Genomic DNA, 144179 nt, shown 5'->3' with positions numbered 1-144179 from the left:
GATGAACGGGTCTCCAGGATCCTCAAATCTGCAGCCAAATTCATCCTTTTAAATATGTATTCATACTCACAGTTTGGGTTTTGCAGGTCATAGATCTGGGCTTGGAGATGCTCGATTTTCTCCTGAAGCTTGAAGATGGCCTCCCCTATGTTCTTAGCGTCCAACTTGTGATCATTGGTAAATTCCGCGATCATCAAGTGATTGGCGTTGTGTCCTCGTTCCACCATCCCTTGGCACTTGAAGACTTGCTGCTCCATTGCTTCGAGCCTTGTCTCCACGCTTCCCATCCTGTTTGGCCCTTGAACATCGCATATGTGCAGCACCCCCTCACGCATCTCAATGGTTTGAGGGTGTTGCAGCACCTTCGCGAGGTACGGGTTGATGACCTTCTCAAAGAACTTGTCCTTCGGAGCGCTTGGGGACGTCATGGTGGTCTAGATTTGTCCAAAAAAACAGCTCGAAACAATAATAGAGGATATTGTCGTGGTACGGTGGTCAAAACCTTCAGGAGATTAAATAATGAATTTTTACCGACCAAAAGAAGTATCGTGCAAGAAAACGAAGTCTGGAGGGCACACGAGGTGGCCACAAGCTAGGGAGGCGCGCCGAGGGGTAGGGCGTGCCCCCAAGGCTTGTCACCTCCTTGTGCACTTTTCGGACTACCTTTTATTTTTCTAATTTTTTAACTTTTCCAAAATGGAGTAAAATTGCCATTGGAAATTTTTTGGAGTCGGTTTACCTACCGTATCACATACCTATTCCTTTTCGGAGTTCTGATGTGTTCTGGTAGGTTTCCCTTATGTACTCCTCTGGGGTTATGGTATTAAAAATATTGGTTTCAACATTTATGGGAGTACGTGAGATATAATATTTGATTCTTTGCTCGTTTACCACCTTCGAGTGATTGCCTTCGGCGTTGTTGATCTTGATGGCACCGAAAGGATAAACTTCCTTGATAATATAAGGCCCTTCCCATTTAGAGAGAAGTTTTCCTGAAAAAAATCTTAAACGAAAATTCTATAGCAGGACATGGTCACCTACATTGAATTCACGCTTTTGTATACTTTTATCATGCCATCTTTTAACTTTTTTAATCAACTTAGCATTTTCATAGGCTTGGGTTCTCCATTCATCAAGTGAGCTAATGTCAAACAACCTCTTCTCACCGGCAAGTTTCAAATCATAGTTGAGCTCTTTAATTGCCCAATAAGCTTTATGTTCTACTTTAAGAGGTAAGTGACAAGCTTTTCGATATACCAGTTTATATGGAGACATACCCATAGGATTTTTATAAGCAGTTCTATAAGCCCATAGTGCATCATCAAGTATCTTAGACCAATTCTTTCTAGATCTATTAATAGTCTTTTGCAAGATCAATTTTATTTCTTTATTACTCAATTCTACTTGCCCACTAGACTGAGGGTGATATGGAGATGCAATTCTATGGTTACCATCATATTTAGCAAGCAATTTACGGAAAGCACCATAAATAAAGTGTGAACCCCCGTCAATCATTAAATATCTAGGGGCTCCAAACCTCGGGAAAATAACTTCTTTAGGCATTTTAATGGAGGTGTTATGATCAACACTACTAGTTGGAATAGCTTCTACCAACTTACATAATCAACATCAACCAAAATATGTGTATACCCATTAGAGGAAGGAAAAGGTCCCATATAATCAAATCCCCAAACATCAAATGGTCCAATAACAAGTGAATAGTTCATAGGCATTTTCTGACATCTACTAATGTTGCCAATTCTTTGATATTCATCACAAGACAAGACAAACTTACGAGCATCCTTAAAGAGAGTAGGCCAATAAAAACCAGATTGTAATACCTTGTGTGCAGTTCTATCTCCAACATGGTGTCCTCCATAACCCTCGGAGTGACACTTGCGTAGATTTGTTCCCTTTCATGCTCAGGTACACAATGTCTAATAGCACAATCTACTCCTTCTTTATAAAGATGTGGGTCATCCCAGAAGTAATGTCTTAAATCATAGAAAAACGTTTTCTTTTGCTGGTATGTGAAACTAGGTGGTATAAATTTAGCAGCAATATAATTAGCATAATCAGCATACCATGGAGTACTACAGGAAGCATTTATGACAACTAATTGTTCATCGGGAAAGCTATCATCAATAGGTAGAGGGTCATCAAGAACATTTTCTAACCAAGACAAGTTGTCTGCTACGGGATTCTCGGCTCCCTTTCTATCAATAATATGTAAATAAAATTCTTGTAGCAAGAGCACCCATCTAGTAAGTCTAGGTTTAGCATCTTTCTTTTCCATAAGGTATTTAATAGCAGCATGATCGGTGTGAACAGTTACTTTGGAATCAACAATATAAGATCTGAACTTATCACGAGCAAACACAGCTGCTAAAAATTCTTTTTCAATAGTAGCTTAATTTCTTTGAGCATTTTCTAGAGTTTTACTAGCATAATGGATAACATTTAATTTCTTATCAACTCTTTGTCCTAGAACAGCACCAACAACATAATCACTAGCATCACACATAATTTCAAAGGGTAGGTTCCAATCAGGTGGTTGAACAATAGGTGCAGAAATTAAGGCTTTCTTAAGTATTTCAAATGCTTCTACACAATCATCATCAAAAACAAATGGAACAAATTTTTGCAAGAGATTAGTGAGAGGCCTAGAACTTTTAGAGAAGTCGTTAATAAATCTCCTATAGAAACCAACATGACCAAGGAAACTTCTTATACCTTTGATATCTTTAGGACACGATATTTTTTCAATAGCATCAACTTTAGCTTTATCAACTTCAATGCCTCTTTCGGAGATTTTATGCCCCAAGACAATGCCTTAATTAACCATAAAGTGGCACTTCTCCCAATTCAAGACAAGATTAGTTCCTTCACATCTCTACAAAACTCAATCAAGGTTGCTCAAGCAATCATCAAAAGAAGTTCTGTAAACGGAGAAATCATCCATGAAAACCTCAACAATCTTTTCACAAAAGTCAAAGAATATAGTAGTCATACATCTTTAAAAGGTACCAGGTGCATTGCATAAACCAAAAGGCATACGTCTATAAGCAAAAGTACCAAAAGGGCAAATAAAAGTAGTTTTTTCTTGATCCTCTTGTGACACAGGTTTTTGAGAAAAACCAGAATAACCATCTAGAAAGCAAAAGTGTGAATGTTTTGATAGTCTTCTAGCATTTGATCGATAAAAGCTAGAAGATAATGATCTTTCCTAGTAGCTTTATTTAACTTCCTAAAATCAATAACCATTCTACAACCTGTAACAATTCTTTGTGGAATCAATTCATTTTTATCATTAGGCACAACAGTAATACCTCCCTTCTTAGGGACACAATGAACAGGAGTTGCCCATCTACTATCAGCAACAGGATAAATTATACCTGCTCCTAGAAGCTTTAATATTTCATTTCTTACCACTTCTTTCATCTTAGGATTCAATCGTCGTTGATGATCAACAACCGGTTTGGCATCAGGTTCCATATTAATTTTATGCTGACATAGAGTGGGACTAATGCCCTTAAGATCATCTAGAGTATATCCAATAGCAGCATGGTGCTTCTTCAGAGTTTTTAATAATTTCTTTTCTTCATGGTCTGAAAGGTTAGCACTAATAATAATAGGATATATCTTCTTTTCATCAAGATAAGCATATTTCAAAGTATCAGGTAATTGTTTAAGATCAAAAACAAGATCTCTTGGGTGGTAGAGGGTCTCCAAGAGTCTCAACAGGCAAATTGTGTTTCAAAACAGGCATTTGTTTAAAGAATATTTCATCCATTTCATTTCTTTCATTCATGTACATGTCCTTTTCATGGTCTAGCAAATATTGTTCTAAGGGATCAGTAGGAGGCATAGCAATAGAAGCAAGACCAATAATTTCATCTTTAATAGGCAATTTTTTATCACGAGGTTGTCTATGAAATTTAAAAAAGTTAAACACATGAGACACGTCCCCAAAATTTACACTAACAGTTTCTTTCTTACAATCTATCTTGGCATTGATAGTGTTCAAGAAAGGTCTACCAAATATAATGGGACAAAATTCATCTTGTGGGGAACCAAGAACAAGAAAATCAGTAGGATATTTTATTTTCCCACACAAGACTTCAACATCTCTAACAATCTCAATTGGTGATATAGTATCTCTATTAGCAAGCTTAATAGTGACATCAATATCTTCTATTTCAGCAGGTGCAATATCATTCATAATTTCTTGACATAAAGTAAAAGGAATTGCACTCACACTAGCACTCAAATCACATAAGACACGGTAACAATGATCTCCTATTTTAACAGAAACAATAGGCATGCTAGCAACAGGTCCATGTTTATCTTTTTCACCGGGTTCGACAATTCTAGCAGCTTCATCACATAATTAAATAACATGCCCGTCAATATCATCGACCAAGAGATCTTTAACCATAGCAATACTAGGTTTAACTTTAAGTTGTTTAGGGGGTGTAGGTGTTCTAGTATAACTCTTACGAACCACAGCTGAAGCTTTAGCATGTTCCTTTACTCTAAGAGGGAAAGGTGGTTTCTCAATATAAGTAGTGGGAATAACTGGATCAACATTATAAGTAATAGTTTCCTCTTCAGCTTTAATAGGTTCTACTACTTTTACTTCAATGGGAGGATGATATTTAAACCACTTCTCCATAGGGAGATCAACATGAGTTGCAAATGATTCATAGAAAGAAGATACTATCTCAGAGTCAAGTCCATATTTAGTGCTAAATTCAGGAAAAGCATCGGTATCCATAAAAGATTAACACAATCAAACTTAAGGTTTATACCTGACTCCTTACCTTCATTGAGTTCCCAATCTTCAGAGTTACGTTTAATTCTTTCTAATAAATCCCATTTGAACTCAATAGTCTTCTTTACAAAAGAACCAGTACAAGAAGTATCGAGCATGGATTGATCATTACGATAAAGCCGAGCATAAAAATTCTGAATAATAATTTCTCTTGAGAGCTCATGGTTGGGGCATGAATATAACATTGACTTAAGCCTCCCCCAAGAATGAATATAACATTGACTCAACATGAATACTTTCTCCTTCACGAGGCCAAAAATTATATATATAATTCCGATCATAATGAACTAGATGCATAGGATAAAACTTTTGATGAAATTCCAATTTCAATCGGCTACAATTCCAAGTCCCAATATCATCGCATAGCCTATAACGTTTCAATGCCTTTCCCTTCAAAGATAAAGGGAAGACCTTCTTCTTGACTTCATCCTTGGGGAAACCTGCAAGCTTAAATAATCCACAAACTTCATCCACATTGATTAGATGCATATTAGCATGTAATGTTCCATCTGCTGCGTAAGGATTAGCTACCAGTTTCTCTATCATGCCCGAAGGAATTTCATAATAAATATTTTCAGTAGGTTGAGGGGCAACTCTTTGTTCTTCCGGCCGGGGTGAAGATACCCCGAACAAGCCCCTCAAAGGATTATTTTCCATGGTGACAAGTAACAGTAAATTTCAGCACACAATATAAAATTTTCCTTACCAAAGGCGCTTCACTCCTCGGCAACGGCACCAGAAAAGAGTCTTGACGACCCACAACTATAGGGGATCTATCGTAGTCCTTTCTATAAGTAAGAGTGTCTAACCCAACGAGGAGCAGAAGAAAATGGCAAGCGGTTTTCAGCAAGGTATTCTCTGCAAGCACTGAAATTATCGGTAACAAATAGTTTTGTGATAAGATAATTCATAACAGGTAACAAGTAACAAGTGTAACTAAGGTGCAGCAAGGTGGCCCAATACTTTTTGTAGAAAAGGACAAGCCTGGACTAACTCTTATATAAAGCAAAGCGCTCCCGAGGACACATGGGAATTACTGTCAAGTTAGTTTCATCAGGCTCATATGATTCACGTTCGTTACTTTGATAATTTGATATGTGGGTAGACCGGTGCTTGGGTGTTGTACTTACTTGGACAAGCCTCCCACTTATGATTAACCCCTCTCTCAATCATCCACAACTACGAAAGAAGAATTAAGATAAATCTAACCATACCATGAAACATGTGGATCCAAATCAGCCCCTTACGAAGCAATGTATAAACTAGGATTTAAGCTTCTGTCACTCTAGCAACCCATAATCTACTTATTACTTCCCAATGCCTTCCCCTGGGCCCAAATCATGGTGAAGTGTCATGTAGTCGACGTTCACATAACACCACTAGAGGAAAGACAACATACATCTCATCAAAATTTCAAACGAATACCAAATTCACATGATTACTTATAACAAACTTCTCCCATGTCCTCAGGAACAAATGTAACTACTCACTAAGAATATTCATGTTCATAATCAGAGGAGTAACAAATATCATTAAGGATCTGAACATATGATCTTCCACCAAATAAACCAACTAGCATCAACTATGGGGAATAATCAACACTACTAGCAACCTACAGGTACCAATCTGACGTTTTGAGACAAAGATCGGATACAAGAGATGAACTAGGGTTTGAGAGGAGATGGTGCTGGTGAAGATGTTGATAGAGATTGTCCCCCTCTCGATGAGAGGATCGTTGGTGATGATGATGGCTTCGATTTCACCCTCCGGGAGGGAAGTTTCCCCGGCAGAATCGCTCTGCCGGAGCTCTAGATTGCTCCTTCCTAGGTTCCGCCTCGAGACGCGGCGCTTTGTCCCGAAAGCTATCCTCTGATTATTTTTCTAGGTCAAAACCCTCCATATAGCCAAAGATGGGCACCGGGAACCTTCCAGGGGGCCCACAAGCCCTAGGGGCACGCCCAGGGGGTAGGGCGCGCCCCCAGGCTTGTGGCCACTTGGTGGGTCCCCCTCTGGTGTTTCTTCGCCCAATATTTTTTATATATTCCAAAAAAATTCTCCGTAAATTTTCAGGACTTTTGGAGTTGTGCATAATAGGTCTCCCAGATTTGCTCCTTTTTGGTCCAGAATTGCAGCTGCCGGCATTCTGCATCTTCATGTAAATTGACGGTGCAACAGACCCTGGTTATGTTGCCCTAACTATGCATAGGCACGGGAAGAAGATTATGGCATCAGGCCATGCCAGAGTACAAGAGATCAAGATCTTCAAAGGACCAACATGAAGAACAAGAGGACCAAGATCAAGACAGAAAAGCTAGACACCACCAGGAGAAAAGCCTCCCTTGCCAGGCAAAACAGGCCTGGCAAGGGCAGAGCCACCCCCGGAAGAAAGCAACCAAGACGTCTCGGCAGGTCCTGCCAGGACTCACGGAGGCAAGGAACACCTCATCAACCACTCCCCCATGACCCACGGCGTGGATCAGTGCGGTGTCAAGCCGCAAAGTGATTAAGTGGCAAGTACTTGCCACATGGCAGCCCCTTTCTACAGGAAAACCTACAAATGACACCCGTCCTACAGCGTGTCGAACAAGCAGGCGGGGAGCTGGCAGAATAAGCCTGGCAAGGCTTGCCAGGCGAGCAATGATGCGACATTGAGCGACGCATTTAATGCGCCCTGTGAGCCTGCAAAGTTAGGTATGATAGCACCATTTTCTATCTTATCGATGTATAATGACTGATTTGCCACTGTGGTGACCCCTTAACGTATAAAAGGAGGCCCATGGCAACCATAGAAGGGGTTCAGTTCGTTGAGCTCGCGAGGCTGGAGAGTTAGACGCCCATACACGCGTAGCCACTGCCGGCCCTGCCGGGCAAGTGTATTACGCACCACCACCATTCTTCCACCATCAATCCACCAAAAGCAGGAGTAGGGTTTTACGCCTCGTGGCGGCCCGAACCTGGGTGAAATTGCTCGTGTGATCCCTGCCACGCTGCCCCATGCTCCTATGCTCTTTGTGCAACATGACACCCCCCCTGCCGAACCAGCAAGGGGCCGCTTGGTCCCATAGGTGACCGTGGTTTCCTGTGACATCTTTGGCGCGCCAGGTAGGGGGATCGCTTGCGAGAACATGAAAGCGTCTTAGCACGTCACCTTCATCACCATCTTCGTCTTCGACGGTGCCATCGACCATGGCCCCCAAGAAGAAGTCCGGAGTTTTGGCTCCACCATCCACCTCAAATGCTCCGCCACCCGCAACTACCAACGCTACAGGGGATGCGGAGGCATGCGAGGTTGTGGACGCCACTGGGGATGTGGTTGGAGCACGCCATCACCATCTCCCCCGCGGCCAAAGCAGAATCAGGAGGCACCAGAGGAGAGCAACATCAACAACATCCCAACAGCCACGCTCCAGAAGGCACGGGCGGAGGGGCTACTCTGTCAACCCTCCTCCTCTCGCCGATGGTCACAACTGCAGTGATGGCGCTCGGTTTGGGGCAAGCCGCCGCCCTCCAGCCGCCCCCATCGCGGGAGCGACCGCTGTGCACGCTTTCCTCTGGGTAAGTCGACCAAAACGTTGTGCCCAATGGAGCCACTGGCCCTCAAGCGCCTTCACCGCGTCACCACGCCATCCAGGTGGCCGCTCTGCCACAGAGGGGGCATAGCATTGTCGCTGCTGGCACCGTTAGGAGCCGAGCGATGGTACGATCCGCGCCGTCATCAGCCATGCCGAGCACGGCTACGGAGGCCATGGCGGGGGCTCAACTGCTACTCAGGTTCCCATCGGCAACTGAGCAAATGGATGAGTGGTGTGCCACCATCCAGAGCCTACTTGGTTTCACCGAAGCTGGGGGCTCACAGCGAGCCGGCCCGCCACGGCCTCCCCAAGCGACGACAACAGCTCGTGCTGTGGGTCGTACGTAAGGAGCCACCCCACGGTGCAGTCCCCGCAATGACCACCAGCGCAAGCTCGACAACATCAAGAAGTTGATGACGTCTCGATGGCCTCTTCTGACCCTCGAGCGCGTACAAATCGACGGTAAGCCCCGAAGGACAGGCGGAGGGAAGACACACGCATTGTCATTGAGCGACGCCGTGGCGATCACCTCCGGACCGATGGGTGCAACAGTCATGACATTGACGAGCCTGTGCCTAATATTGGCGGGTGCCTACCTTTTGAGGTTGGATGCCCTGCCTTTACTCGTGAGCTGCGGTAAGTCCGTTAGCCGTCCGTCCGCATGTTCAAGCTAGAGATACCCAAGAAGTATGATGGGAGGCTCAACCCGGCAGAGTTCCTGAGCATCTACACCATTGCCATCCAAGCTGCCGGGGCAAGAGATGAGAATGTATTCACCAACCACTTTCCTTTGGCCCTCAAATCCAATGTGAGGTCTTGGTTGATGCATCTGCCGGAGAACTCCATTTCTTCTTGGGCTGACCTTTGCCATGAGTTCATTGGCTCCTTCACTGGCGGCCATAAAGAACCAGGCCGACCCAGCGATTTGAAGCTTCTCCAGTAGAAAGAAGGAGAGATACTCCGGAAGTATTTGCAGAGGTTCAGCAGAGTCCACAGGAACATCCCAAACATCCATCCGACAACTGTGATAGCCTCCTTCCAGTCCAATGTGCGCAACCGCATGATTCATTCCAAGATGAATGTGCGGTTGCCCAAGACTGTGAAGGAGCACTACACCCTAGTGGATAAGTGTGCCCGGATGGAAGAAGGAAGGAAGTTGCCCGGAGAGGAGGATTGCATCAATATTGATTCAGAAGATGATGATGAATCCACCAGTCGTAAGAAGAGCAAGAAGCACAATAAGAGGTGCAAAGATAAGACTGTGATGATTGTTGAATGATCGGGCACACCTAGTACCGGCAAGACTGCCAAGGCTGAAGTCCCCGGCAAGGAGGCTACCGTGTGTGCTGATTGCCGGGAAGCTGCGGCTGCCAAAAAGGCCGGGAAGGGTGATGGGCCATATTGCAAGATCCATGACCAAGGTCCATGACCTTCAAGAGTGTTATCAGGTTGAGAAGCTTGTCAAGAGGCAGAGAGCTGAGTACGAGAAGCGTGACAAGGAAAAAGGTTAGAATGCCGCTGGCGGCAGGGGCCGAGGCAGTGAAGCAAATCGCCCTGGCAAGCCTTTTCGGAACAAAGGAAAACCCTCCAAAGGTCAAGAGAAGGAAGCTTGTGATAATGAGAGTGATGGAGGGGATGAAGAGGAAACCAGTGAGCAAGAGTTTCAGAAGGCTACTGACGCCCTGTGCATTGATGGGGGTGCATCCTTGCACTCCTCTCACCACCAACTCAAACAGTTGGCATGTGAGGTCAATGCCGTGGAACCAGCACCAGATGCCCGGAAACCGCTCAAATGGTCACGCACGCCCATCATCTTCGACAAAGAGGATCATCCTGATCGTACCACTGTGGTATGATGCTTCCCATTGTTGATCTCCCCAACAATTCGCAACCTCAAGGTCATTAAGATATTGGTGGACGGCGGGGCCGGGTTGAATCTGATTTCCCCAAAGGTTATCAGCAGGTTTCAGATAGCAGAAGAGGAGTTAGAGGTCACCGGCACGTTTCAAGGAGTTAATCCCAGTAGGAGCCATCCGAAGGGAAAGATCACGTTGCCTGTGACGTTTGGAGGAGAGTTGAACTATCAAAAAGAAAAAATTGGTTTGATGTGGTCGACCTCCCCTTGCCGTACAATGGGATTCTTGGACGACCAGCCCTGACCAAGTTCATGGCGGCATCCCACTATGCCTACAATACCTTGAAGATGTCTGGGCCACTTGGAATCATCTCTATCCCATCGGATGAGAAGGACGCAATCATTTGCGTGGACAAGATGTACCAGGACGCAGTCGCGGCAGAGGCAACGACAGCAGCAATCCCCGTTAAGGAAAGCAGAGGAAAGAAGAAGGACAACAGGGACGCTGACAAAGAATCCGGGAAGCGTACATCTTCGGAGTGTGATGTGCATGTTGATGATTTTCTAGAGAGTTCCAACAGCAAAAGGAGCAAGGTTATTGCTCCACAAGCGAAGAAGGTCCCAACAAGGCTGGCTAGTGTCGATGGTACCTTTACCATCAGCGCCACCCTCGATGACAAATAGGAAAGCGCGCTCATTGCCATCCTACGGGCGAATATCGATGTGTTTGCATGGTAACTGAGGGAGTCCTGGACTAGGGGGTGTCCGGACAGCCGGACTATCATCGTCCGCCGGACTCCAAGACTACGAAGATACAAGATTGAAGACTCCGTCCCGTGTTCGGATGGGACTTTCCTTGGCGTGGAAGGCAAGCTTGGCGATACGGATATGTAGATCTCCTACCATTGTAACCGACTCTGTGTAACCCTAGCCTTCTCCGGTGTCTATATAAACCGGAGGGCTTTAGTCCGTAGGACACAACATACATTACAACAATCATACCATAGGCTAGCTTTAGGGTTTAGCCTCCTTGATCTCGTGGTAGATCCACTCTTGTACTACCCATATCATCAATATTAATCAAGCAGGACGTAGGGTTTTACCTCCATCAAGAGGGCCCGAACCTGGGTAAAACATCATGTCCCTTGTCTCCTGTTACCATCCGCCTAGACGCACAGTTCGGGACCCCTACCCGAGATCCGCCGGTTTTGACACCGACATTGGTGCTTTCATTGAGAGTTCCTCTGTGTCGTCACCGATAGGCTCGATGGCATCTTCAATCAACAACGCTGTCCAGGGTGAGACTTTTCTCCCCGGACAGATCTTCGTATTCGGCGGCTTCGCACTGCGGGCTAATTCACTTGGCCATCTGGAGCAGATCGAAAGCTACGCCCCTGGCCATCAGGTCAGATTCGGAAGCCTAAACTTCACGACCGACATCCTCGGGGACTTGATCTTCGACGGGCTCGAGTCACAGCCAAGCACGCTGCACTGTTACGATGGGCATGATCTAGCTCTGCCGCCGAATAGTGCCTTGGTGGCCGCACACGAATCCGCTCCGGCCTTTAGTCCGGAGCCGATCGCCCAGATCGAGGACCGGTGGATGGACACCACCTCGGGGGCTTCAACTTCCACGGCGATGGAGCCGAACACTAGCCTTGTCCCTCGCGAAGCTCGTGACTCCGAGGTGCCGGACTCCTTGCCGGACTCCGGACCTCCCACGCCCCTGCCAATCGGATCTAATTGGGCGCCGGTTATGGAATTCATCACCGCGGACATCTTCCAACACTCGCCCTTCGGCGACATCCTAAATTCGCTAAAACATCTCTCGCTATCCGGAGAGTCCTGGCCGGATTATGGGCAGGATGGTTGGGATACGGACGACGAAGAAATTCAGAGCCCACCCACCACCCACTTTGTAGCCACTGTCGACGATCTAACCGACATGCTAGACTACGACTCCGAAGACATCGACGCTATGGACGACGATGCCGGAGACAAACAGGAACCAGCGCCTACAGGGCACTGGAAGACCACCTCGTCATACGACATCTATATGGTGGACACCCCAAAAGATGGGGACGACGAAGAAGCAGCGGAGGCAGATTCCTTAAAGAAACAGCCCAAGCGCCGGTGTCAGCGGCGCCGCTCTAAATCCCGCCACAGTAAAAATGGAGATTCCGGCACAGGAGATAATAATACCCCAGAGAGTGCCAAAGATAATCCCCTCCAGCAAGACTCAGCGCAGGAGGACGCAGAAGCAAGCCCTCACGAGAGGGCGGCAGGTAGAGGATGATAACTATATACCTCCCTCCGAAGACGAGGCAAGCCTCAACGACGACGAATTCGTCGTACCCGAGGATCCCGTCGAACAAGAGCGTTTTAAACGCAGGCTTATCGCCACGGCAAATAGCCTAAAGAAAAAGCAGCAGCAGCTTCAAGCTGACCAGGACCTGCTGGCCGATCGATGGACCGAAGTCCTCGCGGCCGAGGAGTACAAACTCGAACGCCCCTCCAAAAGCTACCCAAGACGCAAGTTGCTCCCCCGATTAGAGGAGGAAGCATACATACCTTCATCACCAGCGCACGATACGGCCGACCGACCACCTCGTGGTCGCGGCAGAGAGGCATCCAGGCCCTCCACCAAGACCGTACCCCGGCATCGCTCCAAAAGTACGAAGCCAAGAGGGAATGCGCCAGACTTGCGAGACGTACTGGAGGACAAAGCAAGGCAATCCAGATCCATCTACGGATCACGTGGGTGCCCCATGACCCGCGACGAATACCGTCGCGCCGGATACAATAACCCCGGCCGGGCCGAACACAGCAGACAGCGCTCTCTTGAGCTACGTCGTGATATTGCTCAATATAGAGGCGCCGCACACCCGCTATGCTTCACTGACGAAGTAATGGATCATCAAATCCCTGAAGGGTTTAAACCCGTAAACATCGAATCCTATGATGGAACAACAGACCCCGCGGTTTGGATCGAAGACTATCTCCTTCACATCCATATGGCCCGCGGCGACGATCTGCATGCCATCAAATATCTCCCACTCAAGCTTAAAGGACCACCTCGGCATTGGCTTAACAGCTTGCTCGCAGAGTCAATTGGGTGTTGGGAAGACCTGGAAGCCGCATTCCTCGACAACTTCCAGGGCACGTATATGAGGCCACCAGACGCCGATGACCTAAGCCACATAATTCAGCAGCCAAACGAATCGGCCAGACAATTCTGGACACGGTTCTTGACAAAGAAAAACCAAATCGTCGACTGTCCGGATGCAGAGGCCCTCGCAGCCTTCAAACATAACATCCGCGACGAGTGGCTAGCCCGGCACCTGGGACAGGAAAAGCCGAAATCCATGGCAGCCCTCACATCATTAATGACCCGCTTTTGCGCGGGAGAGGATAGCTGGCTAGCTCGCAGCAACAACCTCAGTACAAATTCTGGCAGTCCCGATACTAAGGACCACAACGGCAGGTCACGTCGAAGCAAAAATAAACGCCGCATTAACGGCGATGACAAGGAGGATACGACAGTCAACGCCGGATTCCGAGGCTCTAAACCCGGTCAGCGGAAGAAGCCATTCAAAAGAACCACTCCAGGTCCGTCCAATTTGGACCGAATACTCGACCGCTTATGCCAGATACATGGCACCCCTAAAAAGCCAGCTAATCACACCAACAGAGATTGCTGGGTGTTCAAGCAGGCAGGCAAGCTAATTGCCGAAAACAACGATAAGGGGCTAAACAGCGACGATGACGAAGAGACCCGACCGCCGAACAATAGAGGACAAAAGGGTTTCCCCCTACAAGTGCGGACGGTGAACATGATCTACGCAACCCATATACCCAAGAGGGAGCGGAAGCGCGCACTAAGGGACGTATACGCGATGGAGCCAGTCGCCCCGAAGTTCAATCCATGGTCCTCTTGTCCGATCACTTTCGATCGAAGAGACCATCCGACCAGCATCCGCCATGGCGGATTCGCCGTATTGGTTTTAGACCCAATCGTCGATGGATTTCACCTCACGAGAGTCCTGATGGACGGCGACAATAGCCTGAACCTGCTTTATCAGGATACAGTGCACAAGATGGGCATAGACCCCTCAAGGATTAAACCCACAAAGACAACCTTTAAAGGCGTCATACCAGGTGTGGATGCCAATTGTACAGGCTCAGTCACACTGGAAGTGGTCTTCGGATCCCCGGATAATTTCCGGAGCGAGGAGTTAATCTTCGACATAGTCCCATTTCGCAGCGGCTATCACGCTCTGCTCGGACGAACCGCGTTTGCAAAGTTCAACGCGGTGCCGCATTACGCATACCTCAAGATCAAGATGCCAGGCCCTCGTGGAGTCATCACGGTCAACGGAAATATGGACCACTCCCTCCGAACGGAGGAACATATAGCGGCTCTCGCGGCAGAAGTACAGAGCAGCCTTTTAAGGCAATTTTCGAGTCCGGCCGTCAAACGGCCGAATACAGCCAAACGCGCCCGAAGCAACACCAACCAAGACCACCTGGCACGATCCGAGCACGCGTAGCAATGCGGCCCTAACCCTCGCCCTCGCATGATTGCAAGAACAACCCTCCGCGTACATCATTACGCTTTGGAGATACCATGGGCGTAGGGGAAGGGGCACGACCACAACAGACCCAGAGTGCAACTTGACCACACCGGGGGCTCGCAAGTGTGCCACACTTTCTTATTATTATTTTCCTTCTTTATGTACACAGGACTCCATTAGCCAGAGGCCCTGTCCGGCGGTGAACCTGCCGAACTCATGATGCAACAGCCGGGGAGTAAAGAATGCGGCGACGAACACTCAAGTGGTCTCAATTACGAGCATTAAATTTGATTATATACACCAAGTCCGCAGCCCATCCCTGGAGGGGGACATGTTTAATTAGTCCAACACTCTTGCTTACCGCACTATCTGTATCAGTCCGCACTCATAGCAGACTTCTTTTAATAAATGATGCAGCAACTTTTTTCGCCTGTTATTACATACATATGTTCATTACATGACATCTTGCACCCGTATATTTTGATACGACCTACTACACCAGGGGCTTATGTTCCCCACATTATGGTGTGATAAGTCCGAACACTTTCACAAGTGGGGCACCCCGAACTTATAGCATTATATGAATCGGCTCCGAATCATGTCTTGGGTCAATAGTTGGGTTTGCCCGGCTCCCACGTTTTGGTGCCTTACGTTCCGTTCCGTCGGCTAAGGTGGCACTGGGAGAACCACTGCGATTGCGCCCCGGTTGAGCCGGGCGAGCGCCTCAGTGGAGAAAGCTAAAACTGACCGGCATGATAAGGCGAGAGACTGGTCGCTGTTCGAGAGGTCTTTTCGGGTCCTTAAAGACTCACGCCGCCTCGAGCGAAGTTCCGGACAATGTCCGACGAAGGCGTGGATAGCGCCCCGAGTTCGGTCTTCCGAATACTAGGGGCTTCGCCGAAATTTAAAATTATAGAATTCTATGGCTAAGTGAGAGTGTTCAAGCATTATAAGTCCGGTTGCCTTGTTCGTTGTGTTGAGCGCCTCCCTAGATGGACCCAAAAGTGGGAACAAGAGTGCTCAAGTTATCCCAAACACCCCAGCACTTGCGGCTTGGGGGCTAAAGCCAACGACTTGCCATCTCTCAGATTTTATAAACGGCCGCACAGAAGGTAATGTTTTAAATTAAAAAAGAGTTGCTTAAAGCGCACATGAACAAAGTTTTCAGCGCACATGATAATACATAGCGAGTTTACTCAAAAATTACGTCTCCAGGGCATTCATCCGCAATATCGCGGGCCCCCTTCAGGATAGTTTTATAATACATTTCGGGCGTACGATACTCCTTGCCCGGTGGCGGCAGGTCAGTAAGAAGCTTCTCCGCATCCAGCCTGCCCCAGTGCACCTTTGTGCGGGCAAGGGCCCGACGAGCACCTTCAATACAGGCGGAGCGCTTGATGACCTCCACCCAGGGGCACGCATCCACCAGCCGCCGCACGAGGCCAAAGTAGCTCCCAGGCATGGCCTGTCCAGGCCACAGCCGGACTATAAGGCCCTTCATGGCCTCCTCAGCTACCTTGTGGAGTTCGACCAGCTGCTTCAGCTGGTCGCTTGGGGGCACCGGATGGCCGGCCTCAGCATACTGAGACCAGAAGACCTTCTCCATTGAGCTCCCCTCCTCTCCATGGTAGAATGCGGCGGCATCGGACACACTACGCGGTAGATCTGCAAACGCCCCTGGAGAGCTCCGAATGCGGGTAAGTGTCAGGTAGTTTACATTAACATGCTTGCTTTGCATGAAAAATGCCTTACCCGCCGCTATCTTCTTTACATCTTAAACCTCCCGAAGGGCCTTACGGGCCTCGACCTTGGCGGACTTGGCACTTTCGAGAGCCGAGGCGAGCTCGGACTCTCGAGTCTTGGAGTCGCGGTCCAAGCTCTCATGCTTCTCCATGAGAGCCTGGAGCTCTTGCCGCACTTCCACCACCTGTGCCTCCTGCTTTTCTCGCTCTGCCCGTTCCGCGGCCGCACTGTTCGGCCGCGGACACAGCCTCCTTCAGGGCTGCCACCTCGTTTGTGGCCCCTGCAATACCCATATTATCCTTGTTAATTTTATTGCGACCAAAATCCTTTTCTGTAAGGTAACAATTCAAAGTGGTGCTACTCACCTTCTTTGTCCTCGAGCTGCCTCTTGGCATGGCCGAGCTCTCGCTCGGACCGCTCGAGATCTTGCTTTAATGTACCAACCTCCGCAGTCAGTGCGGCAGAGGTCAGCAGCACAACCTGCAAAACCATATTGACATAATTTATCAGCAACCTGCGAATATCTTTTTAGATCCTCAGTCCGGCTTTTCTTTCCGAACACCGAACCGAGCATCAGGGGCTACTGTCTATGCGGTATTACATTACACAATTTTAACTTCTTACCTCAAAGCCTGTTAAAAGGCTACTGCAGGCTTCGGTCAGCCCGCTCTTGGCGAGCTGGACCTTCTGAATCACCACACTCATAACAATGCGGTGTTCTTCCTCGATAGAAGCACCTTTGAGCACCTCCAGCAAGTTGTCCGGCGCCTCTGGTTGGACGGTGGCCGCCGGCGTCACGGTCTTGCCCTTCTTTCGAAGGAGCCGCCTGCCAGACTCTGGAACCACTACAGGTTCCGACGTAGAGTCCGGCGCAAATTCCGGGAGGCTGCCTTGCGGCGCCTCCGGAGCCTCCTCCCGATGGGTCCCTTTCTGGGACCCCACCTCGGCGTCCTCATCGGCGCGGGGGGAAGAGGCAGTCGAAAGTGAATCCACATCCGACGGGGCCAACGACCCGCTCGATGAAGCGGGGAGATCATCATCGGCCGGACTACGGACAGTATGCGGCATTAGTAGGACACTACGTGACACGAAAGAAATTGCATATCAGGGATCCGGATACTTACGATCTCGCCGGAGGCTTGGCCCTTGAAGGCCACTCCTCCTCGCCAACGTCGGTGTTGGCGGAGCTGTCCGGGGGAATAGTTCTCCCCCTCTTGGACCCTTCGGCCTCCCGTGTTGGGGAAGCCTTCCTCTTCCTCTCTCCCTCCTCCGGGAGAGAGTCTTCTTCCTCCTCCTCATCTTCGGGGGAGGAGTCCGCCTCGTCGTCGGACGCCTGATTACGGGACCTCTTTCGAGTGCCCGTGGCCGCCTTCTTGGCCTTCTTCTCCGGCACCACGTGCGGTGCCAGAACCAGCAGCCCCGCTAGACGGGTGTCCACTGGGTCTTCTGGCATGGGAGCCGGGCAGATGAGCTGCTCGGCCTTCTGCATCCATTCCTGTCAAAGGAAAAGGGAGATTGAAACCCTCTTAGAATCAATCCATTTACAGCAAGTGTCCCGTAAAGGGGTTGAATCACTTACCTCGTCAGCTGGATGCTGCGAGCGAAATCCGCGATCTTCCATCGCGGATGCGGGGGCTTCGGCGCCCTTAAACAGCACCCTCCAGGTGCCTTCGTACGTCGTGTCGAAGAGCCCGCTTAGCGCCTGGTGCTGTTCTGGATCGAACTCCCACAGATTGAATGCCCGTTCTTGGCATGGGAGGATCCGGCGGACGAGCATGACTTGGACCACATCGACGAGCCTGAGCTTCTTGTTCACCAGCTTCTGGATACATGCTCGGAGTCCCGTCAGCTCCTTCGGATTACCCCACAGCTCTTTCCAGGAGGTGAGCTGCGTAGGGATACCAGATCTAAACTCGGGGGCCGCCGCCCACGTAGGGTCGCGCGGCTCGGTGATATAGAACCACCCCGATTGCCACCCCTTGATGGAGTCCACGAAGGCCCCTTCGAACCAGAGGACGTTGGGCATCTTGCCCAACATGGCACCTCTGCACTCCGCCTGCGTGCCCTTCACTACCTTCGGCTTGACGTTGAAGGTCTTGAGCCACAAGCCGAAGTGGGGCCGGATGCAGAGGAGGGCCTCACATACGACGACGAACACCGAGATGTTGAGGATGAAGTTCGGCGCCAGATCGTGGAAATCCAGGCCGTAGTAGAACATGAGCCCCCAGACAAAGGGGTGAAGTGGAAAGCCCAGTCCGCGGAGGAAGTGAGGAAGGAAAACGACCCTCTCATGGGGCCCGGGGGTAGGGATGAGCTGCCCCTCGTCGGGCAGCCGGTGCGCGATATCGCCGGAAAGGTATCCGGCATTGCGCAGCTTGGTGATGTGCTCCTCCTTGACGGTGGAAGCCAACCATTTGCCTCCCCCTCCAGACATGGTCGAGGAAGGTTATGACGAGATGCGCGAGCTTGGGCGTTGGAGCTTGAGTGCACGGAGGTGGATAAGCAAAGGAGGAAGAAGGCGTGGGTGAAAAGGTGAATCCTTATCCCTTATATATAGGCGGGCGAAGACTATGCGCCCCCCACCGGCCTGGTAAAACTCGCTTATCTCCCAAGCGCCACCATCAATGGCGCGGTTGGGTTACCCACGTCCGTATTGATGAGAATCCCGAAATAAGGGGAGCACGACCTCTGCTTCGACAAGACATGCCAAGGAAACCGCTTCGCTAAACGTGCTGAGGTGGTATAATAAAAAACGATTCAAGTAAAGGCTTGGTAGTGGTGTGATGTCATGCCGCAAAATACGTCAGCAGATTGGACTTATGTGCATTTTATTCTCTCTATGGTGGAATGTGGAATTTATTTTGCAGAGCCGGACACTATCCTGGTGTTCATGATCTTCTCTGGATTATTCAAAGAAAGAACCCGCCTTGCAAAGTTGAACATTATGCGCGCCGGACTTATCGTCATTGAAGCCTGGTTCAGGGGCTACTGAGGGAGTCCTGGACTAGGGGGTGTCTGGACAGCCGGACTATCATCGTCCGCCGGACTCCAAGACTACGAAGATAAAAGATTGAAGACTCCGTCCCGTGTCCGGATGGGACTTTCCTTGGCGTGGAAGGCAAGCTTGGCGATACGGATATGTAGATCTCCTACCATTGTAATCGACTCTGTGTAACCCTAGCCTTCTCCGGTGTCTATATAAACCGGAGGGCTTTAGTCCATAGGACACAACATACATTACAACAATCATACCATAGGCTAGCTTTAGGGTTTAGCCTCCTTGATCTCGTGGTAGATCCACTCTTGTACTACCCATATCATCAATATTAATCAAGCAGGACGTAGGGTTTTACCTCCATCAAGAGGGCCCGAACCTGGGTAAAACATCGTGTCCCTTGTCTCCTGTTACCATCCGCCTAGATGCACAGTTCGGGACCCCCTACCCGAGATCCGTCGGTTTTGACACCGACAGTAACCATCTGATATCCCTGGTGTTCCCAAGGAGGTAATCAAGCACCACCTTACTGTCTGCCCACATGCCAGACCTGTCAAGCAGAAAGTCCAGAACCAGGCCTTGGAGAGGCAACAGTTTGTTGCAGAGGAGATCAAGAAGCTTGAGGCAGCTGGTTTGGTCAGAGGCGTGCTACATCCCACTTGGCTAGAAAATCCAGTGGTGGTCTGGAAGGCTAACGGGAAATGGAGGCTTTGCATAGATTTCATAGATCTCAACAAGGCTTGCCCGAAGGACCATTTCCCTTGCTGCGCATCGATCAGATCATGGATTCCACTTCAGGTTGCAACTTGCTCTCCTTCCTGGATGCTTATTCGGGATATCACCAGATCTTCATGTCCAAGGAAGACGAAGAGAAGACCTTGTTCATCACCCCATGTGGTACGTACTGTTTTATATGCATGCCATTCGAATTAAAGAGTGTCGGGTCTACTTTTGTAAGGGCAGTCTAGATTGGTTTTGAGCCGCAACTACATAGAAACATTGATGCCTATATGGATGACATTGTGGTCTAAACCAAGGATAGAGCAACTCTTATCCAGGATTTGGAGGATACGTTCACAAACCTGCGCAAGATCAAGTTGAAGCTCAACCCAGAGAAGTGTGTGTTTGGTATTCCCTCCGGCAAGCTACTTGGGTTCTTTGTGTCCCACCGGGGAATCGAAGCTAATCCCGACAAGATCAAGGCCACTGAGCAGATCCAAGATCCAAGGATAGTTAAGGATGTGAGGCATCTGACGTTGCCGCGCTAAGCAGATTCATCTCCAAGTCTGCCGAGCGCGCCCTGCCGTTCTTCAAAATCTTGAAGAAGACAGGGCCCATGAAGTGGACCCCATAAGCAGATGTAGCCCTGCAAGAGTTGAAGGCCTACTTATCTTCTGTGCCTACCTTGGTCGCCCCAAACCACAGGATCCATTGCTGCTGTACTTAGCGGCAACCAACCAAGTGGTTAGTGCGGCCTTGGTGGCGCAGTGGGAAGTGGGCAAGGCAGAAAATGAGCAAGGCCCGACAGAGTCAAGTAAAGATCAGGACAAAAGTGAGTAGGATAGCGATGACGGCCCCAAGGACACGGCAATGAAGAAAGTGGTGCAGCGCCGAGTGTACTTTGTCAGTTCCCTGTTACAAGGGGCTCGATCGAGGTACTCCGACGTGCAAAAAATGATCTTTAGCCTCATCATGGCCTCAAGGAAACTGCGCCACTACTTCCAAGCCCATGAGATTACGGTTGTCACTCGCTTCTCGTTGCAAAGGATACTCCGAAACCCTGAGGCTACTGGCAGAATAGTGAGTGGGCTTTGGAGTTGTCCAGTTTTGGTCTGAAATTCGAGAGCACGTCAACAATTTAGAGCAGGGCGTTGGCAGAGTTTATTGCTGAATGGACGCCGACCCTGATGAGGAAGTGACAGAGACAGTTATCCCTGGCAAGGAGGCACCCCAAGAATGGATCATGTATTTTGATGGTGCCTTTTCCCTGCAAGGTGCAGGAGCTGGCGTGCTTTTCTTGTCGCGCCCTCAGGGGAGCACTTGAAGTACGTTGTCCAAATGCATTTTGCCTGGGAAGAGGCAACCAACAATACAACAGAGTATGACGGGCTCCTTGCCAGTCTCAGGATTGCCACCGAATTGGGAATTAAGAAGCTGATTGTTGGAGGAGATTCACAGCTTGTGGTGAGACAAGTCAACAAGGATTATCAAACTCCATTAATGGAGGCATATGTTGAGGAAGTGAGAAGATTGGAGGAGCGCTTTGACAGATTGCAAACAGAGCACGTACCCCGTGCGGAAAACAGCATAGCTGATCATCTGTCAAAGCTTGTTTCGCAAAAGCTTCCTGTGGAACCAGGAACTTTTGTTTTGTCTTACTCAGCCCTCCGTATCCCCAGCAACAATGGCCCGGAAGAGGATAAAGATGGACTCTGGTAAGTCTCTCCCGGTAGAGCCTCATGCTCCTGGTAGGGACCCTACCGGAAACTCACAACTTGCCAGCCCACACCCTCCTTCCAGGACCATGGTCCCCGCAGGCGAGGAGTGTGCCGCCGCAGTTGAGGAGGTGCTACTAGTCCTCGTTGCTGAGCCTCATGCTCCAACTTGGGCAAGGCACATAGTCCACTTTCTCCAAACCGGAGAACTCCCCAATGACCAAGATGAGGCTGAAAGAGTAGCCCGGAGGGCCAGTATGTACCAGTTTGTCTATGACACTCTGTATAGATGGAGGCTCAATGGTGTGAAATTGAAGTGCATCTACCAGGAAGAAGGAAAGGAACTGCTGGCTGAGATACACAGAGGCATGTGCGGCTCCCACATTGGATCAAGGACGTTAGTTGGGAAAGCATTCCTTCAAGGATTCTATTGGCCCATAGCCCTCCAAGATGCGGTCGAGCTAGTCACAAAATTTGAAGCCTACCATTTCCATTCCAAGAATATCGACATGCCTACCCAAGCTCTTCAGACAATCCCTTTATCATGGCCATTTTCAGTCTGGGGGCTCAATATCCTCGACCCTTTCCCCCGAGCAATCGGGGGCTTTGAATTCTTGTCCGTTGCCATCAAGAAGTTTACAAAGTGGCTAGAAGTGACTCCCGTGAGAAAGGTGACTGCTCAATCAGCTATCAAGTTCTTGAAAGATCTGGTGTGCCGTTTTGGAGTTCCGGCAAGGATCATCACCGACAATGGCACCCAGTTCATGAGTCGTGCCTTCATGCAATATGTTCGCACCCTCGGAAGCAAGGTCTCATTTGCCTCTGTCGCTCATCCCAGGAGCAATGCGCAAGATGAGAGGGCGAACGCTGAAGTGCTGCAGGGACTCAAACAAGAATATTTGATACGTTGCGGAAGCATGGCAGACGGTAGATTGATGAGCTGCTGGTAGTCCTCTGGCCCCTCAGAACAACACCAAATCAAGCTACTGGGCAGGCTCCCTTTTCCCTGGTCTATGAGGCAGAATCAGTTATCCCCACGGAACTCATTTACATGTCGCCTTGAGTGCTTGCCTACGACAAAGTAGTGCAAGATTAGCACTTGCGTGAAGACGCTGTGCTACTCGAGTAGAACCATCTCCGGGCTGCTACGTGTGCTGCACGCTATGAGCAAGCCCAACACCGCTATCATAGCCGCAGGGTTCATGCCCAGTGTTTTGAGGAAGGCGACCTTGTCCTTAGGCGCGTTCAGTCGGCCAAGGGTACAAACAAGTTGACGCCGAAGTGGGAAGGCCCTTACCGGGTAGTACGAGTCACCAGACCTGGCGCAGTCCGTATGGAGACTGGAGATGGCATACAATTGCAAAACTCATGGAATATTGAGCATCTCCACAAGTTCTACCTGTAAAGGCGCGGCTGTCGGGCCCTGCCCGGCAGCCACCCATTTGTACAGGCCTTGCCTCGGCTGCATGTAACCCCTTGTACAAAGCCAGGGTGATGAACCTATGCACCAGAGAAATAAACGAAGCGCTGGGGGCCCCCCAACCAAGTTGCATGCATGCATGAGCATTCCAAGAGCATTTGCATAAGCATTTCATGAGCATCTGCATATGCATATAGGGTTGCATCCTGCATCATTCTCATCTGTATAAAGTTACAGGTTCCTGCCGTGAACTTGATTTCTACAAGGAGATGAGAAGATGGACCAGCACTGCAATCCTCGGCAAGCCAAACAGATAAGTTCCACCTGTTGTCCATAAGTGTTCTGTAAGCTAAAACTTGTGCATAAGAAAGATTCGCCACTCTTCAAAGCTTAGGTGCTCCCACTTTTGGCTAGAACGTTGCTTCAGCCTAGGTGGTCGCAGTGGCCTTCGCTAAAAAATAGTTGGCGGGGGGCTGGCCCCTCTATTTTTTGCCCGGTAGACTTTGGTCCCCGGCAACAAAATAGAAAAAGGGTGCCGGCAGGATGGGCTGCCGGGGAAAACTTATTTATTTAACTAAAGAGGCATCCCACCTCTGCATGGACATACACATGCATGAGTTCCCAGCAAGGCTCATCTTTTTCATTAATATGCAGATCATACAAGTACAAGCCCTACAGATCACATACATGGACTCGAGAGATTACATTATTTGAATTAAAATTTGGCAAGTGCCTATTGATTTAATATTGAAAAAATATAAGTGCCCCGTAATCCCCTTTCTTGCTCCTCTCCTCCCAGGCACGTCAGGTGAAGGCAAAGAGGGCAAAAGGAGATGTCGGCAAACACATCGATGGAGAGCATGGCGGAGGTGACCCAACCACCACCACCACCAGGGCCAGCAGGGCACGACAGGGCTAATGGAGCAGCAGCCCGAGAGGAAGCCTGCCGGGGTCCAGCTAGAAGACCACCGGAGGAGGCCAGGAGACACCACTCCCGCCTCTACGTCCAACTCCCCAGCAAATCGCCCTGTCGGGGAGGAGATGCACATGCAGATGATGGTGCTGCCACTTGATGAAGATGGTGCGGGCGACGTTCAACCAGAGGCAGAGTTGTTGCCCTCCTGCTCGCTACCGTCGTCATTGCCGCCACTGTCCTCCCCATCCCTCTCGCTCGGGGAGGAGCTTTCTTCATTGGTAGAGCTCTCTGTGCAGCACCCTAAGAGAATTCCTGAGCGCCCGAAGATCTCGACGGAGAGCAGGCCGCTCTCCATTAATTTGAACTAGAGAACGTGCCCCTCCGACAAGCCATGGGCACGAGCAAAGGTCTTCCAACTATGGTGGAGGTACATAACCTGAGGATCATGGAAGTCGACGTCAACCCACATGCTGCCGTCCCCAGAGCCCCTCATGGGCAACCTCAAAGCGTGTGGCGGATCATGCTCCATTTCTCGTGCGAATGGAGTAGGAAGACGGAGGTGCCCGCACAAAGACTTGTACAACCTGACGACGAACTCTCGTGGCTGATCTCCAACATGGCCTTCCATCAAGGGAGGAGGCACCGGCGGGGGCGTGACCAGAGTGCTGCACTGTCCTCCTCTCCCTCGAGCACCACGACAACCATGGCCTCGCCCCCTCCGTCCGCCTCTCGCGACCAGTTCTGGCGCCACGGGATCAGGAGGATGGGGAATGCACTGTTGAGCAGAATCCCTCGTCGCCGTCGCTGGAATACCACCACACCCTCGCCCTCTCACCATGGCGAGTGAAGGAAGACTACGGGGAAAGAAGAAAAAGCAGGTGCATATGGAGATGCACCGTTCCTACCCCCTTTTATAGAAGGGCGAGGCCAGGGGCTGGCCTCTCATTCAGAGAGCGGCCGCCCCGCTCATCCAATACAGCCTCCCCGCCATCTAGAGTCGCAGGGGATCAGGACCGACCCGCTCCTCCAACCAGTGATGCCTGATTTCCCATCATAGCACTCACTCTCGTGCTCTCCGCATCCACCAGCTACCCTTCTTAATGCATGGAGTACACGTGGCGGATGAACCCGAAGCACAAAGGCAAGTGGGGTGGAAGTTTTCACCCCATGATCGTGTGATGTGAGCACCATGCGGGCCATGATATGAGTTTTTTCCGTAATGTTGTGCATGGCGCGCGGGGAAACTAGAAACTGGCCCGGACTCAAGATTAATGAAGAAGCAAAGAAGACATGAAGGGGCCAGCCTCTTTAGCGCCCTTGCCTGTGCACCTATTAGGGCCTACCCTAACGATGCCCGGCAGCGCAATCAGGGCAGGCCTGGGGGCTTCCGTCGATGCAATAGACCCTGGGTATGTTGCCCTGACTGTGCACAGGCATGGGAACAAGATTGTGGTATCAGGCCATGCCAAAGTACAAGAGGTCAAGATCTTCAAAGGAACAACATGAAGAATAAGAGGACCAAGATCAAGCCAGAGAAGCCAGACACCACCAGGAGAAAAGCCTCCCTTGCCGGGCAAAACAGGCCTGGCAAGGGCAGAGCCACCCCCGGAAGAAAGCAACCAAGACGTCCTAGTAGGACCTGCCAGGACTCACGGATGCAAGGAACACCTCATCAACCACTCCCCCACGACCCATGTCATGGATCAGTGTGGTGTCAAGCCGCAAAGTGATTAAGTGGCAACTACTTGCCACATGGCAGCCCCTTTCTACAGGAAGACCTACAAATGACACCCGTCCTATGACGTGTCAAACAAGCAGGCGTGGAGCTGGCAGAATAAGCCCGGCAAGGCTTGCCGGGCGAGCAACGATGCAACGTTGAGTGGCACATTTAATGTGCCCTGTCAGCCTGTAGAGTTAGGTATCATAGCATTGTTTGCTATCTTATCGGTGTATAATGACTAATTTGCCACTATAGTGACCCCTTAACCTATAAAAGGAGGCCCATGGCAACCGTAGAAGGGGTTCGGTTCATTGAGCTCGCGAGGCCGGAGAGTTAGACGCCCATACGCGTGTAGCCCCTGCCGCCCCTGCCGGGAAAGTGTACTATGCATCACCACCACTCTTCCACCATCAATCCACCAAAGCAAGAGTAGGGTTTTACGCCTCACGGTGGCCTGAACCTGGGTAAAATTGCTCGTGTGATCCCTGTCGTGCTGCCCCACGCTCCTCTGCTCTTTGTGCAACACGACATCCCCCCTGCCGAACCGGTAAGGGGCCGCTTGGTCCCATAGGTGGTCGTGGTTTCCCGCGACATAAACCTTGTAAAATAAGAGATAAAAGGCATAAGTATTGCACCAAAAAATGAAATAATAGTCCATAAAGCAATAAATATTGAGATAATAGCATGATGCAAAATGGACGTATCAGCCACCGCGCGCGTGACCATCGGCAGAACACCGGGCGCAACCGCTACCTGCACCTTGGCACCCACGCGTAGGTGCTGCACAAGATCTAGCAGCAACACCAACCCTACGCCCGCTCGAGATTGGATTCGATCGGATCCATCCCATCCTCCCAATGTCGAGCACAAACCGCTGCAGATCCGTGACCTACCGCCGGAGTCATATCTAGACAGAAGGACCTCCCCACCACCCCCGTCCTTGGCAAGCACGCAGCTTTGCCCGCGGTAGCCTCGGGAGGCGACGAGAGGAACGAGAGGATCTGAGGTGCGAGCTTGGAGATGGGCGATGAAGGATCTGGAGATGGGATCTGAGGGCAGCTTCGGGAGGTGATGAGGAGTCTCGCTCGGCCGTTTCGGTGACATGGTGTGTTGTTGTCACAACCCTAGCTTAGACCTTGTCTGTCTTTGCATAAGCATCCATGCATCATGTTTAAATTTTATGAAACTTGAAATGGGGATTGCCTAAACCCTAGCATCAAAGGAATTCACTAGGTTTAGCTAAAATATTTTCAGTGAATTCCAAATGGCTTTCAAAAATGTTCATCATTTCTGGAAAATGCTAGAACCATAACCAGGGGTGTTGCACATTTTTCCATGACATATTTGGTCACTGAATTAAATTATATAGTATTTGCAATTGGGCATTTAAATGCTATACATTATTTTAAGTGCTCACTTAATTCTGAACTTAAGTGTGGGATGCTAGGAATAATCCTAACAGAGCCCACAACTATTTTCAGGATTTTTGGAAATGTTTTTGTATTTTTAATAAAGCCACAAAGTTGCAGAAAAAAATAGAAAACAAAAACTAATAAAGAGAGAGAGAAAGTACATGGCAGCCCACCTGGCCCAACTCCAGTATCCCAGCCCACCGCAGCCACCACCGTCTTCAACCTCCTGCCAGTAGGCAGGAGGGCGTGTGCCCGACGCGCGCCAGCACGCGCGCGCCACCTCCTGCTTGCCGCTTCGCCCCGCTTCTTCGGGTGGCGCCATGCACACCCCCTGGAACCCCCTCGCGCTCTCCCTCGCTCATTCCCCCTCCTCTGTTTCTCTTACGCGCGGCCGCCGAGTCCGACGAGCACCACCGCGGCCATCTTCCACCCCTCACCTCGCCGATGCTTCCAGAAGAACCGCCGCGCCTTCTTCTTCGTCTCCACCAACCCACGTGACGCCGGAAGCCCCGTAGCACCGTCCTCGCCGTCGTCTTCTTCCTCCGGACGCCGGAGATCGGCTTCGTCGTTCCGCCCGCACCAGACCTTCCCCGAGCCGCTGACCTCTTCAACGTGATCTCTGTGAGTTTCTGCGCCGAATCCCTCTCTCCCCCCTCGCGTTCGCGAGCTCCAGGACGCATCTTCGCCATGGCCGAGAGCTTGGCTCCGCCGGCCATGTCGCTGCCGTGGCCACCCTCACCTAGGGCTGCAACCGAGTACACGGACGTGCTCAGCGCAACGCCAGAAGCCCAAAACCCCCTCTAGCTGCCCCTGTCGTGCACCGTAGTGCCGAGCCCGAGCTCGCCGAACTCCGGCCACCGCACTTCCCTTCGCCGCCGTCGTTCTGGTCCTCTCCGGCGCGAGCTGATGGCTCCGTTAGATGCGGACAAGGACCAGCATCTCGCCAAGCCAAAGCGCCGCTCATTTGGTCGCCGGAGGGCGAAACCCGACGCCCTCCGCCGTCTCTGGCTCCGCCGGCGACGAGCCGTGGACCAGGTCCGGCGGGTTTGACCCTGTTTGACTGGGGTTTGACTTCCCCTGACCCACTGATGTGTGGGCCAGGCCCCTGCTTATTTAAGTGATAGATTAATTAGCAGTAATTAACTTAGTTAGTTTGGTTAGTATTTGACATGTGGGCCCAGGCCTTAACTAAACTAGATTAGGTTTAGTTTAATTTTATTTAACCCTGTTGGTTAACTGTGTCACTGACATGTGGACCCCACACGTCAGGTTTGACCTGGACGGCTCCTGTTGACCTGCTGAGGTCAGCATGACCTAATGCTGACGCAGTAAACATTTTCTGGAATTAAAATAAATCAGAAATGATTTACAAATTTCAGAAAATGATCTAAACTTCTAAAATTCATAGAAATTCAACCGTAACCCAAATTAAATAATTTATATATGAAAAATGATCAGAAAAATCCAATCTATCCATCTGCACTGGTTTCATGCATGTTTAAACAACTTAACCTTGCTGTTTAGTGCAAAACACGTAAGACACTATTTGAATTCATAATTTGAATTTGGGGTTGAACCTTTGGCTCAATATGACCCAAATCCATCTGGTTGTAGTTGCATTAGGCCAACACACTCATATTGCCATGTCATGAGCATGCATCATATTGTGCATTGCATTGATTGTATTTCTTCTCTGTTGCCGGTATCTGTCCCCTCTCGGTAGACGATGTTTCGACGTTGTGATCGTTGACACTGATGAAGACTCAATGCTATCTTAAGAAGTGCCAGGCAAGCAAAACCCCCTTGTTCATTCCGATACAATCCCACTCTCTCGCTCCTGCTCTCTTTTACTGCATTAGGACACCAACGATTCATCTGTTACTTGATGCGGTAGCTGAACCCTTTATCCTTTGCATGACCTGTTATTCCACAGTAAATAGATGAAACCCACTAGCATTTAGTAGGAGTTGTTTGAGCCCTTATGTGCCTACTCATTCATGCTTGTTTGTCACGCCTGCTACTGCTTAGAGTTGAGTCAGGTCTGATTCATCGGGGATGAATCGGAGGGGTGTAAACATGTCCTACTATGTGTGAGCTAAGTATGTGAACACGATTTGGTAAAGGTAGTGGTGAGAGGCCATGTAGGAGTACATGGTGGGTTGTCTCATTGAGGCCGTCCTCAGGAACTGAGTTCTGTGTTTGTGATCCATGACTCGATACTACCACACATTGGGATCCTTAATTGACTCTCTCGACTTATTAACCGACTTGATCTCTGTCCAGGAGTCGCAACTAGTTTCTGGTGTTTGTAGGTAGTGTTAGTAGTCTACCAAGTGGCACCCGGCCAGGTGGGCTTGGGACAGACTAGGCACACGTGGCCTGGTGTACCGAGTGGCACCCGAATGGTGGGCTCGGGAACCCTGCACACATCGTTTGGGGCCGTGAGCGACACCCCGGTCGGATCTCCATGCGGATGGAAGCCGAATAGGCGATAAACCTGGACTAGAGTCTTGTGTGGTTAGTCAGGTCGTGGCCGACTCCCTTGCCAGGCTTCCGCTTGAAGGTTGCCGAGATACATGACGTGTACATGGCGGTAAGTGGCGAGAGCGTGTGTGAAGAAGTACACCCCTGCAGGGTTAATATGATCTATTCGAATAGCCGTGTCTGTGGTAAAGGACTTCTGGGTTGCCTATATCAGTTCATAGACAAGTGAAAGTGGATACTCTAAAATACGCAAGATAAGCGTGAGTGCTATGGATGGCGTTCTCGTAGGGAGACGGGAGCGGGTCCATAGTGGTGTATTGATATGGTGAATATGTGGACTCGTGTGTGCCACCTCAAAAGAGTTACTTGCAGTCGCAGTTTAGGATAGCCACTGAGTCAAAGCTGGCTTGCTGCAGTTAAACCCCACCATCCCTTTGTTGATAATGATGCATATGTAGTTAGTTCTGATGTAAGTCTTGCTGGGTACATTTGTACTCACATTTGCCTATTTTATGTTTTTTGCAGAGAGACTTCAGTCTCGCTAGTAGTTCCATGCGGACTTCGACGTTTAGCTTGATACCTCAGCTACGATCTTGTGCCCTCGGCAGGATCTAGATGATAGTCAGGCTTCTTAGCCTTTTTCATTTGTAGAATGTCTATACTCAGACATGTTAAGCTTCCGCATGTGCTTTGATTTGTATGCTCTGAATGTTGAGTCATGAGACCTATGTTTGTAATATCTCGCTCCTCGGAGCCTATTGAATAAATACTTGAGTCGTAGAGTCATGTTGTGATGCCATGTTGTATTTGCACATATCGAGCATATTGTGTGTATGTTATTGAAATGCTTGGTATGTGTGGGATCTGACTATCTAGTTGTTTATCTTTAGTAGCCTCTCTTACCGGGAAATGTCTCCTAGTGTCTCCACTGAGCCATGGTAGCTTGCTACTGCTCCGGAACACTTAGGCTGGCCGGCATGTGTCCTTCTTCGTTCCTGTGTCTGTCCCTTCGGGGAAATGTCACGCGTTGAGTACCGGAGTCCTGTTAGCCCGCTACAGCCCAGTTCACCGGAGTCCTGCTAGCCCAGTGCTACAACCTGGATTCACTCGCTGATGACCGACATGTTCGATGCTGGGTCATGGATGCCTGTCCCTGTAAGTTTGTGCCACTTTAGGTTTACGACTAGCCATGTCAGCCCGGGCTCCTTATCATATTGATGCTAGCGACACTATCATATACGTGTGCCAAAAGGCGCAAACGGTCCCGGGCAAAGGTAAGGCGACACCCGTGGAATACCGTGCGTGAGGCTGCAAAGTGATATGAGGTGTTACATGCTAGATCGATGTGGCATTGAGTCGGGGTCCTGACAGCTTTGGTATCAGAGCCTGAGTGCCTGTAGGATTACCAAGCCAAACTGGTCGAAGTTGAGTCTAGAAATGCTTTAGTTATATGTAGGGGAATTGATTGTGGGATAGAACATAAGGCTCTTTTTACTCCTTATACCTCATGGCCTTCTGATCTGAGTCATCCTCTTCTCTTCTACGGGGATTAAGAACTAGGCCTTCTCATCTGTCTATCAGGATGACGTGTTACTAATCCATAGACTTATAGAATTGTTAGTTTCAAATCTCAATTCAGTTTTACTACTTCCGTACGTTCATAACTGCTGATCTCGAAACCTTGATATTGTGCTTCGGAGTGGCTATGCCACCATTTTTGTAGCATGTCTCCAATCTTTTGAGCATTTACAGCCGTTATGTTGTCCGAGTTATCCCAGGTTTCTAAACAATCTGATGCACTTGCAAATCCTTTCCCTCTGGTTTTGATGTTCCTTTGGGCCAGGTTAATCACACTAATTGCTGAGTTGAGGTATTGTATTGCCTCGACATATATGTTGGAATTATTAATATGACCCTAGGTGTCTTAGGGGATCATCTAGTAATCTAGCCATGATTTGTGTTCCCCGTGTGATGATTCTGGCCATCATTCTCGAAAGCATCCCGTGATGTTATTAGTTAGTAGGTATTCCATTGCGGGGTTCTTGAACCCGAGATTCACCCTACCTACTTCATGTTGATAGTGTTTTCTAGTTCCTTTAGGTTATTAGTAACCTTGCGATAGTCCTCGAGGTTCGTGGTATTTCCTTCTTCCAAATACTATGAACCACTTATGGCAGAAGTTTGTTGGATCAAAAGATCACAACAAAAGTGCTCTCGATGAGTTCCCCTTCTTCTGCCAAACCTACCTCTCTGCATGGATTGTCCGGAAGAAATATGTTGAACTCGTTCGACATTCTAATCCATGCGTCCACAACTCAGAAAATCGTATGTTCTTTTGAGTTGTCCCCCCTAGTCGTCTTCTGACCCTCGTCTATCAATTGATAGTCAAGAGTATGCGTGCATTCGTTCATCGACGCCTATTATTCTTGTGGTCCATCGAGCCATTCTATTCCAGAATGACTAGGAGAAACGAACTCCAGTACCTTGTCCATTTCCGGGATTGGGTCAAAGCAGTCGTACTCCGCAGATCAAATAGTAACCCAGCTTTTGTTCTGTTCCACCTTGGAGTAATACCATCTTTATATCAAGAATGTCATGGGAATTGCACACCATCCTATGAATTCTTGATGTAGTGATACTTCTCGCCATCATTATTCATTCCTCGGTCCCCGTGTTGTTTAACTAGAATGCCGACAAGTGAATCGTGATGTGTGAAATCTATACTCCTAGCAACTCCGTTGCTTAGTAGTTAAAGGACAATAACCTCACTCTTAGCATGTTGATTTTTGAATCATCACCCTAAGTATGATTGTGCTACCTAGTTCTTATTTCCGGTGCACTCTCCGATCAATGAGTTAGGATCTTGTCAAACCCTCGCTCCTTTGATCATATCATCTTGCCCTGAAAAGCAAGATTGTTCTCGAGCTTAGTAACATATCGGTGGTTCGTGATTTTCTGAATATCTTCTCGGAAGTATTACCAGGTTGTCACCTGACCGCTATGTTGAGTTCATGATCAAGTTGGTTTCCAATAAACCACTCCTTCCCCAAGAATCTGTGTGGGATACCCCTGAGCTAGTTGGTCAAGCTAAACAACAACTTGGAGAGTTGGAAGATGAAAGCTTGTTCGACTTAATTCATTTTAGGGGATATCTTGTATGTATGTTGAAGAAAGATGATATCTTCGTTGATTGATCCTCGTGGTCAATTGTTGGATCTATTGTCTGACCCCAAACCTTTGATTTGAGTACGGGCTATCCTCAAATTAAATCAGAACCAACGATGTTCGTAATGTTGTCTTACTCGTGGATTTTCCTCGAGCATACACCATTATGTCTTTTGGGTCTGACCAATACTATCACCTTGTTCACATAGTTATGGAATTCCATCTCCATGGGAATCTGGATGAATTGTTTTTGATCCCATCGACAATATCCTTATCTTCTCCATGATTTGTGTTGAACATCCAGCTAGTATTGGAAACTTTTATAAGCATTATCTTCATGACCCGCCCATGAAGCATATGCTCGGATGTAAGAAGTGACTTCTTCTAATTCATGTGCATATGATGCAAGTTGCCGCCGTGAATTCGAGAAAGCAAGTTGTTGCTTCCTTGGAGTCATTCCAAATCAGTCATGCAAACGTGCGAAGTATTTTGTGGTCCATTAGACTGATCATCTTCGTTCCATATGAATTCCTAGCACACCAAGCCACTGATTGATTTGTTCAAGGATAATAGGTTCTACGTGCTAGTCCTGAAGGTACCAGACGGATTTGTATAAGATTCTATTATCCTCAATGATGGTTCCCAACCAGAACTCGGTAGTGTTTCATTGTAAGACTACTATGTGGTCATGCTTGTCTTGGACAACGTGTTCACATGTATGTAGCAGAACCAGCTCATGTTTTGGAGCTTGCTATCGTAGTTCATTTCCTGAGAATCACGCAATGTCTTCTCGTCGGTTTGTGTTGTAAACTTTCATTTTTCTTTCTAGACTCGATGAGTCTAGATTATTCTGACACCAACCAGATCTGAATCTCAGGCAGATATGATGGTTGGAACGTTTCCCAAGAATTATAACATTGGTCTCTTTGTAACCCGGTAAAGTGGATGCGTGGCCAACACACCCAGCCGGAAGACCTGTTATTGTAATATCTTGATTGAAGAAGTTGGCCACCTCTCCATAAGGACTTCCTAGGAATTATTCCCTATTTGTGTGCCTTGTGATTTTTGTGTTTCGAAGTCCGACCTTTACTTGATGTTCTAGATACCAGACCATTTCAATGAATGGGATACGCTAGTACATCAAGGAGAACATTAGAAGCGGAGTGCTAAATGTCTCTCGGTCGATCATCCAGATTTAGTCCCCTTGGCCCCGCTAAGGTGAAATCTGAGAAAGTGTTGTCTTCCTTTGTATTTGCATCGTCCATCGCTATTCATCATGGTAGTATGTTGTGTTGTCAGCGCCCTTGACACGGATGTTGGTAAAACCTTGATGATTATGCAAATGCTCAAGTTCTTGAGAGCACGCACAAGCACCAGGTGTTATCATCGGCACTAACTGGGATTGCTCTCAGTTCCCTCGGTTATGCTATAACTTTTCAAATAGTGGACTCACTCTCTACTATTGAGCTTCTCCCCAGTTACTAAGATCATCCCTTGTGTTGTTTTCAACAAGGTAATCCACATCATCCATTCTAATCCGGGTATGCCATTCTACCGAACCCCTGTAAACGATCGCTCGAGCATTGCCTTAGGCTAGTATAAAGAATTTCAATGATCTCTAAATCAAAGGTAATTCTTTTTGCCACTTAAGGGGATATTTCTACGAGTCACCTTCCCTAAGGTGCATCGTTATGGTATCATGGCAACTCAACTCCTCGCTACGTTGACAACCGTTCACCATCTTCTTGGGTGTGGAATTATTGCCTACATAGTGAACCTTTGTCATGTGTTTCACTCCATCCCTCTGGACGAATGTTTTGTGTCTCAGCTCGAGAGATATTTCAATGTCCCCCTCCCTGAGTTGATCATGAGTTGTTCGACCTTCAATAAGATCGATTCCTCTAGAGTTTTCCTTTCCCTCTCATTGTCATGTTAGTAGGAGTTCCTGGAGCAAGACATCGAGACAATGATGGTGATCGAATCAACGTTCATTTGAAGTGCACCCTGGATCGCGAAGATTGTGTTCGTTTGCGTTCCCCCTTCATCTTACCCTACGCTTGAATCTCGGGACGAGATTCTTGTTTAGTGGGGGTGAGTTGTCACAGCCCTAGCTTAGACCTTGTCTGTCTTTGCATAAGCATCCATGCATCATGTTTAAATTTTATGAAACTTGAAATGGGGATTGCCTAAACCCTAGCATCAAAGGAATTCACTAGGTTTAGCTAAAATATTTTCAGTGAATTCCAAATGGCTTTCAAAAATGTTCATCATTTCTGGAAAATGCTAGAACCATAACCAGAGGTGTTGCATATTTTTCCATGACATATTTGGTCACTGAATTGAATTATATAGTATTTGCAATTGGGCATTTAAATGCTATACATTATTTTAAGTGCTCAATTAATTCTGAACTTAAGTGTGGGATGCTAGGAATAATCCTAACAGAGCCCACAACTATTTTCAGGATTTTTGGAAACGTTTTTGTATTTTTAATAAAGCCACAAAGTTGCAGAAAAAAATAGAAAACAAAAACTAATAAAGAGAGAGAGAAAGTACCTGGCAGCCCAGCTGGCCCAACTCCAGCATCCCAGCCCACCGCAGCCGCCACCGTCTTCAACCTCCTGCCAGTAGGCAGGAGGGCGTGTGCCCGACGCGCGCCAGCACGCACGCGCCACCTCCTGCTTGCCGCTTCGCCCCGCTTCTTCGGGTGGCGCCACGCACACCCCCTGGAACCCCCTCGCGCTCTCCCTCGCTCATTCCCCCTCCTCTGTTTCTCTTACGCGCGGCCGCCGAGCGCAGCCGTCGCCGCCGACGAGCACCACCGCAGCCATCTTCCACCCCTCGCCTCGCCGATGCTTCCAGAAGAACCGCCGCGCCTTCTTCTTCGTCTCCACCAACCCACGTGACGCTGGAAGCCCCGTAGCACCGTCCTCGCCGTCGTCTTCTTCCTCCGGACGCCGGAGATCGGCTTCGTCGTTCCGCCCGCACCAGACCTCCCCCGAGCCGCTGACCTCTTCAACGTGATCTCTGTGAGTTTCTGCGCCGAATCCCTCTCTTCCCCCTCGCGTTCGCGAGCTCCAGGACGCATCTTCGCCATGGCCGAGAGCTTGGCTCCGCCGGCCATGTCGCTGCCGTGGCCACCCTCACCAAGGGCTGCAACCGAGTACACGGACGTGCTCAGCGCAACGCCAGAAGCCCAAAACCCCCTCTAGCTGCCCCTGTCATGCACCGTAGTGCCGAGCCCGAGCTCGCCGAACTCCGGCCACCACACTTCCCTTCACCGCCGTCATTCTGGTCCTCTCCGGTGCGAGATGATGGCTCCGTTGGATGCGGACAAGGACCAGCATCTCGCCAAGCCAAAGCGTCGCTCATTTGGTCGCCGGAGGGCGAAACCCGACGCCCTCCGCCGTCTCTGGCTCCGCCGGCGACGAGCCGTGGACTAGGTCCGGCGGGTTTAACCCCGTTTGACTGGGGTTTGACTTCCCCTGACCCACTGACGTGTGGGCCAGGCCCCTGCTTATTTAAGTGATAGTTTAATTAGCGGTAATTAACTTAGTTAGTTAGGTTAGTCTCTGACATTTTCTGGAATTAAAATAAATCAGAAAATGATTTACAAATTTCAGAAAATGATCTAAACTTCTAAAATTCACAGAAATTCAACCGTAACTCCAAATTAAATAATTTATATATGAAAAATGATCAGAAAAATCCAATCTATCCATCTGCACTGGTTTCATGCATGTTTAAACAACTTAACCTTGCTGTTTAGTGCAAAACACGTAAGGCACTATTTGAATTCATAATTTGAATTTGGGGTTGAACCTTTGGCTCAATATGACCCAAATCCATCTGGTTGTAGTTGCATTAGGCCAACACACTCATATTGCCATGTCATGAGCATGCATCATATTGTGCATTGCATTGATTGTATTTCTTCTCTGTTGCCGGTATCTGTCCCCTCTCGGTAGATGATGTTTCGACGTTGTGATCGTTGACACTGATGAAGACTCAATGCTATCTTCAGAAGTGCCAGGCAAGCAAAACCCCCTTGTTCATTCCGATACAATCCTACTCTCTCGCTCCTGCTCTCTTTTACTGCATTAGGACACCAACGATTCATCTGTTACTTGCTGCGGTAGCTGAACCCTTTATCCTTTGCATGACCTGTCATTCCACAGTAAATAGATGAAACCCACTAGCATGAGTAGGAGTTGTTTGAGCCCTTATGTGCCTACTCATTCATGCTTGTTTGTCACGCCTGCTACTGCTTAGAGTTGAGTCAGGTCTGATTCATCGGGGATGAATCGGAGGGGTGTAAACATGTCCTACTATGTGTGAGCTAAGTATGTGAACACGATTTGGTAAAGGTAGTGGTCAGAGGCCATGTAGGAGTACATGGAGGGTTGTCTCATTGAGGCCGTCCTCAGGAACTGAGTTCTGTGTTTGTGATCCATGACTCGGTACTACCACACATTGGGATCCTTAATTGACTCTCTCGACTTATTAACCGACTTGATCTCTGTCCAGGAGTCGCAACTAGTTTCTGGTGTTTGTAGGTAGTGTTAGTAGTCTACCAAGTGGCACCCGACCAGGTGGGCTTGGGACAGACTAGGCACACGTGGCCTGGTGTACCGAGTGGCACCCGGATGGTGGGCTTGGGAACCCTGCACACATCGTTTGGGGCCGTGAGCGACACCCCGGCCGGATCTCCTTGCGGATGGAACCCGAATAGGCGATAAACCTGGACTAGAGTCTTGTGTGGTTAGTCAGGTTGTGGCCGACTCCCTCGCCAGGCTTCCTCTTGAAGGTTGCCGAGATACATGACGTGTACATGGCGGTAAGTGGCGAGAGCGTGTGTGAAGAAGTACACCCCTGCAGGGTTAATATGATCTATTCGAATAGCCGTGTCCGCGGTAAAGGACTTCTGGGTTGCCTATATCAGTTCATAGACAAGTGAAAGTGGATACTCTAAAATACGCAAGATAAGCGTGAGTGCTATGGATGGCGTTCTCGTAGGGAGACGGGAGCGGGTCCATAGTGGTGTATTGATATGGTGAATATGTGGACTCGTGTGCGCCACCTCAAAAGAGTTACTTGCAGTCGTAGTTTAGGATAGCCACTGAGTCAAAGCTGGCTTGCTGCAGTTAAACCCCACCATCCCTTTGTTGATAATGATGCATATGTAGTTAGTTCTGATGTAAGTCTTGCTGGGTACATTTGTACTCACGTTTGCCTATTTTATGTTTTTTGCAGAGAGACTTCAGTCTCGCTAGTAGTTCCACGTGGACTTCGATGTTTAGCTTGATACCTCAGCTACGATCTTGTGCCCTCGGCAGGATCTAGATGATAGTCAGGCTTCTCAGCCTTTTTCATTTGTAGAATGTCTGTACTCAGACATGTTAAGCTTCCGCATGTGCTTTGATTTGTATGCTCTGAATGTTGGGTCATGAGACCTATGTTTGTAATATCTCGCTCCTCGGAGCCTATTGAATAAATACTTGAGTCGTAGAGTCATGTTGTGATGCCATGTTGTATTTTCACATATCGAGCATATTGTGTGTATGTTATTGAAATGCTTGGTATGTGTGGGATCTGACTATCTAGTTGTTTATCTTTAGTAGCCTCTCTTACCGGGAAATGTCTCCTAGTGTCTCCACTGAGCCATGGTAGCTTGCTACTGCTTCAGAACACTTAGGCTGGCCGGCATGTGTCCTTCTTCGTTCCTGTGTCTGTCCCTTCAGGGAAATGTTACGCATTGAGTACCGGAGTCCTGCTAGCCCGCTATAGCCCGGTTCACCGGAATCCTGCTAGCCCAGTGCTACAGCCTGGATTCACTCGCTGATGACCGACACGTTCGATGCTGGGTCATGGATGCCTGTCCCTGTAAGTTTGTGCCACTTTGGGTTTACGACTAGCCATGTCAGCCCGGGCTCCTTATCATATTGATGCTAGCGACACTATCATATATGTGTGCCAAAAGGCGCAAACGGTCCCGGGCAAAGGTAAGGCGACACCCGTGGAATACCGTGCGTGAGGCCGCAAAGTGATATGAGGTGTTACATGCTAGATCGATGTGGCATTGAGTCGGGGTCCTGACAGTTGTAGGCTAGCAACTTCTCACTCATGAAAATATCACCCCTAAAAAAATAATTTTCACCATATGAATATTGTTAATGGATTTGATCCAAGATGCTCCCTGACTTGTGCACCCGTGTAGTCCTATTGTTTCTGATGGGAGATAAGATGTGCTATGTCTTGCAGATCCTCTTCATTGACTCCAACATCATGGACGAATATGACGTCCTCTTCCATTGTCTATTTCTGGATGTCTCCATGGGAATCTGTGGGATGGAGGTCCATGGCGACTTTGACCTCGTTGTCTCCCAGGTGACGAGGAACTTCAAAGCCAAAAACCCACGAATGATAGCGTACTGCAAGACAATGCGCCAATATTGGACCAATTACATGATGGAAATCGTTGTTTGCTACATAACTACACATTTGGGGGTCCAACATCTTCCTAGATTAGAGGAAGCAAGCCTTTTTGTAGCACTGCTGTCAGGGAGTCTCTGGTTACCACCATAGGTTCTACACTCCTTTACTTGACTTCGTTGTTATCTATCTTGCTTAGTTACTTTTATTATTTGTTATCTTGATTTCCTGCTTTTTGAAAAATCAAAAAACAGACAAATAATTTTATTATAGCAAGAGGCACTTTTGTTTTAGGCTTAGAATCATGGCTTCATCTACTCAAAATAAACAAGCTGGTGGATACACAAGCTAGTGGCTACTCTAACATAGATCTCAATACTTATGTTAGCAAAGAACCTACACTACTGCAGGATGCTGCTAACGCGACACTATGATCAGAGATCCTTCGACGAAACTGTGTGCAATGCAATAATCGCAAACGATGGTGTGAAAAAACCGTCAAAAAAGGTGCAAAACGTTTGCGATGGCGGAGACATCAAACACGGTTCAAATTTTAATACGTGTGTGATGCTGGGTGATAACCCACAAGTATAGGGGATCGCAATAGTTTTTGATAAGTAAGAGTGTCAAACCCAATGTGGAGCTAAAGGTAGAATAAATATTCCCTCAAGTTCTATCGACCACCGACACAACTCTACGCACGCTTGACGTTCACTTTACCTAGAATAAGTATGAAACTAGAAGTACTTTGTAGGTGTTGTTGGATAGGTTTGCAAGATAATAAACATCACGTAAATAAAAAGTAGGGGTTGTTTAGATGAAGACACAACTAAATTAGTTTTAGTAAAGAACTTGTTGTCACAGAAAGTTATTTGTCCCTAGGCAATCGATAACTAGACCGGTAGTCACTATTGCAATTCTATTTGAGGGAGAGGCATAAGCTAACATAATTTCTCTTCTTGGATCATATGCACTTATGATTGGAACTCTAGCAAGCATCCGCAACTACTAAAGATCATTAAGGTAAAACCCAACCATAACATTAAAGTATCAAGTCTTGTTATCCCATACGCAAACAACCTACTTACTCGGATCTGTGCTTCTGTCACTCACGCCACCCACCATAAGCAAATCATGAACATATTGCAAACCCTACAGCGGGGATCCCTCACGCTTGCGCGACACGGAGAGAACCATAGGATAACACCAATAATAAAACATGCAACTCAAACCAATCACGATCATCAATTAACCCATAGGACAAAACAGATCTACTCAAACATCATAGGATAGCCATACATCATTGGGAAATAATATATATTGTTGAGCACCATGTTTAAGTAGAGATTACAGCAGATAAGAGAGGGGTTACACCGCTGCATAGAGGGGGGAAGAGTTGGTGATGAAGGCGGTGAAGTTGTTGGTGAAGATCATGGTGATGATGATGGCCCCCGGCAGCGCTCCGGCGCCACCGGAAGCAAGGGGGAGAGGGCCCCCCTTCTTCTTCTTCTTCCTTGACCTCCTCCCTAGATGGGAGAAGGGTTTCCCATCTGGTCCTTGGCTCCCATGGCGTGGGAGGGGCAAGAGCCCCTCCGAGGTTGGATCTATCTCTCTGTTTCTGCGTTCCCAGATTCTGCCCCTTCACCGTTTCTTTTATATCCGGAGATCCGTAACTCTGATTGGGGTGAATCTTTCGCCCACATTTTTCTCATAAAATTAGCTTTCTTGCGGCAAAAGAAGAGCTTCAACCTTCTTATGGGGTGCCCAGGAGAGTCCAGGGCGCGCCTTCCTCCCTGGGGCGCACCCCCTGTCTCGTGGCCCCCTCGGGCACCGTCTCACATTGATTCTTCCTCCCAAAAATCACAAATATTCCAAAATAATTCTCCGTCCGTTTTTATCCCGTTTGGACTCCGTTTGATATGGGTTTTCTGCGAAACATAAAACATGCAACAAACAGGAACTGGCACTGGGCACTGGATCAATATGTTAGTCCCAAAAATAATATAAAAAGTTGCCAAAAGTATATGAAAGTTGAAGAATATTGGCATGGAACAATCAAAAATTATAGATACGACGGAGACGTATCAGCTTCCCCAAGCTTAATTCCTGCTCGTCCTCGAGTAGGTAAATGATAAAAAAGATAATTTTTGATGTGGAATGCTACCTAGCATAATCTTGATCATATGTCTAATCATGGCATGAATATTAAGACACGAGTGATTCAAAGCAATAGTCTATCATTTTACATAAAAACAATAATACTTCGAGTGTACCAATAAAGCAATCATGTCTTTTCGAAACAACATGGCCAAAGAAAGTTATCCCTACAAAATCATATAGTCTGGCTGTTGCTCTATCTTCATCACACAAAGTATCTAATCATGCACAACCCCGATGACAAGCCAAGCAATTGTTTCATACTTTAGTAATCTCAAACTTTTTCAACTCTCGCGTAATACATGAGTGTGAGCCATGTACATAGCACTATATGTGGAATAGAATGGTGGTTGTGGAGAAGACAAAAAGGAGAAGATAGTCTCACATCAACTAGGCGTATCAATGGGCTATGGAGATGCCCATTGTCGGTGTCAAAACCGGCGGATCTCGGTTAGGGGGTCCCGATCTGTGCGTCTTAGGCTGATGGTAACAGGAAGCAAGGGACACAATGTTTACCCAGGTTCGGGCCCTCTCGATGGAGGTAAAACCCTACTTCCTGCTTGATTAATATTGACGATATGAATAGTAGAAGAGTAGATCTACCATGAGATCGTAGAGGCTAAACCCTAGAAGCTAGCCTATGATGATTATGATTGTAATTGTGATCGGCCTTCTAAGGACCAACCTCTCCAGTTTATATAGACACCGGAGAGGGAGAGGGTTTACATGGAGTCGGTTACAAGGAAGGACACACAATATCCGGATCGCCAAGCTTGTCTTCCACGCAAAGGAGAGTCCCATCCAGACACGGGACGGAGTCTTGAGTCTTGTATCTTCACGCTTCAATAGTCTGGACGATGTATATAGTTCGGCTGTCCGGATACCCCCTAATCCAGGACTCCCTTAGTAGCCCCTGAACCAGGCTTCAATGACGATGAGTCCGGCGCGTAGTCTTGTCTTCGGCATTGCAAGGCGGGTTCCACCTCCGAGTACTCCAAAGTAATTATCGAACACTTAGACCGTGTCCGGATCTGCGAGATGATCTTCACATACCATTGTAGGAACATAGCATAAATCTGATCTGCTGGCAATCTTCATACGTCGTGCCCTTGCATCGTGGCCTGGTCCAACACGAACCGGCGTTTCTCGCCCCACCTCGACTCGCGTTGCGAGGCGGTTTTATTGGCACGCCTTGCCAAAGCAGAGATCGTGTTCTTCTTATTACGTGATTTTTCATCAATATGGGCGTGCATGACCCCACGACGACCGTTGGTACGACTCCGTGTGTTTTTAGATAAGCCTCAAGCGGTCATGCTGAGGACTCTTGATATTCACCCCCTTTATAAAGGGGCCGAGGCCTATGCCTCTTTCCCACCTCCCTCACGCCTTCTCGCACCTCGAGTTCTAACACCCGATACCTAAGCTCAAACACCCCAGATCCTCCAATATGTCCGAATCCAACCTTCAAGGCCGGTGGGTGGCCTCCTTGATCCAAGAGGAGGACATTGCGAGGCTCAGGGAGGTCGGGTACCTGACCGCCGACATCCAGCACAGGCTTCCTGCTCCAGGGCAGGTCATCCCTACACCAGAGCCCAATGAGAGCGTCGTGTTTGTTCCTCACTTCCTCCGTGGCTTGGGCCTCACCCTCGATCCCTTTGTGAGGGGGCTCATGTTTTATTACGGGTTGGATTTTCATGATCTAGCTCCGGACGCTATCCTCCATATCTCGTCGTTCACCATTGTGTGTGAGGCTTTTCTCCACGTCACCCCACACTTCGGCTTATGGCTCAAGACCTTCAATGTGAAGCCAAAGATGATCGAGGGGCGACATGCGGAGTGCGGAGGTGCCGTAATAAGCAAGAACGCCGATGCCCCATGGCCAGAGGGTTCTTTCCCAGAAGTATCCGATGTATGGCAACAGAGGTGGTTTTATGTCACGGCTCCCAGAGGCACAAAGTGGGTGGCCGCCCTCGAGTTCCGCTCGGGCCCTCCGTCACAACTGGCGTCTTGGACTGACGTAGAACGGAATTGGGGGCCTGCTGGCGATGTACCAATACTGCAGAGCCGTATCTGGGAGCTTCTTGGGAGGGACATTAACCTTGTCAGCATAATTCAAGTGATGTTAATCCGACGAATGTTGCCGTGCCAACCCTGGCCTCTCCGGATGTGGGAGTTCAATCCAGAGGGTCTGCGGACTGTTAAGCACTTCTTCGGCCTGAAGCTCGAAGGGATGTGTAAATTATTCTTCGGACCACAAGTAGAGTGTCCGTACACCACCGAGGATGCGGGCCTAAGCTGCAATCGCCTAGATACCCAAGTAACCTTGATACCAGACACTTTGTTTTATATTTGTCATAGTTGTTATTCTGAAAATCTTCCGTGGCCAGTAATGGCTCAGCAAAGCAGAGAGAATCACGTGTCCGGCGCCACTTCCTGAAGGCTCGCCTAGTCCAACAATTGCCAAGATGCTTGACCGGGTGCTCAGCAGAATGCCCTCAGGGAAAGACAAGGGGAAGAATAGAGAAGCCGAACTTCACACACTGCGCATCCAAACGGGGGGAATTGTTACCTCCCCTGAGGAGGATAGTCGGGAAGGGGAGGCTAAAGCCTCCTCCCCATGCGGGAAGAAGAGGGCCGCCTCCGAAGACTTGGAGACGGAGATGCCCAAGCAAGGGAAAAAGGTATCACCAGGGGGCTCTCCCTCGATGGGCACTGAGGGAGTCCTGGACTAGGGGGTGTCCGGACAGCCGAATTATCATCGTCTGCCGGACTCCAAGACTACGAAGATACAAGATTGAAGACTCCGTCCCGTGTCCAGATGGGACTTTCCTTGGCGTGGAAGGCAAGCTTGGCGATATGGATATGTAGATCTCCTACCATTGTAACCGACTCTGTGTAACCCTAGCCCTCTCCGGTGTCTATATAAACCGGAGGGCTTTAGTCCGTAGGACATAACCTCCATTACAACAATCATACCATAGGCTAGCTTCTAGGGTTTAGCCTCCTTGATCTCGTGGTAGATCCACTCTTGTAATACACATCATCAATATTAATCAAGCAGGACGTAGGGTTTTACCTCCTTCAAGAGGGCCCAAACCTGGGTAAAACATCGTGTCCCTTGTCTCCTGTTACCATCCGCCTAGATGCACAGTTCGGGACCCCTACCCGAGATCCGCCGGTTTTGACACCGACATTGGTGCTTTCATTGAGAGCTCCTCTGTGCCATCACCGATAGGCTCGATGGCTTCTTCAATCAACAACAACGCCGTCCAGGGTGAGACTTTTCTCCCCGGACAGATTTTCATATTCGGCGGCTTCACACTGCGGGCCAATTCACTTGGCCATCTGGAGCAGATCGAAAGCTACGCCCCTGGCCATCAGGTCAGGTTCGGAAGCCTAAACTTCACGGCCGACATCCGCGGGGACTTGATCTTCGACGGACTCGAGCCACAGCCGAGCGTGCCGCGCTGTCACGATGGGCATGATTTAGCTCTGCCGCCGGACAGTGCCTTGGTGGCCGCACATGAATCCGCTCTGGCCCTTAGTCCGGAGCCGATCGTGCCGATCGAGGACCGGTGGCTGGACACCGCCTCGGGGACTGCAACTTCCACGGCGATGGAGCCGAACATTAACCTCGTCCCCTGCAAAGCTCGTAACTCCGAGGTGCCGGACTCCCTGCCGGACTCCGAACCTCCCGCGCCCCTGCCAATCGAATCTGATTGGGCGCCGGTCATGGAGTTCACCGCCGCGGACATCTTCCAACACTCGCCCTTTGGCGACATCCTAAATTCGCTAAAACATCTCTCGCTATCCGGAGAGACCTGGCCGGACTATGGCCAGGATGGTTGGGATGCGGACGACGAAGAAATTTAGAGCCCACCCACCACCCACTTTGTAGCCACTGTCGACGATCTAACCGACATGCTAGACTATGACTCCGAAGACATCGACGGTATGGACGACGATGCCGGAGACAATCAAGAACCAGCGCCTACAGGGCACTGGAAGACCACCTCGTCATATGACATATACATGGTGGACACCCCAAAAGACGGGGACGACGAGGAAGCAGCGGAGGCAGATTCCCTAAAGAAACAGCCCAAGCGCCAACGTCAGCGGCGCCGCTCTAAATCCCGCCACAGCAAGAATGGAGATTCCGGCACAGGGGATAACAACACCCCAGAAAGCGCCAAAGACAATCCCCTCCAGCAAGATTCAGCGCAGGAGGATGCAGAAGGAAGCCCTCACGAGAGAGCGGCAAACGAAGAGGTCGAGGATGATAATTACATACCTCCCTCCGGAGACGAGGCAAGCCTCAACAACGACGAATTCGTCGTGCCAGAGGATCCCGTCGAACAAGAGCGTTTCAAACGCAGGCTTATCGCCACGGCAAATAGCCTAAAGAAAAAGCAGCAGCAGCTTCAAGCTGATCAAGACCTGCTGGCCGACAGATGGACTGAGGTCCTCGCGGCTGAAGAGTATGAACTCGAACGTCCCTCCAAAAGTTGCCCAAAATGCAAGTTGCTCCCCCGATTAGAGGAAGAAGCATACATACCTTCATCACCAGCGCACAATACGGCCGACCGACCACCCCGTGGTCGCGACAGAGAGGCATCCAGGCCCTCCACCAAGACCGTACCCCGGCATCGCTCCAAAAGTACGAAGCCAAGTGGGAATGCGCCGGACTTGCGAGATATATTGGAGGAGAAAGCAAGGCAATCCAGATCCATCTACGAATCACGTGGGCGCCCCACGACCCACGACGAATACCGTCGCGCCGGATACAACAACCCCGGCCGGGCCGAACACAGCAGACAACGCTCACTCGAGCTACGTCGTGATATTGCTCAATATAGAGGCGCCGCACACCCGCTATGCTTCACTGATGAAGTAATGGATCATCAAATCCCTGAAGGGTTTAAACCCGTGAATATTGAATCCTACGATGGCACAACAGATCCCGCGGTTTGGATTGAAGATTATCTCCTTCACATCCATATGGCCCGCGGCGACGATCTCCACGCCATCAAATATCTCCCACTCAAACTTAAAGGTCCAGCTCGGCATTGGCTTAACAGCTTGCCCGCAGAGTCCATTGGGTGTTGGGAAGACCTGGAAGCCGCATTCCTCGACAACTTCCAGGGCACATATGTGCGACCACCAGACGCCGATGACCTAAGCCACATAATTCAGCAGCCAGACAAATCAGCCAGACAGTTCTGGACATGGTTCTTAACAAAGAAAAATCAAATCGTCGACTGTCTGGATGTAGAGGCCCTCGCAGCCTTCAAACATAACATCCGCGACGAGTGGCTAGCCCGGCACCTAGGACAGGAAAAGCCGAAATCCATGGCAGCCCTCACATCGTTAATGACCCGCTTCTGTGCGGGAGAGGATAGCTGGCTAGCTCGCAGCAATAACCTCCGTAAAAATTCTGGCAGTCCGGATACTAAGGACCACAATGGCAGGTCGCGTCGAAGTAAAAATAAACGCCGCATTAACGGCGACGACAAGGAGGATACGACAGTCAACACCGGATTCCGAGGCTCTAAACCCGGTCAGTGGAAGAAGCGATTCAAAAGAACCACTCCGGGTCCGTCCAATTTGGACCGAATACTCGACCGCTTATGCCAGATACATGGCACCCCCGAAAAGCCAGCTAATCACACCAACAGAGACTGTTGGGTATTCAACCAGGCAGGCAAGTTAATTGCCGAAAACAATGACAAGGGGCTGCATAGAGATGATGAGGAAGAGACCCGGCCGCCGAACAGTAGAGGATAGAAGGGTTTCCCCCCACAAGTGCAGACGGTGAACATGATATACGCAACCCATATACCCAAGAGGGAGTGGAAGCGTGCACTAAGGGACGTATATGCGATGGAGCCAGTCGCCCCTAAGTTCAATCCATGGTCCTCTTGCCCGATCACTTTCGATTGAAGAGACCATCCGACCAGTATCCGCCATGGCGGATTCGCCGCATTGGTTTTAGACCCAATCGTTGATGGATTTCACCTCACGAGAGTCCTGATGGACGGCGGCAGTAGCCTGAACCTGCTTTATCAGGATACGGTGCGCAAGATGGGCATAGACCCCTCAAGGATTAAACCTACAAAGATGACCTTCAAAGGCGTCATACCAGGTGTTGAGGCCAATTGTACAGGCTCAGTCACACTGGAAGTGGTCTTCGGATCCCCGGACAATTTCCGGAGCGAGGAGTTAATCTTCGACATAGTCCCGTTCCGTAGCGGCTATCACGCTCTGCTCGGACGAACCGCATTTGCAAAGTTCAACGCGGTGCCGCATTACGCATACCTCAAGCTCAAGATGCCAGGCCCTCGTGGAGTCATCATGGTCAATGAAAATACGGAACGCTCCCTCCGAACAGAGGAACATACAACGGCTCTCGCGGCAGAAGTATAGAGCAGCCTTCTAAGGCAACTTTCGAGTCCGGCCGTTAAACGGCCGGACACGGCCAAACACGCCCGGAGCAACATCAACCAAGACCACCTGGCACGTTCCGAGCACGCGTAGCAATGCGGCCCCAACCCCAGCCCTCACATGATTGCAAGACCAACCCTTCGCGTACATCACTATGCTCTGGAGATACCATGGGCCTAGGGGGAGGGGCACGACCACAACAGACCCAGAGTGCGGCTCGACCACACCAGGGGCTCACAAGTGTGTCGCCTTTTTCTCTATTTTCCTTTTTTTATATATACACAGGACTCCGTTCACTAGAGGCTCTGTCCGGCGGCGAACCCGCCGAACTCACGATGCAACAGCCGGGGAGGGAAGAAGGCTGCGACAAACACTAAGGTGGTCTCCATTACAAGCATTAAATTCGATTATATACACCAGTCCGCAGCCCACCCCTGGAGGGGGACATTATTATTTAGTCCAATCCCTTGCTTACCGCACTATTTGTATCCTTCCGCACTCATAGCAGAATTCCTTGAATAAATAATGCAACATTTTTTGCCTCTTATTGCATTACTTTACACATATGTTCATTAATGACATCTTGCACCCGTATATTTTGGTACGGCCGAATACACCAGGGGCTTATGTTCCCCGCATTATGGTGTGATAAGTCCGAACACTTTCACAAGTGCGGCACCCCGAACTTATAGCATTATATGAATCGGTTCCGAATCATGTCTTGGGTCAATAGTTGGGTTTGCCCAGCTCCCACATTTTGGTGCCTTACGTTCCGTTCTGTCGGCTAAGGTGGCACTGGGAGAACCACTGCGATTGCGCCCCGGTTGAGCTGGGCGAGCGCCTCAGTGGAGAAAGCTAAAACTGACTGGCATGATAAGGCGAGAGACTGGTCGCTGTTCGAGAGGTCTTTTCGGGTCCCTAAAGACTCATGCCGTTTCGAGCGAAGTACCGGATAATGTCTGACGAAGGTGTGGATAGCGCCCCAAATTCGGTCTTCCGAATAATAGGGGCTTCGCCGAAATTTAAAATTATAGAATTCTATGGCTAAGTGAGAGTGTTCAAGCATTATAAGTCCAGTTGCCTTGTTCGTTGTGTTGAGGGCCTCCCTAGATGGACCCAAAAATGGGAACAAGAGTGCTCAAGTTTATCCCGAACACCCCAGCACCAGTGGCATGGGGGCTGAAGCCGACGACTTGCCATCTCTCAGATTTTATAAACGGCCGCACAGAAGGTAATATTTTAAATTAAACAAGCGTTGCTTAAGCGCATATGAACAAAGTTTTCAGCGCACATGATAATACATAGCGAGTTTACTCAATAATTACATCTCTAGGGCACAAATCCGCAATATTGCGGGCACCCTTCAGGACAGTCTTATAGTACATTTCGGGCGTACGATACTCCTTGCCCGCTGGCGGCGGGTCAGTAAGAAGCTTCTCCGCATCCAGCCTGCCCCAGTGCACCTTTGCGCGGGCAAGGGCCCGACGAGCACCTTCAATACAGGCGGAGCGCTTGACGACCTCCACCCAGGGGCACGCATCCACCAGCCGCCGCACGAGGCCGAACTAGCTCCCAGGCATGGCCTGTCCAGGCCACAGCCGGACTATGAGACCCTTCATGGCCTCCTCAGCCGCCTTGTGGAGCTCGACCAACTGCTTCAGCTGGTCGCTAGGGGGCACCGGATGGCCGGCCTTAGCGTATTGAGACCAGAAGACCTTCTCCGTTGAGCTCCCCTCCTGGCCACGGTAGAATGCGGCGGCACCGAATACACTGCGCGGCAGATCTGCAAACGCCCCTGGAGAGCTCCGAATTCGGGTAAGTGTCAGGTAGTTTACATTAACATGCTTGCTTTGCATGAAAAATGCCTTACCCGCCGCTATCTTCTTCACATCTTCAACCTCCTGAAGGGCCTTACGGGCCTCGGCCTTGGCGGACTTGGCACTTTCGAGAGCTGAGGCGAGCTCGGACTCTCGAGTCTTTGAGTCGCGCTCCAAACTCTCATGCTTCTCCATGAGAGCCTGGAGCTCTTGCCGCACTTCCGCCACCCACGCCTCCTGCTTCTCTCGCTCTGCCCGTTCCGCGGCCGCATTGCGTTCGGCCGCGGACATAGCCTCCTTCAGGGTTGCCACCTCGTTAGTGGCCCCTGCAGTACCCACGTTATCCTTGTCATTTTTATTGCAACCTAAATCCTTTTCTGTAAGGTAAATCTTTAAAGTGGTTTTACTCACCTTCTTTGTCCTCGAGCTGCTTCTTGGCATGGCCGAGCTCTTGCTCGGACCGCTCGAGATCCTGCTTCAATGCACCGACCTCTGCAGTCAGTGCGGTAGAGGTCAGCAGCGCAGCCTGCAAACCCATATTGACATATTTTTTAGCAACCCTGCGTATATCTTTTTAGATCCTCAGTTCGGCTTTTCTTTCCGAACGCCGAACTGAGCATCAGGGGCTACTATCTATGCGGTATTACATTACATAATTTTAACTTCTCACCTCAAAGCCTGTTAGAAGGCTGCTGCAGGCTTCGGTCAGCCCGCTCTTGGCGAGCTGAACCTTCTGAATCACCGCACTCATGATAGTGCGGTGTTCTTCCTCGATGGAAGCGCCTTTGAGCGCCTCCAACAAGTTGTCCGGCGCCTCCGGTTGGACGGGGGCCGCCGGTGTCATGGTCTTGCCCTTCTTGCGAAGGGGCCGCCTGCCGGACTCTGGAACCACTACAGGTTCCGGCGTAGAGTCCGGCGCAAAGTCCGGGAGGCTGCCTTGCGGCACCTCCGGAGCCTCCTCCTGATGGGTCCCTTCCCGGGATCCCACCTCGGCGTCCTCAGCGGCGCGAGGGGTGGAGGCAGTCGGAATGGATTCCACATCCGACGCAGCCAACGACCCGCTCGACGAAGCAGGGAGATCATCGTCGGCCGGACTACAGGCAGTATGCGGCATTAGAAGGACACTATGTGACAAAAAGAAATTGCAGATAATTCAGGGATCCGGACACTTACGATCTCGCCTGAGGCCTGTCCCTTGAGGGCCACTCTGCATCGCCAACGTTGGTGTTGGCGGAGTTGTCCGGGGGAATAGTTCTTCCCCTCTTGGACCCTTCGGCCTCCCCTGTTGGGGAGGCCTTCCTCTTTCTCTCTCCCTCCTCTGGGAGAGAGTCTTCTTCCTCCTCCTCATCTTCGGGGGAGGAATCCGCCTCGGAGTCGTCGGACACCTGAAAACGGGAACTCTTTCGAGTACCCGTGGCCACCTTCTTGGCCTTCTTCTCCGGCACCACGTGCGGTGCCGGAACCAGCAACCCCGCTAGACGGGCGTCCACTGGGTCTTCTGGCATGGGAGCCGGGCAGATGAGATGCTCGGCCTTCTTCATCCATTCCTGTCAAGGGAAAAGGGAGATTAAAACCCGCTTAGGGTTGAACTATTAACAACAAGTGTCCCGTAAAGGGGTAGAATCACTTACCTCGTCAGCTGGACGCTGCGAGTGGAATCCGCGATCTTCCGTCGCGGACACGGGGGCTTCGGCGCCCTTAAATAGCACCCTCCAGGCGCCTTCGTATGTTGTGTCGAAGAGCCCGCTCAATGCCTGGTGCTGTTCCGGATCAAACTCCCACAGATTGAATGCCCGCTCTTGGCATGGGAGAATCCGTCGGATGAGCATGACTTGGACCATGTTAACCAGCCTGAGCTTCTTGTTCACCAGCTTCTGGATACAGGCTTGGAGTCCCGTCAGCTCCTTTGAATTACCCCACAGCAAGCCCTTCTCTTTCCAGGAGGTGAGCTGCGTAGGGATACCAAATCTGAACTCGGGGGCCGCCGCCCACGTAGGGTCACGCGGCTCGGTGATATAGAACCACCCCGACTGCCACCCCTTGGCGGATTCCACGAAGGCCCCTTTGAACCAAAGGACGTTGGGCATCTTGCCCAACATGGCGCCTCCGCACTCCGCTTGAGTGCCCTTCACTACCTTCAGCTTGACATTGAAGGTCTTGAGCCACAAGCCGAAGTGGGGTTGGATGCAGAGGAAGGCCTCGCACACGATGATAAACGCCAAGATGTTGAGGATGAAGTTCGGCGCCAGATCATGAAAATCCAGGCCGTAGTATAACATGAGCCCCCGGACAAAGGGGTGAAGTGGGAAGACCAGTCCGCGGAGGAAGTGGGGGAGGAAAACGACCCTCTCATGGGGCCTGGGGGTGGGGACGAGCTGCCCCTCGTCGGGCAGCCGGTGCGCGACATCACCGGAAAGGTATCCGATGCTGCATAGCTTTGTGATGTGCTCCTCCTTGACGGTGGAGGCCAACCATTTACCTCCCGCTTCGGACATGGTCAGAGAAGGTCGAGGCGAGATGCGCGAACTTGGGCGCTGGAGCTCGAGTGCGCGGAGATGGATAAGCAAAGGAGGAAGAAGGTGTAGGTGAAAAGGCGAATCCTTATCCCTTATATATAGGCGGACGAAGACTATGTGTCCCCACTAGCCTGGTAAAACTCGCTTATCTCCCAAGCGCCACCATCAATGGCGCGGTTGGGTTACCCACGTCCGTATTGATGAGAATCCCGGAATAAGGGGAACATGATCTCTGCTTCGACAAGACATGCCAAGGAAACCGCTTTGCTAAACGCGCTGAGGTGGTATAATAAAAAACAATTCAAGTAAAGGCTTGGTAGTGGTGTGACGTCGTGCCGCAAAGTACGTCAGCAGATTAAATTTGTGTATATATTATTCTCTCTACGGTGGAACATGGAATTTATTTTGCAGAGCCGGACACTATCCTAGTGTTCACAATCTTCTCTGGATTATTCAAAGGAGGAACCCGCCTTGCAATGCCGAACATTATGCGCGCCAGACTCATCGTCATTGAAGCCAGGTTCAGGGGCTACTGAGGGAGTCCTGGACTAGGGGGTGTCCGGACAGCCGGACTATCATCGTCCGCCGGACTCCAAGACTACGAAGATACAAGATTGAAGACTCCGTCCCGTGTCCCGATGGGACTTTCCTTGGCATGGAAGGCAAGCTTGGCGATACGGATATGTAGATCTCCTACCATTGTAACCGACTCTGTGTAACCCTAGCCCTCTCCGGTGTCTATATAAACCGGAGGGCTTTAGTCCGTAGGACATAACCTCCATTACAACAATCATACCATGGGCTAGCTTCTAGGGTTTATCCTCCTTGATCTCGTGGTAGATCCACTCTTGTAATACACATCATCAATATTAATCAAGCAGGACGTAGGGTTTTACCTCCATCAAGAGGGCCCGAACCTGGGTAAAACATCGTGTCCCTTGTCTCCTGTTACCATCCGCCTAGACGCACAGTTCGGGACCCCCTACCCGAGATCCGCCGGTTTTGACACCGACAGGCACCCTCACCGCGTTGTGCCCACCAACGGGCCAGCCCTCCACTGAGCTGTAAGTTAACCGTAAATTCGAAGGTACTATTTTTCTCCGAGTACACTAACCAGGATCCATTCTTTGCAGTCCGGCTAGCAGCTCTTCTCAACAGAGTTCGTCTTCGGGGGATCTTCCTCCGGAGATGATGGAGAGCGAGACCCCACCAGCCTCTCCGCCTCATGAGGCGGGCGACACCGAGGTGTCATCACGGAGGAGTCTGGGTTTGCCGAAGTCAGAAACTAATCCGTCAGTCGCCCTGAGCCCGGGGCGTTCGGCTCCCACGGGGGGCGATGAGAAGGGTCCGGCATAGTTCGATGTCTGGCCGGACATACTGACAGGCCTTCTGGAGCGAGCTGCACTCTCGGAGGAGCACCGCTCATTAATGAGCGCGGTGCTCAAGAAGATTTCATCCGCCACAAGCGGTTTGAATGAAGCTTTTACAAGTCTGCTCAGAGGCTTTGATGTATGTAGTGAAAAATATACAATTTTTGGCAGTGAGGCACGCGCTAGGTGTGCTCCATATGGATAGTAGCCCTTGAGACTCTGGTTGCCCGCCCTAGGCGGCAAACGGAGGATCATTTTGTTTAAGTACTGATTGCGCTGTACATATGCGCAAGTATCTAAGGATCCGGCTGCCGAACAGTCCGTTGAAGTTGCCAAACTAAGGAGGCAAATTGGATCTATTGATGCCGATATCAAGCTGGTGAACAAGCGATTGAATGAGTCACAAGGTATGTGCTCTGCTTTCCTTATTATGTTGTATAGGAAAATATGAGAGTGGCATAATATTAATGCAATATGTTTGGACTGCAGATGGTGCTGCTGCCGTGGAAGCCCTAAGGGCGGAACTTGCCCAGGCCAAGGAACAGGCTCGGGTTAGCATTGCGGCTGCCCTAAAGGCGGCCAAAGAATTGAGAGCCGAACATGCTGCTCATCGCCGAAGCGAGGAAAAGATTGCCGAAATGGCCGTGGAGTTGAAAAATGCCGCCGACCGGTATGAACTCCTTGAAAAGGAGCATAAGGCTAGTTCGGCCGACCTGAACAAGGCACTTAATGCCACCAAGGAGATGCAGACCGAGGTCAGGGGTGTGTGGGAGGAGCTTCAACAGGCTGGTAAAATCGCGGCTGGGGGCTCCTACTCACTGCGGACAAAGTTTTTGGATCCGAAGTATGCTTCCCTGGATGGACGCTGGAGTCCTGCAGATGCGTATGCAGACTTGGCGAAGAGTACAACTGATGCAGCCAAGTTTTTCGAGGATCAAGGTGATAAAGAAGTGGAGAAGCTTTTCTAGTCGCAATTCAATGCTCCCGCGCGCCCGCTGCCGTTAAGTGAGAAGATGGCTGCTGTGGCGGAGCTTCATAGGCTGTCCGGGCTTGCAATGCGGTCTGTAATAGACCATCTTTGGCCGAAGGGGCCTAAGCCGGACAGTTACTTTGGTTTGGTGCAACAATTCCTTGGGGTTGTGCCTCGGATCGACGCCATGAGAAGGTCGGCGTGCATAGAGGGTGCACGAATGGCTCTTGCCCGCGTTAAAGCCTATTGGACAGATATGGAGGCCGCTGTTATAGCGACCCAGAATCTGGCGGGAGGCCAGTATTCGGCCGAGCACTATTTGGAGCAGGTAACAGAAGGTGCCCGCTTAATAGAGGCGCAGTGCTCGAAGAGTATATTGTTCGAGTGAAAAATCTAATCATTGTAAAAACAATGTTAGTTTGATTATGAGGCTATATTTATACTTTTTGCCTGAAAGTATTATTGTGTCCCCTATGCGGCCGTTTGTATATATATAAGTAATCCGAAAGTTAGCAGTCGTTGGCTTCAGCCCCCATGCATACAATGCGGGGGTGTTCGCGAAAAGTATGCGTAATCACACTTGATCCAACGTCTTTGTCCATTAAGGAGGTGATCACACGTTGAACTAGGCAACCGGGCTATATAGCTGTAACACTTTTGCTTAGCCATGGGAGTCTAACGGTGGGGCTACTATGTAGCCCCTAGTACTTTTGCATGCATCCGAATAGGGGCGCATATGTACATGGCCGGGAAACGGCCCTTCGTTAATGCGGAGGAATCCTAAAGATTCTGGTGAGTCTTCGAGTGGTTGAACAGTCTCTCGCTGTATCATGACAGTCAGTTTTCGGCTTTCTCTACTGAGGTGCTCATCCGGAATAACCAGGGCACATCGCAGTAGTTCTCCTTTGGCCGCCTTAGCCGATAAGAACGGAATGTAAGGCAGCAAACCCAAGAGCCGGGCAAACCCAATATTTGACCAAAGACATGATTCGGAGCCGACGCATATAAGGCCAAACTCGTGACGCCGAACACTCCCGAAGGTATTCGGTCTTTGGAATAGAAAATAGGCTGAAGAATGCCTTTTCATTACAAACCCTGTATTTCCAGGTACGTGCGTTAATTTGTCATGGCGAAATGCCAATAACGGCAGTATCCTCTGTGGGTATGGAACCCATGGGATGGTTAAACAACAAGAGGCAATAGAAAAGGTTTACACAGGGGCTTAATCTAAAAAGAAACCTGTTGAGCGGGGCCCTGCTGCACGTCTGTGCCTTTGTCTCCGTTGTGCCATATCTTGGAAGGGTATCGCGCGAATGTTGTCTGTAAAACAAAACTCGTGTAGGAGAGTACAACGTAAGTATGCGATGGATAGTAAAAGTGTAAGATGTTGGCCTGCCAATAAGGTTAAGCCAAGTGTGGGGCTATATTAAGTATTTATAGCCCCTGGTGTCCTCTATGGGATTACGTATATGGCACCCTAGTTCAGTTTTATCCGGGCTGCCGGACTCGTCTAACCGTGTCTGTGGTCTTAATGACCAGTCATCTTTTCTGATATTGGAGGCCGCTTATAGTCCGGCCGCTAGGGCCATTGCGTGTTCCACTGCGCGTGAAGAGTGCTCTGTGTTTCCGTTAATGGTTATGACGCCACATGGACCGGGCATCTTGAGTGTAAGGTAGGCATAGTGTGGTACTGCGTTGAAGCGGGCGAAGGCCGTTCTTCCAAGCAATGCATGATAGCACTTTAGAAGGGTGCGATGGTGAAGGGTAGTTCTTCGCTTCTGGAGTTTCCTGGGGAGCCGAATGTTACCTCCAGTATGACGGAGCCCCTGCCGTGGGCTTCAATGCCTGGTATCACCCCTTCAAAGGTGGTGTTGCTTTGGCTAATTCTGGATGGGTCTATCCCCATCCTGTGGACAGTGTCCTCGTATATTAAATTGAGACTGTCGCCGCCGTCCATGAGGACGTGGGTGAGATGGTATCCGTCAATTATTGGGTCAAGCACCAAGGCCTTGATCCTCCGTGCCAAATACTAGTTTGGTAGTCCATGTGATCAAAGGTGATAGGACAAGCCGTCCAGTAGTTAGGTGCGGGTACGATGGGCTCTCGAGCGTACGCGACGTTGAGCGCGTGTTCGTGCCTTCTCGTGGATGTGTGAGTCGCGTGGATCATGTTTACTGTTTTAACCTCTGGTGGGAATTTTTTCTGTCCCCCGGTGTTCGTCTGACGAGGTTCATCATCGTCTTCACTTGGTGTCTCCCTTCCCTTGTGTTCGGAATTTAATTTGCCGGCATGCTTGAAGACCCAGCACTCTCTGTGCATGTGTTTCGCAGGTTTGTCGGGGGTGCCATGAATTTGGCACAGTCTGTCCAGGACTCTGTTCAGACTGGACGATCCCTCTTTACTACCTTTAAGTGGCTTCTTCTGCTGATCGGGTCTAGAGCCCCTGAATCTGGCATTGACCATTGTGTTGTCCGGGCTCTCTTCCTTGTTTTGGCGTTTGTTTTTATTACGCCGTGGCTTCCCGTTGCCATCCCTTATTTCGGATGTGCTGGGATCGCTAGTGCCTTTAAGGGCCAGCCAGCTATCTTCACCCGCGCAAAAGCGGGTCATGAGGCTTGTTAAGGCTTCCATTGTCCTTGGCTTTTCTTGGCCGAGGTGTCTAGCGAGCCACTCGTCGTGGATGTTGTGCTTGAATGCCGCTAAGGCTTCGGCGTCCGGAAAATCGACAATTTGATTCTTCTTAGTGAGGAATCTGTTCCAAAGCTTGCGGGTGGACTCTCCGGGCTGTTGGATTATGTGACTTAGATCGTCCGCATCCGGAGGCCGGACATAAGTCCCTTGAAAATTGGCCCTGAAAGAGTCCTCGAGTTCCTCCCAACTCCCAATTGAATTTTCGGGGAGGCTTTTCAACCAGTGTTGAGCTGGTCCCTTCAACTTGAGGGGAAGGTATTTGATGGCGTGGAGGTCATCCCCACGAGCCATGTGAATATGCAGGATAAAATCCTCAATCCAGACCCCTGGGTCTGTCATTCCGTCGTATGCCTCTATATTCATAGGTTTAAAACCCTGTGGAAATTCATGGTCCAGTACTTCTTCGGTGAAGCATAGGGGGTGAGCAGCCCCTCTGTATCTGGACATGCTGTGGCATGCCGTCGGCTGTTTTTGTGTCCGGTGCTTATTCCGAACTGGTATTTTGTTGGTATGTTCGTTTTGGTGACCATAGTCCCTCGCTGGGGTGTGTCCCTTAGATCCGTAAATGGACCTGGCCGCGCCGGCTTTCTTATCCAGGCGCTCTCGTAGATCGTTCGCGTCGTCGGTAGCCGCTTTGTTACGGTTATGAAGTGGTACGTCTGTCCTCCTGGTCGTGTTATTCTTTGGTGGAATGGCCTCGTTGTTGAATTCTGGTAGTAGCTTGCGTTTTGGATAGCTCTTTGTATGGCGATCGTCACCGTATCTTTCTTCAGTGTCTAGCACCTTATTCCATCTGCGATTGAGCATTTCCAGTGCGGCTTTGAGCCATTGCTTCTACTTCTTTAGACTTCTCGCTGTGGCCATAAGCTTTCTATGGAGGTTATCTCGTTCCACGCGTTCTTCCGGAATGATGAATGCATCATCGTCCGGACTGTGTTCTTGTCCTGGGGCGGTTTAATGAACTCGTCCCTCGAGATCATTGTGATTGGGCGTCTGCTCCGAACTCGGTTCAGCGTGACCTGGCCCGTCCTGCTCCATCGCTGGGTCCATGTGGTCGTTGTTGCCTTCGTAGTTTACTGGTATGTCGATCTTTCTTGTGCTCTTGTCGCTATTTTTACTGTTGCTGGACTTTGAGCGGCGTCTGCGCTGTTGTTTTGGCTTTTGCCCGGGGGTTTTATCTTCCGGATTGTCGCCGTCGTCCTCCTTGGGCGTATCCACCATGTATATATCGTGTGACGAGGTAGTAGTCCAGCGCCCCAGAGATTCTGAATCTTCTCCTGCATCGTCGTCCATACCGTTGATGCCTTCGGAGTCGAAGTCAAGCACGTCGGTTAAATCATCAACCGTGGCAATGAAGTGGGTGGTGGGTGGGCAACGAATTCCTTCGTCGTCTGCTTCCCACTCGAGCTGGACATAGTTTGGCCAAGGGCCTCCTGACAAAGAGAGAGACTTTAATGAGTTCAGCATGTCGCCAAAGGGCGAGTGCTGGAAGATATCCGCAACGGTAAACTCCATTACCAGAGCCCAGCCAGGCTCGGCGGGCTCGGGAGCGCGCGGACCGGAACCTACAATCGGATACGAGTCCGGGGGTCCGGGGTCACAGGCCTTCTAAGAAGTGAGGCCGGTGTTCGGCTCTACCGCCGATGAGTGTGCGGCCTGTGGGGCGGGGCCCATCCCTCCGTCCTTAGGCAATGCAGCCTGTTCCGGATTTAGGTCCGGGGCTACAGCAGTGGTGATATCCCGAGCATTGTCCGACAGCAGGTCTAAGCCGTGCTCATCGTGACTGTCCGGTGCTCCTGGCACAGGCCCAAATCCGTCGAATGTCGGTCGTGTAGTTCAAGTTTCCGAACCTGACCTGGTAGCCAGGGGCGTAGCTATCGATCTGCTCCAGATGGCCAAGTGAATTGGCCCGTAGTGCGAAGCCTCCGAACACGAAGATCTATCCGGGGAGAAAAGTCTCGCCCTGGACCGTGTTGTTGACAACCGAAGGCGCCATCAAGCCTTGCAGCGACGACACAGAGGAACTCTCAATGAAAGCACCAATGTCGGTGTCAAAACCGGCGGATCTCGGGTAGGGGGTCCCAATCTATGCGTCTTAGGCTGATGGTAATAGGAAGCAAGGGACACAATGTTTACCCAGGTTCAGGCCCTCTCAATGGAGGTAAAACCCTACTTCCTTCTTGATTAATATTGACGATATGAGTAGTACAAGAGTAGATCTACCACGAGATCGTAGAGGCTAAACCCTAGAAGCTAGCCTATGATGATTATGATTGTAATTGTGATCGGCCTTCTAAGGACCAACCTCTCTGGTTTATATAGACACCGGAGAGGGCTACGGTTTACATGGAGTCGGTTACAAGGAAGGAAACACAATATCCATATCGCCAAGCTTGTCTTCCACGCAAAGGAGAGTCCCATCCGGACACGGGACGGAGTCTTGAGTCTTGTATCTTCATGCTTCAATAGTCCGGACGATGTATATAGTCCGGCTGTCCGGATACCCCCTAATCCAGGACTCCCTCACCCATCAATAGATATCAATGTGAGTGAGTAGGGATTGCCATGCAACGGATGCACTAGAGCTATAAGTGTATGAAAGCTCAAACTGAAAACTAAGTGGGTGTGCATCCAACTTGCTTGCTCATGAAGACCTCGGGCATTTGAGGAAGCCCATCATCGGAATATACAAGCCAAGTTCTATAATGAAAATTCCCACTAGTATATGAAAGTGAAAGCATAGGAGACTCTCTCTATGAAGAACATGGTGCTAGTCTGAAGCACAAGTGTGGTAAAAGGATAGTAGCATTGCCCCTTCTCTCTTTTTCTCTCATTTTTTATTTTCTCTTTTTTTGGTGGGCTTCTTTGGCCCCCTTTTTTATTTGGGCTTCATTGGCCTTTCTTTTTTAAGGCTTCATTGGCCTCTCTCTCTCTCTCTCTCTCTCTCTCTCTCTCTTATTTTTTAAGTCCGGAGTCTCATCCCGACTTGTGGGGGAATCATAGTCTCCATCATCCTTTCCTCACTGGGGCAATGCTCTAATAATGATGATCATCACACTTTTATTTACTTACAACTCAATATTACAACTTGATATCTAGAACAAAGATATGACTCTATATGAATGCCTCCGGCGGTGTACCGAGATGTGCAATGATCTAGCATAGCAATGACATCAAAAAATGGACAAGCCATGAAAACATCATGCCGCTATCTTACGATCATGCAAAGCAATATGACGATGAATGCTCAAGTCATGTATATGATGATGATGGAAGTTGCATGGCAATATATCTCGGAATGGCTATGCAAATGCCATGATAGGTAGGTATGGTGGCTGTTTTGAGGAAGGTATATGGTGGGTGTATGGTACTGGCGAAAGTTGCGTGGCACAAGAGAGGCTAGCAATGGTGGAAGGGTGAGAGTGCGTATAATCCATGGACTCAACATTAGTCATAAAGAACTCATATACTTATTGCAAAAATCTATAAGCCATTGAAAACAAAGTACTACGTACATGCTCCTAGGGGGATAGATTGGTAGGAAAAGACCATCGCTCGTCCCCGACCGCCACTCATAAGGAAGACAATCAATAAATAAAATTGTGCCCCAACTTCATCACAAAGCGGTTCACCATACGTGCATGCTTCGGGAATCACAAACCTCAACACAAGTATTTCTACTAATCCACAATCACCCACTAGCATGACTCTAATATCACCACCTTTATATCGCAAAACTATTGCAAGGAATCAAAACATATCATATTCGGCAATCTACAAGTTTATGTAGGATTTTATGACTAACCATGTGAATGACCAATTCCTGTCATCTCTCTAAATAGATATAAGTGAAGCAAGAGAGTTTAGTTCTTTCTACAAAAGATATTCCCACGCTCTAACAAATATAAGTGAAGCAAAATAGCATTCTACAAATGGCGGTTTTCTATGTGAGAAACAGGCAATCCAAAATTCAAATGATATAAGTGAAGCACATGAAGCATTCTATAAAGCCATACTCAAAGGATTTAAGTTAAGTGCAATGATAATTCTATAAATAAACCAAGGACTATCTCATACCAGCATGGCGCATAAAAGAAAAGTGAAAACTAAATGCAAAAGACACTCCAAGGTTGCACATATCACTTGAACGAAACGAATCCGAAAACATACCGATACTTGTTGAAGAAAGAGGGGATGCCTTCCGGGGCATACCCAAGCTTAGACACTTGAGTCTACTTGAATATTTACTTGGGGTTCCTTGGGCATCCCCAAGCTTGAGCTCTTGCCTCTCTTCCTTTTCCTCATATCGAGACCTGCTCGATCAAACACTTCATCCACACAAAACTTCAACAGAAAACTTGGTACTCTAAGTACTGTAGCAAACCAATTCATATTTTGTATTTGCATTGTGTGTACTGTAATATAGCTTTTAGATGGCTTAATCCACTGATATAAGTTGATAGTTTCATCAAAACAAGCAAACTATGCATCAAAACAGAATCTGTCAAAAACAGAACAGTCTGTAGCAATCTGAACATTCACCATACTTCTGGTACGCCAAAAAATCTACCAAAATTAGCAAAAATAAACAATTTGTACAGAAAGACAGTGCAAAAGGAACCAGAACCACTTGACATTCCAGCAAAAAATGTAAAATCGTGCACTACAGCCAAAGTTTCTGTCCTACACCGTACAAACCAACAAGCATTGTAAACATCCTAAAGGCAACCCTTGGCACATTATTTTTATAATACAATGGAATTGTACAAGGGGATAATTATTTTTGTTGAAAAGTTTCTGTAATCAAGATTCACAAAGTTTCCGTGAGCATGAACAAAGTTCAAGGCTAGCTCCCACTTCAACAATGCTTGTCTTTCTCACTTTCACTTTCCTTTTTGAAAAGTGTTAGGTTCCCCTCTTTATTTATTTTTTGTTTTTAGACTATATAAAAGCAGTCAACAGAAATAAATGACTCTCTAAAACTTCCGGGTTGTCTCCCTGACAGCGCTTTCTTTAAAGCCATTAAGCTAGGCATATAGTGCTCAAGTGATGGATCCACCCGGATCCCAAGGTATATCAAAGCCAATTTTAACTACCAATGATTTGTGATTTAGTAGTGAGCACAAAGTAACATATAACATGCAACAACGAAGTCTAACTCTCTTCCTATGCATCGGCATGTCATAAAAGAACAATTCATGCACACCAAGTAAAGGCTAATGCATAGTATAAGCAGTTTATTGCAATTTCATCATAATGGAAACATAGAGAGGTTGAGATATAGTTCCTCTCTCATAATAATTGCAAGTAGGAGCAGCAAGCACATGCATATTTATATCTATCAAAATCATCATGTGCAATGGTAAAAGGCAACCCATCAATATAATCCTTAATAAGCACAAACTTCTCCGATATAGTGTAGTTTGGAGAATTCAAAAAGATAATAGGACTATCATGCGTGGGTGCAATAACAACAACTTCATGTTTAACATAAGGAACTATAGCAAGTTCATCTCCATAAGCATAATTCATATTGGCATCTTGGCCACAAGCATAGCAAACATCATCAAAAAGGGATATTTCAAGAGAATCAACGAGATCATAACAATTATCATAGCAATCATCATAACAATCATCCTTCGGTAAGCACCAAGAGGAATTAAACAATGTATGAGTTGAAGAGTTACTCTCATTAGAAGGTGGGCACGGGTAGCTAATCCGCTCTTCCTCCTTTTGTTCTTCGCTCTCCTCATCATCTTTTTCATCCAATGAGCTCATAGTTTCATCAAGTTCTTCTTCCATAGCTTCCTGCAAAATATTAGTCTCTTCTTGGACAGTGGAGACTTTCTCAATAAATGCATCAATATTGGAATTGTATTCATAATGTTTATAGCAATATCTAAGTACAGCAAAATACCTGTAAACTGAATCACCAAAATCATCAAACTCTTTACACATAGATTCAATTTCATAAGCACCCATAAAAGCAACAAATTCTTCTATTTGTTCCACATCATAGTAATCATATCTACCATTAGCATAAGAAGCTAAGGTTTTATTATCATTGAATTTGCATGAAAAGGGAAGGTGTGGAGCCTTAATCCCAGAGCAACAAGTATAATCACATCTCAAGCATAGTTGCCTAGCATACCAATATAACATATAAATTTGATCCCATAATAGTTTGCCTTTTTGAGTCAAGCGATAATCCCTAAAGTATTCATGTTGATCCAATGTGTCTCCCATAACATAATTGAATGGGGTTTTCTCAGGATTATCAAAGTAGTACATAATTTCTTTCACATAACGAGCATCGAGGGTTTTAGGAGGTTCCCCATCTCCATGAGTATCAAGTACACCTAATTTTTTTGGTATTTCGTGTTCCATGTCCATAGCTAAAGATAGAGAACAACTTAGAACATCAAATAAAAATTACTTAGTGATAAAGCAAACAAGCACACACGAGAATATTCACCACACGCTATGACTCCCCGGCAACGGCGCCAGAAAAAGGTCTTGATAACCCACAAGTATAGGGGATCGCAAGAGTTTTCGATAAGTAAGAGTGTCGAACCCAACGAGGAGCTAAAGGTAGAATAAATATTCCCTCAAGTTCTATCGACCACCGATACAACTCTACGCACGCTTGACGTTCGCTTTACCTAGAACAAGTATGAAACTAGAAGTACTTTGTAGGTGTTGTTGGATAGGTTTGCAAGATAATAAAGAGCACATAAATAAAAAGTAGGGGCTATTTAGATGAAGACACAACTAAATTAGTTTTAGTAAAGAACTTGTTGTCACAAGAAAGTTATTTGTCCCAAGGCAATCGATAACTAGACCGGTAATCACTATTGCAATTCTATTTGAGGGAGAGGCATAAGCTAACATACTTTCTCTTCTTGGATCATATGCACTTATGATTGGAACTCTAGAAAGCATCCGCAACTACTAAAGATCATTAAGGTAAAACCCAACCACAACATTAAAGTATCAAGTCCCCTTTAACCCATACGCAAACAACCTACTTACTCGGGTCTGTGCTTCTGTCACTCACGCCACCCACCATAAGCAAATCATGAACATATTGCAAACCCTACAGCAGTGATCCCTCATGCTTGCGCGACACGGAGAGCACCATAGGACAGCACCAATAATAAAACATGCAACTCAAACCAATCACGATCATCAATTAACCCATAGGACAAAACAGATCTATTCAAACATCATAGGATAGCCATACATCATTGGGAAATAATATATAGCGTTGAGCACCATGTTTAAGTAGAGATTACAGCGGGTAAGAGAGGGGTTACACCGCTTCATAGAAGGGGGGAAGAGTTGTTGATGAAGGCGGTGAAGTTGTTGGTGAAGATCGCGGTGATGATGATGGCCCCCGGCAGCGCTCTGGCGCCACCGAAAGCAAGGGGGAGAGGGACCCCCTTCTTCTTCTTCTTCCTTGACCTCCTCCCTAGATGGGAGAAGGGTTTCCCCTCTGGTCCTTGGCTCCCATGGTGTGGGAGGGGCGAGAGCCCCTCCGAGATTGGATCTATCTCTCTGTCTCTCTCTGTTTTTGCGTTCCCAGATTCTGCCCCTTCACTGTTTCTTTTATATCCGGAGATCCGTAACTCCGATTGGGGTGAATCTTTTGCCCAGATTTTTCTCATAAAATTAGCTTTCTTGCAGCAAAAGAAGAGCATCAACCGCCTTACGGGGTGCCCAGGAGAGTCCAGGGCGCGCTTGCCTCCCTAGGGCGCGCCCCCTGTCTCGTGGCCCCCTCGGGCACCGTCTCGCGTTGATTCTTCCTCCCAAAAATCACAAATATTCCAAAATAATACTTCGTCCGTTTTTATCCCGTTTGGACTCCGTTTGGTATGGATTTTGTGCGAAACATAAAACATGCAACAAATAGCAACTGGCACTGGGCACTGGATCAATATGTTAGTCCCAAAAATAATATAAAAAGTTGCCAAAAGTATATGAAAGTTGAATAATATTGGCATGGAACAATCAAAAATTATAGATACGTCGACGTATCACTGGGCATACGGTTGGTCCAGCAGAATTGTTTGCGATGAGGAAGAACAACAGAAACGGGCAGCCATATCAATGTGTGTGCGATATACGGCATACAGTTCCCTCCAATGAACTGTGTGCTATTAAGGAATGCAACAGAAACGGTCAGCCAGATCAAGGTGTGTGTGTGATATATGACATACGGTTCACTCGGACAAACTGTTTTTGATTAGGCAAGAGAACAAAAATGGTTCATCTTAACAAGATGTGTGTGATATGCGACATTTGCGATCAGCCAAAAGAACACAAACGATTCGTGTAAACCAGATGTGTGTGATACACAGCAAACAGCCCACTCGGATGAGCTATCTGCAATGAGAAATTATAACACAGACAGTTACTATAGTAAGTTCATGTGTGATTCTGTTCGTACAAAAAACTTTGAAAAATGCAAACTAGTTGCTTGCGGTGGCTAGGAGTATCGCACACGATGCGTCTGTGAGTACTCGTGTGTGATGATTCGTAAGTTACACAAAATGAACGGCTGCAAGGGTGATATGCTGATCATGGAATCCGAGAAGACCATTGTCGGAAGGCCGCTGACTTAGCTTTTTAGCCTATATTTTATTATAATTGTATGCATAAGTAGGCCGTGAGTGTTTTGTGCCTTGCCGCATGTGCCATTTTAAATTATCCTGAATATGTAAGACAATTATTAACCGTTGCCATTGTAAATTTGCCTCAACGACAAGCAGAGCGCATGTAGGGATGCCACGGACCCGGAAAAAAAAGCAGGGACACCACGGCGAGCAACCAGGTGGTCAACCTTCTGGCACCCCGTGGGAGACGCGACGGCGCATCCATAGGACACGATGGTGATATCATGACCATGTGTGATAGTGGGCAGACACGCACACGTACATCCAAGAATAAGGGCCCATGTTTCGGGCTTCCGATGCATGGCATATGGTTGATCCAAAAGAATTGTTTATGATGAGGCAGAACAACAGAAACGGGGCTTTGTAGGCCCAGGACCATCCATTAATTTTGACTTTGTTTCTCGTCACATTGCAGATTACAACGCAATAAGTAATTGCAAATCTGTTCACACCAATCAAACTAATATGTGTTCACACTTAGCATCGGTCTATAAAAACTACCCACTTGAAAATTACTTCACAGTTCCTCTCATCATCACCCACAAAACTGGTCTTTCCTGTCAAGTCATTCCGCCATGACCAGTAGGAGGAGTTTCGGGTGGGCATATAACCAGGCAGCAAAGACCAAGACCGCGGAAGCACTAGGGAGGTCCTGCCGCGAAGCAGCAGCCGCAACAGAGATGTCCCGGTGCACCGCGGAGCCCTCAAATGAGCTCTCACGAGCCCGCGAGGGCTCTCACAAGCGCACTCGCCGGGTCGGTGATCACGATGAGCTGGCGTTGCTGAAGTCCTTGGCCGGCATTGATGACATTCTCGCTGGCCTCATTAAGCAGGAGGAGCTGGTCGACGGCTTGATGAAGCTGCTCGAGATCAGTGATGCCTCGGTTGACAAGGCAACCGGCCTCGTCGAGCAATGGGTGACAATGCGAACCTCCTCAAGGCGCTCACCGAGAAGGAGGAGGAGGCCGCTAGCTGGAAGATGCTGCATGAGCAGAGTAGTGCCTCGGGGAGGACACTGATAGCGGTAGTCGAGGAACTGATGGGTGACTTGAGGAAGCTCCGGATTGAGCGCGAGCAGGAGGTGGAGGAATCCGTGGCTGCTTTCAAGCAAAGTCGCGAGGAATTGAGGAAGGAGCCGGAGGATGCCATCGCCTGACGATCCATAGAAGAGTAGATACAGTGGCGATCTAAATCGTTGTCTGCGATTTCCTTCTTCTCTTGCCCCCGTGTCTTCCGGGCTTTGCCGCATGTGGCATTTAAAATTATCTGGAGTATGTAATACAATTATTATCTGTGCCATTGTATATTTGTCGTCGTACTATTTGTTGCCATTTTATTTGTCATCGTATTATCCGTTGCCCTGTGTGGCAATTTAAATTAGGCCGGAATACAAATTGAAAACACGAACAAAGCAAATGCTGCCATAGATCACAACCAAACACCCTCCGCCCACCCCTAAAAAACCCTCCGTCCAGGCGCTTTAATTAACCCATTAATGGAGAAGTTTTGAGTGACGACTGGTGCATGGAGGTTAAAGAGCTCACTTCCCGATGAGCATGGGCGGCCTTGCTGCTCGCACATGTCCTGTCAAGACTGCGAGGTGGATAGTATGCACGCGTCCCATCGAGCCTGCACGGCGGACTACTCGCACGCGTCCCGTCGAGCCTGCACGATAGACTTCTTGCGCTGGCCCTGTCTAATCAAACAGCTGCACGCATGCCACTGAGTATGGTTAAATATTGACAGGGTTCATATAATACAACCATTTGTGATATTAACGTGTCAACTTATTGATTCAAAAAGGGATTCGTTGGCTACTAATGTGTGTGCCTCTTCTCAAACTGGACGATTTTTTACCACAACATATATGTGCCATGTCATGAAACCATGCCAAGTTTCACGTTTTTTGGGTGAGTTTCTGATTTACTAGTTAAAACCCTAGATTCTCAATGTTTCAGGATGATGACAAGTTTGTAATTCATTCCCATTCCTTAAATGAGACCTAAACAAGCACCCAATGACACATGTACGATTTCCCACCCATTTTGCTTCATTGGAGCATGTGCTTGCAGTTCAAATTTGAATTACGGACTACATTAAATGCGTAGAAAACTTAATTAGTAATATATACAATGGCCAAACGAACCCTAAACAGTTTCAAATTTCGGCACGACACTCCTGTTATTCTATGTTGCTTGTAGAAAACAAAGTTCAAGGCTTGAAGAGGTAACAATTATCATTTCGCCCACCGAAACCACGAGGGTTGCGAGATGCTTCGGTTTGTAAGAGACTTGTAATATAGCTTTGCCCAAATCGGACAATTATATGTACCATGTAGTGACACCCTGCCAAGTTTCACGATTTTCTGGTGAATTTTGGATTTACAGAGATTAAACCGGGAATCGCAACGTTTGTGGCCAAGGCAGGACGGCGAGACGGTTGAATTCATTCCCATTCGTTCCATGGGACCTAAATATGCACCCCAAGGACACACATGTATGTTTTTTCTAGCCATTTTGGTGCACTGGAGCATGTATTTGTAGTTCAGATTTGAGTTATGGACATGAAATGCCTAGAAAACTCAATTAATGAATAAAAAGGGTCAAACGAACCCTGAATAATTTCAAAGTTCAGCGCGAATCTCTGGTTGTTCCGTGTTGCATGTAGAAGAAAATACGAGGCTAGAAGAGGGAGCGATTATTGTTTGGCCCACAAGGGGACACGTTTCCCTATTGAAACCACGAGGGTTCTTGCGACAGGCTCTGGTTTGTAAGAGGTTTGTAATAAAGCTTGGCCCAAATTGGCAATGTTTTTACCATGGCATATATGTGCCATGACATGACACCTTTTGGTGACTTTCTGGTGAGTTTTGCATTTATGGGGATTTAAAAACCGAGATTCCAAATGTTTGAGGACGAGCCAGGACGCCGGTAAGGTTGTAATTCATTCCCATTCCTAGCATGGAACCTAAACATGCACCCAAGGACACATGTATAATTTTTCTAGCCATTGTGGTGAACTGGAGCATGTATGTGTAGTTCAGATTTGAATTATTGACATTAAATGCCTAGGAAACTCAATTAGTGTATAAAAGGCCAAACAAACTGAATAAGTATAAATTTCAGCATGTATATCATGTCGTTCCATGTTGCCCGTAGAAGAAAATACAAGGCAAAAAGAGGCAGTGATTACGTTTTGACAACAAGGGGAACACGTTTCCCTATCGGAACCACGGGGCTTCTTTGAGACAAGCTTCAGTTTGTAAGAGGTTTGTAATAAAGCTTGGCCCAAATTGGACAATGTTTTCACCATGACATATATGTGCCATGACGTGACACCATGCCTACTTTCCTGAATTTCTGGTGAGTTTTGGATTTACGGGGATTTAAAAACTAAGATGACAAATGTTTGAGGATGAGCCAGGATGCCGGTACAGTTGTAATTCATTCCCATTCCTGACATGGGACCTAAACATGCACCCAAGGACACATGTATAATTTTTCTAGCCATTTTGGGGAACTGGAGCATGTATTTGAAGTTTAGATTTGAATTATGGACATTAAATGCCTAGGAAACTCAATTAGTGTATAAAAAGTCCAAACGAAACCTGAATAAGTTTAAATTTTAGCACGGATATCCTGTCGATCAATGATGCCCGTAGAAGAAAATACAAGGTGAAAAGAGGGAGTGATTATGTTTCAACAACAAGGGGAACACGTTTCCCTATCGGAACCACGAGGCTTCTTTGAGAGAAGCTCCGGTTTGTAAGAGATTTGTAATAAAGCTTGGCGCAAATTGAACAATGATTTTACCACGGCGTATATGTGCCATGACGTGACACCATGCCTACTTTCATGACTTTCTAGTGAGTTTAGGATTTATGGGGATTTAAAAAACGAGATTCCAAATGTTTGAGGACGAGCCAGGACGCTGATACAGTTGTAATTCATTCCCATTCCTTCCATGAGACCTAAACATGCACCCAAGGACACATGCATGTATAATTTTTCTAGCCATTTTGGTGAACTGGAGCATGTATTTGAGGTTCAGATTTGAATTATGGACAATAAATGCCTAGGAAACTCAATTAGTGTATAAAAAGGCCAAACGAACCCTGAATAAGTTTAAATTTTAGCACGGATATCTTGTCGTTCCATGTTGCCAGTAGAAGAAAGTACAAGGCGAAAAGAGGCAGTGATTATTGTTTCCCCCACAAGAGGGACACGTTTCCCTATCAGAACCACAAAGCTTTCTTTGAGAGAAGCTCCGGTTTGTAAGAGGCTTGTTATAAAACTTGCACCAAAATGGACGAAAAAAAATCCTCGACATATATGTGCCATGTCGTGACACCATGTCAAGTTTCACGATTTTCGGGTGAGTTTTGGATTTACTAGGATTTAAAAACCGAGATTGTTCTCATGAAATGTTTTCAAATAGAACACGGTTCACTCATGAAAGCCGTGTGCCTACCAAAGCGTGGCCGATGCCCCCTCCCCCTGCTGCACGTGCGATCTGAGTTATGTGTTCTGATTGGCTAGAACCCAAACCCCACAGATCGTACGTCTGCACTATTGGATGCTACAAGATCGAACGACAACCCCCAGCCCTTTCAACAGCACATGCAGTACATGGGTAAGTACTGTGCGCATGCGTCATGCTAGCTGACGCTTCCTTCTCTTCTACGTTTTCCAAACAGGGTACCATTTCCCGCCACTCCTCTCATCGGTTTCCCGCCTCTTCTCCCATCGGTTTTCCACTACCAGTGGCAGTGCTCATTGAAGGTCAGGCGGCGACACACTAGCCATGTAAATATTGCACACAATTTCTAAAAGAACAAATGTGCATGAAAGGAGGGAGTAGGTCCCATAGGGTGACCAACGTGAAACGCCTTAAAGGCAAGGAGGCAATTCCTATCAGCAAGGTGCCACTTCCCATCCGCTAGCCTAGTCGAATATAACGCAGAAGTTAAGCGTGCTTGGGCTAGAGTAGTCCAAGGATGGGTGACCCAATGGGAAGTTGCATATCTCAAGATTCATTTAATTGTCATGACACAGTCATTATAGAGATAAAGAGATAAATATCTCTATAGTGACCTGACATGATGATTATATAAACCTTGGGATCCTTGTTTTGCTAATTTGTAGACTATCTTTTTATAGGTTATGTTTTGCTGTAAAATCACCACGACTTTGCAAGCGCGAGCAAATGGTGCAGGTACTGGCTTAACCTTGTGCGATGCAAGTGCGGTGTAAAATCACCACGACCGCGCAAGCGCGAGCAAATGGTGCAGGTACCGGCTTAACCGTGTGCGATGCAAGTGCGCTGTAAAATCATCATGACTGCGCAATCTAAAGGCGGGTAAGTTTATTTAGAAAGTAGGACGAATGTGTGCGATAGACCAGCTAGCTAGAAATATAAAAACAAACTACCCGCCTTGAGCGTTTCAAAAATCGGCGGTTCTGCCACTTTTCCTTATTATCATACATGCATATTCTTATTGAACCGTGCGCGATATTGAGCACTCCCGCCCCACATCAATTCCTTTAACCAAATTTTAGTAGCCGCCGTACTTCAACCGTCGCCCACACTCCTCCAGCACCGACCTTATAGTAAAATTGCAATAGCCGAGGCATTTGAACCGTCGCCCTCCCTCGTCCACCACCATCTCCACCCACCATTACTACAATTTTCAGTAGCCGTGGCGTATCCTCAAACACCCCCCCTCCACAGTCCCCCATCCGCCCCCTCGAACCCTAGCTCACGGCCGCCGTTGGCGCTGTCGCCAACCCATGTCGGTCTGCCCTTCCTCCTAGCTTAGATAATAAAGTTCAGGTTACCCAGCAATTCCCATACCGTCGCCCCACTCCCCTGAGTTTTTAGATGAGGCATGCGGTGTCCCTTCCCGCCAGATCCACATCCCCTGCTCCAGAATGTCGCAGCCTAAGCTCGACCACGTATCTCGGGGAGCCCGATGAGCGTTCGTCCAAGAAGAGGTTTATCATGGCCTCTCCGGTGGACGTTGGTGAGGTGGCAGCCATTCGCCCCGACCTGTCGATCCCGGAGCAACACGTCGCCACAGAAGCCGGCAAAGACGTTGACTATGTTGCCATGTCGAAGGTTTCATGTCAGCGGGCTTGCGTATTACTGTATCTCGGGAAAGCTGGCTACGACATCAAGCTCGTCGACAACGACGACTTCACGTGGGCCATGTCATAGGTTACGTGGTCCATCCCCAACCCCTCTGATTCAACCACCGTCGATCTCTTCGATGGCCCTGCCGCTGATCTCCTCCACCAAGCGGTCAAGGATTTGTGATCCTTATACGCCATCGAGCCCATTTCGTCATTTTTGAAGGACATTTTCTACGGGGGCGGCTTGGGATCCTCAATTGCCAAGTGAGATCTCATCGACCATGATGACGACCATGAGGAGGGCACCCACAAAGGTTCTTCCAAGGTGAAACAACCCATCTGTGACATCAGAGAGCGCACCATGGGTCTGTGCTCTTCCAACTGGAAGGATCCCGTCCATGAAATGTGAGGCAACATCCTATCAACAAATCTTACCTTTTCTAGCTTGTCAACCCATACCCTTTGTTGTAGTAACATTTGTCGTGCGGTGCTATAACTGTGCCGTGTTTAATTATTTCAGTTATGCAAAAATGTATTGTTCAATAGGGCTATGTGATGTTTAAGTATGAATTGTCCACTTCAGTTTCATGAATGGCTATATTTGGTTATTTATAGTGAGTAGATGCCTTGTTTATCTGTGTTTGGTTGTTAGGTTGGTTGCAGTGAGCATTTTTCCAGTTATCAAGCCGATGCCTTGTTTATATGTATTTGGTTCTTAGTTTGGTTGTAGTGAGCATTTGTCCAGTTATCAAGCAGATGCCTTGTTTATCTGTATTTGGTTGATAGGTTGCATTTTTTAGCATTTGTCCAGTTTTCAAGCAGATGCCTTGTTTATTTGTATTTGCTTGTTAGGTTGGTTGCAGTGAGCATTTGTCCAGTTTTCAAGCATATGCCATGTTTATCTGTATTTGCTTGTTAGGTTGGTTGCAGTGAGACTCTGTCCAATTTTCAATGGCTATATTTGGTTGTTATACTGATCATTTATGCCTTGTTTATTTCAGTCATTCACAATGTGTTGTTCATTATGTGCAAGTCAGAATTGTGCCGCTCGACTGCATCAATGCCAGTTTGAATGGCTATATTTGGTTCCAGTTATGCCTGGTGTAGTTAACGCATGCCCTTTATTTCAGTTTTACACATTTATCCAGTGATGTTTAAGCATTACCTACGTTCTATTCATTTTCAACAATACCAGTTTGAATTGCAATATTTGATGGCTGTTAAGCCTGCCGTCTGTAACATTGCCTTCCATTTTATATATGCTTTAACAGCATGCTGAAACCAACACATTCAAGCTATCATTTGGAGATGATATTGTTTACCTTTGCTATATTTGTTTGATGTTAAGGTTGCTGTACTTATCATGCCTTTCCACTACTTATGCATGACAACAATGGGAGTGGCCACCATTTTCCGTCGAGGTTAGCTTCATCCCTCAGCTTGTACTTCCCCGTCGTTCCATAATGTAGTGCATATAGATCCAGGCCTGGACACTTGTTAGCTTCTAATATTGACTTGTTGCTTGTAGTTGTAGGTACATATGCCCTTGGAAAGGGTCCACGCATCCACCCTTTTTGTGTATGGGGCAATGAGATAATCATGAACAAGCATCAAGTGAGGAAACTGATAAGGATTATTAGCAAAAATATACGAATGGTGGCAAGCAAATTATTTTTTTATGCTCTATCCAACACAACAGTGAGCTATAGGATGGTAATTACAGATTCTGTAACCTTCTCTTTTTACTGCCCATAATGAGTTGTTAGACAACAATGTCTGAATCTTTTTTGTTCCCAGTGGTTCCTGAAGTAGTTCACTCAAGATTACCTCGCAAAGTACCTGATTGGTGGACACACAATGAAGGTTAAAGTATTTCATCCAGACTACAATGAGCATCGAGAAGTCGTAATGAAGACAGTCGGGCATCCATCACAAGGGGTTGGCCTAGAGTCGTGCGCGCATTACACATGGAGGAGGGCACAATATGGGCATTCCTCTTTAGCTTCTCCAGCAACCAGAATGTATTTTGCCTCTCTCTTTACAATCTTTAGTACAACTGTGGTTCATCATTCTTTACTTGGTGCTTCTGTAGTTCTTCAGTATATGTACCTGTGCATTGAATTATGCATTCGTGGTTGAACCTATATTTGTAATAAACATGGCTGGATATGAAATAAGTGATTACCTACTATCAAATTCATAACATATGATTTTTAAATTAGGGATTAATTATGGATTAATCAAGAATTACACTGCACACGGTTGGCGAAAGCGAAATGTTTACGATAGACATGGGGATCAGACACGTTTCTATATCGCGCAGAGGGATGAAAGGCAAATGAAGATATGATTTATATAACAAAGGCAGATTAAGCGAAAACTAAACAAGTAAGGTTTCGATACTTACGTTTCAGCCAGGGGATTCTCCTATTTGGCCTTCTCCGGACTGTGTTTGGACTCTGAGTCTGAACTAACCGAGAGGGTTATCTTCCCCCTCTTCGGCGCCGCTCCCTCTGGATTCTCGGAGGCTGTCCTCTTCTTCCTCCTCGTCCTGCGTGGAGAGTCGCTCTCCACCTCCTCCTCCTACTCTTCGTCCTCATATTCCTTGTGAGAGGAGACGGCCTCGGTCTCTCCGGACACTGCATCTGAAGGACCTTTGCGATGAGGCCTGTTCTTGGGCCTCTTGCCCTTCTTCTTGGTCTTCTTCTCCGACGCCTGATAGGGCGCCAGGACCAGCATCTCCTCCAGCTGAGGAATGACTGGGTCTTCGGGCAACGGAGCCGGACTCTTAGTCCGCTTTGACTTCTTGGTCCAGCCCTGCAGAGAGGTGGGCTAATAAGTTTCGTATTGATCAAATATATAGACCAGATGTATCTTTGAAAAATTAACACTCACTGGAGTGGCTGGATTCTTGGCGTCGAGGCCGACGTCTTCGGCCTCCATGGGCCAGCTCTTCTGCGCCTTGAAGAGTAGCTTCCACATTCCCTCGTGCATCATGCCGGGGAAATGCTGTAGAGTCCGCGGCTCCTCCGGGTTAAACTCCTGCATGGGAGAAGTCCGGCGCTCGCAGGGGAGGATTCAGCGGTAGAGCATAATCTGCACTACGTTGGTTAGACCAACGTTCTTGCTCAGCACATTGGTGATGCGCACCTGCAGCGTTTGCACCTCCGTCTGGGACCCGCTGTTGAGGCCCTTTGCGGTCCAGGAGATGAGCCTCCTGGGAGGTCTGGATCTGAACTCCGGAATCACCGCCCACTTGGTGCGGCGCGGCTCAGTGATATAAAACCACTCTTGTTGCCAGATCTTGACAGTTTCGACGAAGGCCCCCTTGGGCCATGTGGCGTTGGGAAGCTTGCTTATCATGGCTCTACCACAATCCGCATGTTGCCAGTCGACCACCTTTAGCTTCACACTGAAGATCTTCAACCATAGGCTGAAGTGTGGGGGAATGCGGAGTAAAGCCTCACACATGACAATAAATGCCGAGATGTGGAAGAAAGAGTTCGGTGCTAGATCATGAAAATCTAGCCCGTAATAGAATATGAGTCCGCGAACAAAGGGGTGGAGTGGAAAACCTAACCCTCTAAGGAAATGGGGGAGGAAGATGACCCTTTCGCCGGGCTCCAGAGTGGGAATGATCTGACCCTGGGGGGGGGGGCTATGCGCGATTGCTGCGGTGAGGTATCCCACACTTCAGAGATCCTTTATCTCCTTCTCTGAGATGGAGGAGGCCTCCCACTTGCCCTTGGAACTGTATCCGTCCATGGTCGGAGGAGGTGGTGGTGGTGGTGAGGAAGACAGAAACTTTTCGGGCACTGAGAGCTTGGGAGATTGGAAGGATGAGGAGACTGGAGGGCGTGGGAAAGAAAGGAGAAATCCATTGCCCTCTTATAGGCGATAAAAATGCCAACCGTCCCCCACTTGCGCCTTGAAGCTCGCTTATTCTAATGAAAGTGTGTGCCGTAAACGGTTGGATTACCCTAATTTTATTGATGAGCAATCCCGTATTAAGTGGGCACGATCTTTGTTTTGACAGGACGGGCCAATGGGGCTTGGCCTCGAAACACGGAACGCGGAATGTGAAAATTGTTCAAAACACCGAAGGGTCAAGTCCGATGCTTCACTGAAAAAAGTTGTCAGTAAAAGACAGTATTCTTATTTTTTATATATCCTGCCTTCACGGCTAAGGCTTGTGTTAATTATGAAAGGCCGAATACAGTTCTTTTACGGAGGAAAGCTAACATGTATTATTCAGGGAACCCGCCTCGCAATGCCGAAGATAATCTGCGCGCCGAACACGTCGTCATTGAAGACTGGTTCAGGGGCTACTGAGGGAGTCCTAGACTAAGGGGTCCTCGGGCGTCCGGTCTATTGGATATGGGCCAGACTGATGGGCCGTCAAGATACAAAGCAAAAGATCACGTCTCGTGTCCGGTAGGGACTCTCATATATGTGGATGGCAAGTTTAGGTGTCCGGATACACTATTTCCTTTCTATTAAACCAACTTTGTACAACCCTAAGCCCCTTCGGTATCTATATATACCTGAGGGTTAGATCGAAGGCAGGATCATAACATTACCAGGCTAGTCGAGCTATGGATAGCCATTACGATCTCGTGGTAGATCAAGTCTTGTACCCCCTATACCGTTCGGATATAATCAAGCAGGAGTAGGGTTTTACCTCTATTAAGAGGGCCCGAACCTAGGTGAACACTGTGTCCTTTGTCCATTGTTACCATCAATCCTTAGACGCACAGCTTGGCCCCCCTACCCGAGATCTGCCATTTTTGACACCGACAGCTATTAGCTGGAGTCACCACCTAAATTATCCAATGTGCATAACAGTTTCCACGTACCACAACTCCGAAAGTGTTTCCGGCTTCTTGACTAGCACGATCCCTATAAGGACATCAATCACCGAACCATTGACCTTTAGCCCATTCTAACCTACCACGAGCTACTGATGTCTACTACACAACCTTCTTCTTGTAGACATTGTTGGGCCTCCAAGTGTAGAGGTTTGTAGGATAGTAGCAAATTTTCCTCAAGTGGATGACCTAAGGTTTGTCAATCCGTGGGAGGCGTAGGATGAAGATGGTCTCTCTCAAGCAACCCTGCAACCAAATAACAAAGAGTCTCTTGTGTCCCCAACACACCCAATACAATGGTTAATTGTATAGGTGCACTAGTTCGGAGAAGAGACGATGATACAATTGCAATATGGATGGTAGATATAGGTTTTTGTAATCTGAAAATATAAAAACAACAAGGTAACTAATGATAAAAGTGAGCGTAAACGGTATTGCAATGGTAGGAAACAAGGCATAAGGTTCATACTTTCACTAGTGCAAGTTCTCTCGACAATAATAACATACTTGGATCATATAACTATCCCTCAACATAAAACAAAGAGTCACTCCAAAGCCACTAATAGCGGAGAAGAAACAAAGAGATTATGGTAGGGTATGAAAGCACCTCAAAGTTATCCTTTCTGCTCAATCTATTCAAGAGTCCGTAGTAAAATAACACGAAGCTATTCTTTCCATTAAATCTATCAAAGAGTTCACACTTGTTGGCATTCTGGGAATGGGGGTACCCAGACTTGCCTGCCTGCGGCCTGCGGCGTGGCACAAGGAGTGGCCCAGTACGGCCCATCTTCGTCAACACATGCTCAAGACCCTCGCGAGGGGCCAAGCCTCGCGGGGCAGACGACAGGAGGCTTCCTCAGGCACGGCCTCATCAGGCTGGCTCGCGAGGAGGCGGAGAGACCAAGGCGGGGTACCTCACGAGGTGCCCGTGACGCAAGCCATGATGACCAAGGTGCAGGAGGGCGCCAGGCGGGTGCCGGCCTGCGCAGAGTCCTTGTTTCCCCTTTGGTGCAAAGGGGGCAAGCGCAGGCGAGGGTATCAAGAAAAGGCAACTATTTCGGTGCAACAAGACCAAGACCAGCAGGCCGGCAGAACGGAGGTCATCGTGGAGCCCAAGCCAGCATCGTCGTCAGGGTCTTTTGGCAAGCGAGGACCAACTTTAGTCAGGATAAGTGTACTAGATGTTCCCCTTCAAAATGGCCAATTATTGGCGCCCTTCCCGCTCAATATTTGGGAAGAGGCCTGGGGCCTTCGCCTATAAATAGGACTAGCCACCCACAGGGTAGGGCATCTAGATCTGATCGGATCGACACGCAAGAGAGAGAAAGAGAGGCGACTGAACTCCCCTAGCAGTTCATCGCATCAACCAAGAAGATACCCTCGTGAGGTTGTTCTTCCCTTGTACTGTTCCTCATCAGCCCCAGAGGCAATCCACACACCACAAACTGGATTAGGGTATTACACCACCATGGTGACCTGAACCAGTATAAATCTTGTGTCCCTTGTGTTGTTCTTCGAGTAGTTTAGATCCTTACGAGGCGGTGAAACATGGGTAGGCTGAGGGTGTGATCTCCGCGTGCACCCCAGTGTTCGAACCTCAAGGGTCTGCCGGAACCCGAAATCCGACATTTGGCATGCCACGTAGGGGTGTGCCAGAATCTGCCCTCCGTCGCCTCGTGTTTCACCGCCCGTCGCATCATCATCATGTCCGGCGACCCCACGGGCAACCCAGATCCCTGGGCGGCCTAGCCCGCCCATGCAGAGCCTCTTGCCCAGGGCGACCTCAACCCCGTGCCCCAGGCAGCCCGTGGTCTGCAGGGCGCTGCGGGCCGCGGGCGACGCGGTCAGGAGACACCAGCCCTCACACCGCGGCAGGTGCGGTCGGCAGCGAGGGCCTCGAGCCACGCCGTGGCCACGGCGCCGTACTCACGGCGAGAGCAGGTGAACTCAATGGCCACGCTCACGGTGGGTCGAGAACTACTACAATGCAGGCTGCAGGAGGGCGGCCGCGACGTACTACTGGAGCGGGTGGCAGAGCTCCTGGGCTCCGCCGCCTCGGGGGCTCCCCCTTCTGCACCCAGCTGCCGCCTCAGGCCCAAGGTGGACCGCACGGAGGCCCCACACATGCCCGCGGAGCTCCCAGTGGATTCCAGGGCCACTCCAACACCAACCTGGCCCTCAACGCCTGGCCACCAGCGGCGCCGCCTCTGCCTCCGACCTACGAAGGGGGGTCCACTACAGCCCACGGTCCCGGTGAGCCGCCACGCTACCACTCCCAGGTTGGCATCGCGAGCAGAACTGCATGGCACATGGGGCACTACGGCGAGGCATTCGGGGCGGCGGCCCCGGAGGCGCATGTGCCTCACATGATGGATCAAGGACACGCGCAGGAGGAAGACCATGGCCAGTTCCTCAGCCCATGCTGGGGAGAAGAAGCACCCGAGGCCGAGCTCTTTCAGGAGCCAAGGGAAGGCCTCGTCGACCGTGCCGGAGGCAGTGACTATCGGGTACCGCTAATCCCTCAGGAACAGGCATACGCTAACCGTGGACCGCAGGAGGTACAGGTTGTCGCAGCAGGCGGCTGCCCCAATCTAGCAGCTCCCCACCCCTCAGGAGGAGGGCACCGGGGGCTGCAGGAGAGAGGCCAAGATCCGGCCTCGCCCACATGGCGCTCGGAGCAAGGCGCCCTCAGGAGGTAGGCCCTCTGCTGGGGAGGTGCCCCAGGGCCTACCCCCGGCAGAGGACCCGTGGTCATCGGGGGAACCGCTGGTGTAGGACCTTGAAGTATGTCTAGAGGGGGGGTGATTAGACTACTTGACCAATTAAAAACTTAACCTTTTCCCAATTTTATAGTTTGGCAGATTTTAGCTACTTTAGGACAAGTCAAGCAATCATCACACTATTCAAGCAAGCATGCAAAGAGTATATAGGCAGCGGAAATTAAAGCATGCAACTTGCAAGAAAGTAAAGGGAAGGGTTTGGAGGATTCAAACGCAATTGGAGACACGGATGTTTTTGGCGTGGTTCCAATAGGTGGTGCTATCGTACATCCACATTGATGGAGACTTCAACCCATGAATGGTAACGGTTGCGTGAGTCCACGAAGGGCTCCACCCACAAAGGGTCCACGAAGAAGCAACCTTGTCTATCCCACCATGGCCGTTGCCCACGAAGGACTTGCCTCACTAGCGGTAGATCTTCATGAAGTAGGCGATCTCCTTGCCCTTACAAACTCCTTGGTTCAACTCCACAATCTTGTCGGAGGCTCCCAAGTGACACCTAGCCAATCTAGGAGACACCACTCTCCAAGAAGTAACAAATGGTGCGTTGATGATGAACTCCTTGCTCTTGTGCTTCAAATGATAGTCTCCCCAACACTCAACTCTCTCTCATATGTTTTGGATCTGGTGGAAAGAAGATTTGAGTGGAAAGCAACTTGGGGAAGGCTAGAGATCAAGATTCATATGGTAGGAATGGAATATCTTGGCCTCAACACATGAGTAGGTGGTTCTCTCTCAGAAATGGTAAGTTGGAAGTGTAGGTTTGTTTTGATGGCTCTCTCCATGAATGAAGAGGAGGTGGAGGGGTATATATAGCCTCCACACAAAATCTAACCTTTACACACAATTTACCAAACTCGGTGGGACCGATTCAACAGACTCGCTCGGACCGATTTAGTAAACCTAGTGACCGTTAGTGATTTTCGGTGGGACTGACATGCATCTCGGTGAGACCGATTCGGTTAGGGTTAGGGCATAACGTAATCTCGGTAAGACCGATTACACAAACTCGGTGAGACCGATTTGGTAATAAGCTTTCCAAAGAGTTGGTCAGGTAAACTCGGTGGGACCGATTTGCTCTTTTCGGTGAGACCGAAATGTTACAAAAGGGAAACAGAGAGTTTACATTGCAATCTTGGTGGGACCGATCGCTCACTTCGGTTAGACCGAAATGTTACGAAGGGAAACAGAGAGATTACAATCCCATCTCGGTGAGACCGAGATCCCTATCGGTAAGACCGATTTGCTTAGGGTTTGTGGCAGTGGCTATGACTTTTGGAATCGGTGGCGCCGGATAGGAAGAATCGGTGTGACCGATTTTGGCTTTGGGTTTAGGTCATTTGTGGATGTGGGAAAGTAGCTGAGTGTTTTGAAGCATATCACTAAGCACATGAAGCAAGAGGCTCATTAAGCAACACCTCATCCCTCCTTGATAGTATTGGCTTTTCCTATAGACTCAATGTGATCTTGGATCACTAAAATATAAAATGAAGAGTCTTGAGCTTTTGAGCTTGAGCCAATCCTTTGTCCTTAGTATTTTGAGGGATCCACTTCCATCATCCATGCCATGCCATTCATTGAGCTTTCCTGAAATAATAGTCTTGGAATAGCATTAGCTCAATGAGCTATATGTTGTTATGAATTACCAAAACCACCTAGGGATAGTTATACTTTTAGCTGGCGACCGCTCTATCCCATCGGCGGCGTCCTCGGTCTCTGGCCGTCGTCGGTGGTGATAGAGTGTGGCGCTAGGCGGGGCCCTCGTCTGGCGATATGAAGCAAGGCCGGTACCTGTGAAGAAGGCCCAGTGCCTGTGAAGCTCGCCGCCTCGTGACACTCTCACGTAATAATGAGTGGGGCTGTACACGCCCCGGAGTCTCCGGAGAGCCGCCCTTGGGCCTCAGGGGCTCCCGCCCACGCCCAATGGTAGCACTTAGCTCCGCGCTGGTGAGAAGACATCGAAGACTAGACTAGGTGCTGGACGCGGCTTTTTCTCCTTTTTCTGCTTTTCCCCTTGATCGTTGCTTTTCCCTGTTTGGATTTAAGTTGGATTTGAGCTTGAAACTTGTGTGTGTACGGGGAAGGGGTGTTTAGTCTCATTCGAGCAATCTCTTGCGTTCTAGTTGCCGCTTTGCGTCTGTCCGATCTTCAGCTGCCTCCCCTCGCGAGCCCCTCACGAGCTGGGCCAGGCCCGACATGAACGCAGCCCAGACTGCCATTGGTACGCCCTCTCAGGAGGATCTACTTGTAGGTTCAACAGGCTAGTTATGGAGACACTCAGGACGCCACGACCCTCCGCGGGCTAGCTCAGGGCCCACGCGGGTCAAAGGCAAACAAGCCAGTCGGCTCGCCATAAACCAGTCGCCCGACGCAGGCACACGGGTGATGTCATGTCTACAAATACACTAACTACAAGTTTTTACACGAGGGGCTCCCCCTCCCAAAATGCTCTTACAATCTCCTGGGCCTTGCCCGAACTCTCTCTGCGCAGGGTAAAAACAGGAATGGCACATGGTCAATCAGATAAATCCCCCAATGCATCCTCAGGGACACCTCCGGAGCCGCCGCTGGCGTCGCTGGCTTCGCCATCACCTCCTACATCACCGCCGACAGCACCTGGGTCATTCATCATTCCGCCCTCACCAGCGCCCGGGCCATTCACCTCTCTGCCCTCGTCGGCGGCTACGACCATGCCGTCGTCGTCAGTAGTGAAGGCCCGAACGAAGGTGTCCATGTTGTCTTCCACCCAGCTCGCCAGATCGCCCCAGATGGCCAAGGGCACCAGAGCGACGGCGGCGTCAAAGTCGAAGTGGGGATCCATGTGCTGAAGATGACTGAAGACGCGAGAGAAAGCACGCCCAAGTAGGGCGCGGCTCCTCTCCTCCACCAACCCGTCGGCTCTGCCCGAACGGACCTCCAGCTGCGTCACCACGTCGGTGAAGAACTGAAGGTTACCAGCATAGTTGACCACATGAGGTTCCCCAACAGCTGCCTCGCAGATGATACCCAAGGCCATGTTGGCTCTTTCCCAGAGCTCGCGGAGCATGGGGCTGTGCACGTGCTCCAAGGTCTACCGCTGGCGTATCTCTTCCTCGTTCCGCCACGCGACGGCCTCGGCCGCATCCACCCTTTGGTGGAGAAGAAGCACCTCGGCTCGGGAGGAAGCCAGTTCCGCCTGGGCCACGCCAAGGGCGGCCCCGATAGCATCCGCATGTCGCATCACTTCATCCAGCTTGGCCTTCAGGGCGGCGGTCCTGCCCTCTGCTTCGACCCGGATCAGCTTAAGCCTTTCCTTGAACTCACGCTTGAGGTTCGAGCGAGCCGCCGCCATCCGGCGATCAACTTCTTCTGAGGCTCGGGCTTCCCTCGCAGCGACATCATCCTCCACCTGTGCCACCATCCGCTCCCTCGTCTCTAATCGCTCAAGTTCCAGGGCGCGCTCAGTGGCCTCCAGCCTCAGTGCCTCCTCACGCTTCTGAAGCTCTGCCCGATCAACCGAGCCCCCCTCCATCGATGCAAGGGCCGCCTCATGCAACTCCACCTGTTGCTCCAGGGAGCTACTCAGGGCCCGGAGCTCCCACGCCCGCTCTTCCGCGGCCTTGTGCCGCTGGTTGGCCTCTTGAGCCTCCTCGACGGCCCGGGAGCAGGCATCCCGAGAAGTTGCCAGCGACACCTCGGCCTTCTCGTTGTCAAGGTCACGCTGGTGGCGTGCAAGGGCAACGACCACCTTCAGCTTGCGCCTCTCCTCAGCTAGGCGCCGGCCCTCGGCCTCAAGGCGCGCGTCCTTGTCAGCAAGCTCTGCACCAAGCTGGCTCACCGCGTCCGCCGCCCTCCGGAGGAACCCTTGGCGGAGGGCACAGCGCTCCTGAGCGCGCTCAAGCACGTCTTCTGCATCTCCTTCCGCCTCGGACGCGCGAGGAGGACCACGGATCAACACTCCCCCGCTGGGCAGAGGGCTGGGGGCTGGCGCCTTTGCAATGGCTGGACGCGCCGCGCCAGAAGCCTGGCCCAGAGCCAGCTCACCCTCCAATGAAGATCGCAAGGCCGACCTCAGCCAGTCGTCGTCCACAACCAGTCGAAGAGCCCAGGGCTGGCTGGCTATGCCCCGGGAGGGCTCGTGAAGGATGGTCGAGAGGGGTGCAGAACCAAGACGCACCGCAGGATGGCCTGCTTCTACAACCGGCCTCACTGCAAGGGCAGTGCTGGAGCCCGGGACACTTGGGGAAGGTGGAGAGGGCGAGGCCTAGAGGGATGGCTCCTCAGCCACCTCCGTGAACTCGACAGGAAGGGCCCTACAGGGTAATGATTAGCTGAAGCAGCAGGAGAGTAAGGAACAGAGGAAGGGAAAGGCTTACTCATCGGTGGCGAAGTACTTCCTGCGTTTCAATAGGCGACAAGGGTAATCATCACCCAAGGCCTCCCTTCTCTTTCTGAGAGCCTCGAAGTCCACATGGAAGCGACCCAAAAGCTCGGCGCAGGGGTCAGCTTGCGGTGAGGAAGAAGCGTCAAGGTGCCCGGCGTCGGGGGACTCGCCCAGAGACACGTCGCCAGATGCCACGCCAAGGAGGGTGGCCGGGGCCTCGGGGGCCTCTGCCACGGGAGCCGCAGGCCGTGGCTCGGTTCCTTCAGCCGCCGCAGGGCGGGCCTCAGGAGCTGCCACCTCAGGAGTACCGCGTGGTGTCATCATCCCGAAGGCGGCCCCCTCAGCCCCCGGCGCCCTTCGCCTCCCACCTCCACCACTCGAGGAAGGGCCGTCGTGGGAAAACGGAAGGGTAACCACCACAACTGGGTTCTTGCGGGGCCCCCTAAGGCCTGCGGGATGCAACGCCCATTCATCAAAGCTGGGCATCTGCTTCACGAAATCGCCCCTGTTCGAGCAAAGGTACAACAGGGCGCCCCCATGCCGGATGCTGCCAGGAGAAGGGTCCCCAGTCAGGATCATGGGAACCTTCCTCAGCACTTCGGGCATCAGATCTTCCTCCTGGAGCCTCATGCGGTCTTCACATCCCTCGAAGGCCCACATCCACCGGGAATGACGCTGGAGAGGGTCAATGCGGCTCAGGAGGAACTCCTTCACCACCATGGGTGCCGTCACACCGAGCGACCTCAAGTACGTGAAGTGATGCCAAACGAAGAGGAGCCGGGGTCTCGTGAGCGTCTCCTGGCCCCAGCCCGAGTTGGGGATAGCGGGCACGGTTGGCTCCGAAAGCAGGGGGCTGGGCACCCCAGCGTCCACGTACAGCCACCGCTCATGGAACCCGGTCGCAGGCGGAGGAAGGCTGAAATCAATTCCCAAAGCTGCTGTTTCTGGTGCGGCAAGGAAGCTCACACACCCCGAGCATTGGGTAGGATCGCTGAGACGTAGAGAAAAGAAGTGGCGCAGCAAGGCAATTGAAGGAGGGATGCTCGTCATTGCCTCGTAGACAAAAGCAAAAACGGCAAGAAGAGTAATGGATTTGGGACCCAAATGCATCATGTGGATCTGGTAATGAGAAATCACGACGTCGAAGAAATCGGAAAAGGGGGGAACCAGACCCGCCGACAGAGCATCGGCGAAGTACCGGACCTCGGTGGCTGTTCTATCAATGGAGAAGTGAGACGCGGGCCAGACCGTCGTCCTCCCGCACTCGTTGAAGATGGTGGCGATAGAGGAATTGACCTTGTCCGAGACTTCCCAGTTGAGTATGATCGACCGGTCAATAGCGGGAGCCACCGATGGCGACGGGCGTGGCGAGGGCACGAGTTTTGGCCCTTTCCCCTTCTTCGTCGGGGCCATGGCAATAGGAAGGGGGAGGATGCAAGATTGGATTGGAAGCAGAGGCTGGAGCTCGAAAGAAGGAAGAGCAGAAGGCACGCGAGCGGCGAGAAGAGGGGAGATTGTGTACAACGGCGGGTCCGCCTAGCTAAGGCGCAAAATAAGGAGGCGTGGGGGAACAGGGACACCCACGTCCAATCAACAGCCACGTGGCGCCCAAGGCCGCAGGCTATTGGGGCCCGCGGCGCTTCGCACTTGCCTCTTCGCTTCTCTGCTAAGCCAAGTCCAAGCGCGCCTTGGGCCCGGGGGCTACTATCGGCGTTCTGGGAACGGGGGTACCCAGACTTGCCTGCCTGCGGCGTGGCACAAGGAGTGGCCCAGTACGGCCCTTCTTCGTCAACACATGCTCAAGACCCTCGCGAGGGGCCAAGCCTCGCGGGGCAGACGACAGGAGGCTTCCTCAAGCACGGCCTCATCACGCTGGCTCGCGAGGAGGTGGAGAGATCAAGGCGGGGTACCTTACGAGGTGCCCGTGACGTAAGCCATGACGACAAAGGCGCAGGCGGGCGCCAGGCGGGCGCCCTACGCAGAGTCCTTGTTCCCCTTTGGTGCAAAGGGGGCAAGCGCAGGCGAGGGTATCAAGCAAAGGAAACCATTTCGGTGCAACAAGACCAACACCAGCAGGACGGCAGAACGGAGGGAACACGAGAGAGAGAGAGAGAGATCAAACACATAGCTACTGGTACATACCCTCAGCCCCGAGGGTGAACTACTCCCTCCTCGTCATGGAGAGCGCTGGGATGATGAAGATGGCCACCGGTGAGGGATCCCCCCTCTGGCGGGGTGCCGGAACGGGCTCCCGAGAGATTTTTGGTGGCTACAGAGGCTTGCGGCGGCGGAACTCCCGATTTATTGTTGTCTTTGATGGTTTTAGGGTATATGGGAATATATAGGCGAAAGAAGTCAGTCGGGGGAGCCACGAGGGGCCCACGAGACAGGGGTGTGTGCCTAGTAGAGGGGGGGGGCGCCCCCACCCTCGTGGCCACCTTGAAGCTTCCTTGACTTGAACTCCAAGTCTCCTGGATCGCTTCCGTTCCAAAAATAACGCTCCCGAAGGTTTCATTCTGTTTGGACTCCGTTTGATATTCCTTTTCTTCGAAACACTGAAATAGGCAATAAAACAGCAATATGGGCTGGGCCTCCAGTTAATAGGTTAGTCCCAAAAGTAATATAAAAGTAATATAAAAGTGTATAATAAAGCCCGTAAACATTCAAAACAGATAATAAAATAGCATGAATGCTTCATAAATTATAGATACGTTGGAGACGTATCAGCATCCCCAAGCTTAATTCCTGCTCGTCCTCGAGTAGGAAAATGATAAAAGAAAGAATTTATGAAGTGTGAATGCTAGCAGGTGCGCAAGTTTGATCAATGATAATTTCAATCACCTTTTCTAGCATGATTATATGTCATAACAGTAGTTCATCTCATAAAACTTCTCAAGATCAAGCAACAAGCTATTCACATGTTAAAGCATAAACCATAAACTTTCTTGAAAACTAGCAAATTTCGTTCTTAGTCATCAAACAATTACAATTCATCCTATTTTCAGGAAGGGTCTATGTCAGAGCTTTGATTTAGCAAACTCCACATACTCAACTATCATATAGTCTTCTACAATTGTTAACACTCACACAATACTTATGGTTATGGAGTTTTAATCGGATACTGAGAAAGATAGGGGCTTATAGTTTTGCCTCCCAACGTATTCACCTTTGGGTGATGTCAACAATAATAGTTCATGCTAACTTACATCCAATTGGATATATATATATATATATATATATATATATATATATATCAGGATATTTCCAACATGAGGTGCTTGCCAAAGGATAAAATGAAAAAAAGGGAAAGGTTAAGATCACCTTGACTCTTGCATAAAGTAAAATACATAAAGTAAAAGATAGGCCCTTCGCAGAGAGAAGCAGAGGTTGTCATGTGCTTTTTAGGGTTGGATGCACAAGATCTTAATGCAAAATAACGTCACTTTATATTGCCACTTGTGATATGAACCTTTATTATGACGTCCGTCGCTTTTATTACTTCCATATCACATGATCGTATAAAGCTTATTTTCTCCGCACTAATAAGTCATACATATTTAGAGAGAACTTTTTATTGCTTGCAACATGACAACTTACTTGAAGGATCTTACTCAATCCATAGGTAGGTATGGTGGACTCTCATGGCAAAATTGGGTTTAAGGATATTTGGAAGCACAAGTAGTATCTCTACTTGGTGCAAGGAATTTGGCTAGCATGAGGGGGAAAAGCAAGCTCAACATGTTTGAATGATCCATGACAATATACTTTAACTGAGATGTGAGAAAACATAACCCATTACGTTGTCTTCCTTGTCCAACATCAACTCTTTAGCATGTCATACTTTAATGAGTGCTCACAATCATAAAAGATGTCTAAGATAGTATATTTATATGTGAAATGTCTCTTCCTTCAATATTCTTTCATGAATTGTTCATGTGACCAATACAATGCTTGCTAACCTTCAATAAATTTACAACCTCTACTTCTTAGATGTGAAGTCATTACTCCCCATGGGATAAGCAAATGAAATATATATAATTTCAGATTTATGACATTCAATTCATTCAACCATTTACTCATAGGATATAAGTGAAGCACACGAGTAAATGACAAACTACTCCAAAAAGATATAAGTGAAGATCAATGAGTAGTTAAATAATTATGTAACTATGTGAAGACTCTCTATCATTTAAGAATTTAAGATCTTGGTACTTTATTCCAACAGCAAGCAAAGCAAAATAAAACAACATTGCAAGGATAGCACAACTCATGTGAAGAAGTGAAAACTTAGGTTCAACCGATACTAACCGATAGTTGTTGAAGAAGAAAGGTGGGATGCCTAACGGGGCATCCCCAAGCTTAGATGCTTGAGACTTCTTGAAATATTATCTTGGGGTTCCTTGGGAATCCCCAAGCTTGAACTTTTGTGTCTCCTTAATTCCTCTCATATCATGGTTTCTCTTTTTATCAAAAGCTTCATCCACACCAAACTCAACAAGAACTCGTGAGATAGGTTAGTATAAACCAATGCAAAACCTTATCATTTTCTACTGTAACAAATAACTAAAATTATTATTCAACATTGCATACTAAATGCCTCTGCATATTTAATACTCCTATCCTCAAATAAAATCATTAAACAAGCAAACATATGCAAACAATGCAACCATAACAGCAATCTGCCAAAACAGTACAGTCTGTAAAGAATGCAAGAGTATCAATACTTCCCTAACTCCAAAAATTATGAGAAAAATACTACACTGTAGGAAATTTATCAGAGCTCAATATGCAAAAAGGTTCAACATTATACCATTCCTTGACTTTTCTAGGTAATTTTTGCAACAGCGGTAAACTTTCTGTTTTCAAACAGCAACATGTATACTTGCAAAATAAGCATGGTAAAGGCTATCCTTGACATTTTTATTGAAAATAAAGATGCAAAATATTATTCTAAATAACAGCAAGCAAATACTAAGAAAACAAAATGAAGCTCCAAGCAAAACACATATCATGTGGTGAATAAAAATATAGCTCCAAGTAAAGTTACCGATGAACGAGGACGAAAGAGGGGATGCCATCCGGGGCATCCCCAAGCTTAGGCTCTTGGTTGTCCTTGAATATTACCTTGGGGTGCCTTGGGCATCCCCAATATTAGGCTCTTTCCACTCCTTATTCCATAGTCCATCGAATCTTTACCCAAAACTTGAAAACTCCACAACTATCACCGTAAGTTATCCTAAAGGTCTTACTTGGCACTTTATTGAAACAAAAGCTATAAGACATGATTAATAAAGTAGCATAATCATGTGGACACACAAAAGCAGTAAAGGTAAATATTGGGTTGTCTCCCAACAAGCGCTTTACTTTAATGCCTTTCTAGGTAGGCATGATGATGACAATGATGCTCACATAAAAGATAAGAATTGAAACATAACGAGAGCATCATGAAGCATATGATTAGCACATTTAAGTCTAACCCACTTCCTATGCATAGGGATTTTGTGAGCAAACAACTTATGGGAACAATAATCAACTAGCATAGGAAGGCAGAACAAGCATAACTTCAAAACTTTAAGCACATAGAGAGGAAACCTGATATTTTTGCAATTCCTACAAGCATATGTTCCTCCCTCATAATAATTTTCAGTAGCATCATGAAGGACTTCAACCATATAACCAGCACCTAAAGCATTCTTTTCATGATTTTCAAGCATAGAAAATTTACTACTCTCCACATAAGCAAAATTCTTCTTATTCGGAATAGTGGGAGTATCATAAGAGACTAGAATACTATAAATTATTTCCACATTAAAAGAGTAATGTTCAGAAAAATGGTAATCATAATCATGACAAGTTTTATAAATATAATCATCACTACTTTTTATAGCATAAGTTTCATAACAATAATCATCATAAGTAGCAACTTTGTTCTCATCATAATCGATTGAAACCTCTTCCAAGATAGTGGAGTCATCACTAAATAAAGTTGACACTCTTCCAAATCCACTTCCATATACATCACAATAAGATTCAACATCTTCCAAAATAGTGGGATCACTACTTCCTAAAGTTGACACTCTTCCAAACCCACTTTCATCAATATAATCATCATAGGTAAGAGGCATGCTATCATCATAACAACTTTGCATATCGAAACTTGGGATGCTAAAAATATCATCTTCATTAAACATAGCATCCCCAATCTAGGGACAAACATTAATGCAGCAAATATATTCTCAAATATGTCATCCTCATCAAATATAGCTTCCCCAAGCTTGGGCCTTTTCATATCATAAGCATAGTCACTCTCATCATTAATAGTATGGATAGCACCAATAGTATAGCAATTATCATCATCACAATGAGTAGTAGGAGCAACTTCATTTGGGAGGGATACCTTAGTCCATTATAAAAGACTAGCACATATGCCCGTGCGTTGCAACTGGAGAGATAATCGATGTGTCCACAAAAAAGGTCTCCGCAACGGTAGGCGACAGAGCAACGAGTTGCAGTCTTCTCATTGGACATGTTTGGCCCGTGAAATCTTGATAGTGGTAAGGTTGGTAGGCGTGGTGGCGAGCACCCAACTCATGCCTTTTTCTTTTGCGTCCGCCTTCATCTCGGGGTAACCTGATGGATTACTCTTCTACGACCTTCGAGACACGGTTGTTTGGACCACTCTTCTACGACGGCGTAACCTGATGGATTACTAATTGCATCGCATAAATCATGTTTCGTAAGAATAAACCAGGCATGAATGTCCCTTCATTATCACGGTTTGTTCTCTTTGATTATTTTAGCGCTCGCGTATCCACATTTTCTTTAAATTAGAGCCAAACAATATTTTATCTTTTATTAGCACATGCCCATAATCTTTTTAACTTATATCCAACCAGGATAAACAAACGCGCGCTGCTAACCAATGTCCATCGCGAATATTTATGAAAATACGATAGCTTCAGATTGATTTATTTTTTTTATTTTTTTGAACATTCAAAGAAATATGAACTGCCAAATATTCTTTGAAACGTTCACTTTTTTCGAAAGCCCGGACAGTTTAAAAATGTGAACATTTTTTTTCGAAAATTCCATATAATTTTTGAAAAAAGCAAACAAAATTAGAAAGGGGAATAGTAATTGAAATCGTATATTTTCTTTTGAAATAATGAACCGTTTATAAAACACAACATTATTGATTTTTCTGAATATGGGAACATTCAAAATAATTTTAGAAAATGTTTTCTTGGAAGCAAACATTATTTTGTTTTTGTTAAATTTTCATTAAAATAGGAATATTTTTTGAATATGGAACATTTTTGAAAAATATTATTTATATAAAACATCTCCAACATTTCTGATTTTTTTAAGTGGCAACATTTTTTAAATGTTGTCAAAATTCCAAAACCAGATATTTTTAAATTTCTAATATTTTTCAAAACAGGAATATAATTTTTAATGCTGATTTTTTGAATATTTAAACAAAAATTGAAATTCCGATTATATTTTGTATATTTTTATTTCACGGAAAAATAAAAATAAAGAAGCGGAAAATGAAAACCAAACAGAAACAGAACACTAAGCAAATAAAAATGGACCGGCCCAGTCTTGGGCGACCTGTTAGTACCTTCAACTATTAGTCTCCACGTGCGACAAATAAGGTCCTCCCAATTCATGGGCATGATAATTACTGGGTTGGCTTTGTTGGCCTGGAGTGTGCCTGGCCCAACTGCGGAATTCTGGACAATTTTTTTTGTCTTTTCTAGTGTAGAGACGAACAAAAAATTAGTACCACCTCGGATAGAAAAAAATATTTTTGACGGTGAACGGATGAAAATATTGGAGAAACGCACCTTACTTTATTAGTAGGTATAGATATCAAGTATTTTATTTTTCTTAAGAGGACGATCAGGCAAAGCATTAAGTAATCGGAGAAGCCTCCCCCAAGCTTGTGGGAGACTCTCTTCTTCAATTTGCACAAAATTATATATTTCCCTTAAAGCAGCTTGTTTCTTATGAGCAGAGAAATATTTAGCAGAGAAGTAATAAATCATATCCCGGGGACTACGCACACAACCAGGACAAGAGAATTAAACCAAGTTTTAGCATCACCCTTTAATGAGAATGGGAATATCTTAAGGATATAATAGTAGCAAGATTCTCATCATTAGTGAACAGGGTGGCTATATCATTCAATTTAGTAAGATGTGCCACAACAGTTTCAGATTCATTGCCATAAAAAGGATCAGATTCAACCAAAGTAATTATCTCAGGGTCGACAGAGAAATCATAATCCTTATCAGTAACACAGATAGGTGAAGTAGCAAAAGCAGGGTCATATTTCATTCTAGAATTCAGAGACTTTTGTTTCAGCTTAGCTAATAACTTCTTAAGATCAGATCTATCATTGCAAGCAAGAAAATCTCTAGCAGTTTCTTCATCCATAACATAACCCTCAGGCACAACAGGCAATTCATATTTAGGGGGAGAATCTTCATCATCACTTTCATCAATATTATCAGTTTCAATAATTTCATTCTCTCTAGCCCTAGCAAGTTGTTCATCAAGAAATTAACCTAATGGCACAGTAGTATCAAGCATAGAAGTGGTTCCATCATAAGTTGTAAGTGCATCTAGTGCCCCTTAGTGATTTTGGTGTATTGAAGACTTATAGGTTAAGTAACTGATGCGTTTGTGAGTGTACACAGGTCTATAAGTCTATGAGGAGTTTGATATTTACAGAGAAAGTCGACCCCTAAAAATGAAGTTCTTCAACTGAAGACTTTGATATTCTGAAGACTTTCTGAAGACTTTGAAAGTGAAGAAATTGGTGTGACCTTGAAGACTTGATATTCATTCGAGGAATATGAAGCGTGAAGACTTTTGTTTTCGTAGTTTCATTTTCTCTTTCTTGAGTCATAGGAAACACCGTACTGTTAAAGGGGGTCGAGGAAATACTAAGGAAAAATTTCCATGTGATGCTCAACTCAAAATCCTACACCTACCAATCCCTTCGAGTGAAGCCATTGGAAATCTCATACAGTTCAGTCAAATTCGTCAGTGAAAGAGACGCAGTTCTTCTGTTCACTGAGGACTTTGCTCTGACTAAGGAGTTAGGAATTCGCTAGTGCGAATTGCCTACACAGTGAGGAACATGATAGCCCTGAGGAATTTGAGAGTCAAATTTCCGACCGTTGCTGTGCTGCGCGCCGGCTGTCCCAAAATATCTTATCCACCTAACGGTCATATCATTGAAGGGCATTTATGTCTTATCATGTCGGGCTGCTCCCTAGGCTATAAATAGCCGCCCCCTACAACCACTAGATGGTTGGCTGCTCCGAGAGAACTTGACACTTGTCATCTGAGAGCAACCCATCCTTCGAGGACTTTGAGCGAAAATCATCAAGTGAGGAAAATCCCAAAACCAAACCCCCACAAACCCAAAGTGATTGAGCATCACTGAAGAAATTGATCCTGCGTGGATCCGACGCTTGTTACCTTTGAAGACTGTGCTTCTTCCAGACGGTTAGGCGTCAAGGTCTAGAGCATCCAAGAGGAATTGTGGATCGCCGAGTGACCAAGTCTGTGAAGGTTTGGAAGTCACCTGAAGACTTACCACGAGTGATTGGACGAGGCCTGCGTGGTCTTAGTTCAAGGAGAATACGGTGAGGACTAGGTGTCCTGAGTTGCGGCTCAGAGACTGGGTGTCCGGGACTGTGTGTCCACGAGTTTAAATACTCAGCCGCTCCAACCAGACGTACAACTGAGACAGCAATTGGAACTGGTTTACCAAATCATTGTCTTCACCAACTGACTGGTTCTATTTCCTCAACTCTTTCATTTCCTCATAACTGAGTTGAATGTTGTTCATATCTGTGCTTGAAGACTTTGACTAAAGACTTTCACAAATTCCTTAGTTCAATTTCTTCAGTCTGTTTGTCTTCATCTTGCTATCATGTGTTTACGCTTTCCGTACTCTGTGTTAGTCTTCATTTCATCATGATGACTATGTTTGTATCCTGTTATGTTTACTTCTGAGTACATATTCCGCTGCAAGTAGTTCTTCGCTAAGGAATTTCCTCACTAGCAAATTCCTCAGTGAAGAATTCATAAAAATCGCCTATTCACCCCCCCTCTAGTCAATATAACGCACTTTCATAAGTATCATGCATAGAAAAAGTGGCATCATCAATAACATGCGACATATAAGAATTAATAGTAGAAGCAGGTTTAGGTGTTGCAAGTTTACTCATAACAGAAGGAGAATCAAGTGCAGAGCTACATGGCAGTTCCTTACCTCCCCTCATAGTTGAGGGATAAATCTTAGTTCTTTCGTCTTTGAAGTTACTCATAGTAACCAGCAGATATAAATCCCAAGTGACTCAAAGAATAGAGCTATGCTCCCCGACAACAGCGCTAGAAAATAGTCTTGATTACCCACAAGTATAGGGGATCGCAACAGTTTTCGAGGGCAGAGTATTCAACCCAAATTTATTGATTCGACACAAGGGGAGCTAAAGAATATTCTCAAGTATTAGCAGTTGAGTTGTCAATTCAACCACACCTGGATAACTTAGTATCTTCAGAAAGTATTTAGTAGCAAAGTAGTATGGAAATAATGGTAACAGTAGAAAAAGTAACAGTAGCGGTTTTGTAGTAAGTGTAATAGTGGCAACGATAAAGTAACTAAGAAAAGAGCAGTAGGTGAAAATCTCGTAGGCATTGGATCATTGATGGATAATTATGCCAGATGCGATTCCTCATGTAATAGTTATAACATAGGGTGACACAGAACTAGCTCCAGTTCATCAATGTAATGTAGGCGTGTATTCCGAATATAGTCATACGTGCTTATGGAAAAGAACTTGCATGCCATCTTTTGTCCTACCCTCCTGTGGCAATGGGGTCCTAATGGAAACTAAGGGATATTAAGGCCTCCTTTTAATAGAGCACCGGACCAAAGCATTAACACATAGTGAACACATGAACTCCTCAAACTACGGTCATCACCGGTAAGTATCCTGATTATTGTCACTTCGGGGTTAACGGATCATAACACATAATATGTGACTATAGACTTGCAAGATAGGATCAAGAACTCACATATATTCATGAAAACATAATAGGTTCAGATCTGAAATCATGGCACTCGGGCCCTAGTGACAAGCACTAAACATAGCAAAGTCATAACAACATCAATCTCAGAACATAGTGGATACTGGGGATCAAACCCTAACAAAACTAACTTGTTTACATGGTAAATCTCATCCAATGCATCATCGTCCAGCAAGCCTACGATGGAATTACTCATGCACGGCGGTGAGCATCATGAAATTGGTGATGGAGGATGGTTGATGATGACGACGGCGACGAACCCCCCTCTCCGGATACCCAAACGGGCTCCAGATCAGCCCTCCCGAGAGAGTTTAGGGCTTGGAGGTGGCTCTGTATCGTAAAACGCGATGAATCCTTCTCCCTGATTTTTTTCTCCCCGAACGTGAAGATATAGAGTTGGAGTTGAGGTCGATGGAGCTTCAGGGGGCCCACGAGGCAGGGGCGCGCCCTAGGGGGGCGCCCCCACCCTCGTGGATAGGGTGTGGGCCCCCTGATGTTGATTCTTTCGCCAATATTTTTTATTAATTCCAAAAATTTGCTCCGTGGATTTTTCAGGTCATTCCGAGAACTTCTATTTCTGCACAAAAATAACACCATGGTAGTTCTGCTGAAAACAGCGTTAGTCCGGGTTAGTTCCATTCAAATCATGCAAGTTAGAGTCCAAAACAAGGGCAAAAGTGTTTGGAAAAGTAGATACGACGGAGACGTATCAATATACCCATATCTACTTAAATCATTAGTGAAGGTGAGAAAATAACGATACCCACCGCGTGCTTCAACACTCGTCGGACCGCACACATCGGTATGTATTATTTCTAATAAGTTATTAATGTCGTGGTTCTAAGATTGACAGTAGAAAGGGGGTAGGTATGGAGAGGAAAGATCTCGGCTATGGTGAAGGTGTACACATGAGGTTTACGAGTTCAGACCCTTCACGATGGAAGTAACAGCCCTACGTCTTGGTGCCCAGAGGCAGTCGATTGGATTATGTGTGTGATATTATAGGGGGTGCGAACCCTTGTCCTAGAGGAGGGGGTGGCTTATATAGAGTGCGCCAGGACCCCTTCACACTCCATTACAAGGGGCTTAATGTACATAAAGTAAGGGGCGTTACTGGTAACGCTAACCTTAAATGCTGTTAATGCTTATAAAGACTAAGGGGTGAACGTCCGACCGTTGCGGGTCCTTCTGACTCTTGGCCTTCAATATGGTCGAGTGACTCTTCATATGGTCGAGTGACAGTAGCGAGGAGGACTTCCGAGTGATGTGGTCATCGAGTGGATTGCACTCGACGTGTTCAACTGATGCTCCCCTGTCGTTTGTTGGTCCTTTTATCTTCCAGGGTAGTGACCTTGGGTAGGGCGTATAGGTCAGGCCTATGACCCTACCCCAGGTCCGTATCATCATCAGTAGCCCCTGAATGGATTAAGGTATGAGTGAAAAGTAGGTCAAAGTTGAATCTGCTCCGAGTTTCGTGTCTTCACGAGTGTCTTCTGCAAGACTGAACGCTCGCATCGATACTTCGGTGTCGACTCAGTCGCCTTGATCCATTCAGTGAGTTGTCGATTGAACTAGGGACCTCATGTGTCGAGTGCTGTGTTGGAGCGCGGGATCTTGGGCGCGATTATCTGCAGTGTATCCCGGATTTCACGGGATACGAAATTTCGGGGAAGCGCGTGGGGTGGAGAGCGCCGAAACAGGCGGGCCGGATAAGTAGTGATGCCTCAATTACCGCACCACCTTTCTCGCCACGTATGCTGCACGCAACTGTTGCGGGATTGGACGGGATTGCCTGGTCCCACGCGTCAGTCACTCGGAGGTGGACCTTTATAAGGCGACGGGTCCGAGGTGCTGGCATTGTGCATGCATGTTCCTTCTTCTTTCTCCTCTGCTTCTCCACCGCGCCCAGCACCTCCGCTCTCGACGCCGCTGCTCTCCAGCCATGGTGAAGGACAAGACAGCAGCACTAGAGCACGCTAAGAAGGCGACGGGGGCGGCGAAAGGCAAGAAGCAGAACCGCGGGTCGTCGTTGTGTGCGGGGATGCCGCCGGGCTGGATCCAGGGCGATTGGATCCGATATTCGGTCCGGCAGGAGGATCTAGCCGAACTGGAGGAGTTCGGATTGATCGCCAAGGGAGCGGTGAGGCTGCCAAAGGGGGAGATGGAACCGCAACCTCGCCCGGGTGAGTGCGTTCTGCTCGCCACCCACGTCGACCGGGGTTTCTCGCTCCCTCCGCATCCTTTCTTCCAGGGATTCTTGAACTTCTTTGGCGCTCAGCTCCACCATTTTTCTCCCAACACCATCACATATTTAGCTGCATTTGTATCGATGTGCGAGAACTTCTTAGGGTCTCGACCGCACTAGGGTCTTTTCAAACACATCTTCACCATTCGTTCCCAGTCAGTAAAAAAGGCGAAGTTGAGTGACTTGAAAACCCACGTCATCCAGATGTGTGGGGGTTTAGGTATCCAAAAGAGGAATATGAGTGCCTTTCCCGCCATGACTCTCCCTGAATCTGTTAGAGGCTGGCAGTCGACCTGGTTCTACTTCCAGGACGTCGCAGCTCCAGGTCATTCGACTGGTCTTCCCCCCTTCTCATTTGACCGTGTTTAGACTCCTGCCCCACTGAAAGTAACTGCTGATGAGACTATGGAGACGAGGATGTTGGTGGATAGAGTGGTCCAGCTCATCAACGATGGTGTTACTGGCATGGACTTATTGGAAGTGTTCCTCAGTCAATGCATCCAGCCTCTCCAGGCCCGCGATCACCCGATGTGGTTGTATTCCAGACCGGACGACACCGCTCGGGTCCATCCAGAAGAAGTGCAGTCTGACATAGTAGCTTTGTGGCTGAGAAGCATCGCATGCAACTAGGACAACCCCAGAGGATCCAGGAGAGTTGTCCCCTTCGGCAACGGAAACCCGCCCGACAAGGTATACTTTTTGTTCCGACTGCTTCCCGCTCACGCTTCGACTGTACTTGATGTTGACTGACTCTCGCTCGACTGATTTGTTTTGCAGGTATTCACTGAGATGCATTCGATGCCCAATGGTGAACAAGCTTTGGAGCAGGGCCAGGAGGGGAGGACAGTGCGGAGGAGAGTGGTGAGTGGGAGTCTCCGAGAGAAGAGGAGGAGGAGGAGAGCGAGGAGTCAGACGAAGAGGAAGAAGTTGACTCGCCGCCGCGCTCCAAACATCGATCCAAACAGTAGCAAGATCCGGCTGGCGGGCGCGGAAAAAGCATGGGCCCGAGTGTCAATACTCAGAAGCGCACTCGGACGTCGACTTCGGAGCCGACGGAGAAGGTGGCCAAGCAGCCTAAAGTTGCTCCTCCCAAGGCCCGAAAGACATTGCCGCGAATTAAGATGGACGTCCCCGTTGCTTCGGGGTGAGTATCTCGTTTGCGTTTTCATAGGTCGACTGAAGATTATCTTGTCCTGACCGACCAATTCATGTGCCTTTCCAGTCCCACCTCTGCTGCCACTGACATGGACATTGACAAGGCGCCAGGAGACGAAGAGGCCACCTCACGAGTCGGTAAGTTCGTTCAACCAAGTTCCATTTAGTCGAGTGGGCGATCAATCGGCTGAAAATTTGATACTTCTCTCTTTATGTAGCTCCGCAAGAGATCGTTGTGCTCCCTGATGACGGAGAAGAAGAAGCGCTTCTACAAGAGAGGAGGAATAAGAGTGGAGGCTCAAGCCGGAGGAGGCTTGAAATCCAAGTCCCTCAGTCGACACCGGCGCTTAAGGCGGTAGTCGAACGTTCCGAAGGGCTAGTTCAGACCAACGTCACATTCGCCAACCCGCTGACGACTGATCATCCGTCGGGGTCGACTGCACAGACACCTGCTGCACTGGTGCAACTCCACTCGTCCGACCCGGTAACTACTTCGACCACTCTGGAGCCATCCCTCTTTGCTACATATCAAACTCCAGACGACTCGCCGGGCGCCGCTAGGGAAGCTCTTCATCAGGTGAACCTTGTCATGGAACAGGTGAAAGTGATGCATGAAGCTAGTTAGGTAGCTTACAACGCCAACACTGCCCTTCAGACCAATGTTCAGGTCAGCAAAATTCTGACTGAACTTTTGAGTGTTGCTTTATATCTGATCGCCCAGTGGGTGTTCCTTCATTTAGAATTTAGGAAATCTTCAACTCTGCTCCCTCGAGCTGAGTCTCAGTTGATTGTTAAATCAGTGGGGGCACGCCGAGTGCACCCACTAGGTGTAGTCCCCGAGACCACGGTCGACTACTGGCAGTCGACTGAGGTCTAATGATATATCTCTCTTTTTTTTTTGAACTCACGCTGGGCAACCCTTGCGGAGTATTGATCTGATTCAGTGGGGGCACGCTAAGTGCACCCACTGGGTATAGTCCCCGATACTACTGTTGAATATTTGATTCGGCAGTAGTCTTAGAGTAATTCTTCTCCTTCACTGTCTCTTATTTCTGTCGACTAACATGTCTGTCTTTCTGGCTACAGAGGTCTTGTGATCTTGGAGCTCGGCTCACCGAATTAAAGAAGAAGCATATTAGCATTGAACTTGACCTTGAACTCGTGAAGAAGAATCTCAAGACTGCTCAAGAAGAAACGACCATCATGGGAGGTAATCATTCGACCGTTTTGTCTGCTTTGTAGCTTCACACTTTGCACTAGTTTTTCTTTCAGTCTCTTTGAACCGAGTGATTTCACACAAGCAGATGTGCGTAGTGAAAATCGCCAACTTCAGTCTCGTCTGAAGAGTGTTGTTTCTTTAGAGAGGATGAAGGAGGCTTTGGAGCAGAAGGATCTGGATCTGGCAGCTGCTCAGAAGGAAGCACGCGAGAAGACGAAGCTTGCGGACCAGTAGATGGCTTCGGTTAGTAAATTGGAGGAGGAGAACGCGAAGCTGAAGACTTCCATCTCGGATGCTAATTGAGAAGTCGAGCAGCTGAAAAGGACAAGGAGAATCTCACCACTGAAGTCGGCGGCCTCAGGACCAAGACAGACAAGCTAGAGTCCTATCTGGAGCAACTCGCCGCGAAACTTGTTCTGAAGCTTGAAGGTATGATCATTCGACTGCAATTAATTTGTCGCCGACTAAACTTTGTTGTCATGCTGTCGACTCATCATTTTTCGCAATGGGACAGAACTGTGAAAGATGACGTTGCAATGAATCTGCTGTGATTGGAGTCGCGCTTGGATGGTGCCGTTGCTTATCTTGCTCGACTAAAGGCGGCGATGACCCAAGTGGATGTTGAACTCTGGCCTCGGGCGGAGCTGTCTCAAGACCTCGAGTCCCTAATGACTCGACTAAATCAGATTCCAGGCCGAGTGCAAGAGTGGAAGAAATCTTCCGCTCGCTGTGGTGCCGATGTCACCTTGTCTTTGGTCCGAGTGCACTGCAAGGAGGCTAAGGAAGACAGGCTGGCAGCTCTCAAAGTGGCGAACACTAAGAAGCACTCTTTCCAGGACTTCATGGACACCTTCCTCGAGGTAGCCACTCGCATTGCCGACATCATCGACCTCGACAGCTTCTGTGATCCAGCCAGTCCTTCTCCCGCCGAGTGATTGAAAAAACATTATGCTTCACCTTTATTTGCCTCGGAATGTCGAGTGATTTTGTAACCATTAAAACTCCTTCGGGTCTTGTGCCCGAGTACTTTTAATCTGCGGTTAGGAAACTCTGGATTTATCTTTGAATATGTTGGGTTTATCTTCGAGTGAAATCTATTCTTCACTTGGATCGGTTTCTCATCGTTTGATGCAGGTGCTGAAGAAGAATAACCAGTCGACTGATCGGACGATCCTTGAGCAGCATTGATCAATTCATTAGCAAGGCACTCAGCAATGGTCTTGACGTTCTTGTCAACCGATTGGATGATCTTTGAGCAACATTGATCAGCTCATCTGCAAGGCACTCAACAATGGTCTTGACGTTCCTATCATCCGATTGGGCGATCCTTGTGTAGCATTGACTAGCTCATCAGCAAGGCACTCAGCAATGGTCTTGACGTTCCTGTCAACCATTGGAGAGGCCTTTGACAATGCGCTCAATCTCGTCCTTCTTCTTGATGGTGTAGCCTTCGGGGTGGGGTGGGGGCAGAATTTGCAAACTTAGGTGAGTACTGGACTATAGCTAAGCCCCCGAGTGGGAGGATTGCTCACCACTCGGTAGGATTTTTCAAACTTAGGCGAGTACTGGACTGCAGCTAAGCCCCCCGAGTGGGAGGATTGCTCACCAGTCGGTAGGATTCTTCAAACTTAGGCGAGTACTGGACTGCAGCTAAGCCTCCGAGTGGGAGGATTCCTCACCACCCGGTAGGATTTTTCAAACTTAGGCGAGCACTGGGCTGCAGCTAAGCCCCCGAGTGGGAGGATTTCTCACCACTCGGTAGGATTTTTCAAACTTAGGCGAGCACTGGGCTGCAGCTAAGCCCCCGAGTGGGAGGAATGCTCACCACTCGGTAGGATTTTTCAAACTTAGGCGAGCACTGGGCTGCAGCTAAGCCCCCGAGTGGGAGGATTGCTCACCACTCGGTAGGATTTTTCAAACTTAGGCGAGCACTGAGCTGCAGCTAAGCCCCCGAGTGGGAGGATTGCTCACCACTCGGTAGGATTTTTCAAACTTAGGCGAGTACTGGATTGCAGCTAAGCCCCCGAGTGGGAGGGTTGCTCTCACAATCTCGTCCTTCTTCTTGATGGTGCAACCCCCCCCCCCCCCCGGGGGGGGGGGGGTCATGGCCGACCCATACCGTTTGATGGGACTTTTTAAACTTAGGCGAGTACTGGACTGGAGCTAAGCCTCCGAGTGAGAAACAGGCTCAACACTCGCCATGATTTTTATATTACTTAGGCGAGTACTGGACTGCAGCTAAGTCTCCGAGTGAGAGGCAGACTCACCACTCGGCAGGATTTTTTTATTACTTAGGGGAGTACTAGACTGCAGCTAAGCCTTCGAGTGAGAGGCAGGCTCAACACTTGGCAGGATTTTTTTATTACTTAGGCGAGTACTGGACTGCAGCTAAGCCTCCGAGTGAGAGGCAGGCTCAACACTCGGCAGGATTTTTATATTACTTAGGCGAAACGGATTCGCAGCTAAGCCCCCGAGTGAGAGACAGGCTCACCACTCGGCATGATTTTATTGCTTGAGCGAAACGGATTCGCGGCTAAGCCCCCGAGTGGGAGACAGACTCACCACTCGCCAGGGTTTTTAAAACATAAAAAATGAACAACAATCGTTCAGAAGACTGTAAAATCATGTCTTTTGATAATCAAACTAAAAGGGTACTTCTTATTACATCTCATCAGTCTTAAATACTTAAGAGTAAAAAGGGCGGAGCAAATCCGCATTCTAGGCGCGTGGCTCATCTTTATTATGTTCGACGTTGAAGAGACGGTATGCTCCGTTGTGGAGAACTTTGGTGATGACGAAAGGGCCTTCCCAAGGAGGAGCGAGATTGTGAGGTCTCTGCTGGTCCACTCGAAGAACCAGGTCTCCTTCTTGAAATGCCTGACGTCTCACGCTTTTAGCATGAAATCAACGCAGGTCTTGCTGATAAATGGTCGACCGGATCAAAGCCATCTCTCTTTCTTCTTCTAGGAGATCGACTGCATCTTGCCGAGCCTGCTCTGCCTCTTCCTTTGAGAAGAGTTCGATTCGAGGTGCGTTGTGGAGCAAATCACTAGGTAGCACGGCTTCGGCTCCGTAGACTAAGAAGAATGGAGTCTTTCTAGTCAACCGGTAAGGGGTTGTCCTCAACCCCAAAGTACTGATGGGAGCTCGTCGACCCAAGCCCCTGCTGCATGTTTCAGGTCACGCATCAACCGGGGTTTGAGTCCTTTGAGAATCAATCCATTTGCCCGCTCGGCCTGCCCATTCGACTGAGGATGAGCAACCAAAGCGTAGTTGACTCTCGTGCCTTAGGAGGCACAAAAGGTTTTGAATTCTTCAGAATCGAAGTTCGAGCCGTTATCCGTGATGATGTTGTGCGGGACGCCATATCTAAATATCAGTTCTCTGATGAAACTCACAACTGTACTTGCTTCAAGGCTTTTAATGAGCTTGGCTTTGATCCATTTGGTGAACTTGTCGACTGCCACCAGCACATGAGTAAATCCACTCCTGCTAGTCCTCAGAGATCCAACCATGTCCAGTCCCCGGACGGCAAAAGGCCAGACGAGTGGAATTGTTTTCAGAGCTGACGCAGGTTTATGAGACATGTTGGAGTAAAACTGACAGCCTTCACACTTGTCCACTATTTCCTTAGCCATCTCGTTGGCCCACAGCTAGTAAAATCCGGCTCGGTATGCTTTATCCACGATGGTCCGAGAGGATGCATGGTGACCACAGGTTCCCGAGTGAATATCATTGAGGATCACTCGACCTTCCTCTGGCGTGATGCACTTCTGGCAGACTCCAGTTACACTTTCTCTGAACAACTGCCCCTTTATCACAGTAAAGGCCTTAGATCACCGGACGATCTGTTGAGCCTCTTCTTCATCCTCTGGAAGTTCTTTCCTAAAAATGTATGCAATGTACGACACTGTCCAGTCGGGAGTAATGACCAAAACCTCCATGATCAAGTCGACCACGGCTAGGATTTCGACTTCGGTCGGGTCCGTGGCACTCTTGGGCTGTGGCGACTCTTAAGTGTATGGATCCTCCTGAACTGAAGGTGAATGAATATGTTCCAAGAACACATTGCGGGGAATGGCCTCTCTCTTTGAACCTATCTTCGCCAACTCATCTGCAGCTTGATTTTTCAATCGGGGTACATGGTGAAGCTCCAACCCTTCAAACTTCTTTTCCAGCTTCCTAACAGCATTGCAATAGCCAGTCATGGCTGGACTTCTGACATCCCATTCCTTCATCACCTGATTAACCACCAAATCTGAGTCACCGTATACCATGAGGCGACGGATGCCGAGTGAAATGGCCATACGCAACCCATATAGAAGTGCTTCATATTCCGCCTCATTATTGGAGGAATCAAAATGAATCTGGAGAACATAACTAAGCTTGTCTCCACGGGGGGATACCAATACTACTGCAGCGCCTGAACCATTCAGCATCTTGGAGCCATCAAAGAACATAGTCCAATGCTCCGAGTGAACTTGAGTTGGCAATTGCTGCTCAATCCACTCGGCAAGGAAATCTACAATTGCTTGGGACTTGATAGCCTTTTTTGCCTCAAATTTGATATCCAATGGAAGGAGTTCAATCACCATTTTGCCACTCGACCAGTTGCATCTCTGTTATTCAGAATTTTAGATAGTGGCGCCTCGCTGACGACTGTAATGGAGTGATCAGAGAAATAATGTGCAACCTTCTTCATGGTAATGTATATTCCATAGACAAGCTTCTTATAATGTGGATATCGTTGCTTGGATGGAGTCAAAACTTCAGAGAGATAATAAACTGGGTGTTGAACCTTGTAAGCTTTTCCTTCCTCTTCTCGCTCGACCATGAGTACTGAACTGACAACTTGTCCAGTGGCTGCAATGTAAAGCAGTAAAGGTTCTTTGCTAATTAGCGCAGCGAGCACCGGCTGGGTGGAAAGCAGGGCTTTGAGCTCTACAAACGCTGCATCAGCTTCCTCAGTACACTCGAACTTATCAGATTTCTTCATTAGTCGGTAAAGAGGCAAGGCCTTTTCACCGAGACGAGAAATGAATTGACTCAAGGCGGCCAAACAACCAGTTAGCTTCTGAATGTCATGCACTCGCACGGGGCGTTTCATTCGGAGAATGGTATCAACTTTTTCTGGATTGGCGTCGATCCCTCGTTCAGAAACGAGAAAACCGAGCAACTTTCCTCCTAGAACTCCGAATGTGCACTTTGACAGATTAAGCTTGATATCGTACCTTCTCAGGTTGGCAAAGGTTTCTGCGAGGTCAGTCAATAGGCCAGAACCTTTGCAAGACTTGACCATGATGTCATCCATGTACGCCTCCACATTCCGGCTGATTTGGGTGAGCAAGCACTTCTGGATCATTCTCATGAATGTGGCTCTGGCATTTTTAAGACCGAATGGCATGGTGACATAGCAAAAGCACCCGAATGGGGTGATGAAGGCTGTTTTTATTTCATCGGGGCCATACAGTCGGATCTGATGATACCCGGAATATGCATCTAGAAAAGACAAGCGCTCACACCCCGTAGTCGAGTCAACAATTTGATCGATATGGGGGAGAGGGAAGTGATCTTTCGTGCAGGCCCAATTGATATGCTTGAAATCAATGCACATACAAAGTGAATCGTCCTTCTTGGGGACCATGACGACATTGGCAGACCACTCGGAGTGGTAGATCTCTCGGATGAACTCTGCTGCTAGCAGCCGAGCCACTTCTTTGCCAATCGCTTTCCTCTTCTGCACGGCGGACTGCCGAAGGTGCTCTTTGATGGGTTTTACCTTGGGGTCGACACGCAAATGATGCTCAGCCAGTTCCCTGGGTACACCTAGCATGTCAGAGGGTTTCCATGCGAAGATGTCCTAGTTCTCACGGAGGAACTGGATGAGCGCTTCTTCCTATTTGCTGTCGAGTGTTGTTGATATATGAGTCGGTGCAACATTGGGATCAGTCTGGTGAATATGAATCGGCTTCGTTTCACCGGTCGACTGAAATGCAGAGTCTGTAGCAGGCTTCTTGGCTCAGAGCAAATCACTCGGATCTGCACTCTTCTGATACTCTTGGATTTCAACCGCTGCCATTTGTGCATCGGCGATTTTGGAACCTTTCTGGAAACATTCATCTGCCTTCTGCCGATTGCCAGTAACTGTGATCACACCTTTGGGGCCAGGCATCTTCAACTTGAGGTACACATAACACGGTCGAGCCATGAAACGTGCGTATGCAGGCCTCCCCAGAATGGCATGATAAGAACTCTGGAAATCCATGACTTCAAATGTCAACTTTTCTTTACGGTAGTGCTTGGAATCACCGAAAACCACGTCGAGAGTGATCTTGCTTGAGTGATTCGGCTTTCTTTCCGGGGATAACACCGTGGAAGCTCATATTGCTCTCGCTAAGCTTGGACATCGGGATGCCCATCCCCTTCAAGGTTTCAGCATACAGGATATTCAGACCGCTACCACCATCCATCAGCACTTTAGTCAGTCGAGTGCCACCGACCACTGGGTCGACCGCCAGCGCTTGCCTCCCGGGGGTGGCTGCACGAGCAGGATGGTCTGACTGGTCGAATGTGATGGCTGTCTGGGACCATTTTAGGTACGTGGTCGTCGTCGCCGGAGCAACCATATTCACCTCTCTATTGATAACCTTCAACCGACTCTTGCTCTCAACATCAGCAAAAATCATGAGAGTGGAATTGACCTTGGGATAACCATCATCTTCCTCTTTGTCCTCATCTTTGTCTGACTCTTTCTCCTTCTCATTGGGCTGTTTCTCTCGGAACTGCTGGATCAAGAGTCGACATTGTCGAGTGGTATGCTTCGGGTAAATCAGATTACCTTCTTCATCCTTCTTTGTGTGGATGTGACATGGAAAATCCAGCGCGTCATTCCCTGCTTGATCCTTTACCTTCTTAGGGGGCCATGGCCCCTTAGGCTTTCCCTTAAACTTTCCTTGAGCCACTGCTGCAATCTCTTCGGGTGCCGCTGGTTCGGCCATACGCTTTTGTTTCCGACTGGAGCCACCCCCACCGGCCTCTTGGCCGACTGGTTTACTCTTCCCGCTGCGGAGTCGATCCTCTTACTCTCCGTTAGCGTACCGGGTGGCTATCTCCATCATCCGGGTCAGAGTCATATCTCCAGTCTGACCGAATTTCAGAACTAACTCTCGATACTTGACGCCTTCCTTGAAAGCGCACACTGCCTGATGCTCTGATACATTCTCAATGGTGTGATGCAAAGTGGTCCACCTCTGAATGAATTCCCTCAAAGTCTCATTCGGCTTCTGCACACAATGTTGCAACTCGGGTGACCCTGCTGGTCGTTTGCACGTGCCCTCAAAAGTTCTTATGAACACTCGAGCTAATTCCTCCCAACTGTGTATACTGCCTGGAGCCAACTGAGTCAACCACGCTCGGGCCGACCGTTCCAACATAAGAGGGAGATGCTTCATTGCTATCTCATTGTTTCCGCCTCCAATCTGCATAGCCACTCGGTAATCCTCAAGCCAGGTTTCGGGTTTGGATTCTCCAGTGAACTTACTAACTCCGGTTGCCAACCTGAAGTTGGGAGGAATTATTGTTGCCCTGATGGCTCTGCTGAAACACTCAGGGCCCAAAACATGCAATCTGCTGCCACTCGGACGATCTCTGCCAAGGTCTCTCATCGAAGCCTGGCTCTCTTGGGTCGACCGGAGCCCTGCGCTCGCCACTGTGATGGCGTCTGTCATCGTTCGGCCGAGGCCCATACAACGCACTCCTCGGAGGAGGTGTAGGCACTCGACGACGATTGTCGCGGTCGAACTGACGATCATACTGTCCATGGCCTTCATGCCGCAGGGGCGATCTCGGGCTATGGGCCGACTGGACCGTATCCGCTACTACGGATCTGCTGCGAATCCTATTCCACGACTGAGACACTGCAGTGTTCTGCTCCCCCGCTGCCCGGAGCAAGGCCCAGATCTGCATCAGCCCTCTGCCAGCCTCTGACTAGGAAGGCTGAATCGACTCTGCTATTCGGGCCATAGCTGCGAGGTTCAGAATCGGAGTATGGTATACCTTAGGTGGAGGCGGAGAAAGCTGTCGTCGACTGGACTCATGGATCCACTCTTGAGGGCGCTCGTCGAGAGCGCGCTGAAGGTTACCTAGTCGGGTTCGCTCAGCCAAATTGGCTAGGCGCACCTCCTCCAAGGCCTGAGCCTCAGGGGTTTCTCCAACAATGGGCGTGTGGAGTGCATCCATGTTGCAGCGATGAAGTTCTTCTCTCTGCTGCGAAGAGAGGGGTTCGGGTTGGTATTCCTCGTGGACACATGACAGATCATCGTCTCTGTCTTCGCCGTCCTCACGGCGAAAACCAGGCGGACTGTGGGGTCCGTCGACCATCAAGACTTCTGCCGCAGGGTCGCTGCCGTCGCATTCTGATGCGGTCTCCGCGGAGCCAGTCGACAGATCGAACAAGCCGTGGAGGGTTTCGTCGGGCTCGATTGCCGCGACTTGATGGGTGGCCGAACGCCGAGCCGCCATGTGCTTCACCCACCGCTGGAGCCGCGATCGATCGGATCGCTTGCGACGGCGGACAGCGGGGAGGGAAAACACAGTCGGCGCCAACTGATACTGAGTCGACAGCTGCCGGAGAAGGACGCCGCGACGCATGCGTGGAAGTGCGTCACCCCTCGGACGGGGAGCGCCTTGACGTCCAGGGGAGCTTCTTGAAGCCACGCGGAGTCGTCGGCGACGAAAACGAGCGCACCGAGATGGATCTCACGGCCCTCAGCAAGTCCGCCGCTGGAAACCATGATGGTGATGATCGGTAAAACTTGCAACTTCACCAACAAGTCGCCAAGACACCTGCCCCACGGTGGGCGCCAACTGTCGTGGTTCTAAGACTGACAGTAGAAAGGAGGGTAGGTATGGAGAGGCAAGATCTCGGCTATGGTGAAGGTGTACACACGAGGTTTACGAGTTCAGGCCCTTCACGGTGGAAGTAACAACCCTACGTCTCGGTGCCCGAAGGCGGTCAATTGGATTATGTGTGTGAGATTACAAGGGGTGCAAACCCTTGTCCCAGAGGAGGTGGGTGGCTTATATAGAGTGCGCCAGGACCCCTGCCCACCTCCATTACAAGGGGCTTAATGTACATAAAGTAAGGGGCGTTACTGGTAACGCCAACCTTAAATGTTGTTAATGCTTATAAAGACTAAGGGGTGAACGTCTGACCATTGTGGATCCTTCTGACTCTTGGTCTTTGATATGGTCGAGTGACTCTTCATATGGTCGAGTGACGGCAGCGAGGAGGACTTCCGAGTGATGTGGTCGTCGAGTGGATTGCACTCGACGTGTTCGACTGATGCTCCCCTGTCGTCTGTTGGTCCTTTTATCTTCCAGGGTAGTGACCTTGGGTAGGGCGTATAGGTCAGGCCTATGACCCTACCCCAGGTCTGTATCCTCATCAATTAGCTCGCTCCATTGTTCCGAAGAATGGAGTTTTAGTCATCTCGCTGATGAGGCATGGTTCACAAGTATCAAATGATTCATAATCAAGTGATTCCAAAAGTCCATCCATATGGAGTTTCTTTATGCGTTTTACACCAATATGACCACGATAGTGCCAAAGGTATGTTGCACTATCATTATCAACTTTGCATCTTTTGGCATCAATATTATGAATATGTGTATCATTACGATCGAGCTTTAATAAACCATTAACATTGGGTGTATGACCATAGAAGGTTTTATTCATGTAAACATGATACCAATTATCCTCTGTCTTAAATGAATAACCGTATTGCAATAAACACAACTCTATCTTGTTCATGCTCAACGCAAACACCAAATAACATTTATTTAGTTTCAACACTAATCCAGAAAGTATAGGGAGTGTGCGATGATGATCATATCAATCTTGGAACCACTTCCAACACACATCATCACTTCACCCTCAACTGGTCTCCATTTATTCTGTAACTCCCATTTCGAGTTACTAATTTAGCAACTGAACAGGTATCAAATACCCAGGGGCTACTACGAGCACAAGTAAAATACACATCAATAACATGTATATCAGATATACCTTTGTTCACTTTGCCATCCTTCTTATCCGCCAAGTATTTGGGGCAGTTCCACTTCCAGTGACCATTTCCTTTGCAGTAGAAGCACTTAGTTTCAGGCTTAGGTCTGGCTTTGGGCTTCTTCATGGGAGTGACAACTTGCTTGTCATTCTTCTTGAAGTTCCCTTTCTTTTCCTTTGCCTTTTTTCTTGAAACTAGTGGTCTGAACCATCAACACTTGATGCTCTTTCTTTATTTCTACCTTCACCGATTTCAGCATCGCGAAGAGCTCAGGAATTTTTTTGTTATCCCTTGCACATTATAGTTCATCACAAAGTTCTAGTAGCTTGGTGATAGTGACTAGAGAACTCTGTCAATCACTATCTTATCTAGAAGATTAACTCCCACTTGATTCAAGCAATTGTACTGCCCAAACATTCTGAGCACATGCTCACTAGCTGAGCTATTCTCCTTCATCTTGTAGGCAAAGTACTTGTCAGAGGTCTCATATCTCTTGACACGGGCATGTGTCTGAAATACCAATTTCAGTTCTTGGAACATCTCATATGCTCCATGGCATTCAAAACGTCTTTGAAGCCACGATTCTAAGACGTAAAGCATGGCCCACTAAACTATCAAGTAGTCATCATATCGAGCTTGCCAAATGTTCATAACGTCTGCATCTGCTCGTGCAATAGGTCTGTCAACTAGCGGTGCATCAAGGACATAATTTTTCTGTGCAGTAATGAGGATAACCGTCAGATCACAAACCCAATCCACATCACTGCTACTATCATCTTTCAACTTATTTTTCTCTAGGAACATATCAAAAATAAACGGGGAGCTACATCGCTAGCTATTGATCTACAACATAATTTGCAAATACTATCAGGACTAACTGCATGATAAATTAAGTTCAATTAATCAAATTACTTAAGAACTCCCACTTAGATAGACATCCCTGAAGTCATCTAAATGATATGTGATCCAAATCAACTAAACCAGTGATCATCATGTGAGATGGAGTAGTCATCAATGGTGAACATCTCTATGTTGATCATATCTACTATATGATTCACGTTCGACCTTTCGGTCTCCAGTGTTCCGAGGCCATGTATGTACATGCTACGCTCATCAAGTTTAACCCGAGTATTCCGCATGTGCAAAACTGTCTTGCACCCGTTGTATGTGAACATAGAGCCTATCACACCCGATCATCACGTGGTGTCTCAGCATGACAAACTATTGCAACAGTGCATACTCAGGGAGAACACTTATACCTTGAAATTTAGTTAATGGGCCATCTTATAATACTACCCCTGCACTAAGCAAGATAAGATGCATAAAAGATAAACATCACATGCAATCAAAAAATGTGACATGATATGGCCATCATCATCTTCTGCTTTTGATCTGCATCTTCAAAGCATCGTCATGATCTCCATTGTCACCGGCTCGACACCTTGATCTCCATCGTTGCGTTGTGGTCGTCTCGCCAACTATTTATTCTACAACTATCGCTACCGCATAGTGATAAAGTAAAGAAATTACATGGCGTTTGCATTTCATATGATAAAGTGACAACCATAAGGCCCCTGCCGGTTGCCGATAAATTTTACAAAACATGATCATCTCATACAATAACGTATATCACATCATGCATTGACCATATCACATCACAACATGCCCTACAAAAACAAGTTAGCGTCCTCTACTTTGTTGTTGCAAGTTTTACGTGGCTGCTACGGGCTTCTAGCAAGAACCGGTCTTACCTATGGTACAAAGCCACAACGATGATTTGTCAAGTTTGCTATTTTAACTTTCAACAAGGACCGGCCACAGTCAAATTCAATTCAACTAAAGTAGGAGAAACAGACACCCGCTAGCCGCCTTTATGAAAAACTAGTTGCATGTTTGTAGGTGGAACCGGTCTCATGAACGTGGTCATGTAAGATTGGTCTGGGCCGCTTCATCCAACAATACCGCCGAATCAAAATAAGACATTGGTGGTAAGCAGTATGACATTGGTGCACGGTCGTCGGGGAGGAGCCCGTAGGTAAGAACAGTTATTGCTAGAAGCCCGTAGCAGCCACGTAAAACTTGCAATAACAAAGTAGAGGACGTCTAACTTATTTTTGCAGGGCATGTTGTGATGTGATATGGTCAAGACATGATGGATATATGTTATTGTATGAGATGATTGATATGTCTCTAATTTTATATTGTTCCTTGCTGTTATATTATCATTCTGGGATGTTTTACAATCATTTTATAGTCATTTTATATCATTTTTTGATACTAACCTATTGACATAGTGCCCAGTGCCAGCTGTTATTTTCTGCATGTTTTTTACATCACAGGAAATCAATATCAAACATAGTCCAAACGCAACGAAACTCCTGGAGGATTTTTTGGGCTAGAAGAAAGCCAGTGGGCCAAGGAAGAACCTGGGGGGCTGCTCGAGGGGAGCAGCTCCCACCAGGGCGCGCCCAGGTGGGTGCTACCCACCTCGGGTGCCCCCAAACCGCCTCTTTGCTCTATAAATACCACAATATTCCATAAACCATAGGGGAGTCGACAAAATATGATCCAGCCGCCGCAGACACTAGTAGAAAAACACCTATTAGACCCGGTTCATAAGGGCCTTTAGTCCCGGTTCATGAACCGGGACTAATAGGTCGTTACTAATACCTCCCCCCTTTAGTCCCGGTTCTAAAACGAACCGGGACAGATGGTCCTCCACGTGGCCGGTGCGCCGAGCCCAGGCAGGGGGCCTTTGGTCCCGGTTGGTGGCACCAATCGAGACCAAAAGGCATCCACGCGTCAGCATTCCAGTGGCTGGGGTTTTTGTTTTTTTAAGGGGGGGGGTTGGGGGGTTTTGGGGGTTAATTTAGGTGTTTCATATATTGTGTTAGCTAGCTAATTAATAGAGAGAAGTGTCCTCTCTTATGTCCGTGCTTCGTCGACACTACGTACTATATACATATAGCCCTCGACACGCTAGCTAGTAAGAAAATGAAGGGAACCATCGAGTACAGAAATTCGTCATGCATACCGAGAGAAATGATCGATCGACCTCTCCTTCTCCGAGAGATTGGTCGAACAACAAGTTTTCGTATCATGTATGTCCGACGCTACTGGCTACATACATGTACAATATATAAGATCTCTCAATTACAGTCCCCTAGCATTTGAAATCAACTTCCACATGGTATTTTCCGGCTTTATTGATGATGTGGTCAAGAAAGAATCTCACCAATTCCTCTTGAATTGCTTTCATGCGATCTGGTTCTAGGAGTTCATTCCGCATCTGCCACGTCTAATTTGAAGAAGGGGGTTAATTAATACATATATATGAATGAAACTCAACAAAAATAATGGTGTAATAAAATGAAATTGTGAATATTATTAATTGCTTACGCACTTCATATTGTCTTTGAGAGTAGCCCCGCTTGTTTTTCAAAGTCGCGGTGTGGATGAACTCGCACACGTAGTATCCACAGAAATCATTCCCTTGTTCCTGCCACAAGCACTTTACGAGAAATAGAGGTCAATCAAACTGATAATGAAGCATTATAAATGGCATTGATGAAAGTATAGCTATAGAATCAATGGGAGATGCGCACAACTAGCTAGCCAGTAGTACTTACTTTCGGGTATGTATATCGCAGCTCCTTCGGCAGTCCCGGAGCTTCTACGGTGAACTGTTTCCAAACCCTGCAAGACAAAGAAAATAATTATTATTACTTGAGATATCAGGAAATGAACAAAAAGTTGCCGATATGGCGCGATAATGATCGATTAAACTTACTTGCTGAGCATTTCAGTCATGTCCGCATAGGTGCTGGGATCTTTTCGTCTCGAGTCTAAGACGGTTACTAGTCCACGCTCAAGCTTAATCTCCAGAAGAATATAGTGGAAACTGCGCACGCATGCATAACTCATCAATTACATTACTATAACCTCACTTGAGTAATAAGGGAAACCGAATATGCAAACGATCAGTAACACTCACTTGCCGTTGTAAGGAAAGAGTATGGTATCTTTGTTTTGATTTTTGATCAATGATTGTAGCAAGTTGTCCTTGGCCTCTTTGACGTCCTTTTCAACCAGAAATACATCTATGATATTTGTGTTAATGAACCCAATATCATAGATTTCATTTTTTTGCACTCGACGATCTTCAATCTGCATAATATATTGAGGATAATTAATTATAAATACATGCAATGAAAGAGCCGAGCTATATATAGAGACTTAATGAAAGAAATAGTACTTACAGGCAGTAGCAAAAGACCGTTAATTTATCGAGGGCCTTTTGATTGAAGAATGCGAAGAACTCCTCAAATGGAACACACAACAGATCAGTTCCAACAAGGACGTGCTCCTCTTTAATGTGCAAATACAAACTATTCATTCCCCCAGACTCTCTGCAGGTTTTCATGTACCAAGTATGGAACCTTCGCATCATCGTTGTTAGAGATTTTTCATCTTTGACGAGAGGCTTCCCGTACTCGTATCTGTGTTGTTCCACCATCATGTAATCAGGAAGTGCATCGTCAGGCAGGTAATCTTGTAGATTGCCATAACCGGCCACCATCCCCGGAACATTAGCGATGATGTTGCCGCTGGACACATTGAGCGGGGGGCACGATTGGTTTGCTTGTTCGCCGAGCTGGTCAATTTTTTTCGCAGCTGCTCGTTCTTTTGCTCTTTGATGTCTGACAGTACTTCCCGACCGCTCCGCTTGGAGATATGTCTGTTCAGTAATGCGCTCATAGTTGGTTCTCGGCGGAGACTTTGCCGGTTTCCTCAGGGCATCGAGAGTGCGCTTTGCTTTCACCGGATCTACCTTCTCCTCCGGAGGTGGATGTCTCTTTGCTTTCACCCCTTCAAAGAACTCCTTCACGTGGGTCTGCACGATCGTATTGTTTTCCTCCTCGGTCCTCTCGTACGGTAACTTCTCTAGAGGCTTTACAGGTGGACCATATCTGTATTGCCTCTCTCCTCTTCTTGTGCTGCTAGACGCCGGAGCAGACGGAGTGGCTGCAGCTTCTGTCTTCTTTCGTGCTTGCTTACGAGGTGGAGGAGAAGGACTACGACGCGCCGGAGCAGCCGGGGTGGCGACGGGTCTCTTCCGCCCTTGCTGGCGAGGCGGAGAAGGAGGAGGCTGCTAGCTGCTCGGGAGCGCTGGCGAAGGCGGAGTGCCGCCATGCGCCGGAGAAGGAGGCAGAGTGCCACCACGTGCTGGAGAAGGAGGCAGAGTGCCGCCACGCGTGCCCTGATCATCACTCGCCGGAGGAGGAGGCGGTGGAGGAGGCAGAGTTCCCTGACTCGCCGGAGGAGGAGGAGGAGGCAGAGGCGTCCAGTTCGGAAGGTTGATGAGCTCCTTCCGCCATAGGCATGGAGTCTTCAGAGCAGAACCCAGCCTAGTCTCCCCTCCGTTATTTCATCCACCATCACCTTAGCATATCCTTCTGCAATCGAATGGCAGTGATAAGTTGTGCCGGGTCCACTAGGATAAACTTGGCCAACAGCCGCCTTGACCTTCAAATTCATCCATCGCGCCATAATGTGGCAATTTTGAGACTCCGTGATACCATCCACGGGATAGCTGGCAGGAGCCATAGACATGCTCCGGCTGAAGCAGCTCGGTGGAAGCCATGCTGCTTCTCCGCTGAGATGGCGGGGTAGCTTCGGGGGAAGCTTCGGCAGGTCGTTTGTTGTGATCTGCTGCTTCTCGTACCTCTTCTCGTTCCTCTAGCCCCATTACCCTTTCGTGCAGCGCCTGCAATTGGTCCTGCTCCAGTTTCTTCCTCCTCTCATGGGTTTTGTAACCCCCTGCATCCGGAAAACCAACCTTCCATGGAATGGAGCCTGGCATGCCTCGTGTCCGTCCAGGGTGCTCAGGATTCCCACGGGCCATTATGAGCTCGTCCTTCTCCCTGTTTGGAAGGAACGTCCCTCGCTGCGCTGCATCGATATAGTGTCGAAGGTTCTTGACTGGTATTTGCAGTTGCTCGTCCGTCCACTGGCACTTCCCTGTTACAGGGTCCAAGGTTCCGCCAGCCCTAAAGAACCAAGTCCGGCAATGGTCTGGCCAGTACATTGTCTCTGGTTCGATCCCTTTTTCAAGCAGATCATGCTCAGCCTTGGACAACTTAGGCCGGGCTTTGAGGTAGCCACCTGACCCCGTGCGATGGTGAAGCTTCTTCTTTGCAGCATTTTGCTTGTTTGTCGCCGACATCTTCTTACTCTTTTCCGATGTCTTGTGGGCCACAAATGCGGGCCAGTGATCTTTGATCTTCTCATATTTGCCGATGAATTCTGGTGTCTTTTTTTTCGCGACAAACTGGCTCAGCTCTTTCCTCCACCTCCTCATTAGGGTTGCCATCTTCTTAAGAGCACAAGACTTGATTAATTGCTCTTTAACTGGCTTCTCCGGATCCTCCTCTGGCGGTAGGGTGAAATTTGCCTTCAGCTCAGTCCAAAGATCTTCTTTTTGCATATCATTGACATAAGACACCTCAGGGTCTTCCTCCTTAGGCTTATACCATTGCTGGATGCTGATCGGGATCTTGTCCCTAACAAGAACCCCGCACTGAGCAGAAAATGCATTCCTTGTCCGGATGGGTTCAATCGGTTCGCCGTCGGGCGTGATTTCTATGATCTCAAACTTTTCATCCGAGCTCAACTTTTTCTTCGGGCCTCGTCTCCTTACCGGAGTTGTGCTCGATCCGGAGGGCTAGAAACTATAAGGAAGAAAGACGAGAGTAATTAATATGTGTACATATACCAAAACAATGGATGCATCAATTAACTAGTCAGCACGGGCTTAACTAATATATATAAACCTGGCCGGACTCGGTTCGGTCACCGGAGCAGTCAGCACGGTCTCCTTCTTGTACCTCCATTGTGTCATCGGAGCCATCATGAACATAGTCCTCATCTTGTACCGGCATTAACGGGTCGAAGCCATCATGAACATAGCCCTCTTCTTCACCCAGTCCTTCCTGACCATCGGTCTTGTTGAGAAATGACGCAACTTCACCACTTCCTTGTGCGATTATGTCCCCCAACATCGCTTCTGTTTCTTCGTCTCAGGAGTGCTCCATAGTTTCTGCAAATATTTACAACATGTCAATTATTATTCAAACATGGTATAGATGGATATATATATATATTAGTGGCAAACGTAGAACTAGCTAGCTAATCACAATAAGGAATCATGTTAGTGGCCTCGATGCTGCTTCTCTAGGGTTTGGGGTCGCCTCGACACAACGCTTCAAGGGTTTGGGGGTGGCCTCGAGAGAGTTAATTTGTCGGGTAGGGGCGCGTCGGGAGGGGGTAGGAGACCAACATCGTTTTCTCTCTAGGGTTTGGGTGTCCTCGAGAGTTTTGGTCGAGCGAGAGGGCCGAGGGGGGTGCTGCCGTTGTATAAGTTATCACGGTCGAGAGGGGGTATATATATCGACCGCCCCTCATGTCGAAGTTATCTCGAGGGGGTTATATCGACAACGAAGCGACATACATATACATGGGAAAATAATGTTATCGGGGAGGGGGTATCGGTACCACCCCCTCGTGTTGAAGTTTCTTCTTTCTCCTCTATTCCTTTCTTTCTTCTTCTCCTCTTCTTTTTCTTCTTCTCCCTTTAGAAAGGAAAATAATTAAGGAAAAGGAAGAAAAGAGGAAGAAGGAAGAAGGAAGAAGAAGAAGAAAAAAGAAGAAAAAGAGGAGAAGAAGAAAGGAATAGAGGAGAAGAAGAAAAAATAGAATTTTCTTCTATTTTTTCTTCTTCTCCTCTATTCCTTTCTTCTTCTCCTCTTCTTTTTCTTCCTTTTCTTCTTTTTTCCTCTTCTTATTTATTTCTCCTCTTCTTCCTCTCCTCTTTTTCTCCTTTCTTCCTCTTCTTATTTTCCTTTTTCCTCTCATTCTTTTTCTTCTTCTTCTTCCTTCTTCCTTCTTCCTCTTTTCTTCCTTTTCCTTATTTTACTTTCTCCTCTACACTAACCTAAAATGCACTAACCTAAAATCGATATCTACTAACAACCTAAATATAAAATTAATACATATATGAAAAAACATATATAAACAAAAAAATGCTATGAACATTATATTCATACATACATATATAGCCACATCCATTCATCATATATATAGCTACCACATACATATATACATTATATATATGAAAAAAATGCAATGAACAAAAAAATACACTTATGAAAAAAAAATACTATGAACATGTACACATATATACACATACAAACACATATACACAAAAAAATGCAAAAAAAATGCTATGGAAATTGCTATGGAGGAAAATGCAGGGCAGGGGCGGCGGGGCGGCGCGCGGCGGCTGCGCAGGGCAGGGGCAGCGGCGCGCCGGCTGCGCAGGACAGGGGTGGCGCGTGGTGGCCGCGCAGGGCAGGGGCGGCGGCGCGGTGGCCGAGCAGGGGCGCGGGATGGGAGGGGCGCGGGAGCAGGCTATGCTCACATGGGGCAGCGGCGACGGCGAAGGCGAGCAGCCTGACGGCGTCGGTGGCGGCGACAATGGTAAGGTGGAGCAGGGGCGTCAGGCGGCGACAGCGACGAGGTGGAGCAGGGGGCGTCGGGGGAGAAGTGGGCGATTTGGCCGGAAACTGCTAAGTGCTGCTTATATAGCATAGCCTTTAGTCCCGGTTGGAGGCACCAACCGGGACTAATGCACCCTTTAGTCGCGGTTGGTGCCACCAACCGGGACCAAATGCCTCTTTTCAGCAGCCCAAAGGGCGGGAAGCGGCGGCCTTTGGTCCCGGTTGCTGGCTACAACCGGGACTAAAGGGTGTGCATTGGTACCGGTTCGTGGCACCAACCGGTACCAATGCCCCCCCTTTAGTCCCGGTTGGAGCCACCAACCGGGACCAAAGGCCCCTGTGCTGCCCGCGTCGGGGCCACAGTTTAGTCCCACCTCGCTAGTTGAGAGGGGCGCGCAGTGGTTTATAAGCCCCACTGTCGCACCCCTCTCGAGCTCCTCTCCACCGCAGGCTTTCGGGCCTACTTGCTAAACATTGCCTTATGGGCCTTCTGGGCCTACTGCGGGCCTGAATACTGGCCCATAGTAGGGTTTCATGTCGTATTCAGGCCGTGGGGGCCCAGTAGGAGGCATTTTTTTTGTTTTCTTTACTTATTGTTGCTATTTTTATTGTTTTTCCAGTTTTTTGTTTTGTTTTCTGCATTATTTATTTTCTTTTGTTTTTTGCTTTATTTTATAATTCTTTTTGCTTTTAGTTTTAGGAAAATTATAAACTTTCTGTTAGTGCCATTAGTTTTCAAATTTAAAAACACTTTTTTTGTTTTTTTGTTTTCTTTCTTGCTTTATTTATTTTATTTTGTTTCTACTTAGAACAAAATACTTATTGTTGCTATTTTTAATTATTACGAGGGCCGAACCATAAGACATTAAAGCATTTCAAATGAACTCTGAAAAAGTTGAAAGTTGGCATGGTATCATAAATTGACCCACATAGCATGTGCATGTACAAAACGGACAATGGTATCATACTCGTCAGTTACAAAGTTGGCATGGTATCATCATAATAGTTGGGGAGAAAGTCTTCACTTTTTCTTCGCTTGTGTCATTTGCTTATTGCGCCGTAACCATGGATAATCTTCATCGTTTATCAGGATGCTGGGGTCAGCCTTGACTTTAAAGGGAGGAATTTCATCAAACTTTTCATAATCTTCAGACATGTCTGTCTTGTCCTCCACTCCCACGATGTCCCTTTTTCCTGAAAGAACTATATGGCGCTTTGGCTCATCGTATGATGTATTCGCTTCCTTATCTTTTCTCTTTCTCGGTCTGGTAGACATGTCCTTCACATAGATAACCTGTGCCACATCATTGGCTAGGACGAACGGTTCGTCAGTGTACCCAAGATTTTTCAGATCCACTGTTGTCATTCCGTACTGTGGGTCTACCTGTACCCGCCTCCTGACAGATTGACCCATTTGCACTTAAACAAAGGGACTTTAAAATCATGTCCGTAGTCAAGTTCCCATATGTCCACTATGTAACCATAATATGTGTCCTTTCCCCTCTCGGTTGTTGCATCAAAGCGGACACCGCTGTTTTGGTTGGTGCTCTTTTGATCTTGGTCAATCGTGTAAAATGTATTCCCATTTATCTCATATCCTTTCCAAATCAATACAGTCAAAGATGGTCCCCTGGACAACAAGTACAGCTCATCACAAACAGTGTTGTCACCTCTGATACGTGCTTCCAACCAACTGTTGAAAGTCCTGATGTGTTCACATGTAATCCAGTCGTCGCACTGCTCCGGGTGTTTGGAGCGCAGACTGTTCTTGTGTTCATCGACATACGGGGTCACCAAGGTAGAGTTCTGTAGAACTGTGTAGTGTGCTTGAGACCAAGAATATCCGTCCCTGCATATTATTGAGTCCCTTCCAAGCGTGCCTTTTCCAGTCAGTCTCCCCTCATACCGCGATTTAGGGAGACCTATCTTCTTAAGGCCAGGAATGAAGTCAACACAAAACCCGATGACATCCTCTGTTTGATGGCCCATGGAGATGCTTCCTTCTGGCCTAGCGCGGTTACAGGCATATTTCTTTAGGACTCCCATGAACCTCTCAAAGGGGTACATATTGTGTAGAAATACGGGGCCCATAATGACAATCTCGTCAACTAGATGAACTAGGACGTGCGTCATGATATTGAAGAAGGATGGTGGGAACACCAGCTCGAAACTGACAAGACATTGCACCACATCACTCCTTAGCCTTGGTATGATTTCTGGATCGATCACCTTCTGAGAGATTGCATTGAGGAATGCACATAGCTTCACAATGGCTAATCAGACGTTTTCCGGTAGAAGCCCCTCAATGCAACCGGAAGCAGTTGCGTCATAATCACGTGGCAGTCATGAGACTTTAGGTTCTGAAACTTTTTCTCTGCCATATTTATTATTCCTTTTATATTCGACGAGAAGCCAGTCGGGACCTTCATACTAAGCAGGCATTCAAAGAAGATTTCCTTCTCTTCTTTGGTAAGAGCATAGCTGGCAGGACCTTCATACTGCTTTGGAGGCATGCCGTCTTTTTCGTGCAAACGTTGCAGGTCCTCCCGTGCCTCAACTGTATCTTTTGTCTTCCCATACACGCCCAAGAAGCCTAGCAGGTTCACGCAAAGGTTCTTCGTCACGTGCATCACGTCGATCGAAGAGCGGACCTCTAGGTCTTTCCAGTAGGGTAGGTCCCAAAATATAGATTTCTTCTTCCACATGGGTGCGTGTCCCCCAGCGTCACTCGGAACAGCTAGTCCGCCGGGACCCTTTCCAAAGATTACGTGTAAATCATTGACCATAGCAAGTACGTGATCACCGGTACGCATGGCGGGCTTCTTCCGGTGATCTGCCTCGCCTTTGAAATGCTTGCCTTTCTTTCGACATTGATGGTTGGTCGGAAGAAATCGACGATGGCCCAGGTACACATTCTTCCTGCAGCTTGCCAGGTATATACTATCGGTGTCAAGTAAACAGTGCGTGCATGCGTGGTATCCCTTGTTTGTCTGTCCTGAAAGGTTACTGAGAGCGGGCCAATCGTTGATGGTCACGAACAGCAACGCCTTTAGGTTAAATTCCTCCTGTTTGTGCTCATCCCACGTACGTACACCGTTTCCATTCCACAGCTGTAAAAGTTCTTCAACTAATGGCCTTAGGTACACATCAATGTCGTTGCCGGGTTGCTTAGGGCCTTGGATGAGAACTGGCATCATAATGAACTTCCGCTTCATGCACATCCAAGGAGGAAGGTTATACATACATAGAGTCACGGGCCAGGTGCTGTGATTGCTGCTCTGCTCCCCGAAAGGATTAATGCCATCCGCGCTTAAAGCAAACCATACGTTCCTTGGCTCACTTGCAAACTCATCCCAGTACTTTCTCTCGATTTTTCTCCACTGCGACCCGTCAGCGGGTGCTCTCAACTTCCCGTCTTTCTTACGGTCCTCACTGTGCCATCGCATCAACTTGGCATGCTCTCCGTTTCTGAACAGACGTTTCAACCGTGGTATTATAGGAGCATACCACATCACCTTCGCAGGAACCCTCTTCCTGGGGGGCTCGCCGTCAACATCACCAGGGTCATCTCGTCTGATCTTATACCGTAATGCACCGCATACCGGGCATGCGTTCAGATCCTTGTACGCACCGCGGTAGAGGATGCAGTCATTAGGGCATGCATGTATCTTCTGCACCTCCAATCCTAGAGGGCATACGACCTTCTTTGCTGCGTATGTACTGTCGGGCAATTCGTTATCCTTTGGAAGCTTCTTCTTCAATATTTTCAGTAGCTTCTCAAATCCTTTGTCAGGCACAACATTCTCTGCCTTCCACTGCAGCAATTCCAGTACGGTACCGAGCTTTGTGTTGCCATCTTCGCAATTGGGGTACAACCCTTTTTTGTGGTCCTCTAACATGCGATCGAACTTCAGCTTCTCCTTTTGACTTTCGCATTGCGTCCTTGCATCGACAATGACCCGGCGGAGATCATCATCATCGGGCACATCGTCTGGTTCCTCTTGATCTTCAGCAGCTTCGCCCGTTGCAGCATCATCGTGCACATCGTCTGGTTCCTCTTGATGTTCAGTAGCATCACCGTATTCAGGGGGCACATAGTTGTCATCGTACTCTTCTTCTTCGCCGTCTTCCATCATAACCCCTATTTCTCCGTGCCTCGTCCAAACATTATAGTGTGGCATGAAACCCTTGTAAAGCAGGTGGGTGTGGAGGATTTTCCGGTCAGAGTAAGACTTCGTATTCCCACATATAGGGCATGGACAACACATAAAACCATTCTGCTTGTTTGCCTCAGCCACTTCGAGAAAATCATGCACGCCCTTAATGTACTCGGAGGTGTGTCTTGAACCGTACATCCATTGCCGGTTCATCTGCGTGCATTATATATAATTAAGTGTGTCAAAAATCATTACAGAACATCATGAATAGATAATTAAGTGACCAAATTAATAGAAGTTCATCATCACATTAAAACCAAAGTACATACATAGTTCTCATCTAACAACATAAAGCTCTGCAGAGCATCTAAATTAATTAAACCATACACTGAAACTATGTAAAACATTTCAATGCGAAAACAAATGCGATCATAATCGCAACCAATGTAACAACTGATCCAACGGCATAATGATACCAAGCCTCGGTATGAATGGCATATTTTCTAATCTTTCTAATCTTCAAGCGCATTGCATCCATCTTGATCTTGTGATCATCGACGACATCCGCAACATGCAACTCCAATATCATCTTCTCCTCCTCAATTTTTCTAATTTTTTCCTTCAACAAATTGTTTTCTTCTTCAACTAAATTTAACCTCTCGACAATAGGGTCGGTTGGAATTTCCGGTTCAACAACCTCCTAGATAAATAAAATCTATGTCACGTTGGTCGGCATAATTGTCATAAACAATAAATGAACCAATAGTTATGAAAAGATAATATATACCACATCCGAATCATAGACAGGACGAGGGCCGACGGGGGCGGATACCAAAACCATCGCACTATATAAGATGCAATAATAAAAGTAAGAAAATTAAACAAGTATCTATATAAACATACAAGTAAGATTTTTTTCCTTTCAGAAAGAAGATAAGAACAAGAGGCTCACCACGTTGGTGCCGGCGATGAGATCGGCGCGGGCGATCGACGGTGGTGAAGACGGGGACGGGACGTGACAGACCGCTAAACCTAGACAAATATTGAGGAAAATGGAGCTTGGAGGTCGAGGTTGGAGAGGAGAAAGCTTAAGTAGTGTGGCTCGGGCATTCCATCGAACACCTCGCGTGCATAGGAAGTGAGCTAGAGCACCACAAAGCTCTCCAAAGGCCGGGCAGAAAAACAGAGCAGTGAAGTGCTCTGCTCGCGGGCGAGGGGTATATATAGGCAATTCATTGGTCCCGGTTCGTGGGATGAAACGGGACTAAAGGGATGCCTTTGGTCCCGGTTCATGCCACCAACCAGGACCAATGGTGGTGGGCCAGGAGCAAGGCCCATTGGTCCTGGTTCGTCCCACCAACCGGGACCAAAAGGTCCAGACGAACCGGGACCAATGGCCCACGTGGCCCGACCGGCCCCCGAGGCTCACAAACCGGGTCCAATGCCCCCATTGGTCCCGGTTCTGGGTTGAACCCGGACTAATGGGCTGGTCGGGACTGGACCATTGCCCCCTTTTCTACTAGTGAGAGTCCAGAACCACCTGATCCAATCTAGACACCGTCATGGAGGGGTTCCCCACTTCCATTGGTGCCTCTCCTATGATGCGTGATTAGTTCTTTGTAGGCCTATGGGTCCATAGTTAGTAGCTAGATGGCTTCCTCTCTCTCTCTCTCTCTTGATTATCAATACAATGGTCTCTTGGAGATCCATATGATGTAGGTCTTTTGACGGTGTGTTTGTTGGGATCCGATGAACTTTGAGTTTATGATCAGATCTATGTTTTTATCCAAGAAAGTTATTTGAGTCTTCTTTGATCTCTTATATGCATTATTGGTTATAGGCTCATATTTCTTCTCCGATATTTGGCTTTTGTTTGGCCAACTTGATCTATTTATCTTGCAATGGGAAGAGGTGCTTTGTAGTGGGTTCGATCTTACGGTGCTTGATCCCAGTGACAGAAGGGGACCCAACACATATGTATCATTGCTACTAAGGACAACAAGATGAGATATATATCTCCACAATAGATAAACGGATCTCGTCTACATCATGTCATCGTTCTTATTGCATTACTCTATTTTCTCATGAACTTAATACACTAGATGCATGCTGGATAGCGGTCGATGTGTGGAGTAATAGTAGTAGATGCAGGCAGGAGTCGGTCTACTAATCTTGGACGTGATGCCTATATAATGATCATTGCCTGGATATCATCATGATTATTTGAAGTTCCAACAGTAATTGTTTTCCTACTGTTTGCTATTTTTTCTCGAGAGAAGCCAGTAGTGAAACCTACGGCCCTCGGGTCTCTTTTCATCATATTTGCCTTTGCGATCTATTTTTTCTTGCATTTATTTTCAGATCTATTAAACCCAAAATAAAAAATACCTTGCTGCAATTTATTTGTTCCGTGATCTATTTATCCTATCTACCACTTTTACCTCACGTTATCTGCCTATCTTGAGGCATCGTACCCGGAAGGGATTGACAACCCCTTTAACACGTCGGGTTGCGAGTATTTGTTATTTGTGTGCAGGTGTTGTTTACGTGGTGTGGGGAGGTTCTCCTACTGGTTCAATAACCTTGTTATCATCACTGAGGGAAATACCTACCGTCGCTATACTGCATCATCCCTTCCTCTTTGGGGAAATACCGACGTAGTTGTAGCAGCCATCAAAAGGAATTTCTGGCGCCGTTGCCGGGGAGGATCTTCAACATCAACCAGGTTCCTAATCACAAATGTCATCTCCTCGCAATTTACATTATTTGCCATTTGCCTCTCGTTTTCCTCTCCCCCACTTCACAAAAAAATTGTCGTTTTATTCGCCCTCTTTTTCATTCGTTGTTTTCTTGTCAGATCTTTTATTTGCTTGAACTATTCACCATGAGTAACTTTGGTATGGAAGAAACAGATGATGGCCTAACTCCTAAAGTGGAGCGTACGGGTAATCTGGATGCCAAAACTTTCGTTTTGGGGCAAGGGAATTTTATGGGAAAAGAACATATCCAAAAAAAATTCAATTGTGTCGAAAATTAAGTCTTGATGATATTCCTATACTTAAAAGGACTAAATCCTATGCGGAAGCTATTGCGGCACTTGTTTTGAAACTTGAAACTACATTTATTCGTACTGATCCTACCTTGCAAAGATTGTTTTATGAGTTGCCCGTTATAAAGGATCCTAAAGCTAAAGAGTTACCATTCTTGTTTTGATGAATGAATTTGATTACATAATTCGGGAAGCTAGGGAGATCTTTGATTTTTATGGCATGACTTGTGAAAAACCCGTGATTGATGAAATTATTTATAATACTGATTATGCTTTGAGACATTTACTTGGAGATAACCAAATCTTTGATGAGAATCTTAAAAAGCAAGTCCCCGTTTTAGATATGATCCAACAAGTTTTTAACGATGTGAATCAACACTATTCTTGGATCACTGTCAGAAATCAAAGGGGTTATGATAAAAAGAAAATTGATAGTTCTAAGGTTTCCATGGATAATGTGTTTTATGTCTTATTTACAAAACCATCCGACACAAATACCTCCAAGGGAAACAAGGATAAGAGCGACAAAACTTAGATCCTATGCGTTATGCCTAGCTAGGGCCGTAAAACGATAGTGCTTGTTGGGAGGCAACCCAATGAATAAAATTTATTTTTTCTTTTTGCTTTCTGTTCTTGAGTGTTAGAACAATTATTCTACAGGTATGATTGTTTTTTTGTGTTCTAATTAGTGTTTGTGTCAAGCAAGACCTTTTGGAAGACTTGGGTGAAAGTTTATTTGATCTTGCTGAAAAACAGAAACTTTTGCGCTCACGAGATTTGTTGTCATTTTTTTAGAAGAGTGATTTTGAGTTGATTATTTTTGCAGGGGATTAATAGAAAAATTACTCACGTCCACAAACTTATTTCATAATTTTTGGACTTACAGAAGTATTCTAAAATTTCAGATTGCTACAGACTGTTCTGTTTTTTACAGATTCTGTTTTCTTTGCGTTGTGTGCTTGTTTTGATGATTCTATGGTTTTCTTTGATGAGTTTTTGCCATAGAAAATTTGGAATACAGTAGATATAATTCAAAAACAAAATAAGAATAGTTTTTCTATAGTACTTATAGTAGTGGTTTGGTTTCTTATACTAACGGATCACACGAAGGTTTTGTTTGAGTTTAGTGTGATTGAAGTTTTCAAGTTTTGGGATATCTTATGATGGATGAAGGAATAAGGATAAGCAAAAGGCTAAGCTTGGGGATGACCGAGGCACCCCAAGATAATATTCAAAGAAGTAGCAAGCAACTAAGCTTGGGGATGCCCCCAAGTGGCATCCCCGCTTTCTTCTAACGACCAACGGTATTTTACTTGAAACTATATTTTTATTCGTCACATGATATGAGTTTTGCTTGGAGCGTGTTATATGATATGAGTCTTTGCTTGTTTTGCTTTGTGTTATAAGTGTTGAATCCTTGCTGGACACACCCTTTAATAGAGACAAAAATTATGCTATGCTTGCTCCTATGCTTCACTTAAATTTTTAGAGCCATGGACTTGCTCTAGTACTTCACTTATATCTTTTTGAGCACGGTGTGCTTTGTTATTTTTGAAAAATGCTCTCATGATCCACTTAGATTTATTTGGGAGTTCGTAAAATTTTAAGAAATTCTCTCTTGCTTCACTTAGATTATTTTGAGAGAAAGAAAAAAATTATGCTCATGATCTTCACTTATATTTGTTTGAGCTTATCAAAAGCAACATATGAAAATAGTCCCAAAGTAATAGATACCCAAGGAGGTTATAATAAAAACTTTCATGAAGATCATTGGACAAAATAAACTTGATTCTTAGTAATGGTTTATAGATATGACGATATGATATGTGAGTCATGTTGGTGAGTAATTGTGCTTTAGTAAGAATATTGATGTTAAGGTTTGTGATTCCCTATGCAAGCACGAAAGTCAATAGTTATGCAATGAAATTTATATCCTACTTATGGTGCATTATTCGGTGTTACTTATGCTTAATGCTTGGGTACGAGATTTTTCGCCTTTTGGTTGGTCGCTTCTCAATCTTTTTGCTAGCCTTCATTTTGCACTAAGTATGATCACTACTTGTGCATCCAAAACCCTTTAAACCAATTTTGCCTTATGAGTCCACTATACCTACCTATATGCGGTATTTCCATGCCGTTCTAAGAAAATTTGCATGTGCAATCTCTAATATTCAAAATAAATTTCTCTTTTGTGTGCTCTACTACTCACGAGGCGGTAAAGGGTAGCCAATATTTTCCATGCTAGATGTGTTATTCTCACGATGACTGTTTATTCACTTGTCATTGCATGAGAGTACGGCAAAGGTACTAGGGATGCCCAGTCCCAAAATGAATAAATGAATTTACTTTATGTTGTCAAATAATAAATTCCTTGGAAAGTGTTGGTATGGAGGGCACCTATGGATACAGTTAGCCATGGAAAGTGAAAGTAATGGGGGGAAAAGGAATAAACTTTATTTTCTGTTTGGGAACCGCCTATGATGTATCTAGCATGGAAAGTGTTTGGATGCTCCAAGTAGTTTTTGTTGGTAGGAAATGTATGCCTCTCAAAAATAATTTTGTCTCTTAATTTAAGCTTTGAGCTCTGGCACCTCTACAAATCACTACTTCCCTCCACGAAGGGCCTTTCTTTTACTTATGCAATTTTTATTTTGAATTTGAGTCTCCATCTTCTCTTATAAAGCACCAACTAAGGGGCACTATGATCGTATTTGAGCATTGGGTGTAACTAATATTCGAGTGTGTTTCATGAATGGATCAATGATTGAACATGATGGGCTAGGGATAACTTGCTTTAGTGTTGATATTTTGAAAGACATGGTTGCTTGTTGGTATGCTTGAGTATTAAAGTCTTCAAGTCCAAACTAGACTATTGCTTTGAATCATATAAAAGTCCATATGGCCATGCTATAAAGAAAAGAATGTGATGAACATGTTAGGCAGCATTCCAAATCAAAAATTATGTTTTTATCATTTACCTACTCGAGGACGAGCAGGAATTAAGCTTGGGGATGCTGATACGTCTCCAACGTATCTATAATTTTTGATTGTTCCATGCTATTATATTATCATTCTTGTATGTTTTACAATCATTTTATAGTCATTTTATATCATTTTTTGGTACTAACCTATTGACATAGTGCCCAGTGCCAGTTGCTGTTTTCTGCATGTTTTTTACACTGCAGGAAATCAATATCAAACGGAGTCCAAACGCATAGAAACTCCTGGATGATATTTTTGGGCCAGAAGAAAGCCAGTGGGCCAAGGAAGCACCTGCGGGGCTGCTCGAGGGGAGCAGCACCCACCAGGGCGCGCTAGGAGGCCCAGGCGCGCCCAGGTGGGTGCTGCCCACCTCGGGTGCCCCCCGAACCGCCTCTTTGCTCTATAAATACCACAATATTGTAGAAACCCTAGGGGGGTCGACAAAATATTGATCCAGCCGCCGCAGAGTCCAGAACCACCAGATCCAATCTAGACACTGTCGTGGAGGGGTTCACCACTTCCATTGGTGCCTCTCCTATGATGTGTGAGTATTTCTTTGTAGACCTATGGGTCCGTAGTTAGTAGCTAGATGGCTTCCTCTCTCTCTCTCTCTCTCTTGATTATCAATACAATGGTCTCTTGGAGATCCATATGATGTAGGTCTTTTGGTGGTGTGTTTGTTGGGATCCAATGAACTTTGAGTTTATGATCAGATCTATGTTTTTATCCAAGAAAGTTATTTGAGTCTTGTTTGATCTCTTATATGCATGATTGCTTATAGCCTCGTATTTCTTGTCCGACATTTGGGTTTTGTTTGGCCAACTTGATCTATTTATCTTGCAATGGGAAGAGGTGCTTTGTAGTGGGTTCGATCTTACGGTGCTTGATCCCAGTGATAGAAGGGGAACCGACACGTATGTATCATTGCTACTAAGGATAACAAGATGAGATATATATCTCCGTAATAGATAAACGGATCTCGTCTACATCATGTCATCATTCTTATTGCATTACTCCATTTTCTCATGAACTTAATACACTAGATGCATGCTGGATAGCGGTCGATGAGTGGAGTAATAGTAGTAGATGCAAGCAGGAGTCGGTCTACTAATCTTAGACATGATGCCTATATAATGATCATTGCTTGGATATCGTCATGATTATTTGAAGTTCTATCAATTGCCCAACAGTAAATTTTTTTCCCACCGTTTGCTATTTTTCTCAAGAGAAGCCACTAGTGAAACCTACGCCCCCGGGTCTCTTTTCATCATATTTGCCTTTACGGTCTATTTTCTCTTGCATTTATTTTCAGATCTATTAAACCAAAAATACAAAAATACCTTGCTGCAATTTATTTGTTCCGAGATCTATTTATCCTATCTACCACTTTTACCTCATGTTATTTGCCTATCTTGAGGCGCCGTACCCGGAGGGATTGACAACCCCTTTAACACGTCGGGTTGCGAGTATTTGTTATTTGTGTGCAGGTGCTGTTTACGTGGTGTGAGGAGGTTCTTCTACTGGTTCGATAACCTTGATCTCATCACCGAGGGAAATACCTACTGTCGCTATATTGCATCATCCCTTCCTCTTTGGGGAAATATCGACGTAGTTCTAGCAAACATCAATGATCATGTTTTGTAAAAGTTATCGACAACCGGCAGGAGCCTTATGGTTGTCTCTTTATTGGATAAATGCGAACGCCATGTAATTGCTTTACTTTATCACTAAGCGGTAGCAATATTTGTAGAAGCAATAGTTGGCGAGATGACCACGACACAACGATGGAGATCAAGGTGTCGAGCTGGTGACAATGGAGATCATGACGATGCTTTGTATATGGAGATCAAAAGCACAAGATGATGATGGCCATATCATGTCACATATTTTGATTGGATGTGATGTTTATCTTTGTGCATCTTATTTTGCTTAGTAAGACGGTAGCATTATAAGATAATCCCTTAACTAAAATTTCAAGGTATAAGTGTTCTCCCTGAGTATGCACTATTGCAACAGTTCTTTGTGCTGAGACACCACGCGATGATCGGGTATGATAGGCTTTACGTTCACATACAATGGGTGCAAGATAGTTTTGCAGATGAATACTCGGGTTAAACTTGACGAGCCTAGCATGTACATATATGGCCTCGGAACACTGGAGACCGAAAGGTCGAACGTGAATCATATAGTAGATATGATCAACATAGTGATGTTCACCATTGATGGCTACTCCATCTCACATGATGATCGGACATGGTTTAGTTGATTTGGATCATGTATCATTTAGATGGCTTGAGGGATGTCTATCTTAGTGGTATTTCTTAAGTAATTTGATTAATTGAACTTAACACTACAAAAAAAATACACTTCCATGATGATACGTGTTTGTCACAGTAGGTCGCGTTTTTGTCATGCATGTACATCCATGACGATTTTATGACAGAATCAAGATAGTCATACCTGTGCTGTCCTAGAAGTGTTCCATGACATTACCAAACTTATCATCAAGGAAGTGTCCACTTCCATGATGATAAATCGCGCGTCACAGAAGTGCTTTCGTCAAGGGTGACCGACATGTGGCATCCACCGTAATGGAATGCCGTTAAGCTATCGGGTCCGGTTTTGGATCCGATAACCCGTTAACAGCCCGGACCAATGGGGATTTTCCATGTGTAAAATCATCATTGGCCGGAGGAAACATGTGTTGCCTCACCATTGGGACAGATGTCATCCACTCATTGGACAGGAGGGGCCTATGATAGGTCGACACGTGGCATAGCCCAACAGTGGCCCATTCTGGTGAAAAAGGTTGGCCTAGAAAAAATTAGCAGGCAGGCCCATATAAGTGTTGGGCCAATTCCCGGCCCTGTGTGTCTTTCAGCCTGTTGACGGCCCATAAATGAGTTGGGCCATTTGTAGTCGGACCTGAGTTTTGGCCTTTTAACGACCCATGCCCTTCGTGGTCCAATACCAGCCCGATTTCTCTTTCAGCCTGCTAAAGGCCAACAATATAGTTGGGCCATTTACAATACGACCTGACTTTCGGCCTCTTAGCGGCCCATGCTCTTCATGGTCCAGTACCAGCCCGTTGTCTCTTTCGGCCTGCTAAAGGCCCATAGTATAGTTGGGCCATATGTAGCCCGACCTTAGTAACAGTCTGTTAACGGCCCGTGAAATCAAATGGGCCCACCTGTTGCCCGCTTCGATGACGGCCTGTTAACGACCCGGGAGGTAAGAGGGCCGACCATTAACTTTCGGCCTGGTAAAGGCCCATTAACTTAATGGGCCCACTAAAGTTCGTACATGTCTTTAGGCCAAATTAGATAATTTGAGCCGATTACGATGAGCAATTATGCACAGGACCAAAACCGATCAAGCAAAGGTACGACATACAGGAAAAATGTTGCACATCCAGCGTATATTACAGGAAATTACATCCACTAGGAAATCAAAGATTGATGCCAGTGCAAATAAATGAATAGAACCTAACGATCTACAACGTCACAATCTGCAACCTCAGCACGGATGACGCCCATAAGCATGTGGGCAAGTTCTTGCTGCTTTGCTACACTGTCTCTGAAAACATTGATCAGTTGTTGTTGCGCACGAATCTGCACCTCTGATTCCTCCACCATTTCCATCATTGCTTCAGCCATTAATTGGTTCACAAACATACATTTTTTCCGTTGCATTCGAGACAAAGGAAACTGAACAGATTCAGATGGCGATTTTGGCAGGCTTGTATTATTGATAGTGGAGAGTGTCTCAACCACTGAATCATAACATAAATTAGGAGGGGAACCAAATAGATTAATCATGAGTTGTTGCCATATTACCTGGCCTAGATTTATTGGAAAGAAACAATGGGGTTGCCTTGTTGTTTTTAGAGTTTGTCTTCTTATCTTCAACAGCCTGCACCAAATTAACACACTAGCAGTTCTATCATTGGCCAAGTCAGATAATAGGAAAGCAACATTGACACAATGAACGTTTGGGCAACTAGCCTAGACCAAATTAACACAATATGGCACAACTATCATCATCCAGGTAAGGTAATACGAAAGCAACATTGACACAATGAATGAATGGGCAACCAGAGCAACACTACAATTTAGTAATGTGCATGATATGAGATAATACACTGATGCAACTCAGTATGCAAAACTACCAGGTAGTTTTCCTTACAAAAATCAACATTGGCACCTTTAACATTGTGGGGACCCCGACTCATAAGTCGAGATCACCGAATGCACGTGTACAGTGATCCCAGAGATACATGCTGACTGAACACACAGAAGCTGAATAGCAAGAGTCTTACATCCATACATACCGTCTTACACAGATTATGACCATTATGGTCAAGTCTTACATTGATAAAGCCTTAAGGGCTGAGCATCAAATGAAACATAAGCAGAAATCTTCGTCGATAAGTAGAACCCATGCCATCTGCCTTAACCCTACAAGCATTTTGACTGGGAAACGTCCTAGTTCGCATGTTCGTCTCCAAAGAACTCTTCTTCGAACTCCGGTTCTTCCATGCCTGGTCAATTAAATAACCAGTGGCAAGCCAATGAGTACTTTGAATGTACTCGCAAGCAACCCATGTTTTGGTTCAAGATACAACAATGCATGATATAGGTAAATTTTGCAGAAAGCTAGTTTTGAGTGCAATGACATGTTCAACAACTTTGTAAGGCATGCATCAAGAGAATTCAAGTAACCATGAGGACAGGTTACAGATATCAACATAAATAGAGTGGGCATCAACCCAACTCAATCATTTCAAGTCCTTTGACTTGACCCAAGTAGTTTTATTAGCTCACACACATGGTTGCAAAACTCTGGACATAGTTTAAGCAGCACCGCCCAACCGTCCTTGACCGTGGACACGGCTATTTGAATAGTTTTACATTCTGCAGAGGTTGCACACTGTACCCACAAGATCCGGGGAATTTCCGTGTCATCCACGACCCGCGATACCTCAAGTACCCGGGGTAAGCACCCGATCACTACCTTTCCCTAGACGACACTAACATGGAGTCCACTCGATTGGCAGTAGCCCCCGTGCCCAACATTTCACATAACATTTTCGTGGAGCCTTGCTCCCATATTTATCACATACCACTGGCATGGGGTACCAACGGTGTGTCCGGTGCCCCATAAAAATGGTCATGGCCGCCCTACCTGGCACGACCCCGTCTCGAGAGAGCGCACCAACAACTCTCCCGTCACTAGTAATGCAGGCCCCAAGCTAGTATCGGTCTAGGTACTCAATAATGCCCTTTCCCATATAAGGGTAGAGTGGTTGCGCATGTAACATTGGGACAGTCATCAAATCTTAAATCTAATCCGTTTTCGAAATCAACACACACACTTGCCTCGGTACACCACTTCATCATCAAGTGGTTACCCATCTCATCATCTCCCTCGGGCATAAGTGGACCCGATGAGGTTTTCAAAAAGTCTTTTGAAAAAGCTTTGTCTCCTTCACCATGCATAAACCCGTCCCTTTTTGTGTAGCAACTACTTTAGCATCCTATCTACTCCCACCGGCATAACCCTCATAAGAAGGTAGGGTCGTGCACAATGCAAGTATCAATGAGGAAGTAACAGAGGAAACCAACCCACGTGGTTCACCATCTCATCATGATTCCGATGCCACGATAATAAAGAGCTATATGACATGCATAAAAGGGCTTCATAGACATGGTCAAAGGGCTGCTTGCCTGTTTTAACAAAGTCTTCGAGGTCTTCAAATATCTCTGGTCCAACTCCGAGCATTTCGTCTACTTCGTCAACTATCGTCGAAAGCAACCATAATAAGCAACACAACAAGGCAGGAAATAAAAGTGCTCTAAAAATGTGAGTTGGACTTTTGTAGGATACCTCTGGTCATATGAGGGATGACCAAAGTGGTTTCATTAGGATTTGATCAATGGACATCTCTGAACATTTCAATATGATGGAATCAAGGGATTAATGGGTTTGCAAGAAGTGTACAGAAATATATTTTTAAAAAATGAGCAAAGGCACCCATTTAACAAAGGATGTTTTCATAAGCATCTAGGAATTGGTTTCACTGGATTTGGAGTTGAGATGAGTTTCCCATGAATTTGCAAAGTTGGCTATATATAAAGAAATAGACCATTATTTGAGGTGATACAGAAAGTATTAGCAAAAATGTTCAAAAACTAAGTTTTGAACTTATAGACATCTAGGATTTTGAATTATGGAATTTGGATCAAGAATGGGCTCTCTGTGATTTTCTAAAGTTTATCACAGAAATAGGAAAAACAAAATTTGATAAATGTTTGTGAAGAAAAAGTTTCTGGAAAAATTTGCATGTTACACCAACTGGTAAATCAAGATTTATGGAGTTACTGGGAATTTGAATCATCAAATTTGGAGTTAATTTGAATTGTTTATGGATTTTTGAAGTCGATTGGAAAAAGAATAAGGAAAAGGCTATACCACTTATTCTGCGCGCTGGGCGAGGGATAGCTGACGGGCCGGCCGGGTGGCCGAGCTGCGCGGGGCGCCCAGGCAACGTCGATGGCGCACTTTGGGAACGCGCCAACGGTGTGGGGGAGGCGGTAAGCAGCAGTACCCGCCTCCACTTAAATGACGTGGCAGCTGGCGGGTCGCTGACCCACGGGGCCCCGCCTGCAGGTCGCCCCGTCGCCCCTGGTCGTCTCCTACCGCGCGACGCGGGGCAGAGGAGGGCCTGGCCGCACACGGCCGATGCTCGCCCCGGCAGCTCAGGCCATCCCCGGTGGCGTTCCGGCCACCGGAGTGATCGAGGCGGGGGGCGCACCCACTGGTCTGCTCCTCTTGCACCGGGAAACGCTGTATCCGCGACGGTTTGGGTGACCGCGGAGGAGATCGCTGGCCAGCATCGGCCTCGAGCACACGGCGTATGGGGGAGAAAATGGCGGCGGAAGAGGCCCTAGCGGTGCATTGAGGGAGTACTGGAGTGGGTAGGGGGAAGAGAGAGAGGCCGAGGAGCTCGTCCTTGCCCGAATCGAGGTGGAGGCCAGCGGCGGCACTCTGGCCATGGTGGGTGCTGGAGGGCACGAGAGGGAGGGGGAGGCTGTCCAGGAGGTGCAAGGGAGAGAGAGAGAGCCAAAGGACTCAAGAGAGAGGCCGCAGGCGGCCTTATATGGCGAGGCGATGGTGCACCGCAGGTTCGTGCGCCGGCGAGCTCGTGCTTGTCGCTACGGGCCACGGGATCTCGTCGTGGTGTGTCTGGGGTGTTCCTAGATTCGGTCCAGAGCTAGGGGAGAGAGGAGAGAGAGCAGGGGAGGGCCAGAGCATCGCGCGTGTGAGCTCGGCCATTGGGGCTCTCGGGCGGCCGGTGCGCGTGCGAAAGGAGGCAACATGAGGGAAAAGGAGGAGGGGGCCAGGGGCGTGGCGTGTTGCGGACGTCGAGGGGTATCGACTGGCGTGCGGGGGAGGCCCGAGGTGGTCGGGGGACGCGACGTCAATGGTCGGGAGCGCGATGACGTGCTCCAGAGCGCGTCTTTGGCCGGCATCCGCGGCTTTTCCGCGCGCACTCGCGCGCCCACCTGTGTCTGGTAGCTGCAGGGGGAATAAACAAGGGTGAAAGAAGCTTGGGATGCTCTGGAACTTGCCAGGAGTGAGGGAGAGATGAGAAAGGGAGGGGAAAGTGGCTGTCCAGAGAAGAAAAATGGGTCTCTGCCCCCCTCCATCATTGCCTCTCGGGCAGGGAAGCATACTAGAGGTAGAGGGGGACTAGGAGGGGTGATGGTAAAAAGTGGAGTCCATGGAGATTAGTGGAAGAGGCCAAAATGGGATTTTGGTAAAGTGGCAGAAGGTGTTTGATGCTGTTTTTGGCAAGAAGATGAGTCCCATTTGTCATGAGACTCCACAGGATGAAATGGCACATATAATTAGGGTCTTCCACCAATCTTGAGTTCATTTGGGCAAAGTTGCCAATGCAACTTTTGTGAACCCTAGAAATTAGCAGAAATGAATTTGAGCAGATCCAGTTGAGTAAATCACTTCTCCTTGATGCACCACTTGGTGTGGTGGCCTCACTTGGTCATGTGATCATGCTCACAAAAGTTGGGGTAAAGGAGAGAAAGTTGGTAATGCAAAGTTGTTCAAATTTGGTTCTGGACAGGAAGGGTTTTGGGGCACTTTGGTCAAGTTAACTTGTTCTCCAACTTGTGCCATTTGGTCTAGATTAATTATTAGACCATTTGAGCATGTTCACAAGGTTTGAGAACATTTGGACATGTTTGGCAGTGCAGAGTTATTCAAACTTGAAAAAGGACAGAAGTGGTTTTGAGAGGATTTCATGGAGTTATACTATTCTCCATGACATGATACTTGTCAAGATCATCAAATATGTCGTATGTGACATGCTAGAATTTTCTTGGAATATTTGGAGAATATTTCCTTTGTAAATATTTCAAAAGCTTGAAATATCCAGAAAGGGTTTTTGAGGGATTTGACCAATATTTTGAAAATGACCATGTGTTGAAACTCTTATATATGGACAATATATGTCCACTGAGTTTCCCTAGGTTTTTGTCAAATATTTTTAAAATAATAAAATAATTTTTCCCAATTAAAGACCATTTCTGGCCTTAAGAAAAAGCTTTTAAATAAAATAGGAAAATAACTTTTAAAATTATATTTTTGTGGTTTCTGGGTATCCTATATCTAATAGGAGTCAAATATATTTTTGGAAAGATTTTTACTGCCCTTAATTAAGTACTTGCAGTGCAAACCTCAATTCAGGGTTTTTTGAAAAACTAATTTTTGAAAATACTAATTGGCCAAATTATTTTTGCAAGAAATTATTTTTATGTCCTATACACATGGCATGATCATTGGGGAAGGTTTTTGGATCAAGGAGAAGGAGTATAAGAGTTGGAGGATTTATTTTATTTTTAGAGCACTTGCAACAACAGACAAAAACCAATCAAGGCAAGGTCCAAAACACTCAAAAGTTTTTGTCAAACCACATTTTAGCATGATTTATTGACTTAAGTGTTGTGGCATGAAAATCAGGGTGTGACAAACATTTTTCTACAACTAATTTTAGATCAGATAAAGGTTGGATTCACGCCGATTAACAAAATACATGCTGATGTAAAAATATAGTGATATACAACAGGTACTTACATCAGCATTGGAGCACCGAGAATTCCCGCAAGATATTTTCCTCAAATACAATCCCAATGGAGGAAGTCTTCTATCATTTAACCTTATTTTCTAAAAGAGAGATGGGTAAGAAACATGTAGAAAATATGATCAGCATGCTATAAAATGTCATGATGCAAGGATACACACACGCTTCTTATAATGGAGTTGACATATTTTTGCTGGACTAGAGCGGACTAGTTCTTTGGCCACTGGAATCTGCTTATTATCAGTAGGAGTTGGGTTTCTTTGTGCTGGAGTAGCATCTATAAAAAATGGAGTTGGTTTACTATCTCCTGGCGTTTGGATCTTTTGCAAAGACCTTGTTTGTAACCCTTCAGATTCTAACATAGTCGTCTTCCCCCTGCATGCCTTGTATAGAAGAATGGTGCTTCAATTATAAAACATCCTACAACAGAGAGATGGAATAGGTACTGAAGAATAGAAAGGCATGACATATTGACATGTATTCCCTCCATCCGGAAAAAAGATGGATGGGTCTAGGCGTATTTTAGTTCTAGATACATCCTTTTTATCCATTTCGGCCACATGTAATCCGGACGGAGGGAGTATGGTGTAAGAGCTAGCGATACGATAGGACAACACAGTAAAAGAACACTAGTTGAATGTAAAAATATATGCTAGCGGAATATGTACAAAAAAACTAAGGCAACATACACATGTATGATTGGGAAACTAAGATGGCATTGCAACAGACCACTAGAACAACACTTCAATGTAAAAAAACATGGTATGGTAGACAGATGAAGTACATACTAATGAATAAAAATGCATAAGATATTCAAAAGCATGATGTCCAAATTAAGCAAATGACATTGTGATAGAGTAGAATGACAGTACTTGAATTTGAAAACATGTTATCATGAATGGATTAGGTACTGAAAAACAGGAAAGCATGACATATTTACATGCATAATCAGCATACAAAGGACATGGCATTGCAACAGAGTAGATACACTCCACGACATTATATGCATGTTGTACCCATATCATGGACCAAGTTAGAGCAAGGACCTTGTGGGGTGAAGAGGATTCATCATCTTTCTGCAAGTCTTCTGAAGAACTGCCTTTTACATGTTCCATCATATTGGGTATCATTGACATCAAGTTTATTGGCCTTTACATTGTGCCGTGAGGTTCTTGTGGATATATCAGTGTGTGCAATTATATCTGACATGCATGGAAGACAACTAGTAATTAGATTTATGTAATGAGTGGATGTAGGAGACGACATAAATAGTAGGACTAGGGTTAACTAGCAGCAACAGGTCCCAAAAACTAAAGGGAGAACACAGATGAAAGCTACAGCATATGTATCATTTGTACTCGAGATTAACTAGATGGCACACAAAAGTATTAAAGAACAACATAGGTAATACTAGAAGTGGTATAATACTATAATCACCAGCCTGTGGGATAGCATTGGCTGATGGATGATAACTATGGAACAACGTTACCTAAAGAACAAGTCTCTTAGCTGAACTATGGAACAGTGTTAACTCCTGAACAAGACCTGTAAGAGATCAGCATGAATATACAGTGAAATGTGATAATATATTTTCTATTCTCAGATGAATAACAAAGCCATAAATGTTGCACACAAGTAAGATGAGGGTAGAACATATATGGCCGCCATCCATACGAGTGAGCATCATGTGCTGACTTGTCGATGGCCCTGCAGTTGTTGTGGCTGTCCATGTCGGGCACACACATTCGATGCAGGGAACTGTTGAGTGGGGACTATAGCTCCCTTCTGGTGTATGCTTCCCTTGTTGGAGCAACTGCGGTGAGTCGGAAGACGGTGTGGCTGAAGATGTAGACGTCAAATGGACAGCATCTCCGGCATTAGGGAGGAGGGCGGCTGTGAAATTGGTGTGGTGGGGGCGCCATGGAGGAGGGCTGAGGTTTCATGGCTGGGAGAAGGGAGCTTCTGGGGAGAAGGTGATTTGGCACCCATGAGGTACGAATGGGGAGGGAATTGGGAGGGAAGTGGAACCATGTCTTACAGACGGATTTGTCTGAAATGTGTGTGTGGGGGGAGGGGGTTACAGTTCTACCCCTGCCATTAGGCTTCTCGGCTTGGGTCTGTGTACTGAGGATCGGGGATAGTAGAGTAACTTTGCTTCTCCCCAAATAGTGGGCGGGAGCGATTTCAGGCGAGGAGGGCGTGTTTTGAAATATAGTGGGCGCGAGCGATTTCGGGCGAGGAGAGCGTGTTTTGAAATAGTGGGCGCGAGCTATTTCGGGCGAGGAGAGGGTGTTTTGCCGACCATGGTTTATGAATTATTTGGCACATGCCATTTCGGCCGAGGAGAAGGCGCGCTTGGATGAAGTTACGAACCTACCCTCGATGTACAACGGGCCAATTGATGTGTGTCCCACATAGGCCAGTAATTTCGCGTCTCCCATTTATTTGCTCGGGTGAATTCCACCGAGCAGAGGGTGTTTAATGGTTCGTTCAAATTTTGGGAGAACGAGCATCCACGTCTACCTTACCAAGTCGACTTGAATCAAATTTTGAAATATTAGCTTGCCACTTCTTTTTTAGATGGAGAGATGATGCTCGGGAGTAATGTGTTTTTACATGCTCATTGCTAGTGATTTACTATATGACAAATAGTTGACCCACTCAAAAACGGGAATCAAACCCAAAATGAAATATCTCAATTCAATGAAATAGCACGTTCACCAGGTCAAAATAGTGAACTAAATCCAAAATTGAACACCTCAATCGAGTAGCATGTTGTACATTATTATAGTACTCCATGAACATGTTGAAAGTCAAATTAATGAACTTGTTTGATATATGCATATCTCCATTCATGTGTGGATTGCAGACAACATGTTCTCCAATTTAAATATTTGAATGCAAGTTTATATCGAAACATGGTTTATATCAGCCTTTGATGCATAAACGCGACCTCCCCCTCTCCCGGACTCTCTCTCTCTCTCCGACAATCTTCAATTCTATTACACGCACTCTCTCTCTCTCTATTTTTGTGTGTGTGTGTGTGTGTGTGTTTGTGGGGGGGTCTTTGTAGTTCGCATGCATATATACTCCATCTATAGGTCTCTCTCACACACTATGTATGATTCTCTAGTCCAAGCTCGATATCTTGGGTGCACTCATCGTACGCACACAAATTCCTTGGATCGTTGCCTGTAACTCTCTCACACACCACTCTGTCGTCTCGGAGCTCTTTCATCTCTCTCTCAAACACTCCATCTACCTGGCTCACACATACACATGCATATCTCACTCACACTCGATAGACCCATCTAAAACTCTATCCCTCTCCCTCATTCATTCTCCATCTCACACACACACACAATCTCATGCCTAGCTAGCCAAGTATGATGGTCTCTCACTCAATTGTAGGCACACGCAGCCCCCCTATATGTATATGACTAGCTAATCTTAGTCTCCATCACAAACATGTGCATGGTCTATCTTGATTTCTCTCGGGGCATCTTTCTATCGCGCATGCACCTCCCTCGATCTCCCACCCATATAGTCCCCTCACGATCTCGAGGGGATCTCTCTATCACAAACACACCCTCTCTCCCTCCCCATGCGTCCATGTTCTCCATGTGTCCCTCTCGACCTTTGTTCCTTGTCGGCCAGACCTCTATTGGACATGTGCTATAGGGGTGTCTCTCTCCATTGCAAACAATCACGCACTAGCTATCTTCGTGTATCTCCTCGCCTCGCTTTTCTATCTTGGAGATGCATGCATGATATGTTTGCATAAGAAACGAAAACACACACACTCTCTCTCTAATTTATCGTTTGTTGTCACTTTCTCTTTCACACACATACTCTTTTTGCACACTCACTCATTCTCCTTCCCACGCACTTGATCTCTCTCGACTTAGGCACTCTCTTCGGTCCATAGCATATAGATTTATTGAAAATTCAAACATCACAAAGTTTGACCATGTACGTGGAGAAAAACAATTACATCTAGAACGACAAACATATACCATTAGATTCATCATGAGATGTAGTTTCGTATGATGTATCTTTGGTATTGTAGATATAAATAACATTTGCGTAAACCTGATCAAAGTTTCCAAAGTTTGACTTCTAAAAAATTTACGTGCACTGCATTATCGAGCGGATGGAAAATCTCTTTCCCCCTCTTAGCTATCTGACGCACCACTCAGCCTTATCGGGGCTCCTCTATCTCTCTCAAACTTTGTATCTCCCTGGTTCACACATACACATGTCTCTCTCGCGCTATACATATAGACCCATCCAACACTCTCTGACCTTGTTCTCTCTCTATGTGACACGCACCCCCCCTAAGTACCATAATCCCTCACTCCATCATATGCGCAAGCACTCCCCCCCTAAGTATGATTATCTCTCACTAGCCATCAGGAACAGACGTATTGTCTCCTTCCATCCATACATCTATCTCGATATATCACGAGGTATCTTCTATCGCGCACACACCTTGTCACTCGATCTCCCACCCATGTAGTCCCATCACGATCTCCAGGGGATCTCTCTATGACAAACATACACTCTCTCCTCCCCATGTCTACATTTTCTCCGTACGTCTCTCTCGACCTTTCTCCCTTGTTTGTAAGACCCCTCTTGGCCACGTGCTAGGGGTCTTTCTCTCTCGGTTGCAAACAACCACACACCATCTCCTCACCTTGCTTCCATTGTCGAAGATGCATGTGTGATATGTTTGCATAAGACACACACGCTTTTTCTCTACTTTTATCGTCTGTTCTCCATGTCTCTTTCACACACACACACACACACACACTTTTTTTTCACTCACTCTTTCTATCTCTCTCTCCCTCTCTCTCTCTCTCTCTCTAGTTAGGGACTCTCTCTCACGTCCATAAGCATATGGATGTTTTGAAAAGTCAAACCTCAGAAAAGTTTGACCAGGTATATGTGGAGAAAAACATTTACATCTAGAACGATCATTAGATTCATCACAACTTGTACTTACTTCATACTATCATTTATCTTTGTATTGTAGATATAAGTAATTTCTTTATAAACTTGTTTAAAGTTTCAAAAGTTTGACTTTAAAAAAATGTTTGAACTACATTATCGAACGGAGGGAGTAGCTCTTTCTCTCTCTCTCTCTCTCTTCTATCTCTCACGGGCCTCCCCTCTCACTCGAACTCTCTATACCGACGGATTATACGCTCACTGTGTTAGCGTATAGCTTCGTATATTGTTTAGTTGACCGGTCAACCAGTCCACATGCTGCCTTGTCAGCTCGTGTTCTCTATCTTCGTGTGCTGGCCCATGTGGCAGTGGGTGAAAATAAGTAAACTAGAGTAAACTAGAGGCCCATCTAACACGCTGTGAAGTAAACAAAGTTGAAACCACTCGGGGTAGCACCCTGCACGCTAGTAAATTGAGGGCGCATTGAGGACACACTTCTTCCACGTGAAGGACGCAATCGCACACAATTCACCACTGCGCGGCGGCACGCACAGAAGGACGCACTCGCGCACACCCAGCACACAACACACACTAGCACATGTGTACACCGGCGTCGCCGCCGGTTGAGATGGACGGCGATGCAGCCAACAAGCAGAGGCGACTCGAGCCAAAATCGCATCCGGTGAGCCTGGACTTCATCAGCAGCCTCCCCGACAACATGTTGCTCGTCATCATCACCCTCCTCCCCACCAAATATACCGTGCGGACCGCCCTGCTCTCCCGGCGGTGGTGCCCCCTCTAGCGCCGTGTTCCCCTCAACCTCACCGTCGACAGCTGCCTCTGCGACGGGGATTGCAAACGCATGGTTGTAGTCTCCAAGAACCTTTCATCGCACCTTGGGCCAGCCAGACGCCTTGACATCCGCATGTTCAGTACCAATTGCAAGGTCCAAGCCAAGTTCGACGAGTGGTTCTTATCGCCCGCCCTAGATCAGCTCGAGGAGCTCAGCTTTGAAGCTGGACGATGTCGCTCTCTGCCACCGTCCGTGCTCCGCCTCACGTCAATGCTGCGCCGCGCCAGCTTCAGCTCCTTCTATCTTCCCCATATTAATGTTGCGCCCGCCCTTCTTCTCCCTCAACTCAAGCAGCTTGACCTCTTCGACGTTGTCATCTCAAAGAACGCTATGGAGCAC

Source organism: Triticum aestivum, chromosome 5B, assembly GCF_018294505.1.
Source record: "Triticum aestivum cultivar Chinese Spring chromosome 5B, IWGSC CS RefSeq v2.1, whole genome shotgun sequence".
NCBI classification, from domain to species: Eukaryota; Viridiplantae; Streptophyta; class Magnoliopsida; order Poales; family Poaceae; genus Triticum; species Triticum aestivum.
The sequence above is the reverse complement of the archived record's forward strand: the minus strand, read 5'-3'. Positions refer to the sequence as shown.